Raw genomic sequence first — 144179 nt, forward strand, 5'->3', positions numbered from 1 at the left:
TTGCCCATTGAATATGATGTTAGCTGTAGGTCTCTCATATCTGGCCTTTATTATGTTGAGGTGTGCTCTCTCTACTCCCACTTTGCTGAGCATTTTTTATCACAAATGGGTGCTGTACATTATCAAATGCTTTTTCTGCATCTATTGATATGATCATGTGATTTTTGTCTTTTTTTATGTGATGTATTTCATTTATTTATTTTTTGATTGTTGTATCATCCTTGAATCCCTGGGATGACTCCTATTTGATCACAGTATATGATCTTTTTGATATGTTTCTGAATGCAGTTTGCCAGTACTCTGTTGAGGATTTTAGCATTTATGTTCTTCAGGGAAACCGGCCTGTAGTTTTCTTTCTTGTGTCTTTATCTGGTTTGGGATTAGCTGGCTTCATAAAAGGGTTCTGGGACTTTTCCCTTTTCTTGAATTTTTTTGAATAGTCTGAAGATAGGGGTTAGCTCTTTCTTAAATATTTTGTAAAATTATCCTGTGAAACTGCTCGAACCAGGGCTTTTGTGTGCAAGTTTTTTTTTTAAAGATTTTATTTATTTATTTTTAGGGAGGGAGGGAAGGAAGGGGGGAGAGAGAGAGAGAGAGAGAGAGAGAGAGAGAGAGAGAGGGAGAGAGAGAGAAACATCAATGTGTGATTACTGGGGGTTATGACCTGCAACCCAGGAATGTACCCTGGCTGGGAATCGAACCTGGGACACTTTGGTTCCCAGCCCGCGCTCAATCCACTGAGCTACGCCAGCCAGGGCTGCAAGTTTTTTGATTACTGCTTTGATTTCACTAGGTGTTATCAATCTCTTCAGGCTTTCTGCTTCTTATTCAATTTAGGAAGGTTATATATTTCCTGGGAATTTGGCCATTTCACCAAGGTTTTCAAATTCCTTGGCATATAGATCTTCATAGTAACTTCTTACAAGCCTTTGTATTTCTGTGGTATCAGTTGTAATCTCTCCTGTTTCATTTCTGATTTGGTTTATTTGTATCCCTTTTCTTTCTTTTCCTTTTTGATGAGTCTGCTTAAAGACTTGTTGATTTTGTCTTCTCAAAGAAACAGCTCCTGGATTTATTGATCCTTACAACTGTGCTTTTAGTCTCTATGTCATTTAATTCTGCTCTGATCTTCCTTCCTTCTTGCTGTGGACTTTGTTGTTGTTCCTTCAGTTCTTGTAGATGTAGTGCTAGGTTGTTTATTTGAAATGTTTCTATCTTTTTTAGGTAGGCCTGTATCACTATGAACTCCCTCTCAGGGCTGCCTTTGCTGTGTCCCATAAATGTTGGACTGTCGGATGCACATTTACATTTCCAGAAACGTTTTGTTTTCTTCCTTGATCTCATTGTTAACCCCTTAATTGTTTAACATCTTGCTATTCAATCACCACAAATTTGAGTGTTTGAGTTTTTTCCTTTAGGCTGGTTTCTAGTTTCAGGCCTTGTGGTCCAAGAAAATGCTTGATATGATTTCAGTATTCTTGAATTTGTTCAGGCTTGTTTTGTGTCGTATCATGTGGTCTATCTTTGGAAATACTCCATGTGTATTTGGAAAGAATGTATATTTTGCTTCTTTGGAATGAAAGATTGTGTGTGTGTGTGTGTGTGTGTGTTGTGTGTGTGTGTTCCATTTGGTCTAGGGCATTGTTCAATGCCACAATATTTATTAATATTTTGTTTGGAAGATATATCCATTTTTGAAAGTGGGTTGTTAAAATCACCTAGTATAAGTTTGTTTCTGTCTTTATCTTTCTTGAAGTCCTCCAAGATTTTCCTTATATATTTGGGTGCTCCTGTATTGGATGCATATATGTTTATAATGTTTATGTCTTCTTGATGGATTCTTCCTTTGAGTATTATGAAGTGTCCTTCTTGGTCTCTTTTTATGACCTTTGTTTGGAAGTCTATTTTCTCTGATATAAGTATTGCTACACCAGCTTTTTTCCCCCTAACCATTTGCTTATAATATTTTTTCCAACCCTTTACTTTCAGTTTGTGTAGGTCTTTTGTTTTGAGGTGGGTTTCTTGTAGTCAGCATATGTGCCTGTCTTGTTTTCTTATCCATTCAGCCACCCTGTCTTTTGACTGGAGTACTTAATCCATTTACATTTGATGTTGTTATCGATAGGTACATATTAATTCCTCCCCACCTTGTACCTGTGTTCCTCTCTGTCCCCCTCTGTCTCTCTTCTCTTTCTCTTCCTCTTCTTAAAGGAGTCCCTTTAGCATCATATCTTGCAGTGCTGGTTTGGTGGAGGTATATTCTTTCAGCCAACTTTTGTGTGGGAAACTCCCTATTTTACCTTCCACTTTAATTCAGAGCCTTGCTGGGTGGTGTTGGTTTCAGGACTTTGCTTTTCATTACTTGGGATATTTCTTGCCATTCCCTTCTAGCTTGTAGTGTTTCTGTTAAGAAATCAGCTGCTGGCTTATCCAAGTTCCCTTGTATATTATTTCTTGTTTATCTCTGCTGCTTTTAATATCCTCTCTTTGTCTTTATAAGGTGGCATTTTAATTATGATTTATCTTGGAGTAGTCCTCTCTGTGTCATCTTGATTGGGACCCTCTGTGCTTTCTGAACTTGCATGGCTTTTCCCTTCTCCAAGTTCTGGAAGTTTTCTGTCAATAGTTTTTCAAACAGGGTTTCTGTTCTTTGCCCCTTTTCTTCTCCTTCTGGTAGTCCTATGATTCAAATGTTGTGTTTCATGTTGTCTTACAGTTCTCTTAAGCTATCTTTATATTTTTTTAGTCTTTTTGTGCAGCTGCTCTATCTGGATGTTTATTCTTGTCTCCCAGTTCACTAATTTTGTCCTCTGCTTCCTCTAGCCTGCTTCTGATTCTTTCTGGTGTGTTTTTTTATTTCAAATATTGTTAAATAACTTCCTGGTTTTCATTAGTTTCCATTTTCTTTTTCATACTGTTGTAGTTCCCACTCAGTTCCTTGTAGTTTTGTGTTACTTGAGCATCCTTATCACCATTCTTTTAATTCTATATCTGATACTTTGCTTGCCTTCATTTCGTTTAGCTCTTTTTTGGGGAGGGGTGTTCCATTTCTTTGGATTGTAGGTTGTCTCCCCATTTCAGGTGACTTTTTTTTTTTTTGGTTTCTGCAATTCCTGATGCTCTGCCCTGCCAGCTCTCTTTGTAGGGTGAACTCTGTGATAAGAATTCTGTGAGACTCAGTGGTACGGTCTCTAATCTCCTTGTCTGGGTGTTCTAGGGTTGCCCTTTCTCCCCCTTTTGGGGGGCTCTCTTGTTGTACTTGGTCTTTACCTGTTGGTGACTCTTTTGTTGGTATGTGCCCTATCAAGTGGGTTTACTGATACTCACAAGTCCCACCTTGTCTTGTATGTGATCAGGGACAGGGCAAAGGTGAAATAGAGTAAGACAGCAGGAGAGTATTCTATGGGATGTAAAGTACAAACAAGTAGACAAAATAGAGGAGGATTTTTGGAGAAGTATAGCAATAATCATGATATTTCATCCAACGAACTAGCCACACTTTATAAAAGGTGAGAAAGAGTTAAGATTCTTATTAGAAGGGAAAAAGAATATGAGCTGACTTTAGAAAGCAGAGTGCTTATGTAAGGTTAGATGGCGAGATATAGTGAGAGTAAAGGCTAGAAATGTGGTGAAGTGTGTAAGAATATAAAGAGTGTAAAGACTATCAGAATAGTAATTAAGCTCAAGAAGATGGCTTAATGCATTAAGACCAAGGTAGGGTGCTGTGTGGGATTTAGAATAACAATATGATAAGAAACATATTCTGAATAAAAAGAATAAAAAGTAAAAGATCAATAGTAGTGTGTTATTAAAATATGAGTGAAGTAAAAGAAAAATTAAAATGCAATATGAAGGGAAGAATAAAGAAAACCAATCAAACAATGAAATCAAACAAACAGAAAACCAAGAAAAAGCTAAATGGAAAGAAGAGAAATAAAAGTAAAAATAAAAATAAAATAATAAAATGCAAGTTCCGAAGGATAGCAAAGTGAAATTATTTATTTTTTTTAGTATTTTTATTGAACACACTATTTTTCCATTTCCCCCCTTTATATCCCTCCACCCTATCCCCCCAACCCTCCACTTTGCCTCCCTTTAGTTCATGTACATGGGTTCTACATATAAGTTCTTTGAGTCCTCTGTTTCCTATATCATTTTTATCTTTCCCCACCAATGTTATGCCTACTGACTATACTTCTTCTTCCCTGTACCTTTTCCCCCAATTCCTACTATCCGCCTCCCAACTGAAATCCCTTGGCCCTTGGTGTGATGTCCATTTCTCTGATTCTGTTCTGGTTATTTGCTTAGTTTTGTTTTCATTATTTTTCTTTTCTTTTAGGTTCATTTGTTGATAGTTGTGAGTTTGTTATTATTTTACTGTTCATATTTTTGATCTTCTTTTTCTTAAATAAGTCCCTTTAACCTTTCATGTAATAATGGCTTGGTGATGATGAACTCCTTTAACTTGACCTTGTCTAGGAAGCACTTTATCTGCCCTTCCATTTTAAAAGAAAGCTTTGCAGGATAGAGTATTCTTGGATGTAGGTCCTTGCCTTTCATGACTTCAAATACTTCTTTCCAGTCCCTTTTGTCCTGTAAGGTCTCTTTTGAGATATCAGCTGATAGTCTAATGGGAACTTCTTTGTAGGTAACTGTCTCCTTTTCTCTGGCTGCTTTTAGGATTCTCTCCTTATCTTTAATCTTGGGTAACTTGATGATGTGCCTTGGTGTGTTCCTCCTCGGGTCCAACATCTTTGGGACTTTCTGGGCTTCCTGGAAGTCTGTTTCCTTTGCCAGATTGGGGAGGCTTTCCTTCATTATTTGTTCAAATAAGTTTTCAATTTCTTGCTGTTGTTCTCCTTCTGGCACCCTTATAATTTGGATATTGGAACATTTCAGGTTATCACCGAGGTTCCTAAGCCTCTCTTCAGTTCTTTGAATTCTTGTTTCTTGCTTTTCTTCTGGATGGATGTTTCTTTCTTTTGTCCCAAATCATTGCTTTGAGTCCTGGTTTCCTTCCTGTCGCTGTTGGCTCCCTAAATATTTTGCTTTATTTCCCTTTGGGTATCATTTTTTTTTTTTTTAACCAAGCTCAATTAGATCTGTGAGCATTTTAATTACCAGGGCTTTAAATTCTCTACCAGGTAGGTTGGCGATCTCCTTCTCACTTAGTTCTTTCTGAGGCTTTGCTCTGTTCTTTCATTTGGGCCATATTCCTTTGTCTTGGTGTTACAGAACAAAAAAAGCGGGGGGGGGGGGCCTGGGACGATATACTATTATTGAAAAAAAGCCCCCAGGTCCATTATGTCCACCACCAGAGGAAAGACGTCTCTCAATGCCAGAGATTTGTGAAAAGGAAAGGAAATGTTTATTTAATGCTATACAGATTTAAAGTAGTGACCTAATGTCTTCACCAAAATCCCAAAGTCCCTTAAAACACCCACAAACAGACACAGTCCTTCCTTCCTTCCCACTTTGCCCAGTCCAGAGTACCATATCTCAGGAAAGGAAATAGAAGTCCGTGGCTCAGGCAGTCCTCTGGTTATTCCCAGTTAGAACTCGATCTCGACTGGGAGACCTCCCTGGGTTCCCGGCACCCTCAGCTGAGTCGCCAGGATATCTGCTAAAACCAGGCAGTGGTTCCCCCTTCTAAAGCTGTGGGGGTCCCCACTCTGGCAAAGGCACGTGGTCCTCTCTCCCCGGGCCACGGGAGTCCCCACTCTACCAGAGCCGTGTGGTTCTCCCTCACAGGGCTGTGGGAGTCTCCACTCTGTCAAGGCCGTGTGGTTCTCTCCCTCAGGGCCACGGGAGTCTTCACTCTGCTAAAGCTGCGTGGTTCTCTCCTTCTTCAATAGCTGTGATCCTCTCTGCACTTCCACAGCTGCATGGTTCTTCCTCTTAATGGCTGCTGCATCCCAGTTTAAATCCCTGTGCCAGTCTTCCTCTGCAGCCCCATTTCTGACTCCTCCCACACTCGGCTTCACATGCCAGAACTCATACCCTTCCAGCTTTACTGGACTGCCATCATGAGCCTGGGCAGGTGTGACCCCAAGTCCTGGAGCCAATCATCTCCAAGCTCCCACGCAGGCGCTGTAACTCGGGGGACCTGCCCCCCAGTTACATCTTGGTGGGGAAATTACTTCCATTCCCCTGGCTCTGAGCATGGCCACAGCTATTTAACATATCTAAGCGACCAGCCAAAGGCTATAGATATGTTAAATGACCACACCAGAGGTTAGCTCTAAGGCTGTTGCTATGAGAAACAGCTCTCAAAGGCCCTGCTCCATTTGTCCCTTCCCCCAACCCACACGTGGGGGGTGGGGGTGAAGACATCTTAAAATCTCCTGGACACCTTAAGTTCTGGACACCATTTCAAATGCCCATTTGGGGTCGCCCCTCTTGGCTGCACCCTGTAACATTGGCACAGCTAAGTTGCAAGGGGGCAGGGTGTTAGGTATTCACTTGGGAAGGGTGAGTCTCCTTGCTGGGCTTCTGTGTTGCCTCTGGGGGAGGGACCTGAGAGGGAACAGTGCGGCTTGCCTGCTCACTTTTCAATGAACTCTCATGTGAGACTGGGAGTATCTCCCACAGGGGCAAACCCAGCTGTAGCCCACAGTCAGCTCTGAGTGTCAGTTTTCCCCTTAAGTCAGCCCTTCCCACGTAGCACTTGGAGCTAGGCAGCCAGCCCCACTCCCAAGGCTGCTGTGTCTCCATGGGTTTTCTGAGTCACCCTGTGGTCTGCTGCCTTACCAGCCTGGTTGTTCTGGTTGATTTTTAAATTCTTTGGTTGTTGGAGTTCCATGCAGTTTTATTTTCTGGTGCTTTTGGTTGTTTATTGATTTTAGATTGGTTATCATCCTCCTTTTTGTTGTGTGAGGAAGCAAAGGGTTTCTACCTATGCCTCCATCTGGACTGGAACCCCATGAAGTGAAATTTGTCTCAGCTGTTGGTTTTAGCCTTCTGACTTCTTTATGTATGTCACTAGTTTTCTCACAGCTCCGGGTCTTTTCTCTTACACTTGAAAAAAGAAAAAGAAAAAAGTCTCCTGCTGACTTTAAATCAGCAAAGAGTTTTTTGCTGTTCTTTCTGGATGCTGCAGGCCGGTGGGATCTGGGCTCTTTTGTCCCCCAGACCCCCCAATTTCCAGTTTCCTTGAGGATGGGGGATCAGTCTGGGCTACAATATACATGGGTGCTCAGTTTCAGGCCCATGCGCTGAGAGTATTGTGTGGCCCACACTGTCCATTGCGTATACGTGTCAGGCTGGGCCTCTAATCTACCTCACAGCGCAACCCTTTGATTAGTCCATGAGGTATATTGAGTGGGAGCAAATCACACCCTTTCTTCTCCCTCTTTGTTGAACTGGGCCTGCATGTGCAAAGTCCCTTCAGAGCAAGTTCCCCTATTGAATTAAGTCTCTCTGGGTGCTGCTACCTCTCTGAGCCCCTCGTGCCCCTCTCTGATCAATGAGGTGCCCTTTGTGGGAGAAAATCACACCCCTCCTCCTCCCTCTTCACTGGCCTGGCAGCTTAGCGTGAAAGGTCCTTGCACAGTAGCCGAGAGCCTTTGTGTGTGTGTGTGTGTGTGCAAATTCCGCTTGTTTGTGGCAGGCAGGACATTCCTATCAAGCTCCCAGCTTTCTACACAAACCAACTCTTTGACCAGTACAGAGACTATCTGGGTCACAGCCAGTTTCAGCCCTTCTCTTCTCCCATCTCCAGGTGTCACCCAGCTCCCCAATTTCTCTGGTAATGCCCCAGCTGGTGGCCACAGTCCCAGCCGGAATACATCACCAGCTATGTGCCTCTTACTGCGTCTTTATCCCTTCCAGTGACTTTAAGCTTCCAGGTCTCTCCTGGCGCGAGTCTTCAAACTCCCCGCTTTGGTACAGGTGGCTGCTGCAAAGTCAGTATCACTGACGAGGCTCTCCCCTACACCTGCCATGACAGGCTCAGTATCCAGGGCATGGCCTCGGGACTGTCCTGTCAGCCTACAAAAATCTCCATACCATCTGTTTTTAAATAACTTTGTAACCTTTGGCTTCCCGACTTCTTAGCTAGAATTCTGCTGGTTTTTCACTCTGTTCCTCAGGACATAGGCTAGGCGTCTCAGTTGGGTGCAGAAGCAAGTGGGTTCAGCTCCCACCTACCTTACCACCATCTTCTGGCCCCCCAACCATTCTTTAAAACAGAATTGATAAACCTCTAGTTTAATGTGATCAAGAGAAACAGAACACAAATCTCTGAAAACAAGAATCAAAAAAGGGTTATCACTGTATATTATTTAGATATTAAAAGTTTAACATAGGGGCATTATAAACAATTTTATAGCTACAGAATTTTTTTAAATCCTAAGGAATCTACAAAATATCATAAACTCCATGAGTTTAGCATGTTCTTGGCCTCTACATTCAATATACAAAAAGTAATTGCATTTCCATATACAAGCAATGCCATCAGTGAAAGACAAAATTTTCAAAAGTACCATTTACAATAGAAAAATATTAGACATTTTTAGATAAATTTCAAACAGCTGTGTCTCTATGCTGAAACTATAAAATACTGAAGAAAATTAAACATAAGGAAATGAACAGATGTGTTAGGCTCACAAATCGGAAGACTAAATATTTTTAAGATTGTCCATTCTTGTCTAATCAAGTTCTAGATTTAGTATATTCCAATTAAAATCCTAGCAGATTTTTAAATAGAAATTCTCATGCTTCAAGGACTTACCTGATTTGAGGATGTACTCATCCACTTTATGAGTGTAAGGATGGACAAACAGATTTGTAGCACAGAGTCTAGAAACAGACCCACCTTCATATGGTTAACTAATTTTTTTATGAAGTTGATAAGGTAATTTATTGAAGAAACAACAGTTCTTTCAACAAATGGTGTTAGCCTGGTTACCCACAAGAATAATAAAATGAATGCTGACCCAGATTTTACACCATTTTCAAAAATTAATTCCAAGTGAATCAGACATAAATAATAAAAATATACAGTTTACAGACTAAAACAGAGTATTTTTGAAATCTTGATATTCAAGCAAATATTTTAGGACACTAAAATATCAAGAAATGAAAAAACATTGACAGTTTTGACCTTATCAAAACTTAAAGCATCTATTCATTCAAAGATAACATACTGAAAAAGTAAAATATGAAAATAAAAAAATCAGGCTAGCAGATATATTCTCAATACATACATATTACTGTTGGGAACCGCCCTGCCTGGTATCAGAAGCTGTAACCCCCGCCTAGGCTAAGGCTGAGGGAACGCCCTTGGAACAGTAAGCCAGCAAGGAGACAAAAGCTTATCTCCCTGGCAGGAGTGCTGCTTCTGCTGCTTCATTCATAACTGAACCCCAAAGCTTGGTCAGTTAGCCAAAGACGGGTAAGATTCCCCAAGGGGGAACGACCTAAGATAGGCACAATCACATGAGGCCCCCAAAAGGACTTGGGGGGCTACAAGCAAAAGGGGGTGATGGACCCTTGCTCCTCGGCTTTGACATAGCCTGAGTTCTCATAGTCTGGGAGAAAAATCTCCTTATCTCTTGGTTGCCTTAGTTCCCTTGCTCCACCTAAGCCTGAAACAATGACAGGGTGGTGCAGCTCTGTGCTGAAAAGGGCGGATTCCCCGGGTGATCAGGCCTAAGAAAGAACATGTAAATTCCTGTGAAACCTTCTTTGTTTAGAATGCTCTCAGTTGAATGAAAAGGGTCCAAGGAGGAAGTTAGTTTGTTCCTCAAAGCCTTACAGCTCTTTGACCCTGACTCAAAATAGACCCACAGACTTCCTTGTTATCTCTTGTTCCTTACTTCCTCGTAATGAGTAATGTACTTTACCTGAATTATTATGCAAAATGAGCCCAATAAAAGCAGGTTTGGACGGTAAATCGGCACGCTCCACACTATAGGGGGTGGCCATCCCGTCCCTACTTCTCCAGAGAAACTAGTCTGTCTCTGTGCATGTTTTTTCTCAAGTGTTTTCGATGAGCCATCCACAGCGTTCCGTGATCACTGCTGGCTGGTGACCCACACAACATATTACAAAGAATTGAATTATAATATATAAGTAACTTTTATAACTCAATTATAGTTATCAGGGTACTGCAAATTAAACCAAAATGAGACATCACTAAATACTCAACGGGTAAAAATGAAAACCTTTTTAACAATACCATCGTTTGCAGACTGGAGAAATCATACTGGTGTAGGAAGGAAGGGGCTGTGGATATGATAGAGATCAATAATAATCTGTTCATTATATTTCTCACCTGAGAAATAGAGAGCATATATTTAGTCCATCAACTTTACTGGCTCATTATACAGCAAGACCCATTATGAGACTCAAATGACTCTGTTTCACCAATCAATAAGCTGTGTCCATTTCCTCCAGTGTCACCACTACTGTCACTACAGTCATAAACACTACTGTCATAAGTGTTTATAACCCTTTATACTATTTTAACAAATATTCATTAATGATATTTTAATCTGTTTTGATGCTTGTACTACAAATTGTAGATTGTCTCATCCCCTTACGCTTTCTAGAGAGGCTGAGAATCTTAAAAACTATGTTTTCTGACTCCTTTCAGCTACATTTCCACCTGCCAGGTAGATGCATTCCACTGAGGGTTGGAACGTAAACTTCCCAAAGAATCTGATGTTCCTGTTTACAAGAGAAGTCATAGGAAGACGTTTCCCCTGCACTACTGCTCCATTCCCCTCTCCAGACAACTGAGCAGCTGTAGCAGGTATTTCTTGACTGAATCTAGGGGGTACAGATGGATTGTTGAACACATGGCCCATGGTGAGGCCTCAGAGTTAGCAATGATGTGAAAGTTCTGCTTTAACCAGTTCTAGGAGTTTTCCTTAAAGGCCCAGAGGGGAATCTGCTTCTAGTCTAGGCATTTTAAGCATCTAATTCTCTGTATTAAATCCTTTCCTTTTTAAAGACATGTAGTATTCCACTGTGTAAATGTGTAACAGCTTTTTATCCACTCACCTACTGATGGGCACTTGGGCTGTTTCCAGATCTTGGCTATTGTAAATACTGTTATTTTGCCATGTATAATGCATACCCATGTTTTTGGCCCAAACTTTCAGGAAAAAAATCTTTCATTTTCATTTTTTAATTCAATCATTTATTTATATTTACTTATTTTTTGTATTACAAAGGAATTTTAACATTTTTCATTTGATCTTAGCCAAAAGACTGAGAAGTGATGTATTTTTTAATATATTATGTTACAAGAAATTTCATATAATAATTACAAAACACAAGAGCAGATATAAGGTACAAGAAATTTTATGTACTGGTAATGAATTTACAATATTTATGCACCATAGAAGGTGAAGAACTTTGTCACTGTCAATATCAGAAATATCATCTTCTTCAATTTCTACATTACCGGTATCTTCTGAAGAGTCATTTTCCTCATCCTGGTAAATTTCATTGTTCTCAGTCCCATCCACAGCATTGCTAATGATGCATGTTTTAAGCCATTTCACAACCACTTTCTTCTTGACACTGTTCCACGATCTTATGATTCAGTCACAAACCTGAATGATGGATGCTTTCTTGATCCTGCCTGTAGGTGTTATATCATTACCAGCTGATTGCATCCATGACATCTACTCTTTTGTCATTAAGGCCTAAAGGGCTTGTTTACTGACACATCAAGATGTTGCAGTTGGCTGGTTAGCCTACCAGGTATCATAGCAAGTTGGGTTTTCAGGTCTGCTGTGATTATTTTGCACTTTGTGCAACAAGAACTTGGAAGTGATAAAAAACAAGCAATACTGGTTTTTAAAGTAATTCTCCAGATCTTCATGACCAGACTTTGTTAAACCAAATTTTCATGCCTTGTTCATTCATCCATCCTTTTTCATGCACGTGGACAATGACTCTACTTGCAATCTTTTGTTTTGGAAACATTTTCCTTTTAATGATGATCATAGGTGGTAGCTTTGTCCCATCTGCACAACAGACTAGAACCAGTGAAATGTTTTCTTATCACCACTAGTTTTAACAGCAATGGTCTTTGCTCCTTTGATGTCCACAGTTCTGTTAGATGGCACATCAAATGTGAGTGAGACTATACATATTGGCAATTTGGGATAGCTCAAAGTTGTAAGCCTTTGAAGACTGATAAGATTAAGAATGAATAGCAAAACTGGATTCTCACAGGTTGCTAGAAGTTTTGGGGCAAGTTCATTCATGTCCTGGTGCTCAAACTTTCTGTCTTCATAAAGTTAAAGCACCATTTAGGTGTCCCTCAGAAATCATAAATGTTTTTTTCTTGGGCAATCCTTTTACCTTCTCTTTATATCACCTGGTTGAAACAGAGATACCAGTTTGATGCTGCTCCAGAATCCAGGTCTTCACCTCCTGCTCCACCTGCAGTCACTTTGGAGGCTTCCCTCACATTGCCTTCTTCTGTCTTGGCATCTGAAGAAGCTTTTCTTCCTGCTGCCTCCACAATCTGATGATACTCTGATGCAGACACCGGCCCACAGTGTCTGTGTCATTATGGATGAAATGAGACATTCACACGAACTGCTGAGTTCCATGGAAGAAAAGGGATAGCATGGCTTTTCTCTCAAGGGGAGAAAAAGCCTTGGCCTTTGCCATGACTGGCCTTTACTGGTTTCTCAGCACATTACATGATGGTCCTCATTTACTATGCACAGGTTCACTTTAGGTGGTTACCTTTTACAGAAAATAAAGGAGCCAATGCTGCTAATCACATCATAGAAGAGGATATTTGCAAATGAAAAGGCAAAAGTGATTGAACCAGTTTCACTCATCTTTGGAAGGTTAAGCATGGATTTTAGGAAGTTACTTTGCAATAAATGTCCTCAATTCAGGGTGAGGGAGTTTCTTAGCAATAGCAAGACTCAAGCGGCCTAGGCAGCTTGCAGGCCTGATTCCCCACAGCAGAACCTATCCATAGACGTGGGTCCTGTGCATCTCCGAGTGGGAGCTAGGCCCACGCCACGCAGAACGGTTCTCCTACAATACTCCCTGTGAGAGGAGATTCAAAGTGTCCTTGGCAGCTCTGTTGCCATGCTTTTTGGCATATTTAATAACAGCTTAAAGCTTGCAGTGTACACAAACTGTTTCGATATCTTCCAAGGGATTTTCTAAAAATTTATCCTTCCTAAAGTGTATAAAGAGAATATGGTAATAAAGGCAGCATTGCCTTCTTATCAAGTGGATAACAATTGGTATCACCTATCTTATCAAGTGGATAACAGTACATCCTTGATTTTATTTTGTTGAATTGTTGGCTACAACGCCTTTCATTGCAAGTTTGTATTAAGTTCAACAACACCAATTATTGTATTCTAGGGTATTATTTTGCATACAGATGTCGTTACTGCTTTCTAGAGTCACACTAAAAAACATTACACTAATTCTGTATTAGTACATCATGTAATGTGCTGTGTAATGTACTAATTCTGTATTAGTACAGAATTAGTGTAGCATTAATTAGCACTGGGTAGTACTAATACAGAATTAGTACTACCCATGTATAATGCACATCCTTATTTTTCTCTCAGAAATTAGAACAAAAAAGTGCGCAGTATACATGGCAAAATATGCTACCACTGCTATGAACATAGGGGAAGGAAATCTTAACTTTTGCAACAACATGGATAGACCTGGAGATTATTGTGGTAAGTGAAATGAGCTGGTCAGAGAAAAAACAAATGCTGTATCTCACTTATATGTGAAATATAATGAACACAAAAAACTGACAAAACAGAAACAGGCATGGACACATGGAAGACCCACAGATGTCAAAAGGGAGCAAGGGGTGGGGGGGGGGGGTATGGGGACTAGGTGAAAGAAGGTAAAGAGATTAGCCAAGACCATACTATACCTGACACATAGTCACAGACAACCGTCACAGTCACAGATGGCTAGAGGGAAGAGGAGATGGGAGCTGGGGGAGGTGGGCAAAGGGAGAAAAGGAATGGGGTCATCTATAATAGTGTCAACAATAAAATAAAGTTAAAAAAATCCTTTACTGTTTAAAGCAAAGTGATTCTGTTTACTTCAAATAGAGTTTGGCATGGAATGTCTTTAACTTGTTTTTTAATATAGCTTACACATTAATTACCATGATAACTTAAAAGTCCCCATTCAACAATTTTCTACAGCTTCCTCCCTCTCTCCTGAATAAATCCAGACCTCCCAGCCAACTTTTAACTTGGAATTTACTAATAAAACTGACTCTAGAAGTGTGCTCCTAGTTTGTGAGGGTAGCCTGTACAGTGACAAAGATATGTGAGTGGCATTCACTTCCATAGCTCAGAGCAGTAAAATGCCATTCACTATGTCTTCCAAGAAGCAGTGACTCAATACTATTATTTTGCTTATAAACTCACAGTTGACAGACTGACAAAAAGGGTGATAATGTTAAAATTAACAGCAAGTTATATAGGCAACCAACCCCGTTACACTTGAGGGATACTACTGCCTAAGCCTCACCTTGCTTCAGTCTCTTAAGGAATTTGGGTCATTGTTCAAATAAGTAGATGGAGACTCCCAGTAGTGTGACCAACCACAAGGCTTCAGATGTGGAACTAGGACAAAGTCTAGAAAGAAGATATATTCCTGAGTACTGCTATGCTGAGAAAGGGAAGAGGGGGTAGGGACTCCAAAAATGCTTCTAGAGAATGGATGATTGTTAGATACTGGCCCAAGGCCAGGCCACCTTCTCCCTGCTATAAGGAAGCTGAGCTGAGCCCCATTTCCCAAAGCCCCAGGCTAGAAATGGGGATACAGTTCCCATTCATCTAATGATGAAAGGGAGGTGGCAACTTATATCCCTTTATCCTAAAACACTTAAAGGCCTAGAAAAAAGTATGCCCAAGACAGCAGGGGGAAGGTGTACAGCTTCCCAAACAGGGCTGGCTTGAGTTGCACAGGGCAGAGCTAACAGCCTTAGGAAACTGTTCAGCACTGCACAGCCTATGGAAAGCAGTGGGAGACTCCTTCCATCTGTCTAAAAATACTTTCTTATGGTAAATAGCCTTAAATAAATTATAAAGACTCAGACTGTCACTTCCCAGAGAGTAGAAACCACTGCTCAAGAATCCAAAGATTCAGTGTGTGGCGGGCATATTTTGCATATAATAAATATTTAAAAAGTTTCCTAAACAAAACTTGAAGGGCTAATAAAACAAAGAAACAAGAAAAAGTTAAAACATTTAGAAACTATCTCCTAAAAGAAAATGACAGTATGTTTAGAGGGCTGGTCTAATTATCTTAGCCAGATACTTTAAATGTTGTGACTCCCCTTGACACCCAATAGAGGAACACTGCATCTTCCACGAAGACCTAGCCAGGGCTCAAATTACATTATGGGCCATTTTTCATGCTATGCTCTAAAAACCTACACAGGTAGGCTTGTCAGAGTAACAGAACATATTTCCACATCAGGAAGCTTTCAGTGAGTATCAAAGCCTTGTTCTGCTTTCTAAGATATAATGTACCAGTCTTCAGAATGATAAAAAGACTGTACTGTAATTCTAATATTAATTACAGTACATAGTAATGTACAGCTAAGTTGTTACATTACAAAACTTGCAAAAGACATCCATTTTTTTTTTTCTTACCATCTCCTTTAGATAGAGAGAAATCTTGCTATTTGTACTTTACAAATACAAACCTAGGTCTCTCAAACAGAGACACTCAGGTCAGTAAGACAACCATAAAGTCATCCATATTATCTCTAGTTGAGGCAGGATATAGCACAGGAAGAACTCTGAGAAAGTGCTGCTATTGCTGGCCAGTGTCTCTCATCCTGGTTGCCAGGAAACACCTTTTAGCACTTAGGATGGATAGTAAACCAAGGCAGGAGTAGGAGGTAGACATGTCTCACCCATTAACTCAGCAGTCCTGAGCCTGGTCCAATAATATTGCCAGGTGTTCCAACATCACAAGAAACACCTTGTTAGCATGGGAGGAGAGAAGCCCTTCAAATTCTATGTATTGTTTTCCACTATCTGAGAAAGAAAGCTTGAAACTATATACTCATTCCAAGGCCTAGAAGAGTGAAGAGGAGGGACCCATAAAACATCTTTGGTTAACTTCCTACCTCTGGTCACTGTTTTATAAAGGAGTTCCTAATGCTTGCAGAAAGATCCCATACATAACTTTGAGTAACTGCCCCGGCTTAATTAACTGCCTCCTGTCACTTGCCTATTTTACAACATGACCAAATGCAGTCTGGAGTAAGATAAGGATTCACACTAACAGACCTCCTACACATACCTAAGTTTGGGTAATCAAGTGCTCCTGGAAAAGCTGACACCACCCTTACCTGTCAATCAATATGTAACTTCTTCACCTCCATCCCACCAACTATATAAGTTCCTGATACCTTGCCATGGTCTGACCCTATGCCTTTCACCCTCACTGTAGCAAGAACGTTTGTTTCTCTTCCATGAGAATATATCACTAATAAACTCTGCCTGCATGCTAATAGACATGCTGATCTATAATTCTTTACTACATTGCCAAGAACCAGGTTTCTCCTGTAACAGTTTCCAGTACCAGAATATGTGGTGACATCTTCACCACTGAAATCTATTTCATTTGGGTCACTTCAGGTCAGGGAAGACTACTTGCATAATGGAAAGATACAAAATTAAAAGAAAAAAATATCTTCCAATCAATGCAATGAAAAACGAGTAAGGTGCAGAAATCTGTGTATGTTATGCTACCATTTTGTAGGAAATTATTGAAAGATGAGAGTCACAGAAATTTGAATAAGCATTGAAAATCTTTGGAAAGATTCGTAAAATGAGTACCATGGATATTTTCCTGAAGAGAGGAGCCAACAGCTAAGACACTGATGGAAAGGAGACTTTTCAATCCTTACCCTTTTATGCTTTTAGACTATATTAACTACTCACGAATAAATAAAAACAAATTTAAAAATACAAAAATTACCACAGAGGTAAGGTGACAAAGGCTGAAAACAACAAACCATACTACTTGTCACACACAAAGAAATGGAGTTTTGTGCATTTTATTAACAAATTCAGGCCACAGGATCTTTGTAACTTAAATCCTTTGTATGTACTATGTGCATGTATCCCAGAGAAAACAGGATGCAATGCTTGAAAGGAAAGTTTTTCCACAGCTTCTTTATAAAATCCTTAGTTATCGTCTCCTTTTTACATTAGGATTGTATCTGCAAAGAAAGAAATGGATTAAATAATATCTAGGTAAACAATGGCATTTTTTCACTTTTAAAGTTAAAGGGCCTTTAGCAAAAAAGAAAATGAACTCATGGATATGGACAACAGTGGTTGGTGATTGCTGGGAGAAGGAAGGTATAAAGGGACTAAATAGTAATGGGCAAATACAATAAAGTTTAAATAAAGAAATAAAGTTAAAGGGCTTTCAAAGTATAGTCACGTTAGCAAACAGAATTGAGAATGCCAATTTTGTCCTTAGCATCAGATATTAAACACTGACATGTTTACTTTCATCTATCGCTTGATGTTACTTTGATATTTTTAGAAAATAAAGCATGAACAAAAAATCTATAAAAGCATGAAAATAATAATAAAAACAACTGTTTAAAATTTTTTTTTAAACAAGTCTTTTTTTTTTTTTTTAAGATTTTATTTATTTATTTTTAGAGAGGGAAGGGAGAGAGATAGAGAGAGAGAGACACATCAATGTGCGGTTGCTGGGGGTTATGGCCTGCAACCCAGGCATGTACCCTGGCTGGGAATCGAACCTGGGACACTTTGGTTCCCAGCCCGTTCTCCATCCACTGAGCTACACCAGCCAGGGCTACAACCGTTTAAAATTAAATATGTTTATACTTCTTCCAGCATGGATTCAAACATTTCTCTGCTCTCCTCCCCTGCAAATGAAAGTATATCACTTGCACAAAAGAGCAATAATGAAACTAAAATATAATTATTTCCCAAACATTCTCCTATAGCAATTAAACAAATGTAGTTGGGCAACCAGATTGTCTCATTTGAATACTTATAAAAAAATCAGCACTATATGTCAATGTTTTGACCGTTGGTTTATATTGTCAACAATCAAATTAAAGAATCAAATTGGCTGCAAAAGACTCAAAAACCAATTACACTCTTCATTTTGCCTTTAAGTAAGTTTGCAAAAATGTTATTATCCCCTAACCAGTATCTATCTATAATAGAGTATTTTTATGAGTATTTGAGAGTGAATAATTTTATAAGGTTTGTTGGGCCTGCAACAATGCTGAAAATATGTAAAATCAGAATTAAATTATAATCACCCATTATAACTCTGCTACCACAAGAACCTGCTTTGAAACTCTAATCCTGCCTCTTGTATCTATGCACATGAAATTAAAACTCAACACATGGTGTGGTATTTTACTTGTTTTAATTCAAAACCCATTCATTCATAATTCTAACTAGAGTTGAAAATGTCAGAAAAACATTTTTTAAATTGTTGTTCAAGTACAGTTTCCTGTCTCTTACTCCCATACCAGCCATACCCCCCAGCCCTTCCCACCTCCCTCCTATTTCCACACCCCCTAGTTTTTGTCCATGTGCCCATTATACTTACTTGTTCCTGTAAACCCTTCCCCTTTTTCCCCTGAAATTCCCTCCCCTTTCCCTTCTGGTCACTGTCAGCCTGTTCTCTATTTCAATGTCTTTGGTTATAGTTTGCTTGCTTGTTTGTTTTTTCACTAGATAACAGTTAAAGGTCAGATCATATGGTATTTGTGTCTCACCACCTGGCTTATTTCACTTAGCATGATGCTCCTCAGTTCAATCCATGCTGCCACAAAGGGTAGGAGCTCCTTCTTTCTTTCTGCTGCATAGAATTCCATTGTGTAAATGTACCAGAGTTTTTGATCCATTCATCTACTGTTGAGCACTGAGGTTGCTTTCAGCACCTGGCTATTGTAAATTGTGCTGCTATGAACATTGGGGTGCATAGGTTCTTTTAGATTGGTGTTTCAGGGTTCTTAGCATATAATCCTACCAGTGGAATTGCAGTTCCATTTTTAGTTTTCTTAGAAAATTACATACTGTTTTCCATAGTGGTTGTACCAATCTGCAATGCCACCAACAGTGCACTAGGGTCCCCTTTTCTCCACAACCTCTCCAACACTTGTTGTTTGTGGCTTTGTGATGGACATTGTGACTGGTGTGAAATGGTATCTCAATGTGGCTTTAATTTGCATCTCTCTGATTGTTAGTGACACTGAGCATCTTTTCATGTCTCTGGATCCTCTGTATGTCCTCCATGGAGAAGTGTCTGTTCAAGTCCTTTGCCCATTTTTTAAATTGGGTTGCTTGTCTTCTTAAGAGTAGAGTTGTGTAAGTTCTTTATATATTTTGGAAATTAAACCCTTATCTGCAGTCTCGCTGGCAAATATGTTTTCCCATACAGTTGGTTCTCTTTCTATTTTAATACTGTTTTCTTTAGCGGTGCAGAAGCTTTTTATTTTGATAAGATTCCATTTGTTTGTTTATTCTTTCCTTTATTTCCCTTGCTCTAGGGGACATGTCAGTAAAATGTTTCTGTATGAAATATCTGAGATTTTCCTGCCTATGTTCTCCTCTAGGACTTTTATGGTGTCATGACTTATATTTAACTCTTTTATCCACCTTCAATTTATTTTTGTCTATGGTATAAATTGGTGCTCAAGTTTCATTTTTTTGCATGTAGCTGTCCAGCTCTCCTAACACCATTTGTCGAAGAAGCTAGTTTTACTCCATTTTATGTTGCTGCCCCCTTTGTTGAATATTAATTGACCGTAGAGACTTGGGTTTATTACTGGGCTCTCTGTTCTGTTCCACTGGTCGATGTGCCTGTTTTTATGCCACTACCAGGCTGTTTTGATTAAACTTGTAATACAGTTTGGTATCAGATGTTGTGATCTCTCCTACTCTGCTTTTCTTTCTCAAAATTGCAGCAGCTATACAGGTTGTTTACAGTTCCATATACATTTTTGAAGTGTTTGTTCTATGTCTGTGAAATATGCCATTGTACTTTAATATGGATTGCACTGAATTTGTATATTGCTTTGGGTAGTATGGACATTTTGATGATGTTAATTCTTCTAATCCGTGAACATTGTACATGATTCCATTTGTTTGTGTCTTCCTTGATTTCTTTCTTCAGTGTTGTGTAGTTTTTAGAGTACAGGTTTTTACCTCCTTGGTTAGGTATTTTATTTTTCTTGTTGCTATATCAAATGGGATTTTTTCTTGATTTCTGCTTCTGATGTTTCATTGATGGAATACAAAAATGCCTTTGATTTCTGGATACTGACTTTGTATCCCACTGTTTTGCCAAATTCACTTATTAAGTCGAACAGTTTTCTTGGCTGAGTCTATAGGATTTTCTATGTAAACTATCATGTCATCTGCAAACAATGATAGTTTGTTTCCTCTTTTCCAGTTTGGATGCCTTTTATTTCCTTTTCTTCTCTGATCACTGTGGCCAAAACTTCCAATACTGTGCTGAACAGAAGTGGGCAAAGTGGACAACCAACCTGGTCTTGTTCCTGATCTTAGTTGGAAGGCTCTAAGTTTTTGTCCAGTGAGTATAATGTTGACTGTAGGTCTCTCACATATGGCCTTTATTATGTTGAGGAATGCTCCCTCTATTCCCACTTTGCTGAGTGTTTTTATCATAAATGGGTGCTGTACCTTATCAAATGCTTTTTCTGCATCTATTGATATGATCATGTGATTTTCATCTTTGCTTTTGTTTATGTGTTATATTACATTTACTGATTTGCAAATATTGAACCATCCTTGAATCCCTGGGATGCATCCCACTTGGTCATGGTGTATGATCTCTTTAATGTATTCTTGGGTGAGGTTTGCCAATATTTTGTTGAGGATTTTAGCATCTATGATCATCAGCAATACTGGCCTGAAGTTTTCTTTCTTTGTTGTGTCTTTATCTGGATTTGGGATTAGGAAGATGCAGGCTTCATAAAAACAGTTTGGGAGTCTTCTATCGTTTTGGATTTTTTTTTTTTGAATTATCTGTAAGGACAGGGGTTACCTGTTCCTTAAATGCTTTGCCAAATTCTCCTGTAAAACCATCAGGTACAGGGCTTTTGTGTGTAGGGAATTTTTTTGATTACTGCTTCAATTTCGTCTGCTGTTATTGGTCTGTTCAGGCTTTCTGCTTCTTCTTCACTGAATTTTGGAAGATTATATTTTTCTAGAAATTTTTCCATTTTCACCTAGGTTTTCAAATTTCTTGGCATACAATTCTTCATAGTAATTTCTTAAAATCCTTTGTATTTCTGTGGTGTCAGCTGTAATCTCTCCTCTTTCATTTCTGATTGTGTTTTATTTGAGTCCTCTCTTTTTCTTGATGAGCCTGCTTAAAGGCTTGTCAATTTTGTTTATCTTTCAAAGAACCAGATCTTGAATTCATTGATCCTTAAAATTGTGCTTTTAGTTTCTATGTCATTTTATTCTGCTCTGATCTTGGTATTTCCTTCCTTCTGCTTGCTCTGGGCTGTCTTTGCTGTTGTTCCTCGAGTTCTTGTAGGTATAGGGTTGGGATGTTTGTTTAAAATGTTTCTATCTTTTTTAGGTAGGCCTGTATTGCTATGAACTTCCCTCTCAGGACTGCCTTTGGTGTGTCCCACAAGTTTTGGGTTGTTGTGAGTTCATTTTCATCTGTTTCCAGGAATTTTTTAATTTCTTCCCTAATTTCATTCTTGACCCATTCATTGTTTAATAGCATGCTATTCAATCTCCATGACTTTGAGTGTTTTGGGTTTGTTTCCCCTTGGGGTTGGTTTCTAGTTTCAGTCCCTTGTGGTCAGAGAAAATGCTTGATATGACTTCAATTTTTTTGAATTTGTTCAAGCTTGTTTTGTGTCCTATCATATGGTCTGTCTTTGAAAATGTTCTATGTGCATTCAAAAAGAATGTGTATTTAGCTTCTTTGGGATGAAGAGCTCTATATATGTATATCAGTTAAGTCCGTTTCACCTAGGGCATTGTTGAATGCCACATTATCTTTGTTGGTATTTTTTTGGAAGAGCTGTCCATTTTTGACAGTGGGGTATTAAAATCCCCTACTATAATTATGTTTCTGTCAATATCTTCCTTCAAGTCCTCTAAGATTTTCTTTATGTATTTGGGTGCTTCTATGTCGGGTGCATATACAGTTACAATGTTTATGTCTTCTTGGTGGATTCTTCCCTTGAATATTATGAAGTGACCTCTGGGTCTCTTTTTATGGCCTTTTTGTGTAGTCTATTTCGTCTGATATGAGTATTGCTGCGCCGGCTTTTTTTTTCCTGTCCATTTCCTTGGAAAATCTGTTTCCAGCCCTTCACTTTCAGTCTGTGTAGGCCTTTTGTCCTGAGGTGGGTCTCTTGTAGGCAGCATATGTGTGGGTCATGGTTTCTTATGCATTCAGCTATTCTATGTCTTTTGATTGGAGTATTTACTCCATTTACGTTTAATGTTATTATTGATAGGTACTAATTCATTGCCATTTTCATATATGTGTTCCTCTATCTCTCTCTCCTTTCCCTTCCTTTCCTTAAAGCAGTCCCTTTAGCATGTCTTGCAGAGCTAGTCTGGTGGAGGTGTATTCTTTTAGACTTCTTTGGTTTGGGAAGCTCCTTGTTTGGCCTACTGTCTTGATTGTGAGCCTTGTTGGATAAAGTAGCCTTGGTTGCAGGCCTCTCGTTCTCATTACTTGGAACATTTCTTGCCATTCTCTTCTGGTTTGGGGCATCTCCATTGAGAAGTCAGCTGCTAATCTTATCAGGACTCCCTTGTATGTTACTTCCTGTTTCTCCCTTGCTGCCTTTAAGATTCTCTCTTTGTCTTGGAATTTTGCCAGTTTAATTATGATGTGTCTTGAAGTGGGCCTCTTTGGGTTCCTCTTGATTGGGACTTCCTATATTTCCTAGATTTGTGTGACTTTTTCTCTCATTAAATTAGGGAAGTTTTCCATCATTACTTTTTCAAATGGGGTTTCTATCCCTTGCTCTTCTTCTTCTTCTCCTTCTGGTATAGCTATTATATGGATATTATTATGTTTCATATTGTCTTGCATTTCCCTTAATCCCTCTTCATTCTTTCTGAACCTTTTTTTGTTCATTTTGGGTGCTTTTTTTTTATACTTTGTCCTCCAGCTCCCTGATCCAATTGGCTTCATTGATCCTGCTTTTGATTCCTTCTACTGTGTTCTTCAGTTCAGAAATTGTATTCTTCATTTCCTCTTGGCCCTTGTTGATAGTTTCTATTTCCTTTTTCATGTTGATATAGTTTGCAGTGAGTTCATTGTAGTTTCCCTGCAGTTTCTGGTAATTCATTGTGAGTTGATTGAGCTTCCTGATAATCATTGCTCTGAACTCAGTATCTGATAGTTGAGTTGCCCCTATTTCATTTAGCATTCTTCCTAAGGCTTCCTCCTTTCCCTTCATTTGGGGATTGTTTCTTTGTCTTTCCATTGTTTGTGTGACTCTTCTTGTTAACCTCAGCTTCCTAAATTGATCTCTTCTGTCTCCCTGGTTTTATGGTGTGAACTTCTATAGTAGAATACCTGTGCGATTCAGTGGTGCAGTCTCCTTAATCACCAGGGCTCACTGGTCTGGGCTGTCATTTAAGTTGGCTCTGTGTTTGTCTTTGGGTTTTGATTGTTGTTGGGTCTTTCTTTGGTGGTTCCTTACCACCAGCTGGTTAACTGAGGGTCACTCTGTTCATCACCTCTTGTATTTTGTTGTGCTGGTGAGGACCGGTTGTATTGAAGCTGGTTCTTCCTTGTGTACAAGGTTTTGCGGATTCTCTCTTGCTCTTGTTCAGCTGTTTGTACTGGGTAGTTTCTCCACTATTTAGTTGTATTTCTAGATAGGTCCTGGATGGAGGTTTGTGTGGTTTCCATTCCCTCCTTCACTTTCTTCTGTTGTTATCTGTTGGTGGTTCCTTTGTTGTTGGGTTTCCTCTTCCACTGGGTATCCTGGTGTTCACGACTTCCACCTACTCGTCTGTTTTTTCAGTGTCTGCTACAATTTTTGGTCTCTTATTTTCATGTATGCTGGGGTACTGTTGGCTGTTTGCTCTCTTCCTCCGCAAATTGGCTAGGGTTTTCTCCCATGTGTAGGGGAAATTGGAATCTGCTCCCTCCTACCTCACCGCCATCTTGCTCCCATCAAAATATCACAAATTTACCAGCCAAATTCACCTGGCTCAGGAATGTTTGTTACCTGAATGCCCCATACAAATTTTACTGAATGAACCCCAAACTTCAAAGGTATATCCAGTAAACCCAACAAAGAGGTGCTCAAATAGTAAAAAGAAATACATATGTTAAAAACAGAACATTCTTTAGGTGAAGGGACTAAGTATTTTTAAGAACAGAAGAAAAAGAAGTATTTAATCTATATGAACAGAAGTGAATTATATATCTATCTCTCTAAAATTCATGAGAAAGATAAAATTCAACCTTACCTAAAGAGATCATCAGCAAGAGACTCTTCTTTTGCATGTTGATTTTGCACCTATGAAAATTAACATACCTTCAAACATTTACTCAATGATGCATGCATAGTTAATGAATTGCTGTAATAGGAGGCCAGGTACCTTTGGGATTTCCACATCCAAGAGGGCTCCAAGTCTAGAGTCTTGGCTTTACATTTGTCTCAGTCAATAGATCTTTCCATTTTTGCTTCATGCCACGATTACTGCAAAGTCCTCTAACTAAACAACCATCACCAACCAATCTCCTCACAAAGGCAACCGATGTATATACAGCTAGCCTCTGAATTTTTAAACATTTTTTCCAACAGAACCCTTTTACTTAATGAAACCTCTATGTTTTGGGGTCATACTACCGACGAAGGAGCTGAATGGGCAATACTTACCCCACCTTCAACCAGAGCAGCTCTTCAGGTGAAGTGGTTCTCCTTCCTCACCATCCCAAATCAGGGTCCAGAAGCTATTGCTGAATTACCTCACCCACAAAGCAATTTCAAACTCAGACTCGCCAAACTACTAAAGCACATTCTAGGGTTAGGACTGGAAAAACCCTGTACTGATGTCATTTCCTTAAAGTCCAGCTATGACCCTATTTGGTGCCAACCAAAACCCTTTAATGACTTCTTTCACTGACCAAAGAAAACACAAACTCTCCATAGTCTGGCTCTTTCCTACTTCTTTCTTTCCTTTTTATTGAATTTACTGGGGTGACACTGGTTAACAAAATTATATAGGCTTCAGGTGCACAATTCTACAACATATCACCTGTACACTGTATTCACCACCCCAAGTCAAGTCTTTGTGCAACACCATTTCATGAACCATCAACCATGTATGCCAATCAAAACTGAATCACAAAAAAAAGACAAAACAAACAAAAAACCAGACTCACCACCTAATAATCTGTGACTTAATCTGCTTTTCTTCATGTTCCTCCCTCTGCCTCCAAAATTACTTCTTACTCTTCCCATATTTACCACGTTTCAAAGTTCATTCATTCAATATACATGTCCTTCACCTCTTCATGACTTTGTGCTCCTCTTCATTTAAAAGTAACATCTACTGTGAGGATCTCCAATGGAATGTTAGCTGCACTGCTCCTAGATGCTCATCAATCTACACACATCCTCTCCAAAGACAAGAAGTTCCTTAAATGCAGATACTGTTTACTATTATTAAGAGTTTTACATTTGTAGATTTCCAGATACTATCTTAAAAATCTTTTAAAAAGTTCTCATTTCCTCTTCATATAACTTCATTACTATTTTTATACTATTATCTACATTTTAGACAATAAGGGAAAATAAATTATCAAAGGGCTGTCATCTGGAAGAGCTGGGACTTGACCAGGTCTAAAAAACACGAGTACCACCTCTCAACCAGGGTCTTATGTTGCTGCTGTCTTTGCAAAGGGCCTGCAGGATGACTTGTAGGGATTCAAACTTACAGAGTTATTTTCCATTCACACGCTGAAATGTTAAATGAAATTACACCATTTCTTTTCACATTTTCTCACAAGTATAGCAGAACACATATGGAAAAACACATGATATTCACAAATCATCTGTCAAGAAAGATGCTGTTATTATGATGCTAAATATTCTTACAGCTTTCCTAGTGGGAGATAATAATTTTAAAGTTACAATATAGTAAAGAAAAATCAGATAAGAAAAATCAGCTGCATTTTATATATTTTAGTAAAAACATTAAGTTAAATAGTATTAAGAAATAGAAATCCTTCTATTACTGGGTTTGGGAGAAATATATCTCACAGTCTTTCAAAATTCAAATTAGTTTGGATAGAGTTCAAAGAATTATCATGTTTAGTGCACAAAATGAAATATACTAAATTCAAGAAAATTTCAGGAACCGAATCACAAGTGGCCTGCCGCAGTAAAGAAAGAAGGGCTGAAAAGAACAAGAGGCAGGGAATATAGAAGAGTAGCTGAGCAAGCCCAATGAGATAAGACATTACATATAGAAGGTGTAGCCACATAAGAGAAAAAAGTCAAGTCTATTATCTTAGAGTAAATCCTCCTAGCACACTCAGAACTGCTCTAGCAAAAACTAGGACAGGTTTGGTGAAATAAATATAGAACACAGGCTGTTCTTCCAATTCTAAAGAAATAAACAGAAAATAGGAAAAAGTCAGCAGTTATACTATCATTCTTCCAACAGTCACAATTAATCAGGAGAAGCAAACCCCATGCACAGACTTCACAAAGGTGGCCACGCAGAAAACCAAAAAACTAATGGAATAGACTCCAGACATTAACTCATCTCATTCAAAGGTGCTATGGAACCAACTAAACCCGAGAATTCTTACTAATACCCCAAATTTGGAAAAAAGTCACCTGGGCAGGAAAGAGGGAAGGACTGCAGGTGGGCTGGGGGATGGATACATGGCGGGAGGCCAGTCAGTGGGACCAACACTAAGCAACATCCCTGACACATTATCAAACAACCCGAGAGCCAAGTAACTCTCCTTTAGGACACGATGCCCTTCTGCCTGCTAGGTACAGTCTACATTACAAACTTAGGATGAATGCCCACAATTCCAGCTGAGCCTTCCTTGTCCTAGACTTCAGGCCACAGAGACAAGACAGGACCCAGAAAGGGCCTCAGACCAAGCAGTTGCTGCACAAATGCATGGTGGACCCACCAGATAATTTTATTCTTCATGAGCAAGCTACAGGTTGGAGTTATTCCAACTACATTCAATTTTCACCTTACAAACAGGCTTTAGAATGTAATCCCTGAATAAAATGGCATACAACACTTCACATAGCAAATAAATTTCTGGACAGGTCACTTTAAACAGCTGCAAGACAAAAGAAAACAGTGAAGCCACTCGGCATACCAGAGAGGGAAAAAGGAGATTAGAACAGAACTTGAGAGAGGAGAACCTAGTCTGCTACAAACACTAATTCAAGGATAAAAAATAAACAAATGAATAAGAACATAAAAGCAGTAAAATAAGAAAAGTCAGATGATTAAAAAACCACACTGAAATGAAAAGGAAACAAATGCTACATAAACACATTTCAGAATTAAATAAACTGGAAAGAGCTAACACTGACTGTTTCTGCTGTTATAAATGTTTTATACATAACTTATTTAATCTTCATAGAAAATCTATGGAGCAGAAGTGCTATGAAATGGAAGCATGAATAAGTAATTTTCCCAAGGTCACAAGCTCACATAGCTGCTGGCGAGGAACAGCACAGACACAACTCTGAATTTCTGACACAGTGAAAGAGCTTAGAAAACTCACAATGAATGGAGAAGAAATAAATCTGGAGAGCCAACATGCTAATAAAAGGGTTGTTGGGTCTTACACGTTGAGAACTCGGCAAATACAAAAATGTTTTTAAAGATGTAGCAAAAAAGTTCCTTGAAATAAAAAAGACTGCATCAGACTTCTGGCCAAGAAGGAGGCAGAGGTAGATACACTTTGCCTCTTCACACAACCAAAAGAAGGACAACACAAAATTTAAAATTAAAAAATAACCAGAAATGCCAAAAAACTGAACTGTATGGAAGTCTAACAACCAAGGAATTAAAGAAGAAACATTCATCCACACTGGTAGGAGGGGCGGAGATGGGCAGTCAGGGTGGAGAGGACTCCCATTAGGAGGTGCCTGGAGAACCAGGGTAAGCAAGGCAGCAGTTGGTGGACCGAATGAGGCGGCTGGCAGAGCAAGAAATCCCATATTTGCATGTGGATAAACCAGGAGGAACAACTGGGGAGGTTAGACAGGTTGCATAACCCAGGGTTCCAGCTCAGGGAAATAAAGGCTCAAACCTCTGACTGAAAAAACCTGTGAGGGTTGCAGGGGTGGGAGAAACTCCTAGCCTCACAGGAGAGTTCGTTGGAGAGACCCACAGGGTCCTAGAACATACACAAAGCCAGCCACTTGGGAATCAGCAACAGAAGGGCCCAATTTGCTTGTGGGTAGCAGAGGAAGAGACTGAAAGCCAGCCAAGAGCTAAGCAAGAAGTACTGTTCTCTCTCTGACCCCTCCACAACATACAGTGCTACAACAAGTGATGTGGGTTGCCCTGCCCTGGTGAATACCTAAGGCTCTTCCCTTTACTACATAACATGCACACCCAGACAAAGAAATACAGCCCAAGCGAAAGAATATATCAAAGCTCAAAAATAATACAACTAGGTGATGAAGAAATAGCCAACATACCAGATGCAGAGTTCAAAACACTGGTAATCAGGATGCTCACAGAAATGGTTGACTATGGTCATAAAATAGAGGAAAAAGTGAAGGCTATGCAAAGTGAAATTAAAAAAAATGTACAGGGAACCAACAGTGAAGGGAAGGAAACCAGGACTTGAATCAATGGTTTGGACCAGAAGGAAGAAATAAACATTCAACCAGAACAGAATGAAGAAACAAGAATTCAAAAAAAAAAAATGAGGAAAGGCTTAGGAACCCCCAGGACAACTTTAAACATTCCAATATCCAAATCATAGGAGTGCCAGAAGGAGAAGAGGAAGAGCAAGAAATTGAAAACTTACTTGAAAACATAATGAGGGAGAACTTCCCTAATCTGGCAAAGGAAACAGACTTCTAAGAAGTCCAGGAAATTCAGAGAGTCCCAAAAGAAGTTGGACCCAAGGAAGCCCACACCAAGGCACATCATAATTAGATGAGCCAAGATTAAAGAGAAGGAGAGAATCTTAACAGCAGCAAGAGAAAAGGAGACAGTTACCTACAAAGGAGTGCCCATAAACTATCAGCTAGCTGATTTGTCAAAAAAAAATCTTGCATGCAAGAAGGGGCTGGAAAGAAGTATTCAAACTCATGAAAGGCCTGAAATGAAATCATATAAGATTACTCTATCCAGCAAAGCTATCATTTAGAATGGAAGGGCAGATACAGTGCTTCCCAGATAAGGTCAAGTTAAAGGAGTTCATCATCACCAAACCCTTATTATATGAAATGTTAAAGGGGCTTATCTAAGAAAGAGAAGATAAAAAATATGAATAGTAAAATGACAACTCACAACTATCCACAACCGAACCTAAAAAAAAAACAGAAATGAACTAAGCAAACCACTAGAACAGTAACAGATCAACAGAAATATAAATCACATGGAGGGTTATCAGCGGGGAAGGGGTAGGGAGGGAATGGCGCAAGAGGTACAGAGAATAAGAAGCATAAATGATAGGTACAAAATAGACAGGGGAGGTTAAAAATAGTATGGGAAATGGATAAGACAAAGAACTTTTATGTTTGAACTACAGACATGAGCTAAGGTTGGGGAATGATGGTGGGAAGGGGATATAGAGTGGAGGGGAATAAAGAGGAGAAAAAGATGGGACAACTGTAATAATATAATCAATAAAATATATTTAAAAAAAGACTGAATCAGTAGATCAAAATGCAGTGCTGAATTCCAAGGAAGTGAAGGAAGGAGTAGCACTGACATGTGCTCTGTTACTGACCTGGGCATAAAAAGAATATTGCAAGTATGTGAGTCACCTAAAAAGATGGGGAAACAGGTAGAGGAAGTACAAATAATTTTCTCAATCTTCACAGCAGGAAGCCAACAAACAGTTTCTAAATTCAGAATATGCAGTCTGATACAAACCACCCTAGGAAGGAGTAGGGCCACAAAGGCAGCAGGGCTTCCATTTTCACTTCCTCCTGCCACTCCGTTCACCCCCACCACTCTCTCCTCTGTTAGTCCCTCAATAAAGAGATGTCTGCACATTATCGACTTAATCATAAAATGGGGGGTTTGGAGGTGTAAGATTTTAGCTTCTTCATTCTTTTGTGTACTAACATGATTCATTGAAATGCACATTTATAAAATAATAAAGCCAATTATTCTTTTAAAAAAAAAGATGTGATTCTATCCTTCCTTTTTTGACAGTAAATATCCTGAGTGACGTTCCTAGCATTTTTTTATTATAAAAGCATTTTAAAAACAATTTGCTGAAGACTACATTAAGTCTACAATACAGCAAAATACAAATCCTGAAAGGTTACTTAGCACAGCCAGCTTCTGCCAAGCACTGTGGTATCTGCAAACTTTAAAAAAACCAAAGCTCTGCTCTGTTGTCTGTATAGGAATGAGTGACATGAAAGAAAATCCAGACAGGGAATCTAATAAAAGACATCAGCACTAAAGGGTGAAAGAGGGATAAACTCTGCATCACAAAAGGCAAAAAACACTGGCCTATCCTGAACCCTGGCACAGGGTAAAGGGGGGGAGGGGCGTGGAATCTCACGTAGTTTATAAACACTAGCCGGCCCTGACTCAAGCTTCTAGTTCAAATACAGATTATCTACCTGGGTGATCCAAAAAAGTTACAGGAGAGATTAATGTGGTCTCATATTGGTAGAACAAGACTGGCAAGACACAAACACATCTTCTCTGGAGGAAAGAAGCCTGAACTTGGACACAAGGAATTCCCACAGATCAAGTTCCAAGAAAAATGAGTGTACACTCAAACATCACAAAAAATATAGTGGGAAACAAGGCACCATGGGAGAGAACTAGCAGAAACAGAAGACAAACACTTTAGGTACTGGTATCATCAGGCAAAGAATACAAAATACAGGAGCTTAAAAACAGTAGCAGGGAACAAAAAGATTTAGCAATGAATGGAACAGATTCCCAGAAATGAAAAAATATAAATGTTAAATGAAAACATGGCAAATGGATGAAGGTAAATACTATACTGTAAGACAATGTGAAGAAATTACCAAGAAAAAAAGTAAATATGCAACATCACAAAAGTCTAAAGAAATTTCAAATATCAAAATCATGCTGCTGGTCCTACTTATAGGGTTTAAAACAATATGAATTGATTATACAAGTATAAAGTACATAGAAAAACATGTATTTGATCAGGAATCTGTATGCTTGCATTAAGCATATAAATATGAGCAAGGTGATAAAATGATTGGGATTTGCTTGAAAATACTCCAGAAAGAAAAGAAGTTTGATTGCAGATTATTCATATTCGTTCTTTGTCTAGTTCTCTCCCCTTTTCTCCACCACTGTCCTCCTCCCCTCCCCTCTGGTCACTTTCAGTCTTCATGTTTCCATGACTGTGGTTCTACTTTGTTTGTTAGTTTATTTTGCTTATTAGATTCTGTGGGAATTGACTGTGAGAGTGGTGGTATGGGATGGGTGGAGGAGGGCAAAGGTGATAAATTGAGGCAACTATAATAGGATAACAATAAAAATGATTAAAACAATAAAAAATAAAAAATAAAGAAGTTTGGAAAGGGAGTATATAAAGCAAGACCAGCACATTGCTAATGTTGAAGCTCTGTGCTGGGCGGGGTGTTTTACTATTATCTTTGCTTGGTGTGTATTCTGAAAACTTCGTAACAAAATGTTTAAGAACTTAAACTAAATATTACAAATCACCACTCCTCAGCTATTAATATTATCTAAGGATTTATTTTACCTTTTCACAAGTTAGAAATGAGTCTTTGGAGAAAAATGAGATAGATAACAACTGCCCATGAAAGAAGGCATTAAGGCAAGTTCCCCTCAGCAAGCAGCTCTCAGCAGTATAACTGACTTTAAAGCCCTCCCTATCTTCAAGATGCTGTGCTCATGTATCATTAAACCAAAGTGTATAAGGGTAACAACAGAGAATGAAATCAGACCCATCTTAACACTAAATGTAAAAATAATCTCAAAATGGATCAAGGATCTAAATGTAAGAGCTAAAACTAAAAAAACTCTTAGAAGAAAACACAGGAGGAAAGCTTCCTGACATTGGATTTGGCAATGACTGCTTGAATATAACACCAAAAACACAGGTAACAAAATGAAAAAAACCCAGATAAATTGGGCTATATCAAAATTTAAGACTTCTGTGTACCAAAGAACACAATGAAAGAGAAAAAGCAATCCAGAGATAGGAAGAAAGTATCTGCAAGTCACATATCTGAAAAGGGGTGAATACACAGAATATATAAAGAACTCCTAGAACTTAACAACAAAAGATAAACAATCTGATTAAAAATGAGAAAGATTTGAATGGACATTTCTCAAAAGATGATGTACAAATGTCCAACAAGCATACAAGAATATGCTCAACATCATTAATCCTTGGGGAAATGCATAATCAAATGAGATACTACCTCACACCCATTAAGATGGTTACTAGCAAAAAGCTAAAAACAAGTCATGGAGAGGATGTGCAGAAATTAGAACCCTTGTGCACCACTGATAGGTATGTAAAAAGGTATAGCCACTACCGAAAATAGTAAGAGGATTCCTTTAAGAAACACAGAACAAAAAGAAATATTAAAGAAAACAGGAAAAAGGGAGTATTCAAGAAAAGAGAAATTCTTAGAACTGTTAAAGGATAATTCATAGATTTAATAAGCCCAGTCCTTCCCACTATATTGATATATTTCTAATATCTATCCCTCCATATGACTATATGATCATTCTTTTAATTGTTATCCTTCAGTTTTCTTTTAAATTTTTGTGGGTTAAGTCTCTTTTTTTTCCCTTTACATGAGGATATAAACTTAAGTCATTGTTTACATCTCATTTTTTAAACAAATAAATCTAGAAGTCCCTTAAAGCAGTGTTATAGAAAGTTATCAATTAATCTTAATGCTCAGTAACTCAGGAATTTTCCTGAATAACCAACCTCAGTTTTAAGAATTTACTCTAAGGAAACCAGAAAGGATCAAAATGCAAATCAAACATTTTACCAGTCCTCACTTTCTACTAACCTCCATTTCCTGTCTTAACCACTCTTCTAATTCTGTATTCTTTCGAGCATGATGAGCTATTAGATCTGATCCTCCAATGATTTGTGGAAATTTTCCTGCTCCAGGAAACGTGACCTGTTAAATAGTAAGGTTAAATACATTAACAAACTAAGACAATCATTTTTTAAAAGCTTAAAAATAAGCAAGGATTGTAAATCATGTGTAACGATTTTAAATCGTGTGTAAATGAAAGATGTATATATCCTATAAATAGACACTGCACGAAACAGTGGTAACTGCTAATCATATGCTTTGCCCTATTATTTTGACTATTATACTTAGATTTAGCTATGTAACTATGATTTATGTACTAAGAGAATTTAAGATTTTGATTTTGGAGATTTTATTCAAAAATGACCTTAGATCACCATCCACAAATTAAAGCAACCCAGGGTGAATAAACACACTGTAATTTAAAGTATTATTCTTTTTAAATTTATTTTTTGTTGTTGTTCAATTAGTTGTCCCAGTATTTCCCATTCTTCTCCCCTGCCCTGCCCACGCCTCCACTCCTTTAGTCAATCCCCACCCTGTGTTCCTTGACTAGAACCCTCCCCTTCTTTCTCCCAGTTATCCCTCTCCCCTATCCTCTCTGATCAGTGTCAGTTTGTTCCTATTTCAATTTCTCTGGTTCTATTTTGCTCATTTGTTTGTTTTGTTCATTAGATTCCACTTATAGGTGAGATTATATGGTATTTGTCTTTCACCGCCTGGCTTATTTCACTTAGCATAACACTCTCCAGTTCCATCTATGCTGTCGTGAAAGATAAGAGTTCCTTCTTTCTTTGTGCTACATAGTATTCCATTGTGTAAATGTTCCACAGTTTTTTGATCCACTCATTTACTACTGAGCACTTAGGCTGTTTCCAGCACTTGGCTATTGTAGTACTATATGCTGCTATATGTAATACTATATGTAGTACTCTATGTAATAATGCTGCTGTGAATACTGGGGTGCATTGCATGGGTTCTTTTGAACTGGTGTTTCAGTATTCTTAGGGTATAATCCCAGCAGTGGGATCATGGATCAAAAGGTGGTTCCATCTTTAGTTTTTTGAGGAGATTCCATACTCTTTTCCAAAGTAACTACCCCAGTCTGCTTTCCCACCAACAGTATACTAGGGTTCCCTTTTATCCACATCCTCACCAGCACTCTTTGTTTGTTGTATTCTGTGTTCTAAAGGTATCAAAGCCAATGTTGTTTCTAGGACTTGTGAATATGCAATATCCAAACTTCCTAATTTATACATGCCTAACAAGATATATTTAAAATGTTGACAGTTTATACTTTTAATTGAAATTTTATTGCTTACAAATAAAAAAAGTGCTTAAAATATGTGAAAATGCATAATAGGCAAACTGGTAATATTGTATTTAGGGAGTAATTAATACATCCTTAATATTTATTCAACATACTTTTAAAACAGAAACTGGAAAGGGAATGTTAAATTTGTTTCACCATTAAGCAATATTTTAAAAGTACAAATATAGCCATGTCATTGATTTAGGTATATTAAAAAAACTCAAATTCTTTCATTACAGGTAATCAACCTTTTCCTACAAATTTTGGGTTGAATTTCTTTTTTCCTCTAAAAAAATTCCTTATCAAAAGGAAATTTTTAAGTGTTTTAAGTTTTTCCAAACTACTTTACACCAGTGTACTGCTTTATTTCTCTTCACTACTCCTGTACCAACAGTGAATATTTTTGTTTTACCTTTGGTAACTTAGTAAAAAAAAAAAAAGTATGCATTTTGGATTTTGATTTAGCAATGAGATTTTGTAATAGCATACCGAACATGAAGTAATAAGCATGAAAGAAAGCCTTCATGAGCCATGGCTGGGGGAGGGAAGGGGAAGTGAGCCATGTGATGGAGATACTTCCATCTTCTATTCTTAAATAGAAGAGACGCTTAAATGGAGTTTAGAACCTTATAGAGCCTGCCATAATAGGTAGAAAACTAATTTAACTGAGAAATATTAATAGTAGCTAACATTAAGAGAGAAAAAGCTCCCATACCTCATGGTTGTAACAAGAATCATACAGATCGTATTCTAGAGAAAACTTGTGTTCACAGAAACTGCTTTCAAAAATATTACTAATGAATTCTCATCAAATGCATAAGCAAAAGCTAACAGTCGGCAGTAGGTTTATATAGAAGGAAGAAAATTTTCCAGAGTAGACAACAAAAGAATATAGACTAGATCAGAAATATTCTTTTAAGAACTGTGATAAAATAATAATCTTATCAGTTCCTAAAGAGGAGGGACTCTGGTCTGAAGGTAGTACTCAGTGTACAGATTCATATTTTATATTATACATGTAGTAATAAAATGCCTAGTTTTCTTATTGAACGTGCTCCGTTATTTTCAACAAATTTGTTATCTTTTTTAAAATAGATTTTATTTTATTTTTTTTAAAGAGAGGGGAAGGGAGGGAGAGAATTATCAATGTGTGGTTGCCCCTCACATGCCCCCAACTGGGGACCTGGCCCGCAACCCAGGCCTGTGCCCTGACTCAGAATTGAACCCTCGACCCTTTGTTTTGCAGGCTTGAGCTCAATCTACTGAGTTACACCAGCCAGGGCAACAAATCTGTTATCTTTATAAAGTCCTGAGTTAAAGTACCCCTCCAGGTAGTCTCAGATCACTATTAGAACTATGAGGACCCTATCAATATGCTGATTACAGTGGGAAAACCAGGTAAACATACACTTTAAAGAATTCAGTCTTAATGAAGTTTGTTTCATTCTACGTATTCCATATATTAACTCTTAGTTCACGTTTTAACTGTTTTAAGTGGAATAAACAGCATTGGTTTTCAACATGAATTGTTTTTATTACTGGTTAGCATCAGGGGTATTCTGAACACTGCCTTCTTGTGATATTTTAGTTAAAGGAATACATACCTTTCTGAATTTTTTGAAATTCTTTAGTTGACCATAATTATCATTTACACTGAGTACATGTCTGGAGGCAGAGGTACTAACCACGAGTGATCTAAATTCAGTCAGTAACATCTTCCTTGGAGGCATCTCATTCTCATACTGAAGTCTGTCATTGTTCTTAATGGGGGTAAGATGGATGGATAAGAAGAAATAAGAAGAAAAAGTAAAATTACTTGTCATTTAGGGGTCTATAGAAACACAGTCAAAATAGCTGAAAAAAATTAAAAAGGTTTATGTTGGGCATCAGAGCTTTGTATTTGGAATCAAATCATATCTATTGCAAAACCAGAAAAAATGTTTATTCAAGTACTTGATAACTTTAGAAACATTTATAATACACTAGTCTATGACAGGCTAAAACCATATTAAATTATTTTTAATTTAGTAAGTACTTTAGTAAATATCTCAATAAACAATTTATCTTCTTGTGTATATTTTCTTGGCAAGAAATCTCAGAACTGTCTGCTTCTCATTAAAACTGTACTCCGGCCCTGGCTGGGTGGCTCAGTTGGTGGGGGCATCATCACATATACAAAAAGGTTGCTAGTTTGATTCCCCATCAGAGCACATACCTAGGTTGTAGGTTAGAACCCTGATGGGAGCACATATAGAAGGTAACCTGATTGATGTTTCTCTTTCACATTGATATTTCCCTCTCTCTCTCTCCCTTCCTCTCTCTTTAAAAATCAATAAACATATCCCTGGGCAAGGATAAAAAAGTACTTCAAGATTATTATACAACTCATTCCACACAATGTCATATTTAAGCTTTCTTGGATTTTCAATAATTTGTATTTTTAAATTATTTTTAACACCTCAGAAAAATCAGTAATTAATTCTGGACACACTAATTTTTTTTTTCTTAACTGAAAGCCACGTTTCATTCTGAATAGTTATAAATCAGCCTGAAGATTCCTTCCTGTGGCAGATTGAGGTTCTTTACATCATTTGTTATTAATTAATGGTTATACATCAACATTATTATAGCTGCTCAGGCTAACCACCTTAGTTTTTCAAGTTGCTTTATATATTTTCAGAGGGATGTTGCTAACGGGACTAAGATAAAGACAGGCAGAGGAGAAAAAAAGAAGTCAAAAGAAAAAGTTCCTCAGATAGTGACAGACTATAATCGGAAACTCTAATAAAATTACAATGGCCTCATGCTTTTGTACTATTTTAGAGTTTAGACAATTTTCATATCTATTACTCTACTTGATAGAAACAACAACCTTGTTGGGAAAGTGTCAACTTTATTTTATGAACAAAAGACTTGAGGCTCATAAATGTGAAAATGACTTGTTCAAGGTCACTTATCTATGGAGTAGTGAGCAAGGAATGATACTTGGGCTTTTCTCTATATTCCTTTTGCTCTGTCATGGTTATAATATGACCTATCCAATTCCAGAGAAAGCAAAATTATGAGGCCAAAATATAAAAAGAGAAATAATAAATCCTAAGTAAGAACACTGACAGAAGCTGATGAGATGATGGTTTATAACGCAAACATTTATAAAAATTGAATAAAAAATTTCCTCACCAATAGTTCTTCTTTAGTTGACCACAGTAATTCTTTCTCAATCTCATGTTTCTTCCCAATTTCATTTTTTTGCTAAAGAAAAAATATTGTTCAAAGGGGTTATAAAATGGTAACTTTCTGAAAACCTCACAGATATTCATGCTCTTGGAGAGTAATTTGGCTTTCACGTGTCTTTCCTACAGGACTTCCAGTCAAGATGGAGATGTAGGTGAACATGCTTCACCTCCTCGCAAAACTACAGAAAAAAATTCAACTAAATCTCAAAACAAGTAACACCCAAAACCATAAGAAAATCAAGCTGTATAGAAGTCCAATAAGCAAAGATTTAAAGAAGCCACATTCATCTACATGGGTAGGCGAGGCAGAGATGCAGAGAAGGAAGAGAAGCATGGAGATGCAGTGTGGCATAGGGAAGAGGTGGAACTGGTGGTTCCACATTTGCATATGGTGGATAAAAATTGGGAGGGATACCTCAGGAGAGAAGAATCCCAGTCCAAGCCAGACCATGCAGCCCAGGGTTCCAATGCCAGAAGATAAATCCCCATAACTTCTTGCTATAAAAATCGGATGAGGGTTGGGGCCAGAAGAAACTGCCGGATTTTCAGGAGACTCTGCTTAAAATGCCTGCACAGTCTTAGGACTTGAAACTTACACAGACCCACCTGCTGTGGGACTCAGCACCAGGGCAACAGCTAGAAGGGCACCAGTCACATACAGGGAATAACATGAAGTGACTGGAAACAGGACAGGTGCCAGGCAAACCTTCAGAAGCCAGGCAGCAGCATTGTCTCCTCTCTGAGCCATCGCCCACAAAGCCTCAAAGTAGTGAAGTGGGTTGCTCTGCACTGGCAATTACCTAAGGCTCCACACCACACAATTTATAGGTGCCTTCTCCACAATAGGCCACACTACCAAGACAGGGAGTCAAAGCAGCTTTACCCAATACACAGAAATAAACCCAAAGAGGCCGCCAAATTGAGGAGTCAAAGAAATATGGCCTAAATGAAAGAACAGAACGAAACCCCAGAAAAATAACTAAACAGAATGGAGATAACCAACCCATCAGATGCAGAGTTCGAAACACTGGTTATTAGGATGCTCAAAGAACTCACTGGGTACAGCAACAGCATAAAAAAGATCCAGGCAGAAATGAAAGTTACATTAAGTGAAATAAAGAAAAATCTGCAGGGATCCAACAGTGGAAGGAATGAAGATGAGATTTAAATCAACAGCTTGGAACATAATGAAGAAGTAAGCATTCAACCAGAATAGTAAGAAAAAACCAATTTAAAAAAATGAGGAGAGTATAACCTCTGGGACATCTCCAAACATGAATATCTGAATCACAGGGATGCTAGAACAAGTGGAAGAGCAAGAAATTGAAAACTTATTTGAAAAAATAATGAAAGGAAACTTCCCTAATTTGGTGAAGGAAATAGACATTCAAGTCCAGGAAGCACGGAGAGTCCCAAACAAGATGGACCCAAAGAGGACTTCGCCAAGATATACCAGAATTAATATGCCAAAGGTTAAAGATAAGGAGAGAATCTTAAAAGCAGCAAGAGAAAAGTAGATCGTTACCTACAAAGGCGTTCCCATAAGACTATGAGCTGATTTCTCAAAAGAAACTTTGTAGGCTAGAAGGGACTGGCAAGAATATTCAAAGTGATAAAAAGCAAGGACCTACAACCTAGATTACTCTATACAGGAAAGTTATCATTTAGAATGAAGGGTAGATAAAGTGCTTCTCAGACAAGGTAAAACTAAAGGAGTTCATTATCACCAAGCCATTGTTATATGAAATGTTAAAGGGACTTATTTAGGAAAAAGAAGTAGATCAAAATAATGATCATTAAAATTGCAACCAATTCACAACTATTAACAACTGAATCTAAAAACCAAACTAAGCAAACAATGAGACCAGGAACAGAATCACAGCTATGGGGATCATTTGGAGGGTTATCAGCTGGGAGGGGGAAGGAGGAGAATGGGGAGAAAGGTTCCAGGATTAAGAAGCATAAATGGTAGGTACAAAATAGAGGAATGTTAAGAGTAGTATAGAAAATAGACAAGCCAAAGATTTCATATACATGACCCATGTACATGAATTAACTGGAGGGGATTACTGAAGGGAATGGGGGTATTGGGCAGAGGGGGGCAAAGGGGCAAAACCTGGGACAATTGTAATAGCATAGTCAATAAAATATATTTTTGAAAAAGTGTCTTTCCTAGAGAAACTGTAAGATGAGAATAGAAATATATGTAGAATATATACTGTAGTATGAGAGTCCTAAGAGCAAAGAGCTAGAAGCAATCTAAGTTCATGTAAGTTATATAAATAAGGAAGATTTACTACAAGAAATGATCATAAAATAAGTGCATAAAAATGGCTACAAAATTACATTAGTAATGGATTCCAAGTTTGCAAAATATGATTTAAAAAGGGAAACACCAAAATATTAACTATAGTTACCTGCAGTCAGAATTTATCAACAAAATTGTCATTGTCTTTTAATTTTCCATGTTTGTCCATTATTATGCATTACTCTTACAGTTAAAAGTAAAACCAGATACTTTTAAGGGATTCTATCTAAATTTACATTTAAAATTGCGTTTTAAAGCACCCTGAATCCAAAGAGTTACTTTAATTATTTATGATGTTTATCTGTAATAAACTGGAGACTGCCTATATATAATCATACTCTCCTTCCCATTCATATACCCAAACCATGTTCTAGACAAAAGTGTATTACACAGATGGCTTTCTAATACTTTCAGTGAAAACTACAGTCCCTTTGGATACAATAGAGAGGCATATTATTTCACTGATTCTATAATAAAAATACAGAAAAAATTTAACAAGTTGGACAGAAAAACAAATGTACTTTGTGCTTGCTTAGGGACTAAAGTGTATTAATGTCTATCAATAGTGAGATTAAGAATTATATTCTAAGCCTACCATGTACCCTTACTGAATATTCTCACATGCATCTCCCATTGGAAGCTGTTTTCATAAGCAGAACAAATCACTTCCCCACACCTTCTCTCCCCATCCTGCCTTACTCCTTCAAACTTGCTCATCCTCTTAAACAAGTGTGTATTTCCTATCTCAGAGAATCATACTATACCCTACCCAGATACTTGGACTAATCCCAGCAGGGTAGACCTGTGTTTGTACTGTTATCAAAACCTAGCTATGTGACCATGGCAAGTTACTTAATGCCTCCTACTGTCAGTTTCCTAATCTCTTCAACACATAGAGTATGCTTCATTTCAGGGATGCTGTAAACAAATGATGGTGTCCCATGATTGGTAGCTATTGCATTGGGCTTTGGAAGATGCTGCAGTTATTAGAGAGGAAAAAATCTAATTTAGAGTTGGAAGTGGAATGAGGTTAAAGAGAGATGTTGTGTAGACAGTAGGTGCTGTTAGGAAGAGGAATAATGTTTTTACAAGGATGCCAAGTCATGTCTATTTTGAGGAGGCTGGAAGACTGAAAGTAAGGCCCAGACTCAGGCACAGCTACTACTTATAGCAGGATAAACTGTTAGCAGGAATATCTGGCCAATGGCTTTCTAGTTCAGCTCACAGAAACTCAAACAGACATGCTAGAATCTCTGTTTAAATCCCCAAATAGGAAAATGCAGTTTCTTCCATCAACTTATTTTAGAAATTGCCTTTCTGAAATGTAACTAAGAAATCCAATGTCAACGAGAAGTATAATATTTTTTGCCTTCTTAAAACTGCAATGTTTTTTAAATGAAAGGATCAATATATAATTTTTTGATAACCACTTCTGTAGCTAGAAATATTAGGTGCAATTCCTTTAATCCATGAGCACTCACAAGGACTTTCAGACATGTTAAATTATTAAAAATGACAAAGTGAAAGAATTCAAAATGACTTCACATTGTCTGAGTAAGGTTGATGAATTGTATCCATGTCAACTCCCTGACACATACTCTAGCTATGCAAGATGTTACAGTTAAAGAAAAAGGGTGAAAAGTACATGGGATCTCTCTATATAATCCCTTACAACAACATATGTATGAACAATTACCTCAAAATAAAAAGTTTTTAAAAATTACAAAAGTATTTTTACTTTCAGTGTAAGGTAACAAAATTTTCACTAAAAAATTACAGTGCTACAATACAGTAATTTAACTTTTAGAATATCCAAAGGTGTGGCTCGAATTGCTATTCACTCTCCAAAACTCTATATGACCTATTTATTTTGTACTATATTTTTATTCAGAATGTCATGAATTCTGAAATAGTAAAATAAGGACAAAGGAAATTATGCTACAGAATCACAGAGCAAAATAAAATAATATCCCAGTAACATTACATAGCATGTAAACCTCGGAATTTAAATGAAAGATCTTTTCAGGCCCACAAAAGCCTTGTCTAAGCAGCCCCATATCAGTGTGGTGTGGTGTGCACTTCTGGTCTCTCCAAGCCTGGGCTCTAATGCCCACTTCCTTAGTGACATGAGCCCTGGGAGAATGTGCAGAGTAGGTATTTAGGAAGATTAACTAGCAGTCATACAGGATGGACCAAAGAATTCTGTGACTAAAACCAGGAACATTTCCAGACAGAGCTGTGGCCAATGTGAGCAGTGCACCAATCTGGGAGAGAACTGAAGGAAAAGAAAAAAAAAGGCTATTATAAAAGACTGACATAAGTAATAGGACAAGATGATGAAAAAAAGAAAATAAAAACATATAAGAAAAAAACAAGAAATAAATACAGGAGGAAAGGGTGCCATGAGGCAAACACATTTTCAAATGTGTGACTACATTAATGTAACTGGGGCCTAACTTTCTAAAAACCAAACACTGACATCCAGCATCATTTCATATGTCTATTGGCCATCAGCATGTCCTCTTTGGAGAACTGTCTATCCAGGTCTTTTGCTCATTTTTTAATGGGATTGCATGTTTTTTTGGTGTTAAGTTTTATAAATTCTTTATAAATACTGGACATTAAACTCTTATCAGATGTATCTGTGAATATGTCCTCCCATTCAGTGGACTGTCTTTTTATTTTGTTGGTGGTTTCCTTTGCCATGCAAAACTTTTTAGTTTGATGTAGTCCCATTTGTTTATTTTTTCTTTTGTGTCCCTTGCCTGAGGAGATGTGTCATAAAAAATACTGCTATGAGCAACATCACTAAGAGAAATGCAAATTAAAACCACAATGAGATACCAACTCATCCTGGTCAGAATGGCTATCATCGATAAATCAACAAACTATTGCTGGTGAGGATGTGGAGAAAGGGGAACCCTTTTGTACTGATTGGTGGGAATGTAGATTGGTACAGTGGAAAGCAGTATGGAGATACCTCAAAAAATTAAAAATGGAACTGCTTTATGACTCTGTGGTTCCACTTCTGGGAATTTATCCAAAGAAACCCAAAACACTAACTCCTAAGCACCCCTATGTTCACTGCAGCATTATTTACGGTTGCCAAGATATGGAAGCAGACCAACTGTCAGTAGATGAGTGGATAAAACAACTATGGGACATTTACACAATAGAATACTACTCGGCCGTAAAAAAGAAGAAAATTTTACCCTTTGTAACAGCATGAATGGATCTGGAGAACATTATGCTAAGTGAAATAAGCCAGTCAGAGAAAGACAACCACATGATATCACTCATATGTGAAACCTAATGAACAAACTGAACTAATAAGCAAAATAGAGGCAGACTCATGGTTAGAGAGCAGGCTGATAGCTTGGTTGGAGGGGGCAGTTAGGAGGTAGAGAGACTGAGTAAAAAGGCAAAAGGAAACATGGACAACAGTGTGTGCACAGGGACAACAGTGGGAAGAGCGGGGTATAAGGGGGATAAATGTTAATGAAAAACTACTATTAAAAAAAAAAGATAGAACATTTATATTAAGAGGCCTGGATACAAGTTCTGGAACAGGCTAGAGCTAACATGACAATGTAAATTCACAACTGATGTAGAATAAACATATCTTTATGGAGATTTAATTTTATTAAACTTGGTTAGGTAATCATTCCTTGGATTTTACCACACACTGCAATAAGCTAACTTACCTAGCTTTCCACTATAGTGGCATTTGCTCCACAAGTGACCTACAGGATGTTTATACCACTTGCTTTAATTAATTTCTTGGTAAAATGACAGCTGATCTTCAATCTTTGATAATAAAAGAGCCCTCTGTCTCTCAAGTTCTCAATCCAACTATAGGGTATCTTAGTATCCATTCTCTTTCTTCCTTACAATGATGAGTTCATTAGGAACACCAATGTGCCAAACTTAAAGCATCTCCTAAACGGGGAGTGGTGCAGACCATGACTAAATTCCAGCCTATAAACCAAATTATCAAGTTGAGTTTCTGAGGAAGTTCCTTAGAAGGTGGGGAGAAACTCAAGTGGAAAGGCCTTCACCTTATCCACTCTGCACCATGCTTCCTCTGTGGAAACTGGAGGTGCCATCTCACAAAGAAAGAAGGCAGACTGCCAGCAAATTAAACGCATGGGACTGCCAAGCAGCTTTGCTTACCTACTCTGGGTTCCTTTTATAGGAAAAAATTAACTATCTTGTTTAAGCCACTGATTTTAGAATTGTAAAGATCATAAAGGAATTCTAATCAATACAATAAGGGAATTTTTTCTGGGAAGAAAACTGGGTGTACTGAGTTATAGGAGGGGATAACCACACATGACCATGAATCAGAACCAACAGATCTAGGTGGGAGGTCAGATAATAAATTTTTATTTCATAAGGTCTGTGCTCTCACCTAATGAGCTAAATTGTTTACAGATAGGCTACTTACTGATGTATAAAATAGAAAGTAATATGAAGAGGTTCTTAGACCTAAGTGGGCAAAACAATTATCAACATACAAGAAAATAATATAGGACATTAAAGGTCAAAATTGAAAAAACTTCCTGCTGATGTATACATGATTTATCCTAAAGATTTATTTAGTAGATACTTAGTTCCACTAACTTTCTTCATTTTTCTGTCTTTATTTCCTCTATTAAGGCATCACCTATACTTACATTCATGGGCAAATGTGTGACACAATAGTGCAGCCTGGATATCTACTAAACAATCATGAATGACAGTTTTATTTCCTGTCATTTACTGTATACTGTCGAAGAATCATTTTATTTTTAACATTTACCTTATCAACCCACAAATTCTTATAGTTAATAGTGGGTGTTAAAGACACTAATTTTATTTCAAGGAAACAACAGATGCTCATACTGTCAGTACAAATATCTAAATACCTTTTAACCTTCTAAATTTCCCTTTGCAATACTTTTCATTAAAAAATGTTACTTACAGCCCTGGCTGGTATGGCTCAGTGGACTGAGTGCTGGCTTGCAATCCGAAAGGCCGCCAGTTCCATACCAGAGTCAGGGCACGTGCCTGGATTGCAGGGCAGGTCCCCAGTGTGGGGTGTGCAAGGGGCAACTGATATCTCTCACACATCAATGTTTCTCTCCCTCTCTTTCTCCCTTCCTTCCCCTCTCTCTAAAAATAAATAAATAAAATCTTAAAAAATGTTACTTACAGATATTTTGTTACTTTCTGGTATCATTTCATCATTAAAAGAGCCATTTGTTTCTATGTCCAATCCTGGCATTTTTCTAATTTTGACATCTTCCTTTTGTTTTTGAGTTTTCACTTCAATTTCTAACTCTAATTTTGTGTTCTTGAATACCTCTTCAAATATTTCATTTTCTGTAGCTACATCATCAATTTTCCTTTTTTCTGATCTTCGTTTTTCTGTAGAAAGAGATTTATCGGCAGAATTTTTTACAGTGGATTTTGAATCCACATCTGTAAATAAGGTATCTGTTTTTCCCCCCACTGGCTCATTCTGAGATAGATGCTGCTCCTCATTTCTCGACACTGAGGGTGTAGCAGGTTGTGTTTGCTCTAGAAGAGTACAAGACATTTCCATTTTTGCTGATTTAGATGGCATTTCTTTATTCTCTTCATCCCTTTCCCTTAGATTTAAAAAAGAAGAGGAAAAAACAAAAACAGACAATGAACACAGCTAGGTAATTTAAGAGTTTGGCAATATTCACCCGTCCTACATTTAATTCACCATGTTCTTGGTTTTATTAATTAATAGTATCACTGGATTTAAAAAGACATCTGAAAACAGTACATAACTCATATATACTCTACTATTTTGAGAGGACTGACCAGCCATACAGCTAAAACAATATGGAGATGTCAATCTTCGGTGAAGTAGCAATAGGTGACAAATCAATATAGAGAAAAATAGAAGAAGACAAAGGACTTACTGCCAGGAAACAATAGCTTACTCTATAATGTAAGGGACTTGTGGACAAGAATAAAACCTGATGGGTTAATGAGCTGGATTCAAGATAGTAAGTCAGAGGGGCTAATCCAAAATAAACTACAGGCTACACACAGCAAGTGATGTGTGACTACAGAAAGTGACTAAGCATTTTCTAGACAACACTGTATTGCTCATTCCATAAATAATGAACACTATTCATTTAAATTGTACTAAGGCCCACAGAGGAAACAAAAGCTCAGGTCTCTATTCTCCAAGTTTTTACTGGGTTCACATTGAACTGGAAGTCAGGTGACACTTTAATAATTCTAAGCTAAGTCAGGGTACTAGAAAGACTGATCAAGGGGTTTTTGTAGTAAGTGAGGTAGTCAGAGTTTGAACCAGAGAGGCAGTAACACAAACAGATGGAAAGGGAGGAATTTATAGGACGCTCAAAGTAAGAATCAAACTACTGGCTTTACCGGGACTCAGAGAAGACAGAGTAAAAGATTTGACAAAATGAACTCCTAACAAAAAAGAATTACTCATTCAGTCATAGGGGAGAAAAGTTTTCAGGACTATCATTTGGAAAAACAGCAGGACATTCCTGTGGGAAAGTAAAGCTTAAAAGATGAGTTAGGGCCAAAGATCTTTTCCATTTGTAATAATGTCATGAAATCCTGCAGGTAGATTATACAGATAAAAAGGAGTGGTAGGAGGAAAGAAGACTCAGAAAAGGAGCAAAGGGCCAGTCAGAGATGGAAAGAGCGGGGACAGACCATTACCACACAACTGAGAAGGGATTCAAGGAGAATGGCTCAGGAGCTGCATGCCACCAACAAGCCACTCATGTTGGCTATATGTCAGTGGTTAATTTCCAGGGTGTCATGTCAAGATAAAATACTGATGGTTTAGAAATATCTCATACAGAAATGGGAGCACTAACTAATCATCTCCTTTTCTGAGAATTTTAAGTGTTTGTAAAAGACAAAAGGCAGTAGCAATAGGAAGAAACTGAGCTAAGGGAGGGTTTTAAGAAATGAGATAAAGCTCTTGAATGTAGAAGAGGACCCAGAAGACATTAACAGTTCTAGAAATTGAGGAAAACATTGATGGAGCAGGTCCTGCCTCATGAAAGTGAAAGAGGTTGAAACAGGAAAGATGAAAGACAAGTGTAGCCAAGGAAACAACGTATGAGCTAGGGCAAAGAAGGAAAAAAAATGAGAGTCCATCCAGTGACCATAGTGAGGGAGCAAGGTCAAAAGCCACAGCTTTCCACAGACTGAACACCATTCTACAATCACATAAACATTAGTTTCTCAGAGACACGAAAGTGCTGTGAATATGTACCTTTTTTGGTGGATAGCTGGAAGTAATTTCGGATGGAGTTGGTCTGCAGCTGCTGGGAAGCTCGATCTCTACTTCTATTTACACCTGGGAGCTTTACTGGTGAGAGCTGATAGTTTGGATTCCTCACTAGAGTATCTGATATTACAGTATTATGATCAGAGATTATTTTGGGGGATTCCTTTACAGTGGATGTTTCTTGTGAGGGCATTCTGAATTTTTGTTCCATTCTGGAGATTTTTACTTCTTTTGATCTTTCACTCAAATCCATACTGTAGCAAAAGAAAAGAATGCAAGTCAACCAAGTCTATAACAATCTTTACCCGAAACAAAGTCCTTTCAGTAGTACAAATGTAATGTAGTTTTAGAACCTAATTATACTTAGATGGTAATTCAGCAATGTGTTTTACACTCCCAAGGAAGTAGCTGTTGTGTCATCGACACTCCCTGAGTATGAGTGACACCCTTTTTCTTCACCCCTATAGCACATACTATCAGACAGACTCTGCCAGGAAACTGCCAAGCATGCATGGAATATCAACCTCATGTCCTATTATAAATTAAAGGAGGTGAGAATCCTAGGTAAATTTTCCTTGGTTTAAGATTTATAAATTATTTCCATGCAAAAAATTAATTAAAAATGGGAAGTCAGAAAAAGAATGATCTCCAACATCATATAATAGGCTATTCAGATCACTTTAGATGAACTGATGTCATTATATCCAAGCAAGACAGCAGCCTGTACAACAGAACTCAACTCTAGACTGCCAGAAAAATATTTTAAGCACATGTACACATACAGAGTTCAGCAATGCATTAAATATACAGGGTCTTTGCTACTCTTATTTCACAGAAAAACAAGTAAAGCTGTTGTTCAAGGGACTTTAAAAACATTAAAAGTTTCTCTTTAAAAAGTTATATCTGGCCTCAATACAAAACATGGTCCAGGAAAACTGAAATATGATCATATATAGTGATATCCCAAGTATCTTTCAATGTGAACAGTTCATTATGGATTATTTAAAATAAAATATACTGTGTTGATTATTCAGATTAGCCAGGTAGATACATATAAAGTATCTCCTAAATTATAAGTAACATTCAAATACAGGCAATATCATACAATACAAACAAATTCATTTGAAACTAATTTCATTAGTCACAAATAAAGCATATAATTCTTAATAGTCTTCTCTGTACATTTGCAAGTAACAAAAAAACCCTTTATCACAAGACAGGCTGGCAAATGATGGCTTGCCACATGTTCTGCACATTAAGTGTTTTGGAGCACAGCCACTCTCAATCATTCACATGTGGTTGTGGCTGCTCCCGTGGTACAATGGCAGAGTTCAGCAGCTGTGACAGAGCCAAAAATATTTAGTTTGGTCCTTTATAGAAAGTTTGCTGATCTCTGTCCTAAAACATTATTTTCTCTGGCACCCCTCTCTCTCATTTCCCAAGACACTAACATTAATTTGATAGAATTATAATGATAGTTTCTTAACAGTACAACTTCACCATGTAGCTCCTTGCTCCGACTCTGTGTTGGCTACATATGTCATAGTGTTCACTGGGGTAGTTGGCATGAGCTTCTCTTTGACTGATAAGCCTTGGAAAAGGTTTGGCCCTGGAGTCGTTGTCCTGGATCCTGTAAATTATACAAGTGAGAGAACAAACACAACTGCTAGACACAAGGACACTTGGTCACTCACCATTGTTAGACTGTGTCATGCTGAGGGAATTAACCAGGTAAGACAGCACATGATTGTCTCCATTCAGTGGCACCAACAAATACTTAACAAAATGGCCTATCAGCAGCCTGTTGGCATCTGTGATGAGCTTATCTAAACTAAATCATTTTATTTGAACATCAAATCCTTCACAGTATTGTCAATCTAAATAAAAATAATAAACTTAAATTCTAATTCAAATAGTACTTTAAGTCAATAGGCCAAAAAACTACATTTCTTCCCCATCGAAAGTATATCTACCCTACCATCTACATAAATCAAAATCAGTGTTTTGTTTTTTTATTCCTCACCTGAAGATATGTTTATTGATTTTAAAGAGAGAGGAAAGGAGAAAAGGCAAAGGAAGAAGGGAGAAAGAGGGAGAAGGGAGGGGGGAGAAAGAGACAGACACACATATGCACGTAGGGATGTGAGATAAAAACACTGATCAGCTGCCCTCCATATGCACCCCACCTGGGGATCAAACCTGCAACCTAGTTATGTGCCCTGACCAGGAACCAAACCCGCAACCTTTTTGGTGTATGAGATGATATTCCAACCAAATGAGCTCCCTGGCCAGGGCAATGTAAGTTTTATTTTTACAATGAATACACTATTTGAAAAAAAAAAATACAAAGTTTTAGACACAATTTTTTGGCTAATATAGAAAACCATGACTGCTTCATAATTTTATTTACTGGTGTGACAACTTAACTCAAGTGCCCCTTTCCTGGCACACTTTTGCTGAACGCCTGTACTGAATGAAGCAGGTGCCCCTCATTTCAGCTCCCATGCCACCCTGTATATCATTACTTAAACTTTAACACACTTATCTCCAGCTGTGTGACCTGCATTATTTAACCCCTCTATGCCTTAATTTCCTTATTGATAAAATGGGGGACTTATCACACTTTTCCCCAAAAGTTGTTTTGAGGGCAAAATGAAATGACATACAGACAGCACTCAGATGGAGTGCTTGGAGCAGTAGGCACTGTGCAAGTTTGATTGCTATCACTGCCTCACTGTATAATGCACTGTTCACCTGTTACTTCCCTTTTTGACTGGGAGCAGGAACAGAGTCTGCTCATTTCTCAGTCCCCAGTCCTTGAGCAATGTTTGGTATATTGTAAATATAAGTTAATGGAATTAAATTGTTAACTGAAAAATTTTTTAATTGGCATTTACTAAGTATGTAAACTAAATTATCACTGTTAGGTCCTCATGACACAGGATGTGTTTAATAAATGTTTAGTACTGATTCCAAATTCAGATATTTAAAGACTTCTCTCTTCTTATGTGACCACCTTAAAAGCTCACTAGTATTTCCTTAAACACACATATCCCTAAAACTAATTTTTGCTTGCACAGACATTTGCAAAAAAATATAATTATGGTTATACCATCACTAAAAGGAACATTTATAAATGGACTCTAATGGCCCAGGATAAGTGATATTTGTCAACAATAAGATTATTTGCAATTATTATTGTTCTCCTTGCTAAAAATACCCGAAGGCAGGTATTTGTTCTGATCTCTGTACCTTTCTATTCCAAGTGTTTAGAATAATTATAAGTATATAATAAATGTGCAATAAATACTTGGTGAATAAGTAAATGATTGAACACAGAAGAAAAGGAGCAAAGAAAGTAGGAGATAAAAGAGGGAGGAAGACATGTATATTCTGTACCTTCAAAACTTCTAAAATTTTTAAATTTTATTTTAATTGTTGTTCAAGTACAGTTTTCTGTCTTTTACTTCCATCCCAGGTCACGCCCTGCAACCCTCCCCACCTCCCTCCCATTTCCACGCCCCCACAGTTTTTTTATCCATGTGTCTTTTCTACTTGTTCCTGTAAACCCTTCCCCTTTTCCCCTGAAATTCCCTCCCCTTTCCCCTCTGGTCACTGTCAGCCTGTTCTCTATTTCAGTGTCTTTGGTTATATTTTGCTTGTTTGTTTTATTGTTTAGGTTACTGTTAAAGGTGAGATCATAACAGTATGGAATTTTCTCAGAAAACTAAAAACGGATCTGCCTTTTGACCCAGCAATTCCATTGCTAGGATTATACCCTAAGAACCCTGAAACACCAATCCAAAAGAACCTATGCACCCTAATGTTCATAGCAGCACAGTTTACAATAGCCAAGTGCTGGAAGCGACCAAGGTGTCCATCAGTGAATGAATGGATCAAAAAACTATGGTACATTTACACAATGGAATTCTATGAAGCAGAAAGAAAGGAGCTCCTACCCTATGCAACAGCATGGATGGAATTGGAAACCATTATGCTAAGCGAAATAAGCCAGGCAGTAAAAGACAAATACCGTATGATCTTCTAAAATTTTAAGTCAGACATCTATGACTTGGAACCCACACAGACCTACCTATGAATATATAAAAGAAGTAATACTACTAATTACAATGTAGATTTTTACCAATTCCTTATGACCTTGTTTCTACCTGAAATGATACAACAGAAAAGGTACTAGTCTATAAATCCAAAAATTTTAAAGGATTTTATTTATTTTTAGAGAGGAAGGGAGTGAGAGAGGGTGAGAAACATCAATGTATGGCTGCCTCTTGTGTGCCCCTCGCTAATGGGACCTGGCTTGCAACCTAGGCATGTACCCTGACTGAGAATCAAACCAGTGACCCTTTTCCCCCCTTCACTCCCCTCCACTCTGCATACCCCCTCCCACCCACATTCCCCCCTTTAGTTCATGTCCATGTGTCCTAAGTTCTTTAGTTTCTACATTTCCAATACTATTCTTACCCTCCCCATTTTCTCCCTACCATCTATGCCACTTATTTCTGTACCTTTTTCCCCTTCTCTACTCCTCTCACTCCCCTGTTGCTATCCTTCCATGTGATCTCCATTTCTGTGGTTCTGTTCCTGTTTTATTTGTTTGCTTAGTTTGCTTTTGTTTTAGGTGTCATTGTTAATAACTGTGAGTTTGCTGTCTTTTTACCGTTCATATTTTTTATCTTCTTTTTCTTAGATAAGTCCCTTTAACATTTCATAAAATAAGGGCTGGATGATGATGAAATCCTTTAACTTGACCTTCTCTGAGAAGCACTTTATCTGCCCTTCCATTCTAAATGAAAGTTTTACTGGATAGAGTAATCTGGGATATAGGTCCTTGTCTTTCACAGCTTGGAATACTTCTTTACAGCCCCTTCTTGTCCGTAAAGTCTCTTTTGAGAAATCAGCTGACAGTCTGATGGGAACTCCTTTGTAGGTGAGTGTCCCCTTATCTCTTGCTGCTTCTAGGATTCTCTCCTTCATTTTAGTCTTGGCTAATGTAATTATGATGTGCCTTAGTGTGTTCCTCCTTGGGTCCAACTTCTTTGGGACTCTCTGAGCTTTCTGGACTCTATGGAAGTCTATTTCCTTTGGCCGATTGGGGAAATTCTCCTTTATTATCTGTTCAAATAACTTTTCCACTTGTTGCTCTTCCTCTTCTCCTTCTAGTACCCCTATAATTTGGATGCCAGAATGTTTCACGATATCCTGGAGGTTCCTAAGCTTCTCCTCATTTTTTTGAATTCTTGTTTCTTCATTCTTTTCTGATTGGATGTTTTTTTCTTCCTTCTGGTCCACTCCATTGATTTGAGTCCCAGTTTCCTTCCCATCACTATTGGCTCCCTGTATATTTTCCTTCATTTCACTTAGTGTAGCCTTCATTTTTTCATCTAATTTGCAACCAAAATCAAGTAGTTTATAAGCATCCTGATCACCAGTGCATCTGATAGGCTGGCTATGCATCTGACAGTTGAACTGTGCATCTGATAGGTTGGCTATCTCTTGGTTGCTTAAAAATATTGGTTCTGGAGCTTTAATTTGTTCTTCCATTTGCAACATTATTTTCTTGGGGGGGGTGGGGTCTGGTCACACCTGTTACATGATGGGGGAGCCTTAGGTGTTCACCAGGGCAGGGCAACCCAGTAGCTGGGTTGTGATGCTGTATGTGGGGGCAGGATCAGAGAGGGAACAATGGTGCTTGCTCTGTTCTCTGTTGGATTTCAGTCCCCTCTGCCGCTTCCCACAGGCAAATTGGGCCCTTCTGGTGCTGGTTCCCAGGTAGGTGGGCTTGTGTACATTCTAGGACCTGTGGGTGTCTCAAGCAAACTCTCCTGTGAGGCTGGGAGTCTCTCCCGGCACCTCAACTTCCCCAAGTGTTTTCAATCAGTGCTTTTAGGCTTTATTTCCCTGAGCTGGGCCCTGGCTTGTGCAGTCTGTCTTGTTGCCTGCTTTTACCTGGTTTATCTGTGCACGAATGTGTGACTGCAGACAGCCAGCTGCCTTGTGCGCCTTACTGGGTCTGCTCATTGCCTCCCTGTGCCCGTGCCCAGGGCCTGCCACTGGGGTCTGCTAGCTGCCACCTGTGCCCTGTGCGCCCGGGTCTGCCAGTCACCGCTTTTTCCTGCAGCAACCCCTATCCACCAGCCACTGACTCCGCCCTGTAGTACACCATTCTGCGTGGCGTGGGCCTATCTCCCACTCAGAGATGCACAGGACCCATGCCCACGGATAGATTCTCCCATGGGGAATCAGACCTGCAATGTGCCTAGGCTTCTGTGAGTCTTGCTTTTTGCTAAAACTCCCTCACCCTGAATTGAGGACATTTACTTCAAAGCAACTTCCTAAAAACCATCCTACACCTTCCAAGGACCTGGGTAACCAGTTCAACAGCTTGTGCCTTCTCATTTGCAAATATCCCTCTTCTGTGATGTGATTTGTGGCATTGGCTCCTTTGTTTTCTCTAAAGGTAACCACCTAAGTGAGCCTGTGCATAGTTAATGAGGACCTTCTGGTAATGTGCCCAGTAAGACAATAAAAGCTCATTGGAGCAAGGGCTGAGGCTTTTGCTCCCCTTGAGAGAGAAGCCCCTCGCCCTTTTCTTCCACAGGATTTGGTAGTCCATGTGAATTTCTTTTGTTTCAGCTACAATACTGTGGACCCCACGAGCGGGGGTCTGCAACACTTGTCCCTCTTACCAGTCTGGATGAATGGTTGTCGGGACTTCTGTACAGTTCAATTTTCTGTCTGTTTTTGCTGTTTGTTTCTAAATTTTTATTGTCCTTAATTTTGGTTGTGCGAGGAGTCACAGTGTGTCCACCTATGCCTCCATCTTGGCTGAAGTGGTACTGTTCTTGATTACAACTGTGTTTGACATCCCCAAAGAAGCCATGTCCCCATAGAAGAAAGCATCTGTCCCCCTGTGCCCGCTGGATGGGCCGAGGCGTGAGCCTGAGGTTCCCCCGTGGCTGCTATGAATCCACTAGTCTGGATGAATGTGTCTACTTTAACTCCTTGGTTGTAGGACTTCTGCACAGTTTAATTTTCTGTTATTTCTGGTTGTTTTTGAGTTCCTAATTTTTGTTTTCCTTATTTTGGCTGTGCGAGGGGGCACAGTGTGTCTACCTATGCCTCCATCTTGGCCGGAGGTCTAAACCCAAATTTTAAGATTAGCTTGGACATAAAGTATTTCTGGAACCTTAACTTTTCTCGGCCTTGAGATCTCATACCTTTTAATAAAAGGACAGATTAGATGATATCCAGGGCCCTTGTGGCCATAAATACATATCTAAATGTGGATGATAAAATTTTGTTGCTCCACACTGGCACATATAATCTTATGTACAAATAACCTAGTTCAATTAATATTCATACCTCCTACAAACAAGTGATGTGCTTGGTGCTGTCAGAGAGTTAACAAGAGCTTATAATCAATCCAGAAGCTGAAAGAGGCATAAAACAGCCGGTTATATTGAAAGTAGAAAGAAACTCTAACTAGAATGCAAATAAAAGTTACTGGGGTATAGAAAACAGAGTAATTAATTCTGACTTGGAGGAGAATGATGGGAGAGAAAACAACTCAGAAAAACTCCATGAAGGAGATGGAGCATCTCTGGAGTGAATCAAATTTGGAAACAGCGGTGCTGGCATTCTAGGACCATGATGAGCAAGGTCAAGGAGGATGAGGACTATAAACAATAGAGCACATGTGTTCTGTAAGGATGTGCTTTTTTTAAAGAAGGTGAAGATAAGGAGAAACAAGCTAAAGCTAAACTGTTGAGGGCTCAGAAGTCTAGACAGAAAGTTAGGGATTTAGTCTATTGATAATGAGGATTAAAAGTTTTAAAGGGAAGGTGATTGCAGTGGGAGAGTGAAATGTCAACTACTGAGATGAATATGGAGGTAGGACCTCTACTGGGAGCACTAAACAGCCCTCAAGACAGACAGACATACAGGTTTCTCACAGGGCAATGACTGTGGGCAGGGATGGCAGCAGGCCTGTGGAGCAGCAGCTGCAGAGGAAGAACTTCAGGTCTTATCAGAATGAGGAATAACTGAAGCCTATAGTAGGAGCAGCTCTTCCATTTACATACAAGAAAGCTCCTCTGTAGTTAGTTCTTCCCTAGATATTCTAGCCCAGTGGTTTTTGGCAATTGAATGAGAAACACGAGCATAAAATCAATCGAAACAAACCAACCACAACAACAACAACAACAACAACAACAACAACAACAAAGATGCCTTGGCCATATCCCACAATATTTTGAATTATGGAGAATTTGAATTTGCATTAAAAGTGTTTCTGAAACATTTATGTAGATGAGAACTAGTTTTCTAAAAGACAGATGACAGTTGTCAAACAGGGGCTGGGACAGGTGGAGCTACGTAGACACACAATTCTGTTTGTTTTAACATCTTTTTAAAAGATTTCATTTATTTATTTTTAGACAGAGGGGAAGGACAGGAGAAGAGAGGGAGAGAAACATCAATGTGTGGGTCGAGTCTTGCATGCCCCCTACTGGGGAACCTGGCCGGCAACCCAGGCATGTGCCCTAGACTGGGAATTCAAGCAGTGACCCTTTGGTTTGCAGGCTGGCACTCAATCCACTGAACCACACCAGCCAGGGCTGCTGTAACATGTTTTGTGTTGTGTTTTCAAAAGCCTGAAATTATTGACAGGTTTTTCTTTTTCTATAACAGAACAGAAATCACTATCAATAAACCAACACCTATAACATATGCTATTTCTGAGGTAGTACAGCTTCTCTAATATGGCTCTCTCTGGTATCCACACTGCAGCACTTCTCTCTAAGAGGCTGAGAAGTTGTCTTCAGCTTTGACGCTAACAACGTATTCTGGGAATGTTAGGTCATAATTTTGGGGGGAAATACTCAACATAGCACAATTACAGCAAGATAGTTATTTGGACATACTGGAAACTTCACAAGCATTTAAAACTTTGTAGCTGAAGGTTAACTACATACAGACAGAAAATTATACCTAGTGTGCTCAATGGGAAGAGGCAGAGACATCAGGAGAATAAGCATTCTTATCCATCGTAAAATACTAGCCTGTCAAATTTTCTTCAGACTGCTATCCTTTCAGATCTGCTCCCCATCACCCAACACCATTTCTCAAAACTTCACAAAGTATCTGCCATCTGCACTGCAGTGTAATTAAATCATAATAGCTTTCACCTAAGAGTCAGTATGAATCAAATGATTTGCTATGTAACCTCTTTGTACATCAGTTCCCTAATCTATAAAGTGCAGATGATGTCATCTATCTTAAAGAATCATTGTGCAGGCCAAATTTTGATGATGTATGTAAATTGCTTGCTTCAGTGTCTGCAAACTCAAGAGAGAGCCACCACTATTACTAAACATTACTAGTAATGACCTATACACCTAAGCAAGTCCTGGTCATTAGGCTCTAGTGCAGGCATGTCAAACTCATTTTCACCAGGGGCCATATCAGCCTTGCAGTTGCCTTCAAAGGGTTGAATGTAATTTCAACTCCTTAACAGTTAAGAAGTAGTTACAATTATACAGTCCTAAAATTATTTTAGCCCTTTGAAGGCAACTGTGGCCCCTGGTGAAAATGGTTTGACACCCTTGCTCTAATCGCTCATTCCTTCCAAAATCTAGCTTAGCAAATTCCTAACCTGTCTGAGCCAGGTGGCAGAGTACAGCCACTCAGGGACAGATACTGTTCAATTCTACAGGTGGCCCATTCAGTGGGCCACAATGTGAACAATACCCCTGGGTGCAAGATGAGGTAGTGCTATCTTCTTTAGCCAAGTCCAATTATTGCCAACAAGTAACTATAAAAAAACAAGTATATACAGCAATACAGAATGGATGCTCTCATATGTAGGTAAAGAGGAGAAGAGAGAGTTCCTAAGGGAGAAAAAAACATAAAAATATCTAGGGTACAAAAGCAAGCAGAAAAGAATAAATAAATCATCATGACAGCAACATCAGCTTATTTTTGAAAGCAGAGGAATGTATTTAAATAACAAAGGGTCAAGTGCTGATGCCTCCTAGTATACCAGCTATGAGAGTCAACACTGAGCTGACTACAGTCTGCATCTCTCATCTCAGTAACAGCACTACCAGCAACCACTGACTTATGCTAAAAACTACAAGCTGTTTCCAAAATATGCCCTGAATCTACTTCTGCTTCTCCACGGCTGCCACTGCAGTCTAAGGCCCCTGGCATTCCCATCTGGACCTCCAGGAGAGTTTTTCCACTCATATCCCCACTCCCATTCTGGATCCTGGAATCCATTCTCTTGCAGGTGCCATTGTGATCAGGTCCTTCTCCCAGGCACTCTGCTCCCCTAGATCCCCTCAGTGGCCTTTACTGGTATGCAGAATGCCTGAGGCCCCAATGTTACATCCTCAGTGAGACCCTCCTGATCACCACCTACAACAGTCCACTCCAAATCACTACCATCTCACCGTGTTTTAGCTTTACATTTGTACTTGGCCAAAGAAACTTATCAGAAGTGTCTGTTTGCTTGCCTATTAACTCTGAATCCTGACATTCAGAATATAAAGTTCATAATAACAGGTAACCTAGTTTACTTTGTTCACTACTGTAGCTTCAGGACTTAGAATAGTGCCCAGTATACAGCAGACACAAATATTATCAAATGAGTAAGTGACTGAATGGAAAGGTGAGTTTTAAAAGATGTTGAAAATGGTCACCCCCAGCAAGCATACAGTAATGTGCAGACAGCCTATTATCAATTTGCATAATAAAGTTGCTAAAGATTCAGTAAAATAATGCTTAATTACCTGTATTGGGCTGGACCTGAGGATTACAGTAATTCTCTGTAGTCATGAAAATAACTGCCAATCAATTTCTGCTTCCGGAATAGGTCTAAGACCTTGCCTAAAAGAAATAAAATGCTTTAAGTATGAAAATATATTCCAACTAACAAATTTATTAAGATGATGTCAAGCTGAATCTATCTCCCCACCAACACTCCCAAGAGGCACAATTTTATGGTATGGAGAGAATTTCAAATATAGAGTGCTGGCTTACTCAATAAGCAATGTTACCCTGGGCAAGCCTACCATGTTTTAGTAACTCAGTTATTTCATCTATAAAGGTCTAGAGTAAAGGATACAGATCCTTCAATTTTAAAATTCTGTAATTTTGTGAATAAAAAAGGAAATAATACCCATATGAAGCAATAAAGATTTTTATATGCAAACCTATGATTACTAAAATCCTAAGAGAAAATTTAGAAGAGAGAAAGAAGCTGGGAGGAGGAGGATAGAGGGAAGTACAAAATATGTATGAGCTGAATCTATGTGTTATGATTTAAAGTTTAGTGGTCATTTACATATTTACACGTGTTAAGGAATCTTATGGTGAATCTACCTTCTGTTATTCTATAATGTGGATAATAATTGAATTTATAAACCAAAAAAATTTAATATAATGCTATACAGAAACTATACCTCAAATTTTAAGAACTACAAAACTCTTTTTTTAGTACTTATTTTAAAATATTTTAAGTGACTACAGTAGTTTACAAGGTCTTTTTCAGGTGCTTTAACATTTTGTTTTTTTTTAATGTCTGACTAGCTTAACTTCAAGTTCAACTGTATGTGTGATTATAATAATATTATACTAAAAAAGAGATTTTACAAAGTATTATAAATAAGTGACCACATATACCTACTTATAATTAAAGCAATTTAAAATTCATATTTTACTATCCTACTAATGTTTTTTAAAATATTACCATGAAAAATTAGTTATAAAGATTAGCTGTATAAAATAAAATCAAATCAAAACATTTTAAATACATATTTAACAATAATCTTATATAGACATTTTGTCATCTTTGATAGGCAAACAGTGTAATAAACATATGTGGCTACTATCACCACTCTCTGTTCAACACTGCTCTGGAGATCCAGTGGGCATACAACATAGAGAGAGAGGGAAGTATTAGAAGCATTCTATTAAAAATGGAATAGAAATATCATTATTTACAGATAGGATTTATACAAAAAAAGCCTATCAATTAACTACTAGAATTACAAGGGGAGCCCAGCAAGGTGGCAGGATACAAGAACAGTATCTAAATTTCAGCTGAATTCCTATAATCCCAACTAGTGAACAATTAGAAAATATATTTAAAAAATATCATGTCTTCGTGTTACACTACCACGATATGATATCTACCAGAAAAGATGTAGGATCTAGGAATACCTAAAAAAAGGTGTTTAAGATCTCTACAGAGAAATTATAGAATCATTAATGCTCCTCAATTGATTTGTGTTCAGTGAAATTCCTAATCCAATTCCCAACAAAGTTTCTCAGAAAAATGACTCTAAAATGCATATAGAAAAAATAAAGAGACAAATAGCCAGGCTGCTTCTGAAGAAAAAGCAGAACAGAAATCTTGTTCTGTTGACATTAGAATGTTAATGGGTGTTGATCAGTGAAGGGAGGATAAAGTCAAACTGTGCCCAGCATTGTTGACCTATAATATAAACAAATCCATTCTGGGTAGATTAAAAACAAATTTCAAAGGAAATATCAAAATACTACGTAAAAATGTAGGTGAATAATATGATCTATTTATAGAAAAAGATTCCTTAAACAAAATACAAGTATCATACATAATAAAATCTTTGTAATAATTATTGTATTTACATTTTCATTGTTATATAGAGTACTACAGAAGTCACCTGTAAAACCACCTACTTGCATGTTTCTTTTTACTAATAAAGAAAATAAAGTACCTTTGGAGCATGTCTATAATGAATGAATCCATTTTTTTTGAGAGTCAGAAATTAAGGTCTGTGAATTTGTTATTCCTACATCAACAACACAAGTTCCAGGTGCCAAAAAGAAAACTCTCTTCTTCATTTTCTTCTGTAATCAATTTAGCATCTCCTCCTCCAAAAACAACTGCTGAACTTAATTTTTTATGCTAAAAATAAGAAAAAGTAATAAAATAGCCACAATTAATTTATTGAGTACAATCTAACAATTGTAAGATTTTGACTTGACAGTAAAACAAAAAATTGACATAGAATTGGTCCTGCTTCTTGAGAAGACAATCTGAAATTCCATTCTGAGAAAATCCCGGCTTCACAGGCACCTCCACAGCCCTGGAACATCATACTGTCTACAGGGCCAACTGGCAAGATTTCCCACCTGTGACAAAAACTCCTGGAATGCCCACTTCAGAACATGAAAGACATTCAACACCTGTTTACTAACCCAGCAAGTGAGAACTTTAACCTTCAACTTACACATTTATGTAAACTTACTAGGCCAACTGACGATGTAAGAAATATATAATATCTATGTATATGGATTATATAATATAAAGGGTAGGACACTAGTGCCTGGACAATTTTTTTTATTCCATGTCCAAACCTCTACACAAAAATCTCAAGAAATGCAATAACAACTACTGAAAACAGGTAGTCAGTCTCCTAGTAGTAAGGTCTTCTTTAGGAAAATTTAGCTTAGAACATTACCTGCTTGGCATTAGAAATGCAAATGTTTCCCTTTGAAGATCTGTTTTCTTTCCTGCCGTTCTGACAGATCAATATTTTTACTTTCAACGGCCGGCTCATCAACAGGTGGATAAAAACTGTTAAAAAAGAAAAAAAGTATGTTGTAATTATAAACTACTCTGTATACATGCCATTAAATTTGCAAATGGAGTGTTTCTAGATATTAGAAAGGCTTAATTTACATAATACCAATATTTTTAAGAAGTTTTTTATCTGGACAAAATGACAAAAAAGTATCCAAATGCTTTTTTCTAGAAATATGGTAACACATGCCACCGAGAACAGCAGAAATGTTCTTTATTCCCTGAAAATACATAATCCAAGAGTAGACAATCATAACAAGATATAATTGTATATACATATGACTCAAGGCAAATGAATTACAAAAGGTTGAGAGAAATATCATCCATAAAGATCAAATTCTATCAGCATCTTGTGTTTGCTTGGGAACCAATACATATTAATATTTGTACTCCGATTCTGTGAATTTCTACTATGAGTGTTTTGTTACAGATCTCTTTGGAGAAACTCAGGAAATTGAGACTTACAGTATTTTGTCAGTTTAAAATTTCCAAAGTGAGATTTTAAAATATAATCTTTTAACTCTTTAATGCTATAAAACATCTTAATCATCCATGGAAATGAGGGAAAGAAGAAAATAGGGAAGAAAAATCAACAGATTTTCAGCCTTTCATCAGTCCAGTTTCAACTTTCTATATACTCACTTTTTGCTACAGCTATTCATAAGTGACCAATCTTTCAGCTTATCTCTGCCTTCTAGTAAAAATTACTAACGTCTGTGGATAGTGAAAGGTACAATATTGTTGAACTGACAGTTATTTCCAACTTGATCTATAAATTCAGTACCAACCCAATAAAACTACCAGCAAGTTATTTTGTGGATAGACACATTCTAAAGTTCATATGGAAAGGCAAAAGACTCAGAATAGCAACAATACTGAAGAACAAAGTTAAGAGTATTAACACTACCTGAACTCAAGACTCACTATAAAGCTACAGTAATCAAGAGAGTGTGATACTGATGAAAAAACAAACAGGTCAATGAAAGAGGACAGAGAAGTCAGATATAGACCAACATATATAACTAATCTTTGACAAAGGAGCAAAGGCAGCTCCTGGAGCTGTGGAGCTTAGACAGTCTTTTCAACAAACGGCACTGGAACAATTGGATATCCACGTGCAGAAAAATAAATCTAGACTCAGCCTTCATGACTGTCACAAAAATTAACTCAAAATGAATCACAGACTAAATATAAAACATAAAAAACTGTAAAACTCCTACATGATAACATGAGAAAACCTGAAAGCTTTAACAATGGAGGTAACTTTTTAGATATACCACCAAAGACATATTAAAAAATAATAAGGTGTACTCCATGAAAATTAAAAAATTTCTGTTCTGCAAAAGACAGTATCAAGAGTAAGAAAAGCTACAGACTAAAAAATACTTGTAAAAGGACTGTTATCCAAAATATACAAAGAACTCTTAAAACAGTAAAAAAAAAAAAAGGCTAATCATATACTTTATACAAAGTGATCCCCCAGATATTTGAAGTACTCACCTGTCACCACAGCTATTACAATATTGACTATATTCCCTATGCTGTATTTTTACTTCCCCAAATGCAATAAAAATTTAACATGAAAAATTGTTTAAAAAAAAAAAGGGCCAAAGACTTTAACAGGCATCTCACCAAAGAAATATACAAATTCCAAATAAGGACATCCATCACATGTCATAAGAGAAATGGAAACTAAACCATCAATGAGATACCACTCCACACCTATCAGAACTGCTAAAATCCGGACACTGACAACACAAAGAGCTGATGAGGATGTGGAGCAACTCATTCACTACTGGTAAGAATACAAAATGGTGCAGCCACTCTGGAAGACAATTTGGTGGTTTCTCACAAAACACATTCTTACCATATGGACAGCTATTTACTTCATTAGTCCTTAGACATATTTCATGATTTCCAAAACTACTTATTATATTGCTTTTTAGTGATATCAAAAGGCTTGAATCATATTGACATCCAAACTTACAAATATGAAATCTATCTCCAAGAAAAATTCCTAGTATGTGCTATATTTCTTTGCCTTGAATTTTGATTGATTAGGTAAGGTCAGCTCTATAAGCTTTCTAAACTTCCATTTACTGAGACCATTCCAGTCTCTTGGATCTGAGATTTGATTACAAGCTACCAAGTTAACCTGTTTCTGGTTCATGGATACTGTCAGAAGATACAGACTACTAGGTCAGAGACAAAGCAAGCAGTGAGCCTCAGAATGTTTGCAGCATGTTTCCTTCCCAAATAAATCCCAGGGGAATGCCTTCAAAAGGACTACACAGTGGGTATGTTACAATGAACATGGGAATGAACCAGTTTTGTAACAGGCGATAAGCAGGCCTGCTTTTTGTCCTGAGAGGAAGATATTGCCTCATCTCTCAACGTTTCTCACTGCAGACATCCCAGAGAAATGGCCTGGTAAAGGGTGGTTGGGACCTCACGCTGTTGATATACCCAGCAAGTTTTGGATGAATGCAAGGACTCTCTTCCAGACCAAAGCTTGCTGTTTCAAAAAGTTAAGAAATCCCTCCACAATATAAAACTTTGTAAAAAATGCAAGTAAATGGTAAGTCCCTCTTATTTCTAAAGGATTTTTTTTACATTCAGGTGTATACTTTAAAAAATAATCATTTATGGATTTTTAAGAGAGGGAGGGAGGGAATAAGAAAGGGAAGTGGGAGGGGAGAGAAGGTAGGCAGAGAGAGAGGGGCACATCTATTTGTTGTTCCACTTATTTATGTATTTGTTGGTTGATTCTTGTGTGTAGCCTAACTCACAATGGAACCAGAAACCTTGGTTTACCAAGACAATGTTCTAACAAGCTATGGAGTCAATGGACATGGCCCTTCCCCTCCTATGGCTGAGGGCTAATCAGGGGGCCCCTAGGCAGAAGGAATCTGTATTGTTTCAAAAATGGATTGTAACTTCCTCATTATCTTTGGGAGTGGCTTTGTGTCCTGGGACTGCTTCTTGACCTTTTCTTTACACTAAAGTAATGTAGTTTAATAGGATGCGTGCCTCCTTAGTCTTGGACTCCTTAAGAGACATGGGGAGTGTGGTCCTGCTTGCCAACCTACCACTGCTGAAGTTCACTGTAATGTAAATAATAAAGGCCCTGTCTATTCTACCCAGTCCCCCTTGTGGATTTTTCAGCTTATCTGAACCAATAGTCGAGAACCACAGACTCAACCTCCTGTATTACAACTAGTATAGTTGACAGGATTTGGATACCCTAAAAAATCCCCCAGTTAAGTCAACTGTGAACAACAACTTGGTGGGTGGAAAATTTGTGGGAAATCCTGAAAATGAATAATGGCGGGGATAAACCTCGAGTAGTGCACAAGTATTGGTGGGATGGCCTCAAAGCTCTGGGCCCTGCAGAAGACCTGTGCAAAAGAAAGAAAAAATTAGATGAAGCAAAAGTAAGACAGTTAGAGGATAAAAGAAAAATGAGGAAATAAGCCCTCCTTGAATGTCTTTGCTTTAAATATTGTTCTCGTTTTTTTTTTTTTTTGGCCAAAGGTCTAATAAATGTGAAGCATATATTGACTTGAAAATTAAAAGCTTCTAAAACTTTTGGGATCTGCACAAGGTTCCTGACCATGGCCTCTGATGGCCTGCCATGAAGAATCTGCTGTGTGAACTAGACACAACGTGAATGACTGGCTAGAAGGCTTCTTTTTTCCTTAAAAAAAAAAAAAGTATTTATTTATTTATTTTTAGAGAGAAGGGAAAAGAGGGAGAAAGAGGGAAACATCAATGTATAGCTATCTCTTGCATGTCCCCTAGTGGGGAACCTAGCCTGAAACATAGGCATGTGCCCTGACTGGGAATTGAACCAGAAACCCTTTGGTTTGCTGGCCAGTACTTAATCCACTGAGCCACACCTGCCAGGGCACATTAGTTAGATGTCTAACTAATTAGTGAGATGCCTCAATTTACTCCTCAGTGCCCGTGTGCAGGACACCTGTCACTGGTTCGTGTGTTCTGCTAATGGCTCTCTGTGCTATCACTGTCCTTCAGTGTGTTTCTCTCAATACTAGCACATATATAATACTGTTTTACCAAGATAAGAAATAAACAACAAAGAATCTAGGGACCCTTTCTTAACATTTTAACAAAAATCTCCACTAATAAAATTGAACTATAACATTACATTCTCAGTCATTAATGAGGAAATTAACCTAAATAAAATTAGTGCTATCATACTTCATGTCATACTTTATTATATTTAAGGTACACAATATACCTTTCAATTTGTGGAAGCTGTTTCTTGGACTGAACTGCTTTAAGACATTCAGTAAAATATTCTGGCTTTACAATCGGACATCCACAGATGAGTGCACATATTGTCTAAAAAGAAGAAAACATATGTTAATACAATACTCATGCTACTTTATTTTAAAGAAAAGTTTTAAGTTATAGACTTCAAAGAGGCTATTCTATTCTTCTCCTCTCATCTCTCTGTAAAGAAGCCACAATCTATAAGTCAGTTCAGTCATGGCTTCACTTAGTACACAAATCCCTACATAATTACTAAGTTATAAAACCTACCAATTATAGTATTAATTTAAACACTTATTTGGAAAGGTCGAACAACATAAAAATCAATTAAAATGTATTATAATTTAAAAACATTAAAATGGTAAAAAGTGTAAGTTAGGATTGAGGCAATGTAACATCTGCCCTAGAGAAGACAGTATCAAGAGGTAAACACGAGAGAAGACCTTTTCAGCCTAAATGCCTTTCCAACAGATTGTGACTATGGAATAAAATCTTTTCAAAAATGTAAACAAAGGAATAACAATCTGGGGTTGGGTAAAAGCTCAAAATAAGAATATACAAATGCAGTGGGGGCTTCAGGTAGTAAGTGAAATTAAGCTATCATAAGATATATCCACAAAATTTGAGGAAGGTTAGAAAATACCATCGCTGACAATGAAAATAAAAAAACCACTTAGCATAATTCTAGGAATTAATCCAGCTAAAGAATTTAAGTATGTTTTTAATAACATGAGGTTTTACCTAAATATGAGTGAGCAATTTGGGATGTCTCTCAAGAACAGAATCTGAAAGACACCAATGAAAATGAAATAACTGACTTCTTGTATGAAGCAAAAGTTGGACCAAGTAAGCTTCAAAACATGTAGTCGTGAGCAAAGGATTATTACTCCGCGCCTCAATTTACTCTTTAGAAAATTAAAATTGAACTGAATGTCCTTTTAAGTTCTATTTTTTCTAACATTCAATGATTTTAAAAACATAAGCTAACCTGTACTTTTGGAAAATTTACCAAAAAATAACAAGGTTTTCTTTTTTGGCATAATTGATCAGAAACAGTGAAAAGGACAGCTCTACAAGCCTTTGTTGATGTATATCCAGGACTCTAAAAGGGAGAGCCATATGGTGGCTGCAGGTCCCAATCACTTAGAATAGTGTGTGCTCTGTTGAATGGGTGTTAGTTTCCACATCTGTCCCAGACTCAGCTCATATTATATCCCTACCAAGCAAGGGCACGGTTACCTCTTCTGTTTCTCAGGTACCTTGATATCTTAAGAGTCCACACATAAATATTCTGATCACTGTAAGAGTATATCCCCACTATAAACTAGTAAGTGAACATTCTGATTTCTTATATGTGGGTGTAACAGCATAAATTGGTACTCTGTTGAATTGATAAATCAATTTTATAAACTTGCAAAGATGACATGATCCTTGGTCACAGATAACCCTGCCAAGGTACAAGTTTGATATGAGGTTCAATCTGAGCAGCAAGCCCTCCTCTATGATACCTCAGTAGCTATAATACACATGCTCTGATTTAATTATGTCTGATACTAAAAGATGTTTCTATCATCTAATAAAAGAATCTAAATTATTTGTTTTCACTATAGATATTAACCTAAAACAATCCTACGTATCTATGATCCTATTAAAAAAAGATGGACCACCTCCCCATTTCTTCAATTAGCTTTGGATAAAATTACCCTATTTTGCTGTATATAATGTGCACCCACGTTTTTGTGCACATTATACACAGGATTGTATAATCATTATACCCATATATAATGTGCATCCTTATGTTTCCCTAAAAATTTTAGGCAAAACAGTACTCATTATACACAGCAAAATAAGGTAAACCTGATGAAGACACGAGACTCTGAAAACATGCCAAAATATATTGCTGTTTTAATGAATAATCAACATCTTCTAAAGGCACACACCTAACATCTATACATTGTTAAGAGTACGTAAGGGTAATAGTAAACTACATGAACTTCTAAGAAATATTTGTGATTAAGGTCTTAAACCAAATAAAAGAGCATGAGATGACAGAGACTTGAGGAAGACAACTTGATGAGACAGGAGATACTAATTCTGAAGACGGGCAGTTGCTCTCTAATCACTTTGCTCTTAGGTTGAAAACACAAGCTATACACTGTTAATCCTGGTGAACAAATAACATAAATCATTTTTAAAAATGCTAAATCAAAATCTGAAATATAATTTTATGTGCTTCTCTTGTATCACATAATAAAACACATTACCAAAAAGATATTCTGGCCTAAATGGTATACAAAGGCATGGGGATGGCATTTATAAATTTACAATAGTTCTGATGGGTTTAAATTAAATTACTTTAAAAACAACTGTGTATAGTGGGTAAGCTTAAACTCACAGAACTCATTTTAACATAATAACAAGGCATGTAACCTACTTTAATGGTAACTTTAACTGCTACCATGACAAGGTGAGTGCATTCTTCTGTCCAATTGTTTACAGTAAATCCTCCAAGCTGTAATATGGCTTGATTTAAAGCAGTTTTCCCAGAAACATCTAAACAAGAAGAACATGCAACCAAAGGCTCATACTCCACTCTGTGAATGAAAATGAGTTACATGAAGTTGTTATGGATACAGAGACGGCAACTTAACTTTAAATTTGAGGGTCACATCACATTTGTTATTCTATTTTATGTGTAACTAAACTTTCTAACTAATAAAAATCATCGTTCCCTCTATCTGGAGTTGCAATTAAGAAAAAACAACAATCACAGTTAACATTATACTTTCACCTATGTAAAATCAAGGTTCCCAGGGCTCACTCAACTCTTCCTCCCTTTGCTCACTTCTTATGACTGATAAGACCCATTGACCCATGTGGTATAAAGTACACCACTGTGCTAAGTTGGAACTAAATTAGGTTTCCATGTCATTTAGAATTTGATGGATGCAAAATAAAGTGCTCCACTTTTAACATCAATTTTTAAAATTCTTACCTGAATTTACTTTCAAATACTCCAAAAGTAACTCTATCCCCTGTCTGCAATGTTTGGGAAAGTCCATTCTGCATTTTTTCCTCATTAACAAAAGTACCATACTTAGAATTATCTTTTATTGTCAATATAGCGATTTGATGTGTTTCACTCTGGGGAAAAAACAACAACAACAAATAATTTAAAGTGTTTTACCAGTCAGTAATATTCAACGTTTTTCTATACCCATTAAGAATAGACACAAAAAACCTACGTATTACTGAATAGATCCAGCATCTGCTAATATGTCGTACTTGCTAAAAATAGTTTTTTCTCATTATCACCAGCATTATCACCAGCACAGCTGTTTGTAGGTATTTTTAGTACTTTTATCAACTGAAGTTGTAATTAAAACCAACCAACCCAAACAAACTCAATGCCATTCAAAGAAGCTGTGGGGCACAGCACAGCATCAGTTATTTTTGCAAATAAAACAAATTAGTTCCTACCGTGCAATCCCACCTTGTTTGAGGAAACACGTGTGTTCACAGAGCTGCACAAGCCCTTTAAAGCAGGAAACCTGAGCACCTGTTCACTGCTTCCCCAGGCTTGGCACACTGTAAGGACTCAATGAATGCTTAAGTAAATAAATTTAAATATATTCTTCTTCCTCAGAGTTTCTGAATCATTAAGATAAACTGTAAAATACTGAAACAGAAACTTCAAATATCAAAGTAGGCAAATACTACTTGTACTGCTGCAAAAATATATTTAATTTTTTAACATTAAAAAAAAACTCCCTGGCTGGCGTAGCTCAGTGGATTGAGCACGGGCTGGGAACCAAAGTGTCCCAGGTTCAATTCCCAGCCAGGGTACATTCCTGGGTTGCAGGCCATAACCCCCAGCAACCGCACACTGATGTTTCTCCTCTCTCTCTCTCCCTCTCCCTCACTCTCTCTCCCTCCCTCCCTTCCCTCTCTAAAAATAAATACATAAAATCTTTAAAAAAAACCCCAAAACTAACAGCCTTATGAAGTGAAAGGTCCTGCAGATTCTCCCACACACAGCATGGCAATCTTTGTTGTGATCCGACCCCTGACTGTGAGTCAGTGAATTACAACCAGTAACACACCAGGCTGTTGCAGAAAAGCCTGCGTTATGGTGGCATGACTGCGACTGATGGACTGATCCTTTTCATGAGAATGTCCACAGTTTTTCCTTCCAACCACGTACTCCACACCCGTCAGAAGTCGGTAAGGTTCGGGAATTAAAGTAAGAAAACTGATAAATGCATATGTGTACACACGTACACGCATGTACATGAACAAGTACTTCAATGCAATATTTTTATTTTGCTATTTGAATGTTAACAATGCACTATAAATGACAGGTGTTTTTTCCGGTACAGTTTTACTGAAGGTCACAGAAGACTGATTAAATGGAAAATCACACTGTAGAGCCTGAAAGACCTCTGATTCACATCTAAATTTAAAGTGTTAACAATCCTCCTGTAGCAACCCGTGCAAATAAGATTTTGCCTTGTGCAGTTTAAGGTCAATGTGCTTCCTTTAGAACTGGATGGACGGACCTGACAGTCCCTCGGGAAAATACAAAGTGAAACAACGGCTATGAGAAACGTGAGTAACACGGGAACGGAAGTGGCAGATGATGATGAAACACGGTGTGGGCAACGGGGAACCCTGAGAGCACGCAGGCAGCATTCCGTCTAGGTAACTTGGACGCGCAGGACACACCCACCTCCCAGGTGTCCAGAACAACAGATGTCGGGTTACCTCAGCTTCTCACAGTAAGTGCCAGCTGTCTGCTCACGGCTGGACCCCCAGAGCCTACACCAGACACTGATCGGCGGGCCGCCAATCTGCAGGGGCTGCCGTAACCCGAGCGGCCGGACCACCTCTAGGAACCGCGCTGCGGACTCTGAGCACCACACCGCCTCCACAGCCGACCTTCCCGACACCCCGCCCCGAATGCAAGAAGCTCCCCACTGCCCTGACGCTCCGCCTCCGGTGGTAACGGAAGAGGGCAAGACAGTGGGGGACCCAGCCGGAACTGTTCCTCAGACCTTTCCCACGGTGTATTCTTGGGAAATCGACCCTCGATCACCTCCTCCCTCCTCAACTCGGGCTGGGCCCGCGTCGGGCACCAGCTTCCACATTGATCCTGTCTCAAAGTCTGGGCGACGTGCGTCACGGCAACTTCAGAGTACAGAGGTGCCCTGCCGCTGCGCCAGCAAACTCGCGGGCTCCGTCACGTGCGCGCTCCGTCACGTGCGCGCTCCCCGGACCGCGCCTGCGTAGGAAAACGTAAATGGGGGACGCTAAAACGCCGTTTCGTCACCTAGTACCTAGGAGGGAATAACGCAATCTCTATGGAAGTGTGCTGTATTTAAGGGTTTGGGAGTATGGATCCCATTTTGAGGTGTTCGCCAATATGAGATTATCTGCTTTTTTTTTTCTGATTGAGAATGGAAATAGCTTTAAAAATTAAATCCAAAACAACGTAAAGAAACAGTACTTCTTAGTACACTAACACTAACCACTTAAGTAATTCCATATGTTAGCAATTCTTTACCTTGCATTTCTTTTTATGGATCCTAATGATGGTGATGATGATGATTAGGGTGAAGATAAGGATTTCAACCTGTCAACTCATTATTTGCTTCTTTAAGTTCAAATCGACCTCCTCTGTTTCATAATGCTATACTTTAATCAGTAGCTGAATTCTTTCCATTTTCACTTGGATCTAATTGGTGCAGGCTCTGCTCCGTCTCCAAGAGCCCCTAATCCTCGCCACCTCTTCCTGCACAAATCCATTTCACATCCTGCACACAACGAAATAAATACCCTAGAACAAATTCCTATCGTAGAAGTTCTGGTTTTCTTTTTTTAAAGATTTTATTTATTTATTTGAGGGGGGGGGGGGAGAAGAGAGGAGAGAAACATGGGTGCCAGAGCTGTTGATTGGATGCCTTTCACATGCCCTCAGCTGGAGATCTGGCCTGAAACCCAGGCATATACCTTGGGTAGGTATCAAACAGGGGACCTTTTTGGTTCACACCTGGCGCTCAGTCCACTGAGGAACACCAGGCAGGACAGAAGCTCGGGTTTTCAAAAGCATTCTGTACTGTAATGAGAAGCAAAAAAATGTTACTTATAAAGACTGGTTTACCAGTCTGTTATGACATAGATGCAAAAATTCTAAATATGAAATTAGCAAATTGAGTCTGGTGACACATTAAAGCATGAGTAAGTGGAGTTTCTTCCAGAAATGAATGGGTGGATGTTATCACAAGGATAACGGAGAGAACGAGAGAGAGATCTATGATTGTATAAATAGTTGCAAAAAAAGCATTTGATAAAATTCAATATCCATTCGTGAAGGAAATAAGTAACTTGCAGCCAAAGTAAAGATAGAGGGAACATCCTTAATCGAATAAAGGGGCATTTATGAAAGGACTGTACCTTATATTATACTTAAGGTGAATTATTGAACATTTGCCCTAGCACTAGGAGTGAAACAAGGACATATTTGCTGTTGCTACTTATTTTCAACACGGCATTAGATGCTCTACCAATGCAGTAAAGGATAAAAAGAAAAGGCATATGGATTAAAAGGAAGAAACACACTAATCTTATTCACAAAATATATGTTTGCATATACTGAAAATCTACAAGAATCTACTGGAAACTATTTGAATTAATTGAATTTAATAAGGTTACTGGATACAAAGTCTATTAATTGTATCCTTTATTTCCAGAAAAATAAATAGAAAATTGTGTATATAAAATAGATAATAGCACCAAAGGCATTAATACTCAGTAATAAATCTATTAAAAGATGTGATATAAAATATTACTGTTATATGTTATTGACAAAATTAAGTCCCTAAATAAAAATACCACATTCATGGATTATTAAAATGTCATTTCTCCCAAATGTGATGCAATGTAATTTCATGTCTCAGATTTTTTAAGTGGAAATTGATAGATTCTAAAATATATATGGAGATGCATAGGCTGAGAATAATCAAAGCAATTTTGAAGAACAAAGCTGAAGTACTTACCATTACCAGATAATGACAATGTACTGTAAAGTTACAGTTTTAAGTCTGTGTTCTATTGGCACAAGGATAGAAAATGAGGCAAATGATCAAAATAGAAAGACCCAAAAGAGACCCACACATATAAGTAATTTAATTTTCAAAGTAATGATACAGACTGAGCAACGATGGAAAGGTTGTTTTTCCAGTAAGGATCCTGGGGATATTGGTAAACACTGTAGAAGGAGTGAAGACTGACCCTGTAGCTCATACACATACAAACAACAACATAAAACTCCATATGGATCATAGATCTAAATATGAACATAAAATAAACATTTTAAAAGAAAACATAATCAAGAAATAAGGTTAATTTTTCTTAAACAGAACACACAAAAAAAGCATGTCCTGGACAGCAAAATTCCTAAATTTCACTGATATGATGGGCCCAGAACAATTAGCAGAGGTTTGTTTGCTGCTTTTCTGGAGGATATACATTCTCACAAGGCCTTCAATACACTTGTAGACTTGTGAACCCAACCTGTGGCAGAAAACAAATGGCAAGAGGGATTTTTAAAGTCTTGCACCCAAGCTAAAACAAAGTCTGTAGGAGACATCAACACAGCACCCTGTCACCATATGTTCATGATACAGTCCTTTCTTGTACTGTACAAGAAAGTCAGCCAGGCAAACTGCTTTGCTAACTGCCTGCTAAGCAACCTAGCACCAAGAAATAGACAAGAGCTACACAAGGTAACTGTGCTATTCTCTTAGCTTTTGGTGAATGCAGGGTCACTCAAATTAATAGCCTACTTACATACTAACAATCTAAGAGACGTAAATGGGGGCACACACACAACAGCAGTTAATGGGAAAAAATGAACCCAGGTCCCATAGTCACAGCCAGCAGGTCCGGGAGACAGCAATGGTGGACAAGGGAGCTGTCGGTTGTCTTGCAGAGCCAGCAGGCCCAGAGACCCTGGAAGCTGATGCCAAGGGAGATCAGCTTGGCGTGGAGCAGCACTCTGGTGTATGGAGCTCAGCTGTCTCAGTAGTGGCTTGAAGTTATACCCTCGAAAGTGATGTACTCCATCCTTCTGAGTTTTTGATAAGGGCCTGGCATTCCTCATGGCAAGTGGGGAATTTCCCCAGGAACCTATTTATGGGTGGTTCTGCTTGTATACAAAGATATTTTGGATACGTGTGCATCGCGATATCTTGGGCGTGTCTTCTTGCCAGATGTGTCTAACATGAACTTAGGTAGTTTCCGTTTGAATAAAAGTGTCATGACTGACTGGCAGCCATCTTGGTTGACATGAGTGACTGGCAGCCATGGTTGACATGGAGTGACTCCATTTTGTTTATATATTTTATGCTATTTTGACAAGACCAATGCCATTTCATTGGTCTTGCTCTCCCATACACTACTAGGACACCACACTGAGAGAGAGAGAGAGAGACGAGAGAGACTGGAGAGAGAGAGAGGAGAGAGAGGAGGGGAGGAGAGAGAGGAGGAGAGGAGGAGAGAGGAAGAGGGAGGGAGGAGAGAGAGAGAGAGAGAGAGAGGGAGAGGAGAGAGCGAGCGAGCAGGAGCCTCTGAGAGCCTAGCCCTGAAGCGTCCAGCTCAGAGTAGTGGGTGCAGGTATCAGGCAGACCAGGTCCACTAGAGATCCCAATGCCCGCCCCAGCAGGCTCCTAGTCTCGCTCAGCCTCCGCCCACTACCCGTGTCCCCAGGGGCCGCCCCAGTCATACTCCGCCCTAGTCACTGTGGCGCCCCAACTCCGCCCCCTGGTATCAGTCACGCTTCCAGCCGCTGCCGAGTGCAAGGCAAGCTGGGTAGCTGAGGGTAGTTTCTTTGTGGCGTCCTGCTTCCTCCATGGCGCCGTTGGGAAGATTTTTCTTGGCTCCGGGTCTTGGTCCTCAGCGGGTAAGGAGGCTGGGGAGACAGCTTAGGTCCCACCGAGCACCTTGCTTCTGCCGGCCTGGGGGCGGCTTCTGGGGCGCTGGGCAACAGGAATCCCTTGCGCGGGGTATGTCGCGCCTGCGGTTCTCAGGGTCGTCAAGCTCCTCGTCCTGTGCTGACCCACTCAAAGAGGACCAGGTGCACGCGGCCTTGTGACAGGCTAGGAACAGGGCCGGTTGCACTGGCCTTCTGTGTGGTCCTTTTTATGAGGGAAACTCTTCATGTAATATCTGTGCAATTACACATTAATACAAATAAATTCACATAAAAAGAGAAAGAAAGAAGAATAGAAATCCGCTGTCCAGAAACTCCATTTGGAGGTGGTTCTGGGTGGCGTCCACATATGCCCAACCCCCACACACCACCTCAGCATCCAGCCAGGAAGAGAGTGTGCACAATAGCCCCTCGCACAACTAAATTAAAAGAAATCCCGATAGTCAAGAAGCACAGTTTCGGTAGCCAGGTACAAAAATAACCTGCGAACTGTGAGAATACTTTTGACAGTTTGATAGGATGGGTGCCCTGGTGTTCTTTTCTTGAAACCATGGACAATTTCCAAATAAGGTAAACACAAGGATTTGGTGAGTCTCCCAAGTAACAAAGGTTTCTTTTAAAAAGTCAGATTTGCTCAAGGCTGTGGTTTTGCTGATAATGTTTCCTTTTCCTGTGAAGATTTAGGTTATAGGTCGTTGTTGGAAAAACTAATGGTTTCTGGGTTTCTGATTCCTTCTCACAGGCCTTTCTCATTTCAATCCCACAGCAGCCCTGGGGTAGAAAAGTCTCCAGAACCTTTTAGAGCACAAATCATTAGGATTATGGTAATAAGGTCACAGATCTTCTGACACCATTAGATAGATAGTAGAGGTTGAGAGGGAGAAAATGACACATTTAAAAATTAATTTTAACCGGAAAATTTTGAAATTACTTTGCTTAAGAAACATTTTGAGGATGGGGGTTTGGTGACAGAGAGACCCTATTGTTGTGGGTGGTGGGTGCCCCGGGGTTTTAATACCCAGAAGAAAAGTCCACATATCTGTGAAGCAGCTTGATTTTGTGTGCAAATACATTTGTGTTATACAGTTAAGACCCCTCATGTTTACTTTGTTACACATCCTATTTAAGAAGTGACATGTTAAATTGTGTGATTAGCTACAAAACATTTATTCAGAATTTGGGTGAGGAGTTTGAACTCTTTAATTTTTATAATTTTTACAAACTTGTCATTAGTGAATGGGACAGCTCCTCATTTTGTGGGACTGGGGACTGTCCTTTTTCTGCAATGGAGCATTGATAGTGTCTTCTCTAGCTACCCCTTTTATTTCCAGATGCCTCCAGTTGTGCATCATGTCTATTGTGCTGCCCTGGCAGTAGTCTGGGCACTGAAAAGAATGCATGCATGGCACAGACGATGGCTTCTAGCAACTGGACAACATTAATCTGGAGGTAGTTATTGGAGGCTTACTGTATGCACAGACTATATGAGTTGCTTTGGGAATACCAAGATGTGCATTTTTCAGAGTCATCCTTTGAAAAATAAGATTGTCCATTGTATAGTCTTTACCAAGCTGACATTTGTATACTACAGCTAAGGCACAGATTGCAAAGCAGTTGTTATGGGCATTTGACTCAGGGTAAATTTGATCTGGAAAATATTTATTTTGATCTAAACCAACAGGTAGTTAGAAACTCTTAAAGAATGGATAAGGGCCTGGCTGGTGTGACTCAGTGGCCAAGTGCTGGCAGAATTAAAGGGTTGCTGGTTCCATTCCCACTCTAGGGCACATACCTGGGTTGTGTGCTAGGTCCCCAGTATGGGGAGTATGAGAGGCAACCACACATTGGTGTTTCCCTCTCTTTCTCCCTACCTTCCCCTCTCTAAAAAATACATAAAAATTTTTAAAAAATGGACATGGTAATATTCCATTGTTTTCATAAACAGCTCACACCTTCTTGTGGAATAGAGAGTAATGACATTGATTCTATGCTAATTTTCTTCTTGCTGTAATTTTGTTTTCCTTTATATCTTCTCTTTTTAAAAAAGATTTTATTTATTTATTTCTAGACATAGGGGAAGAGAGGGAGAAAAAGAGGGAGACAAACATCAATATATGTATGCCTCTTGTGGGACCCCAGTGGGGACCTGCCCTGCAACCCAGGCATGTGCCCTGACTGGGAATCAAACCAGCAACCCTTTGTTTTACAGGCCGGTGCTCAATCCACTGAGCCACACCAGCCAGGGCATATCCTTTCTATGTTGTATGCTTGCATATGTGACTGGATTGTGTTAACTTTTACATGAAAAATTTACAAACATATCGAACATTCAATAGTACAAAAGCATAGGCAGTGACAATGCTCTTAAAAGTCCCTCTCCTGAGAGATTATCACTATGAATAATAGTTTCTTGTGGTCCTTTCAACAACTTCTGTGTATATATCAACATATGCATGAAGATACCCTCCTGTGAAAAGACCAAACAAAGGGAGTATTTTCCTTAACACAATTTCCTCTACAAATATTTGTTGAATGAATGAATAAGCAATATAGATGCAGCAATGTTTACATTAAGCATGTGAGCTCTAGCTTTTAATACATGCACAGTATTTTGTTATATGGATGTGCACTGATTGATTGGTTTTATCACCTAAGGAAATGCAGTTTCCTAGCTTTTTGTTACAAGCAATACTTTTGGGGGGCTATTTTGAGTTCCTTCCATTTCTGAGTACTTAAAAATAATAATAAAAATGAATTTTAGGATAGGCATGTTAACTTTTGAAAAAGCCCACTGGGATTTTGATAAAAATGGAATCTAGATTAATTGGAGAGTTTTCCCACATTAACAAAATTAAGTTTTCCAATCCATGACCACATGTGTCTTTATAATCTTGTACTGTTTATATTAAATTTATTAGTATTTTATTCTTTTTCTTCAATTGTTGTTCAAGTACAGTTGTCTCCACTTTCACCCTACCATGGCCCTGCACCCCACCCATCACCACCTCCTACCCTCAGACCTAACCCCTTTGGCTTTGTCAATGTATCCTTTATACATGATCCTTGATGGACCTTCCCCTACTTCCCCCATTATCTCTCTCCCCACTACTCTCTGGTTACTGTCAGTTTGGTTTTTATTTCAATGATTTGGTTATATTTGCTTGCTTGTTTGTTTTGTGGATTACATTCCACTTATAGGTGAAATCATATGGCATTTGTCTTTCAATGCCTGGCTTATTTTACTTAGCATAATGTACTCCATTTCCATCCATGCTGTCGCAAAGGGTAAGAGCTCCTTCTTTCTTTCTGTTTGCATACCATTCGATTGTGTAAATGTATCAAAGTTTTTTGATCCACTCATTTACTGATGGGCACTTAGGTTGCTTCCAGAACTTAGCTATTGTAAATTGTGCTGCTATGAACATTGGGGTGCATAGGTTCTTTTGAATTGGTGTTTCAGGATTCTTAGGGTATAATCCCAGTAGTGGCATTGCTGTGTCAAAAGGAATTTTCATTTTTATTTTTCTGAGGAATTTCCATACTGTTTTCCACAGTGGCTACACCAGCCTGCATTCCCACTAACAGTGTACTAGGTTTCCCTTTTCTCCACAGCCTTGCCACCACTTGTTTGTTGATTTGTTAATGGTGACCATTCTGACTGGTGTAAAGTCGTATCTCATTGTGGTTTTAATTTGCATTTCTGATGGCTAGTGATGCTGAGCATCCTTTCATATGTCTCTGAGATTTCTGAATGTCCTCCTTGGAGAAGTATCTGTTCAAGCCCTTTGCCTATTTTTTAATTGGGTTGCTTGTCTTCTTAGAGTGGAGACATGTGAGTTTTTTATATATTTTGGACATTTTTGTCTGAGGGATCATTGGCAAATATGTTTTCCCATAAGGTTTGTTCTATTTTCTTTTTTTTTAATGTTAGGGAGTCTTTTTTTTTTTAAGATTTTTATTTATTTATTTTTAGAGAGGGAAGGGAGGGAGATAGAGAGAGAGAGAGAAACCATCAATGTGTGGTTGCTGGGGGTTATGGCCTGCAACAAGGCATGTACCCTGGCTGGGAATCGAACCTGGGACACTTTGGTTCCCAGCCCGTGCTCAAATTCCACTGAGCTATGCCAGCCAGGGCGGTTTGTTCTATTTTCATTTTAATGCTGTTTTCTTTAGCCGTGTAGAAGCTTTTAATTTGATGAGGTTCCATTTGTTTATTCTTTTCTTTATGTCCTCTCTCTATAGGGGACATATTGGTGAAATATTCTGCATGGAATATCTGAGATTTTCCTGCCTACGTTCTCCTCTAGGACGTTTATGGTGTCATAGCTTATATTTAAGCCTTTTATCCACCTTGAGTTTTTTCGTGTATGGTGTAAGATGGTGATCGAGTTTCATTTCTTTCATTGTTGGTGTATAAAAATACCTTTGATTTCTGAATATTGACTTTGAATCCTGCTGTTTTGCCAAATTTACTTATTAGGTGGAGTAGTTTTTTGGTGGAATTTGTAGGGTTTTCTATGTACACTATCATATTGTCTGCTAACAGTGACAGTTTTACTTCCTCCTTTCCAATTTGGATTCCTTTTATTTCTTTTTCTTGTCATATTGCTGTGGCTAGGACTTACAACACTGATTAATGGAAGTGGTGACAGTGCACATCCTTGTCCTTTTCCTGATCTTAGTGGGAAAGCTTTTAGTTTTTGCCCATTCAGTATGATATTGCCTGTAGGTCTCTTGTATATGTCCTTTATTACGTTCAGATATGTTCCCTCTACTTCTACTTTGTTGAGTGTTTTTATCATAAACAGATGTTGTACATTTTCAAATGCATTATTTGTATCTACTGATATGATCATGTAATTTTTGTCTTCCCTTTTGTTTATGTGATATATTACGTTTATTGATTTGCAAATATTGTACCATCCTTGTACCCTTAGAATGAATCCCACTTGGTCATGGTGTATGATCTTTTTAATGTATTGCTGGATATGATTTGCTAATATTTTGTTGAGGATTTCAGTGTCTGTGTTCATCACCACTACTGGACTATACTTATCTTTCTTTGTTGTACCTTTATCTGGTTTTGGGATTAGGATGATGCTGGCTTTATAAAAAGAGTTTGAGAGTTTTGCAGTTCTTGAATTTTTTGAAATAGTCTGAGAAGGATAGGGGTTAGCTCTTCCTTAAATGTTTTATAAAATTCTCCTATGAAACCATCAAGTCCAGGACTTTTGTGTGCTGGGAATTTTTTGATTACTGCTTCAATTTCACTAGCTGTTATCACTCTGTTCAGACTTTGTGCTTCTTCATTCAGTCTTGGGAGACTATATTTTTCTAGAAATTTATCCATTTCACTCTGGTTTTCAAATTTTGAGCATATTGTTGTTCATACTTTCTTACAATCCTTTGTATTTCTGTGGTATCAGTTGTAATCTCTCCTCTTTCATTTCTGATTTTGTTTATGTGGGTCCTCTCTCCCTCTTTTTTTTTTTTTTGATGAGTGTGCTTAAAGGCTTGTGAATTTTGTTTATCTTTTCAAAGAACTAGCTCCTGGATTTGTTGATAGTTAGAACTGTTCATTTATTCTCTATGTTGTTTAATTCTATTGTGATCTTTGTTATTTCCTTCCTTCTACTTGCTCTGGGCTTTGTTTGTTCCTCCAGTTCTTGAAGATGTAGGGTTAGGTTGTTTATTTGAAATGTTTTTATCTTTTTCAGGTAGACCTGTATTGCTATTAGCTGCCCTCTCAGGACAGCCTTTGCTGTGTCCCATAGATTTTGGACTGTTGTGTGTTCATTTTCATTTGTTTCCAGAAACTTTTTGATTTCCTCCATGGCCATTCTTGACCCATTCATTTTCAATAGCATTCTGTTCAATCTCCATGAGTTTGAGTGTTTTTGTGTTTTTTCCTTGAGGTTGATAAAGTTTCTAGTGTCTAGTTTCAGTCCTTTGTGGTGAGAGAAAATGCTTGATATAATTTCAGTTTTCTTGAATTTGTTGAGATTTGTTTTGTGTCCTGTTATGTGGTCTGTGTTTGAAAATGTTCATGTGCATATGGGAAAAATGTTTATTTTACTTCTTTGGGATGAAAGGTTCTACATTTATCATTTAAGTCCATGTGGTCTAGTTTCTAGTTTCATGCCCTTGTGGGCTGAGAAAGTGCTTGATATGATTTCAGTTTTCTTGAATTTGTTGGGGCTTGTTTTGTGTCCTGTAGTGTGATCTGTCTTTGAAAATGTTCCATGTGCATTTGAAAGTATGTGTATTTTGCTTCTTTGGGTAGAAAGGTTTGATATATGTCTGTTAAGTCCATTTGATCTAATACATCATCCAGTGCCACAATATCCTTGTTGATAATTGGTTTGGAAGATCTATCCATTGTTTACAGTGGGGTGTTAAAATCCCCTAGGATAAGTGTGTTGCTGTCTATATCTTTCTTGAAGTCCTCCAAGGTTTTCCTTACATATTTGGGTGTTCCTATATTAGCTGTGTATATGTTTATGTTTATGTCTTCTTGATTCATTCTTCCCTTGAGTATTCAAGTGTCCTTTTGGGTCTCTTCTTATGGCTTTTGTTTTGAAGTCTATTTTGTCTGATATGAGTATTGCTACTCTGGCTTTTGTATGTTTGCTTCTAATATTTTTTTCCAACCCTTCACTGACAGTCTGCGTGGGTATCTTGTTCTGAGGTGAGTCTCTTGTAGGTAGCACGTGTGCAGGTCACATTTTCTTATCCATTCAGCTAACCTATGTCTTTTGACTGGATTACTTAATCCATTTACATAGGGTTATTATTGATAGGTACTTACTCATTTTTACCCTTTTGCACCTGTGTTCCTCTGCCTCTCACTCTTTTTCTTTGTCTTCTTCTTTTTAATATATTTTATTGATTATGCTATTACAGTTGTCCCATTTCCCCCCTTCTCTCCCCTCCACCCTGTACCCCCTCTCCCACCCACGTTCCCCCCCTTTAGTCCATGTCCATGTGTCATACTTATGAGTTCTTTAGCTTCTACTTTTCCCATACTATTCTTGCCCTCCCCCTATCTATTTTCAACCTACATTCTATGCTACTTATTCTCTATACCTTTTCCCCCTCTCCTCCTCCCACCCTACTGCTAGCCCCCCATGTGCCCTCCATTTCTGTGGTTCTGTTCCTATTCTAGTTGTTTGCTCAGTTTATTTTGGTTATGCTTTAGGTGTGGTTGTTAATAATTGTGAGTTTGCTGTCCTTTTACTATACATGTCTTTTCTTTATCTTCTTTTCTTAGATAAGTCCCTTTAGCATTTCATAAAGTAAGGGCTTGGTGATGATGAACTCCTTTAATTTGACCTTATCTGAAAAGCACTTTATCTTCTCTTCCATTCTAAATGAGAGCTTTGTTGGATAGAGGAATCTGGCATGTAGGTCCTTGTCTTACATGACTTGGAATATTGCTTTCCAGCCCCTTCTTGCCTGTAAGGTCTCTTTTGAAAAATCAGCTGACAGTCTGATGGGAACTCCTTTGTAGGTGACTGTTCCCTTATCTCTTGCTGCTTCTAGGATTCTCTCCTTCGTTTTTTTTTTTTTTGTTTTTTTTTTTAAGATTTTATTCATCCATTTTTAGGGAGGGAAGAGGAAGAGAGAGAGGAGAGAAGAGAGAGAGAAGAGAGAGAGAGAGAGAGAGAAACATCAATGTGCGGTTGCTGGGGGTTATGGCCTGCAACCCAGGAATGTACCCTGGCTGGGAATCGAACCTGGGACACTTTAGTTCCCAGCCCGTGCTCAATCCACTGAGCTACGCCAGGCAGGGCCTCTCCTTCGTTTTTACCTTGGCTAAAGTAATTATGATGTGCCTTGGTGTTTTCTTTTTGGGTCCAACTTCTTTGGGGCTCTCTGCGCTCCTTGGATTTCTTGGAAGACTGTTCCCTTTGCCAGTTTGGGGAAGTTCTCCTTTATTATTTGTTCAAATAACTTTTCCACTTGTTGGTCTTCCCCTTCTGGTACCCCTATAATTCGGATGTTGGAACGTTTAAAGGTGTCCTCGATGGTCTTAAGCTTTTCTTCGATTTTTGAATTCTTATTTCATCATGCTTTCCTGCTTGGTTGATTCTATCTTCCTTCTGGTCCACTGTGTTGTTTTGAGACTCAGATTCCTTCCTTTCAGTATTGGCTCTCCTCCGTATATCTTCCTGCATCCCTTTTATGGTAATCTGCATTTTTTCATGTAATTTGCATCCAAAATCAACCAGTTCCGTGAGCTTCCTGATCACCAGTGTTTTGAACTGTGCATCTGATAGATTGGCTATTTCTTGGTCACTCAAAAGGATGAGTCCTGGGGGACCGATCTGTCCTGCTGGAAACATGTCTTCTGTCTTTCCCTTTCTCTCCTATTATTTTATTTATTTATTTATTTTTTCTCTGGTCTGGTCTCTCTTGTTATGGTAGGGGGCGGAGCCTTAGGTGTTCACTGGGGCTGGGCGCCCCAGTCGCTAGATTGTGACGTTATATGTGGGGGCAGGGGCGGGAGTGGGGACAGGAGGGATCAATGGCGACCGTTCTGTACTCCTGGAGCCAGACACTTCCCTGGGCTTCTGGGCCGTGAGCTCTGCCCTGGTCCACAATTGCTGCCCCACTGATTCCCCCAGCCACTGCTTGCGTACTCAGGGATCACCGCTGCACCGCTGCGCTCCCGCACCCCGGATTGCTGTCGCGCCGATTTTGCGCCAAATTTCCCCCAACCTACGCTTGCCTGCGACCCACGCCAGCCCCGCGCCCGCTCGGCTAGTCGTCCCCTACCAGTCTGGATGTATGGATCTACTTCAACTTCTTGGCTGGCTGACTTCCATTTAGATAAATCCTCTGACAGTTCTGATATTATGACTGCAAATCATTGTTGTAAATTATTGTGGTTCTGTTCTAGGTACGGTGCATCCACCTATTCCTCCATCTTGCCGGAAGTCTCCCTTTGTCTTCTTATAGTACTCCCTTTAGCATATCTGGTAGTGCTAGTTTGGTGGAGGTGTATTCTTTCAGCCTTCTTTTGTCTGGGAAACTCATTATTTTGCCCTCCATTTGAATTCAGAGCCTTGCTGGGTTGCAGGCATTTGCTTTTCATTATTGGTATATTTCTTGTCATTTTCTCCTGGCTTACAGTGTTTCTGTTGCAAAATCAGCTGCTAGCCTTACTGGAGCCCCTTTGTATGTTACTTCTTGTTTCTCCCTTGCTGCTTTTAAGATTCTCTCTTTTTCTTTAAAACTTGATATTTTAATTGTGATGTGTCTTGCAGTAGGCCTCTTTGGGTTCATCTTGATTGGGACCCTCTGCACTTCCTGAACTTGCATGGGTTTTCCTCTCTCTGAGTTCAGAAAGTTTTCTGTCAGTATTTTTTCAAACAGGGTTTCTATCCCTTGCTTCTTTTCTTCCCCTTCTGGTAATCCTATGATTCAAATGTTGTTGCATTTCATGTTTTCTTGCAGTTCCCTTAATTCGTCTTCTATTTTTTGAGTCTTTTTTTCATGCAGCTGCTCTGCCTGGGTATTTCCACTTTGTCTCCCAGCTCACTAATTCAGTCCTGTGCTTAATCCAGCCTATGTGTAATTCCTTCTACTGTGCTTTTTATTTCAGAAATTGTATTCTTCATTTCTTTCTGGTTCTTGTTTATAGTTGTTCCCTTTTTCATACTATTGTAGTTCTCACTCAGTTCTTTTCAATGTTCTGTGAGTTTCTTGAGCATCTTTATAACCATCCTTTTGAATTCTCTATCTGATAGTTTGATTGCCTCCATTTCATTTACCTCTTTTAGTGGGGAGTTTTCCATTCTTTGATTGAAGGTTCTTTCTTTGTCTCCCCATTTTAGGTGACTCTTTTGTTTGTTTCTGCAATTCTCAATAATCCACTTTGCTCTCTGTCTTCATAGGGTTAAATTCTGTGGTAGGGGTTCTGTGGGACTCAGTAGTGCTGTCTCTTTGAGCTCCTTGTCTGTATGTTATAGGGTTGCCCTTTTTTCTGTTTGAGGGGGGTCTTTTTATTGTATTTGTGTTTTACCCATCGGTGGCTCTTTTGTTGATCAGTTCTCTCCTCCAGTGGGTTTACCGGTATTGACAACTCCCACCTTAACTTGTATGTGGTCTGGGGCAAGGTGAAGATGGAGTGGATTATGACAGCAGTAGAATATCCTATGGGATTTAAAGTACCAACATGTAGAGAACAGATAGGAAGTGCTTTGGAGAAGACAGCAATAACTGATATTTCATCCAACTAGCCACTTTTTTAAAGGTGAAAAAGAGCTAAGTCTTTTGGTAAAGGGGGAAAAGAATGTGAGCTAACTCTGGAAAGCAGAGTGCTTATGCTTGGTTAGATGGTGAGATGTACTAAGAGTAAGGGATAGAAACTTGGCTTAGTGTACAAGGAATGAAGTTAACCACAATAGTAATAAAGCTCAAGAAGATAGTAAAATGGACCAAGACCAGGGAAAGGTGCTGTGTGGTAATGGGAACAACAATAATGTGAAAAGATATATATGATCTGAATAAAAACAATAAAAAGTAAAAGACCAAGAGTAGGTTGTTATAAGAATACAAGTGAAGGAAGAGAAATTAAAATGCAATATAAAAGGTAGAACAAAGAAAACCAGTCAACCAATAAAACCAAACAAACAAAACAAAGAAAACTACACAGAATGGAGGGAGATAACAAAATAAAGTAATGAAAAAAGAATAACAAAAAAGTAAAAATAAAAACATAAAATAAAACACAAGTTCTTTAGGATAATGAAGTGAATTTTTTTCAGCTGTTGGTGTTAGCCTTCTGATGTCTCTCTGGATCTGTCTTTGATCCTTTTACAGCTGGAGGTCTCATTGACTTACACTTGAAAAATAAAAGAGGAAAAGGAAAAACAGCCTCCTGCTGACTTTAAACCCACCAATTGGGTTCTACTTGTCTTCCTGGATGCTGCAGTCAGAGAGGTCTGGGCTCCATTTTTTTTTTTCCTTTCCTGTAGCTCTGCACTGGGGGCTTGGTCTGTGTTCCAATATTCACAGGTATCCATCCTCCAGCCCAAACCCCCAGATTACTACACAGCCCCCACTGTCCATATGTACCAGGCCAGCACCTTTAATTCACCTCCTTGTGCCACATTTTGATTAGTCCCTGAGGTGCACTGAGTGGGAGCAACTCTCACCCCTCCTCTCTTTTGCTAGTCTGGGTGTTGTGCACATGCAAAGTCCCTTCAGGGCAGTTTTGTCCCCCTATTAAATTAAAATCTCTCAGGGGATTGCTACCCCTCTGAGCCCCTGCTGGCCCACTTTGATCAGTCCATGAAGTGCCTTGATTTGTAATAAATTGCACCCCTCCTCCTCCCTCTTCACTGGCCTAGCTGAGGAGTTTGACAGTTCCTTAAACAAGGGTTGAGAGCCTTTTTTTTTTTTTTTTTTTTTTAGCAAATTCCCCTTGTTTGCACCAGCCATTCTTTGCAAGCACCTGGCTTTTCACACAGCCCAGCTCTGACCAGTCCTGAGACTATCTGGGTCAGGGTCCACCATGGCCCAACGCTGCTCCCATCTCTAGGTCTCACCTGGCTCCCCAGTTTCTCTGGTACTGTCCCAGCTGGCAACCACAATCCCAGCTGAGAAGCACTGCCTCTGTGTGTCTCCCACTGTGTCTTTATCCCCCCATTGACTTCAAGCATAAAGATCCCTCCTGGTGCTGGACTGACTTCCCTGCTCTCAGAGAGGAGGGGGCTGTGATGTTACAATTGCTGATCCAGCTCTCCTCCAAAGTTCCTGCTGCACCACCTTCCCTGGCACCAGACCATGTGACCTCCCGTCGGCTGAGTGCACAGTGTCAAGGACCTACTGTCCCGTGCAATCTCCTTACAGTCTGTGTTTTCAACATCCTCTGCAGTCTTTGGGTTTCCAAACTTCACATAAGCTGGGATCCCTCCGGCTGTTCATCCGTTCTTCAGAAGATTGTCTAGATGTCCCATTTGGGTGCATGAGCAAGTGGGTTCAGTTCCCACTTCCTTTTCTGCCATCTTCCAGTCTTTATTCTTTTTGATGTGATTGTAAATAGAGTTGCTATTTTGATTTCATTTTCATCTTAATGTATATCTTTGGACATGTTTTTCCTCCCGAGTATGAGGAATCTGCAAAAATTCCCAAATGTGGAGTCACTGGCTTAAAGGGTATTTTTTAATATATTTTATTGATTATGCTATTACAGTTGTCCCATTTTCCCCCTTCACTCCCCTCTACCCTGCACATCCCCTCCCACCCACATTTCCCCCCCTTTAGTTCATGTCCATGGGTCATACATAAAAGTTCTTTGGCTTCACATTTCCTATACTATTCTTACCCTCCCCCTGTCTATTTTCTACCTACCATCTATGCTACTTATTCTATGTACCTTTTCCCCCTCTCTCCCCCTCCCATTCCCCTGTTGATAACCTTCCATGTGATCTCCACTTCTGTGGTTCTGTTCCTGTTCTAGTTGTTTGCCTACTTTGCTTTTGTTTTTGTTTTAGGTGTGGTTGTTAATAATTGTGAGTTTGCTGTCATTTTACTGTTCATATTTTTAATTTTCTTTTTCTTAGATAAATCCTTTAACATTTCATATAATAAGGGCTTGGTGATGATGAACTCCTTTAACTTGACCTTATCTGAAAAGCATTTTATCTCCCCTTTCATTCTAAATGCAGCTTTGGTGGATAGAGCAATCTTGGATGTAGGTGCTTTGCCTTTCATGACTTGGAATACTTCTCTCCAGCCCCTTCTTGCCTATAAGGTCTCTTTTGAGAAATCAGCTGACAGTCTCATGGGAACTCCTTTGTAGGTTACTGCCTCCTTTTCTTTTGTTGCTCCTAAGATTCTCTCCTAATTTTTAGTTTTAGGTAATGTAATTATGATGTGCCTTGGTGTGTTCCCCCTTGGATCCAACTTGTTTGGGACTGTCTGAGCTTCCTGGACTTCCTGGAAATCTATTTCCTTTGCCAGATTGGGGAAGTTCTCCTTCAATATGTTTTAAATTTCTTGCTCTTCCTCTTCTCCTTGTGGTACCCCTACAATTCAAGTGTTGGAATGTTTAAAGATGTCCTGGAGGTTCCCAAGCCCCTCCTCATTTTTCTGAATTCTTGTTTCTTCATTCTTTTCTGGTTGGATGTTTTTTTCTTCCTTCTTGTCCACATCGTTTATTTGAGTCCCAGTTTCCTTCCCATCACTATTGGTTCCCTGTACATTTTCCTTTATTTCACTTAGCGTAGCCTTCATTTTTCATATAATTTGCAACCAAAATCAACCAATTCTGTGAGCATTCTGATTACCAGTGTTTTGAACTGTGTATCTGATAGGTTGGCTATCTCTTAGTTGTATTTTTTATGGAGCTCTTTTAGTTGTATTTTTTCTGGAGCTTTGATGTGTTTTTTTTTCAGTTTGGACCATTTTTTTGTCTTGATGCACCTGTTATGTAGTGAGGGGTGGAGCTTTAGGTATTCACCCAGGAGGGGTAACCCACATCGCTGAGTTGTGATGTTGTATGGGAGGAAAGGGTTCAAGAGGGAACAATGGCACTTGCTCCATTCTCTTCTGGCTTTCAGTAACTTCCCCTGCTTCCCACAAGCAAATTGGGGCCTTCTGGCAATGATTCCCGGTGGGTGGGTGTGTGTACATTCTAGGACCCTGTGGGTCTCTCCAAAGAACTCTACTGTGAGGCTTGGAGTTTCTCCTGCGGCTGCCTCAACCCCCACAAATGTTTCAATCAGTGGTTTGAGTCTTTATTTCCCTGTGCTGGAGCTATGGGTTGCGTGATCTGTCTCAATCTCCAATTGTTCCTCCCAGTTTATCTGTGTGAGAATGTGGGACCACCTGCTCCACCAGCAGCTGCTGTAGCCTTGCCAGCCAGCCGCTGCCTTGCCTGCCCTGTCCTCCAGCCACTGCCTTGCCAGTAGTCCTCTCTGTGTGCTGGTCTCTGCCCCTCTTACTGGTCTGGGTGAATGTGTCTTCTTTAACTCCTTGGGTGTTGGACTTCCATACAATTCAATTTTCTGTCAGTTCTGGTTGTTTTTTGTTTTTAAATTGTTATTATCCTTCTTTTGGTTGTGCATGGAGGCACAGTATGTCTACCTGTGCATCCATCTTGGCCTGAAGCTTAAAGGGTATTTATAGTTAACATTTTGATAAATGTTGCCAAATTGGCCTCCAAAGAAGTTTTCCCAGTTCAGATCAGCAACTGTAACAATGAGTTTAATAAGTGTTTCTTGTATCATGTATTACTAAGTTATGAACCTCAGTAATTTGGTAAGAGAAGAAGTGTGTTTTCTTTTGTTTAAGTATGTGATATTCAGCTCTAGGTATGTTTGTATGTACTCTCCTTGTATGGAGTACCTTCTAAAGCTCTTTGCCTAGTTTTTTTCTATTTGTAAATAACTTCTTAATACTCATGTCCATAGACTTGGATTTTCTTTTCTTAGATGTAAACTAACTACCAGATGTCATTATTTGAAGTCATTGGAAATAACTTGTTAAAGCAAGTGGCAGAGAGATGTATTTGTATCAAATGCCTGCATAAGACTCTATTCATCTGTTCTGCAGCTGTGATGGCATTGGGGCCTGGCATCGGTATTACAGGCAGTCAAATAAGCATATGCTGAATCCTTTGGTGCCAGAACTTCATCCTAGTGGGGATCGAGAGAGTTTTGTCTTTTTGGTGCCACAGTGTACTGTGGAAGCCTGTCACCCTGGTGCAGGGATGGGGTCATTGGCTAATTTTTAAAGAGGCACTGGTTTTAAAGTGTCAACAGAGTTTTTGATACTCTTGCTCATTCATTTTGAAGGCTGATTCTGCTGGGTTGAGAAATAGATTGGATGGTTAAAGCTGAAGAAAAAGCAAGAGCAAAGGCCAGAAGATGAAAGTGCTTGGCAAGCCTCAGGGATGCTGAGTAGTGGTACACACAAATTACCCCCTACCCAGGACCTGGGGGAAGGAGGTCTGTTAAGAGTCCATGTTGCCCTATAGCTCAAATGCCTTGCCAATGGACCTTAATTTTTGCATTTTTGACTCTGGAGGACATTAATGTTTTTGAGGGCTGGAATTTTATTGTGGATAATAGTAACATGACAGTGATAAGGAAATAGCTAAGGTATGTGCTATTTAAATATTGACATAGATCCATAGCTTCCATCTGAGGGTCTATTATTATGTGGTTTTTACAGAATTGAAACTGGATTTTCTCAATAATATACCTAGCATGTTAAATGGTGATGTTTACAGAAAGTTCTTTTGCATGAAACTTCTCATCTAAATTTCTCTATGGTGTAAAAAGATACGAGGCTTTTTCCCCTTTTTGAGTTGGCTCTTTGGGTTTTATTTAGACAAGTAGTCACACTCTCACATACCTCAGGTCCCTGAAGGCCCTGTGCTGAAAAGAGGCCATGGAGAAATGAAGCCTCACTCTGCAGGTGAACTCAGCCAGGTAGGTGGGTGTACCTCAGTGTTGGTAGAGCTTCTGCTTTTTATCTGAATTCTTCTAGTTTTGAAATATTGGCCAATTTTTTTAAAAAACACTGGGGAAGCCTAAGAAAAGACATTTGGTCTAGTATCACTAATCTACCTCTATTTTAGATGTTTATTCTAGACATTTTATATGAACAAAAATACTAGTTAATTAGGAATAAATTTCATCGATTTCAGTCCTCATCCTCGAGGGAAGAGACAGTCAAGACTCGCAGAATTGGACTTTGAGGGTGAGAAGTAGGATCACTTTCCAAGATGCTGTAATGTAAGGATGCATGAAAAAGGGGTTATGGTTTATATGATGTTGGCTAGTGATGAGAGTGGATGGGGAGGCAGATGATGGCTAATTTTTTTTCTGGGATATTTTAGAACTTCTAACTCTAAAAAATAAATTTGTATTGACAAAATTGGAAGACTTGTTATAAGAATTTTAGAGATGTAAAGAGCTCCAGAAAACTCAATCTTGATAGGAAAGGTGTTATTTCCTTTCTGAAAAACAATTTATATGCAGAAAAACCAGAGTGAGATTTGAAAATCTGTGAAAGAATATTTTGTATTCATGTTTTATGACTCAAATGAAAAGCCCAAATGCTATTTCAGTTTATTCAGAATTAGGAGCTTGAATATAATAAGACCTTGTGAGGTCTCTTTATTTCTATGGATATTAATGTTGAAATCTATTTATTTTTAGTCAAACAGCTCAAATTTAATCTTCAACAGATATATGTTGTGAATTATCAGAGGGTAATGTGAATTAAAGTAGCATATCAACTTTTTCACTTTTTGCTGTGGGAAAGGGGAGTCATGATCAGTATTGATCAGATCAAATCAGATACAGTGGGTGAAACAGTGCTGGGTCATAATCTGTTACAGTATAGAAATTTGTTAGAAATTGTTATTATCAAATGTGTCTATTTTTACTTGTATGGCCTTTCACCTGCCTATTAGGAAATTGAGAAATACTTTAAAATAAATCAAAATAGAAGTTTTGCATGCAATTATCTTGCTTAATTCATTTTTCATAAAGCACCACATCAAATTCCCCATACAAATCAACAGTAATAAATAAAACTTCATCATTGAGCCTGTAGAAAATGACAACACATTTTTTTCATTATTACTTGGTAATGACAAACTTACCAGCCTACTCATGGAAATTTCCAGATTCATCATCCTAATAGAATAGCTCTGAAGGCAGTGGCAACTGTAAGTAAAGCTGCCACATAGGTGGAGAAAGATTACTCTGGGTTGTGTGGATTTCATGCTTTGGCAAAAGGATACACAAAGAAACTACTTTGTCAACATGAAGCCAAAGGAAATAAAATGACCAGTGTGGAGCATAACCAGATTAGCAAATATATTTTCACCAATTATTTTTTATACCTTCTCAAATTTTGTTTTTCAATAACATATTTTCTGTTTATAAAATCAAATTATACTTATGGAATAAATTTTGAAAATAGTAAAAACAAACCAAACAAACAGCAAGTAATCATCCATAATCTCATCACCTAGAGATGACAACTATGTGAGGTAATGGGGGACACAGAAGTCACATACATCCTGGTTTTGAGTCAGGTCTTTACTACTTACTATTATTTGTAAAACTTATTGACTTTACCTTTCTGTGCTTCAGTTTCCTCATCTATAAAATGGGGGTGATGACAGAATATACCTTCTGGGGTTGTTGTGAGGTCCAGCATTGAAAGTCTAGTACACCTTGGCATGTGGTAAATGGTGAATCACTACTTTTAAATATATATTTTTGTTTACAGTTAAGAATATCTTGTGTATTTCTTTCTTCACTCATCAACATATTGTAATCGTGCGACATGGGGTTCAGCTGCTTGTTGTAGCATCCAGCACACGCGAGCACCAATATCGGAGACTTTCAGGGGTTCAAAGATGTTATTTTATTGGCCAAGTTTAACCTGCGCAGGGGCGAACTCTCAAAGTGTCCAGCGACACAGTGCCCACAAGGAGCTGCAAACGAGAGCCGCCCCGAGCGCGTACAACTACTTTCTTATATAGGGGCGGGCAAGCAAGCATTATACAGAAGCAGACGTGGCAGTTAGCAATTGGCTTACGGAGACCACGCACGCGGGAATTTCAAACCAAGCATTTTTGCATAAGGCAGGAAGGCAGGCTGTTTGTTCATTAACCTAGTAATCTCCTGGCTCTAGCTAGCTGGTTTTCTATTTTCTCATTAAAAACTACAAAGCACTGCTTATCTAGCCTACCCAGGGGAGAGCGTCTGCTAGACACGGGATGTTTGCTTAACTGCACTGTGTCTCCCTTATCATTTCCTTTTAGCTACAATGTGGTTCTTGTCTATTAGAGGAAATTTAGTTCTTAATTTCCTCATTCCCAACACTTGTCACTTTATTATATGACCCAAAGATTTGTGTTGAAGGAAACAGGTTTTTATTAACAGGGTTCCAATTTGGGGAGGCTAAGAGCACTCCTGCTCTGAGCCCTTCTCTCCCATGAGACTCAGCAGTTTTCTTGCTCCCCAAAAGATTACAAGCCAAAACCAACCCCAGAAGTTCCCCATTTCCTTATCTGCCCTTGTGGAGCTTAAGCCAGTTATGCAAACAGATCTCCATCCTCTCTGGAATGTGCACTAGTGTGTTTCAGAGTCACCATCTTGCAGCAGCTCTCTCTGGGTCTAGGGTGCACTATTCTTAGTCTCCATGTAGCCATCCAGGACCCATGTGCCATGCTGCACTGGATCATAGTGTCCCAGAGGCTGGAGCCCAGCAAGGCATGCCTCCCAGTGTGGGACCCTGCCTCCAGGAGTCCAGGAGTGGGCTTCCAACCTTATGGAGACTAATCCCCTGGTGGGCATGGCATCTGCCAGGTCTCACAAGTTTTCCCATCTGTGCCCAAAGCAAGGGCCAAGACCCAGAGTGCCCAAGCACGCCTGTGACCAAAAATTCCAAGCCAAAGTGCCACAAGCCAAGAGCCAACAGCCTGCACCAAGAGCCAAAGCAAGATAGCCAATGGCCAAGAGCCAAGAGCAAGCCCAGAGAGTGAGCTTCTCCCCATCTCCTCTTTGAAAAGTCCTCTATCCTGGAATCCCCTGGACTCCCCAGGGGAAGTGCCCACCTTTCTAGCCAATGAGGGCCAATGTTAGCCATATTTGCCTTTGCTCCTCCTACAAAGCTGCTAGCTGGGACTCTTCTCTGACAGCCCCTCCCTGTTGGGAAGGTGTGAACTGCCTGGTTGTCAGAGTTAGTAGGCTAATTCCTTTACAGTTGATGGCTGCCTTTGTTATGCAATGTACCTTAAAGGCTGTGCCTTCTGCTTCTCTGCCTTGGAAAAGGCATGGGGCTTTTAATCTGCAGCCTCTGCAGCTCTCCCCACCCCTCCCTTTCCTGGCAAGAAGGGAAGCAGTCTCACACCAGATTTGGGGTTCCCCTGCCTGAGTTGGGGTTCCTTGCTTTCCAGGGATCTTTGCTTTGATGCACCCCGTTACAATATCATAAGCATCTTCTTGTGCAGTTTCCTGTTGATAACAGCCTTATTCTAAACCAATGACTAGTTTCTAATAGTTTTCTTAGAGTAAATTTTTAGATATCCTGGATCGACAGTGGTGGCCCACTTGGCTTGCAAGAAGACTCAAGCAAGAGATATCACATGCCTTTGATGTGATTATTGAATGCAATAGGAGCTCAAGGAGTGGACAAGGGAGGCATATAAGGCAATTGGATATAGCCCACATTGGAATCTTGGTTCTGCAACCCTGACAATTTGTTTAACTTTCTGGGTCCTTCCTGTACGATGGATAAAAATAATGCCTACTTCATGGAGTGGGGAATATTTAGGTGGATATCTAATCCTGACCCATGGTAACCACTTAATGAGTGCTGGCTCTTTATTGATCGTTATTGTGCTCAACATTTAAAGTTTGCTTTTATAATCAAATATGAGAGAATGGCAGTGGTTTTCACAAGTAATGTGAGAGTGTGAGCTGTAAAATATAAGACAGGGCAATGCAAATATTTTTTTGTTCAAAATGGTTTGATTCCCCCTACCCCACTTTAAATATAACAGAAATAATTTATCTAAGTTTATCATCCAGAAGGCAACATGGAAAAAGACATTTGACTTAATAAATCTTATACATAAGTTTTTATGATCTTCAGTGGTTTAATGGCAGTATGTCATTTTCATCCAACATATTTTTGTTAAAAGACAAATATGTTTTATGTTACTTTTTTAAAATTAAATTTCAGTAAAACATCTGCAAATAATGCTAGCATTTATGCAGTGCTCAGTATGTGCTAAACAGTGTTGTAGGTATTTTATTTATATCAACTCATGAATTCCTCACAGTGTTCTGTGGGGAAGGTTCTGTTATTGTCTCCATTTATAGAAGCTGAAGCACAAAGAAGTTAAATAACTTGCTGAAGGTTATATGACTGGACAAAAAATTCTGTTCTATGTCACCTTGCTTCAAAGCCCAGGCTTTTAGACATTCCACTATCTCACTTAACATTCCAATAAAAAATGTAATAATTGATTAAATACAATACCAGTATGTTTACAGGAATTTGTGTTAATCCAAGAATTTAAATAATATTAAAGAATAAGTTTTTTTTTAAATTCATCTCTTGTGGAAATGCACATGTGGAAATTTCAATTCATTTTTTTCTCTTTTAGTTTTTCAGTTATGGAACAAAAATATTATATCAAAACAGTAACACTTTCCAGTCTAAATTCTTTCCATCTGTTCAAAAAGTGATGCTACCACCTAACAGTTTTCAGGGGAAAGTGGCTTTCATTACTGGGGGAGGCACTGGCCTTGGAAGAGGAATGACCAGTCTCCTGTCCAGCCTTGGTGCGCACTGTGTGATAGCCAGCCGGTGAGTCCCTTGACAAGTTGCCTGGAGAGAGCCTGTTAGAAGATGGTTCTGTGTCTCAAGATTGAAAACACATTGCCAAGCAGAGTTGTTTAACTTGCATCTTAATCTTCTATGAATATCCTTTGGATTATTTAAGTAAATCTCCTTCGGAAAACCCATTATAACTTGTGATAATAGAAATAATGATTGATTATGGAATGGTTAATGAGTACATTTCCTAAACACAGTGACAGAATTTTTTTTTCTGTACATGGAAATGAAGTTAAAAAGTACTACATTGAGGCTGTTTTGTTTTCAGTGGTAGTGATTATAACTATTCAGTTGATGGCTGTGTATAAGGACAATGGATATAATCCTTCCATTTTCTATAAGATGGATAGATATTTTGAAACATCTATGGTTGTATAGGAAGGGTGAGACCATAGGGAAGGAATTCTTACTGAGGCAAATCCTGGTCCCTATAACTGTAAGTCTAGAGCACCAGGGACTGGTCAAAAATCTACCCCTTCTATTTTGAATAGTGTAAACATTTTAAGTCGGTAAGTAGTGATCTGATTGACAGTCACTATGTAGTTTACAAGGAGCCAAAGAAATGTTCTTTATTTCCTTTAGTGCAAATTGGCCAGAACATTTTTTTATTTTTATACTGTAATATTTTCAAATGTTAAAATATTTTTGTAACATTACATAATTTATACTCATGGTTTACTTTTTATGATTCTTTAAAGAATTTAAGGTTCTGAATCCATATGCACTGAGGTATGTCCAGAAAAAGTCCAGCCATTGTTAATATAATGAGAATGGTTTGTGTGACATCCCTGTAACCTGGCAGCCATGTAGAGTAGACTAGAGTGCCCATGTGTGAACAATGATGACTTCATTCTATTTGTCAGTGGGGGTGGTTGACATCATTGAAGTTATGTGTACAGTATGGCCAGTGCATTCAAAATGACTGAGCAATTAGAACAATGAGTCTGCATCGAATTTTGCATTAAGCTTGAATGTTTTTCTGCAGAAACTACTCAGATAATTCAGAAACCTTTTGGGGACTATGGAATGAATGTAGTGCAAATAAAAGTGTGGCACAAATGCTTCAAAGATGGTTGAGAATCTGTTGAAAGTGATCCAGGTTCTGGAAGGACTGCAACAAGCAGAACACCTGAGAATATTGAACGTGTACAGGCTGCAACCAAAGATCAGCAACTGAAAGTGCAGGAACCAGAAGCTGATCTGGGGATTACAAAAACTACTGTGTCTGAGATTTTGATGCAGGACCTTGGGGTGAAACGTGTTATGTTAAAATTCCTTCAGCAGCTTTTGCTACCAGAGCAAAAGGTACTTGTGCTGCAATTGCTAATGACTTGATTCAAGCTGCTACCAATGAACCAGATTTCCTCAAGAACGTCATAACTGGCGATGAATCATAGGTATATGGCTATGATCTGGAAACAACAGCCCAGTTGTTCTGATGAAAGTTGCCTGGTTCTCTACACCTGAAGAAGGTGTGGCAAAGTTGCAGCAAGATTAAGACCATGTTAACTGGTTTTTGATTGGGAAGGTGTAGTCCATCACAAGTGTACCCCTCCAAGCCAAACAATTAATAAAGAGTGCCACCTCTATGTTCTTCATCAGCTGAGAGATGCAATATGATGAAGACAGCCACAGCTATGGGCAACTGGTGATTGGCTGCTTCATCATGATGATGCACCTGCTCATACATAACATTGTGGGCAGAGTTTTTTTGCAAAACATCACATCACCCAGGTGACTCAATCCCCCACCCCCAGCCCAGATTTGGTGCCCTGTGACTTCTGGTTTTTCCCAAATCTAAAATCACCTTTGAAAGGGAAGAGATTTCTAACTGTCAATGAGATTCAGGGAAATATGATGGGAAAGCTGATGGCAATTCCAAAAATCAAAAAAAGATTTTGCAGAGTATTTTGAACAGTGGAAGAGACACTGGGAGAACTCCGTGAGGGCTCAAGGTGTCTACTTGAAAGAGGACTGAGGTGACATTGTCCTATATGCAATGTTTCTTGTATCTTGTATCTTCTTCAATAAATGTCTCTATTTTTCATATTGCACTACTGGATACTTTCTGGACAGACCCCATAATGCATTTATATACATAAATTTCGTCTAATATCTATTACCATAGATTTTATGCACAGCATAGATTTTTATATAGTATAATATAAGCTTACATTATACCATGAATGTGTTTTCTTTCTAGGGCAGGCTTGGGGACAGATATAAATTATTGTAATTTAGGAAAAAGAATTGAATCTATGAGTAGATATAAAATAAATGATTTAAATGTAAATAATTCAATACATTAATTTAATTAAAATTGTTTGAATCAAACTTTTAAAAAATACATTCATTCAAACTGATTTATTTGTAGCTTTTGTATTTTCTCAAAAATGCATTTCTTCCAGCTATAGATTCTTTTTATTTTTTTAATTTATGGAATTAAAAAGAGAATTAAAAAGAGAAAATATATAACATCATCTCAGAACTCATGCAAAAATACCATGTGTTTATTTATAGAAAGTTTGATGTTTTGAAAGCCACTGCAGAACAAATTTCTTCTCAAACTGGAAATAAGGTACATTAAAAACAGTTATTTAATTTAAATTTAGGAGATATAACATAAGTAAGTAGTAGTCACGGTTTTGTTTTCAGAAGTCTGAAAAATGTAGGGTTGCTTTGTCTTTGTTACTTTGCAGGTTCATGCAATTCAGTGTGATGTGCGGGATCCTGATATGGTACAAAACACGGTGTCAGAATTGATCAGACTGGCAGGCCACCCTGACGTGAGTAGTGGTGATGAGGCCCTGGTGCTGGCATTGCCAGTTGAGATCATTGTGATGCTGTGTGAAGCACCTGTCTTATTCCATCAAGAAGTCAGCTCTGCTTAAAGCAGGAGCCAGATTAGAACAGACAGCTGCAGCCCTGGCTGGCATAGCTCAGTGGACTGAGCGCGGGCTGGGAACCAGAGTGTCCCAGGTTCGATTCCCAGCCAGGGTACATGCCTGGGTTGCAGGCCATGACCCCCAGCAACCGCACATTGATGTTTCTCTCTCTCTCTCTCTCTCTATCTCCTTCCCTTCCCTCTCTAAAAATAAATAAACAAAATCTTTAAAAAAAAAAAGAACAGACAGCTGCTCCGTGGCCTTTCAGGAATACTTAAAAAATGCATTTACAATCCTGCAGAAAATAGCTGGATTTCACTTTATTTAATAAGATTGTGAACTAAGAACAATAGTCATCTAAAAGCCCAGTATCTAACTTAAAGGATTCATCCTCTTAGCCTTTCCTAATACCTTGACCACCTCTGTAGGTGAGAATAACAAACCAGGAACCTACAAGAAAGTCCAGATTTCTCCTTTTAAGACCTGCCATATGCATGGACATAGTGCTGTTGTTAGGTTCACATATTGGGAGGAAGCCATTTCCTCCAGTAATTTCAAAGAAAGCTCTTTTTTTGTTAAAGATATATCCAGACAACAATAGTATCAACTCTGCTGTGGAGCTAAGCGGGATCTTTACTGATAGTGAACAAAACAGGTCATCAGCCGAGTTTCATTGGGTGACTTATGCTAAAATTAAAGGCAGTTTAATTGAGCTTCCTTGAAATAATGTATAGGTACATGTTAGTTGTTTCATCTGTATTTATATTCTTAATAATAAACTCTACCTTGATTTTGACAAAGAATTAGCATTCTGAAATTTGGTAAAATAACAGGAGATATTCACAGGCTCAAATCTCGTGGTGATTCATAGCAGACTGTAGGTTTTATTGTGTTATTTGAGTTAATAAGTTTTAGAAATTGAAGCCCTTGAGGAAGAGTGTTCTTCCTCATCTAAAAGTTTTTCTAACTCGATATATTCTTCTATTAGATTGTGATAAACAACGCAGCAGGCAATTTCATTTCTCCCACTGAAAGACTGTCCCCTAATGCATGGAAGACCATTACTGACATAGTTCTGAATGGCACGGCCTTTGTGACCCTGGAAATTGGGAAGCAACTAATTAGAGCACAGAAGGGTAAGACTGTGTGTTTTTCCCTGTTCTCTGGACCCCATTGTGTGCAGGTTCTGTGCGCAGCCCTAGGGCCCTGACAGAAGTCAGTGGGGCAGCATCCGCACTCGGACAATCATAGTCTCATAGAGAGGAAAGATCCTTCAGTCATTACCATGTGCTGTGATGAGCTGTGATCACTGTTTTGAAGAGCTCAAGGAAGCCTGGGGCTAGCCAGCCTCCCTCCTCTGGGCAGCATGGTTAGTTCTCAGAACAGCTTGGGAGTGTCAGGACAGACAGAAGGCACTAATCAGGCACCAGCTTTGTGTGGGTGCTGAGAACTCCTGCCCTTTTATCCAGGCTCTCACTGAAGTTCAAACCCAGACCACTTATTCCCACCACACAAAGGGAATCTGACCTAGGCTGAGGTTTGAGTGGTTTTTTGTTTTTGATTTTGATTTTTCAGGAGGGGTGGGTGACAGAAAGGAGAGAGAAGCTGGGCTCACCCCTCTGTGTCCCTTCTGCCCTAGGACCTTGGTCTCTGTATCTCTTCTCCCTCCATCTGACTTTCTCCACATCTCACTCATCTCTCTCTCTGCCACCTCTTCTCTGGTTCTCAGTTCTCTCTCCATCTCTGTGTCTCATCACTGTCTTTCTTGTCTCACTGTTTCTCTTATTCTTTCCTGGGCCCATCCCTATGACCCTGCTTTTTTTCTGACTCTTCTTTCTTCTCTCATTATTGTCTTTCATTTTAACACAGACTTGGATCTATTTTTATTCCTCACATTGGATTAAAATTCTATGTGTGTCATTAAAAATATATTTGCTAGATTTTTCAAAAGATGAAAACCAGTTTTTACTTTCCAAGATTCCTGTCGACTATCAGTGCTGTGACCTGAACAGCATTTAAGGCTTGGTTCCACTGGCCCGTGGATTTCAATTCATGGTGTATGTTCCAGACCAGAGCAATAGCCCAGAAACTTGGTGTGGGTGATGTCTAAAGTATGCCAGAAGCTGCAGGCTGTGGTGACCTGTGATCAGACGCATGTGAGGTGGGGTCTGGCATCTAGGAAGGCAGGCAGGTGACATAGCAAGGTAAGAGCACCAGCACCTGAAGGACAGATGCACACTGGCTGGGGCAGGACTTGGTGATGATGTATACTTGAGCTGAGCCAGTTACAAAGGATTGAAGATCTGTGGCCTGAGCAGGAGCAGAGAAACCAGCATTAGGGATATAGTGAAATTATGTTTCTAAGGAGCACTGATGCAAAGTTAACAATACTTAACAAACAGAATTTTGGAAACTTCTAAAGACATTAGCCACAAAACGTTAACAAGTACATGCCTGATTCTTTTTGGGAAGGATATTGAAAATATCCTGCTGAGATCCATTCATTACTAGGATATCAAGATTTACATGTCTAAATTATTAATAAATAGTGTGGAAAGAATAGCTAATCTTATTAAAGAACTGATACAACTTGAAATAAGGAAGACTAAAAGTTTAATTACAAAAGTCATGGACAGGATACATATTGAATTTTCCATTAATCCATAAATCACTAGAGACAAAAGGTATACCTTCCAAATAATCACTCCAATAAGTCTAGTACCCACCTGGCACCATACATAGTTATTTCAGTGTTATTGACTATATTCCCTATGCTGGTACTTTACATCCCTGTGACTGTTTTGTGACTACAAATCTACACTTCTCAATCCCTTCACCTTTAGTACCAAGTCTCTCAAACCCCCCCTCCCCTCTGGCAACCCTTAGTCTGTTCTCTATGAGTCTGTTTCAGTTTTGTTTGTTTGTTGTTTAGATTCCATGTATATGTGAAATTATATGGTATTTGTCTTTTTCTGTTGGACTTGTTTCACTTAGTGTAATATGCTCTAAGTCCAGCAATTTTCAACCAATGTACCACAGGAATTTTTAAAACATGCAATACCTGACCTTTTCATCAAGGGGCAATGACCTCTTTTCCCTTAGACTGTTAAATTTTAAAAATTGACAACAGCCAACACAATAATACCTGTCCAGTAGAAATGAATCAAAGTTACAACCCAATTTTTATCAGATCAGCTAAAAATATATTTTTTAGGCGTGCTGCAGAATTTAGTAATTAGTTATATGTGCCATGAGATTAAAAGATTGAAAATCTCTGCTCTGTCTAGGTTGTTGTAAGATTTTATTCTTTTTTTATTGCTGACTAATATTCCTGTGTGTGTGTGTGTGTGTGTGTATACACCACATTTTCTTTATCCAATTGTCTATTAACATAGGTTGCTTCCATATCTTGACTATTAGAAAATAATGCTACAGTGAACATAGGAGTGCATATGGGGTGCATGTATCTTTTCAAATATAGTGTTTTGTTTTCTTCAGATATATTCCCAGAAGTGGAAGTTCTGACTCATATGGTAATCTATTTTAATTTTTGTGAACCTACCATATCGTTGTCTGTATAGTGGCTTGGCACCAGTCTGCTTTCCCACCAACGGTGCACGGGATTTCCTTCTTTCCATATACTTGTTGTTCATTGTTTATTGATGATAGCCATTCGACAGGTGTGAGATAGTATCTCATTATGGTTTTAATTTTTCATTTCCCAGGATGATAGTGATGTTGAGCATCTTTTCATGTGTCTATTGGCCATCTGTATGTCCTCTTTGGACAAATGTCTATGCAGGTTTTCTGCCCATTTTTAAATTGGATTTTTTGGGGGGGTTGATATTAAGTTATGAGTTCTTTATATATTTTAAATATTAACTCCATTTTGGATATATCACTTGTGAATATGTTCTCCCATTCAGTATGTTGTTTTTGTTTTGTTGATGGTTTTCTTTGCTGTACAGAAGATTTTTAGTTTGATATAGTCCCATTTGTTTATTTTTGCTTTTGTTTCTCTTGCCCAAGGAGATATATCCAAAAAGATACTGCTAAGAGCTGTGGCAGGGCTCTGTTTACCTCAGATGAGAATAAGTCTATGAAAATGTGATCTTCTTGGGGAGGAAAGGTGGTGGATCTCTCAAAGGAGAAGGGTCAAGAGCCTTTTCCTCAATGGGCTTTTATTGGATTCAATTTGCACAGAAATACAAGTTAAAGCTCATCAATCATTGTCAGGCAGTAAGGATCAAACAATAGATAACATACAAAAAAACTATGAGGGCTTATTCTGAGTCAGGGTCTGTTAGCTAAAGGGCTATAAAACTTTGGGAAATAAACTCATTTCATGCTTGGACCTTTGTCAGAAAATTGAGGGCATTCTTAGCAAAGCAGGTTTCATAGGATTTTATGCATTCTTTCTTAGGCTTGATCACCCTGGAGGAATCCACCCTTTTCAGCACAAGGCTGCACCACCCTCTATCATTGTTTCAGGCTTAAGTCAGGCAGGAGAAGTAAGGCAGCCAAGAGATTAGGAGACTTCTCACAGACAAAATGAGGACTCAGGCTGTGTCAAAGCTGAGGGGTGGGGGTCTAATACCCCTTTTGCTATAGCCCCCCAAGTCCTTCCATGAGGGTCCCTTCATGACCATACCTGTCTTAGGTCATCCCTTCCTTGAGGAATCTTACCCATCATTGGCTAACCAGTCATGCACTGGGGGCCAGGCAGGGTGAAGTAAAGAGGGCAGAGGCAACGCCCCTGCAAGGGAGGTAAGCTTTGTCTCCTTTAGTGGCTCATGGTCCCAAGGTCTCTCACTGAGCCTTAGCTATGGGGGGGTTATAGTTTCTGAAACCAGGCAGGGCAGTTGCTAACAAAGGGTGATATCAGGTTTAGGTATAATGTTAATTCTATGTCCTTGTAAAATTTCAGGAGCAGCATTTCTTGCTATCACCACCATCTATGCTGGGACTGGGTCAGGCTTTGTGGTGCCCAGTGCTTCTGCCAAAGCTGGAGTGGAAGCCCTTAACAAGTGAGTACACATATGTTACTCCTGTAGTGAATGATAAATACTGCCCTTCTGTAGCATGTGGGACTAAATTCCTGCTGTGGTCTCCACCTGGAGAAAAGCAAAATAGAGATTAATTTGGATCTACCAGGAGACAGACATCCTATTATCTGCTGTCCACAGCAGCACTGTCTAATGAAACTCCTCAGTACTTCTGCATTACCCAAGAGCCATGTGTGAACTGTGGCTACTGTGACTAATAAACTGAACTTTATTTAACTTTAATTACCTTAAAATTAAAATTATAAAGCTTGTGTGTCTAGTGGCTACTGTATTAGCACAGGACTACAGCCTTCTTGCTCCCAATGTACCTTCCCTGGTACCCTCCCTGCCCCTGAAACACACCTTCACCCTTTTGTTGTGAGATTAACAGGGCTAACACAGACCAGTGACCATGTGCCAGGTTCTGTGGTCATTTCTTAGCAGCACAAGTGCTTTCTGAGTCTTCACCACCAACCTTTTACACTGTCTTTGTTGAGATACAGGTTTTTGCTGGTGTTTATCTGGCTCACTGTAACTCTAATATATTTCTCTGTGACCAAACTCCTCCCTTTTTCTGTTTTATTTACATTTTTCCACCAGAGTCATCTTCTAAAAATATGTGTCTGCTTATGTACTCCCTTGCTAAAACCTTATATCATTTTCCCATTACTCTTTGGAATTAAAGCCAAAAATCAATATGGTATTCTCAACAAACTTGTCCCTGGCCCTCTTTATTTGTTGATTTACTAGATAAATGCTTACTGTGTGCCAGGCACTGTGCTGGGCTCTGAGGATATGATGGCGATGAGGGCAGAACCAGCTGCATCCTCATCTGAGCCTATGTTCTCACATCACAGTCATCCTGGGCTCTCGTTTCCCTTCACCTGCTCCATACCTACTTAAACACACCACATAGTGTCACACTTCTGTGCTTGGTTCTGCTCCTGTTGGAATTTGCTGTGATATTTTGCATTGTATCACTCCCTCTGGGATGTTTTCTCTCATTTCCCTGGAACAGAATTAATTGTTTTCTATTGTGTGTATCCTGAGAACTATTTCAAGCTAGTGGGAAGACTAACACTCTAAGAAATAAATGCCATCCAGTGTTGTTGATTCTGAGATGCAGGCCATGGGCCAAACCAGTGGGGGCACAGAGAGGGGCATCAGGGATATTTGCATATGTCATTAGAGTGCTGGCTTCCCACAGCCATGTTTGGTCATCTACCTTGGCACACACCTTGTGGTGGGATCTGGAAACACAGCTGGGCTCAGTGCCACCTTCACACACTCATCACATTGGGCTCTGTAACACAGGTTCAGGGTCACCTTTGCACACTAATCACAGCAGGATCTGGACACAGCCAGGCTCAGTGCACCTTTGCATACTTATCATAGTGGGATCTGGAACACAGTCAGATTCTGTGTCACCTTGGTACTCTCATTGCAGCAGGGTCCAGAACACAGTGGGCCTCAGTGTCATTTTTTTCACACTCATTGTGGTGAGATCCAGGACACAGCAGGACTCAGTGTCATCTGTTCACACTCATTACAGTGGGATTTAGAACAGAGCCAGGCTCAGGGTTACCATTGCACACCCACTACAGCAAGATCCAGAACATAGAAGGCTCAGTGCTTACTTTTGCAACTCATTATTGTGGGATCTGGAACACAGCTGGGCTCAGTGCTTTGTAGAGCTGCATGATTTCTCTTTTTTCCTATAGTCTCAATGTACTTTTTAACATTTAAATGTCATACACATTTGTTTCAGATAAAGAGAAGATTAATTTAGTCAGAAATTGAATCTTTGAATAGAGATAATTACCTTTTTTAAAGTCAGATGGTATTGGAAATAAGGGATTGGAACTTAACTACTTCAGCACTGTACAGTATCACACTTGTTTTGTTTGGATCTTTCAATCTTGTTTGAGGTTCAATTGTTGTCCTTTCAGGACCTTGATTCTGGGCAGCTTTTTTTGTATCACTGCATAGTGATTTCCATAATGGGTGCTCAGCAAATGTGTGCCTCTCTCTGCAGCAAAGTCCCTAGCAGCCCTCTTCTCCTACTTGTGCTACACAGTCATCCTGGATAGGCCTGGCAGGCCCCCAATCTTGCATGCTGTCTGTCCTTTGTCCTTTACTTCTACTGGCCCAATGCCTGGCTATCCTCTTCTCCAACCTACCTTCTGTTATCTCCCATCCTGTCCTTCTCCCTGGCCTCATGCAAATTTCTGATCCTCTCAAGTGTCTGCTCAAGTGTTACCTCCTCAGGGAAGCCTTCTGGTCATCCGGTAGACTTAGGCACTTCTTCCTTTAAACAGCCCTGACACACGTTACTTACTTCTCAGGATAGAAACTGGTTCATCATACAGTCAAGAAAGAGGGACTGCACTCCTGACAGGACATCTATGGGTTGAACAACAGTAATGGTGACATATGTTGAACATGTTATGCTTATTGGCACCCTGACATGCAGAGCGAGCAGACTTGGTGGGTTCCATCATGTCACAACAATTCCTCAGATGCAGCTCATTGTCAAGAGCCAACACTGGGTGGACTTACCTGGGTACTTATGACCAGAAAGGATACCTCTCCTCTAGACAGTTTCCTTACTGCATAGCTTAGCATTTCACAGGATGCTACAGACTTCTGGAACAGAATTCACAGGAATTCTGCTGAGAATGAAGATACTACATCCCCAGCAGTTTGGAGTAGGTATGGGGGGCTCACCCAGGGAACGCACGGTCATGAAATCTGTGAGAACACCATGCAGAAAATCAACTTTTATGTATGATTTGCCTGAAAGACATGCAGTTCACCCATTGCTCTAAGTGCTTCTGAGGATTAAGTCAGACAAGACTGTTTGGCACATGTACCCCCTCCTTCTAGAACTGGCCGTTGAAGGGCTGCTGTTAGGATATATGAATGAGTATGTTACAGTTTCATAAAACATATCCCCTTATATCTATTGCAAGGGGACGTTATCTTAAAGACAGTATTTTATTACACAATTTTCCTTTTACATGTTCTTGGAAGAAATGCTTTTTAAGAAATAATTTATCAGAAACAGCATGCTTTCCCTGAGAAATTGGCTTGTTGTTTTTTTTTCTTATGGGCACTGTTCATCATGTAACTGACTGGACTCACCTTTCTTTGTAGCATCATGGAAAGAGCAACACAAACTTGTAACCTTCCTGTTGTTGATTATGTGGACTCTCACAATATGTTTAGGCACTAGCTCTATCCCTTGCTCCTTTATATTCCTTATTGTTGGTCCTTTTTCTTTCTTACTTTCAAATAACCTTATCTCCCTTATTTGCATTATATATATATAATATATATATATAATGCAACAGCCCCCAACTTACAAGAATATATATATATATTCTTGTAAGTTACCATAAGCCAGTTTTTGAAACTAGATTAAGTGTATATACATGAATATAGTCCTACAATAAGTTAAATAATAAAGACCTTTCTGTCCAGTAGGCTTTTCACACAGGTGGTTTTCAGGTTCCGTGTTTGTATTGGTGTTATATTTGTTTCAGGGCACTTAGCAAGATTTGATTAGATTCCTGTTTCCTTTTGAGTGCAGTCCAACAATGGTATTAAAACCTAGTTAATCATGTACTTGGTCAATATTTTACATCGTTGTAGCCCATCCTTTACTTAATCGAAGTACTTGTGAAATTGGAAACATAATCCAATGTACTGTCATGATTACACCTGCACCTGAAAATACAGGACTGACTTCAGAACATGAGGGGGCCATGCTTCTCTCATGGTTTCATGCCCAGTGTTGATACCTGTTCAAGAGATGATTGATGATTGTTGATTGTTGGTTCTAAAATCTGAATAGCAGAGTTATTATGGACATAACAATGTAAGTGACAGTGCAACAGTGACTGAGGTCATGACTCTGAAGCAAGGCCACTGAGATGACTCACTAGTCATAGTGATTTATGATTGAACCTTTCTTTGTGCCTTAGCTTTCTTGTCTGTAACATGGAGATGATAATAATAGTATTTGTTAGCTGGGGTAATAGTCTCTGGCGTGGTTACTATTATTTTTAACATACAGTCTAAATTTTGTGTGGTTTAATGTTTAGGTCTTGGCTGCTGAATGGGGTAAATATGGAATGCGATTCAATGTGATTCAACCAGGGCCCATAAAAACCAAAGTAAGTCATATTTTTGCTTGTTATCACCAAGCAAATTTGAGTGGTTAAGGAATGAAATGTCAGTGGATATATTCAGACTGTGAGTGAAGGACTTTCAGGAAGCCTGTTTGGAGTGTTGGTGGTAAGAAGGGTTTTGCATCACCCAGTCTAAGAAATAGGAGGGGCAGGGGTTCAGCATTGTGACTCTCCATCCCGTCACTGTCAGTGTCTTCATCTGCTGGGATCTTTTATGCCATTATTGGGCATTTTCTCTGATTTTCTTCAGTGATCTATTTTTGTCTTATAGTTCTTAATTTTTACTATGTTTTAAAGATTCTGACTATGACATGCTTTTAAAAATAATAGAAATGTATATTATAGCTTAAGAAGTGCTATAGAAATTTATCCTAGAGGACTAGTCTCTCTCTAGGTAGCATTTCTTAGATCCTTGTCTTTGCCTGTTCACTTTTAATACTCACTGTTTCAAGCACGTGACTCCCATCTGATTAAGCCTTTCTGATAGCATGCACTTCTCCTGTATCAGTAATCCTGCAGACAGTTCTGCAGCTCAAGATCCTCACAATCACCATTACAGATGGTGCTCTGCTCCCTTACCTTATCCCAAATGATGTCAGTCTCACACTTTTGTTTTTATGTAAAGCAGGAATTTATAATCCCAGTCCAGATGTCATCTGAAGGCTAAAGTGAAGTTTGGTAACTTGTTCCAGGTGTAGAAACATACTGAAAGATAACACTAAGGAGCATTTGGATTGTAGATAGTTCTGGGTATTAAATATTAAAATAGAAATGGTTGTATTAGTTTATTTAGCTGTTTAAAGGATGGAAAGAGTGAAATGTCATTGAATAGCTTGTTTGGCACTTTGGTAATAAAGAATCTAATAAAGGTACTGGAAAATGCACTCTCTGAAAAGAAACTTCATTGTATGATCTCAATCTAGGAAGGATCCCCTGCATTTTACTATTTATTTAACATTTATTGAGTGCCTACTGCATGCAAAGGTGCTGAGAAACATAGAAAAACATTTGTGACAATGTTTGTAGTAGAGGTATGAATAACAAGCATATAGTTTAAAAAGCGATTAAAGAAAACCAAAGTATAAAACTCCTAGAGTGACAGTGGAACTCAGGCACAACAGCTGGATCAGGGGTTGTTTGTGTCACTGAGGGCAGCTGTCACCTCTAGGCTCTAGTACAGCAAAGTCCAGGCCTTTTGTTCTTTCATGGCACCATCCATACCCCACCCTGGTCTGCTCCTCACCATCACGGGAAGCAGAAACTGTTTTCTTCCTTTCCTATTACTTGAGGAGAAAGGAAAAGAAAAGAATTTCCCCTTAAATATTTCCTATTTGAGTCATTTTCTGTGTTTGCTAAATCAAACAAGAGTGGCCCCTTAACCCCCACACACTAAGCTTTTGCATATCAGAGTACTGTCATAACTTTTTCTCATCTCATCTGATGCTTATAGCAATTGTGTGAGGTAGCTGACATAGGTATCCTGATTTTACAGATAAAGAAACTAAGATAAAAAGGTTACACTTTCTAGTGATTATTTTTAGGTCAATATTATATAAGATGACCTGTTTTGAACTAAAGTTATATGGGAGAATTTGGCAAAATTCTCTGCTGCTTACAAAGCCTGAAGTATGAGCAGGCTGCCATAGTAACATTCCATTTTATGCAAATTCTTCTTAAATCAAAAAGGGGTTACATTAAAAATGCAATCTAACTATTTTCTTAATTTTTAAGGGTGCCCTTTAGCCGCCTGGACCCCACTGGAGCATTTGAGAAAGAAATGGTCAACAGAATCCCCTGTGGTCGGCTGGGGACTGTGGAAGAACTTGCTAATCTTGCTGCTTTTCTGTGCAGCGATTATGCTTCTTGGATTAATGGGGCTGTAAACATTGTTTTCTCTTCACTTTGGGGAGGTGGATGTGGGGGGAGAGGGAGGCATATTTGGAATTAATCTTGATGATATTAAATTCAAAAATGATTTAAAATATTTATTTAGCTTTCAATAACAATATTTATATACATTGTTTAGCCTGTAGAATTAATTCATTGATAAATTAATTTATTAAATGAAAATGACTTTGGTAGCTGTGTCTTTAATATAATCTTTATGGTTGGGTATAATTTGAAATTGTAGAGATGGTGGAAAGAAGATTCTAAAGAAAATAAATCAATTTAGGCTTAATCATCAGTTTTTCCTTTGAAACCTGGGATGTGATTGAAAGTGCCGAGGGTGGAAAAGTGGCTAATGATTCAGAAACTTTAAAAAGGAGTCAGTTTCAGTTTTTATTTTTTATTTTCAGATTATTAGATTTGATGGTGGAGAAGAAGTATTTATTTCAGGGGAATTCAATAGCCTGAGGAAGGTAATCCATTTGTGAATATAATATAGTATTAGAAGCCAGAATACTAAGCTTTAAAAACATGCAAGAACTACATTAAGATGACCTTTCTTTTTGTTTCAGGTCACCGAGGAGCAGTGGGACACCATAGAAGGACTAATCAGGAAGACAAAAGGCTCCTAAGATGCTCTGGCCTTCATTTTTAGTTGCCATGGAAATGACACAACTCTGCCTCTGATCTTTTGAATATTTTCAAGTCTAATAAATGATTAACTGACATTCATTGAGTGTGTGCTGTGTGCCAGGCCAGTGGTAGGTAGACATTGTATATTCAAAGATATATGAGATGAGATCTCATCCCTTTAAAATTATTTTTAAAATAAAAAAAGGAGAAGCAAGTGAAGGCTTAGATAGAGGTAAAAAGTACTGGAAGTGCAAGGAAAGGGACCTGAGAAAGTGAGGAGACTTTTAGTGGTGGAAGTAGCATTTGAGCTACATATTAAATCATGCCCATGGTGATGAGGCCCAAAAGGAAGAAAGTCAATGTTCTAGGGTGGATTTAATAGACTCTGCCTTTCCTATATGGTTTCTTTTCACTGAACTTGTGAGTTATTCTCTTTGAATAGCTCAGTATTAATTCAAACAAATCTTACCAAGACCTAATTTGTAGTCAGGAATTCTATTTGGTACTAAAAACAAATATGACTAAGCTACAGCCTTTGCCCTCTCTATCAGGACAGACAGATCTGTAAATAATTATTTATGATACATTGTGATAAATTACCACCAGTAGTAATGTGTGCAGGAGGAAGTAACTCATTTTGTTTCCAGAGTTCAGAGAAGGTTGATACCAAGGAGGTCGAATTCCACCTCAGATTCAAAAGAAAAATAGATTCTCTTTGTAGAGAAGATGCACAAAGCTTATAAAATATTTTGTGTATCATTTCATTTGAGTTCATATTTGGCATCCTAGGAATCAAATAATAAGAAAGCCACAGTCTCAAGTCTATGTAGCTATAATTTTGAGCTTATATTTTTAAAAGATCTGTTTTAATTTCACAGGAATCACTTATTGCATACTCAGCAGACTGACTGCCCCCACTGCCCAGCCTCCTAGAAGAGGGGAGTAACTTGTATCCTGCCACCTCTGAACAGATCTATCAAGGAGTCTAGTTCCTTTGTTGAAATGTATATGCTCTAAGCTAACGTGAAACCCTTACTGCATGCACTAGCAGTTAGGTGTGTACCCAGGTGGGTGTGTTCTAGGGTTGGAGGAAGTAGGCTTGACATCCCACTGTACCTTCTTTGACCTGGCCTTTTAGGATATCACCTTTTTCCTCACACTTGCAATGCAGGTGCCCAGTCTCCATCCCTTTAACACTAACTCCAGCTTTCATCTGTGGAGGATACCGGCCAGCAGTATCCATTCCTGCTGCGGATGCTCCTTGAAACACAAGAAAAACATACACAGAGACAACCAGGTCCTGTGGGGAAATAGGGACAAAATGGCCATTCTCGGTAGTGGAGAGTGCCCCGAGCTCCTGTGTCACTAGGTTTTTATTAAGAATACAAATACAGTTTGCGGATTCCAGTCTGGTAGGAAAGATCAAACAAGTAGGTAATTTTGTTATTTTTTAAAATATATTTTATTGATTATACTATTATAGTTGTCCCATTTCCCCCCTTCACTCCCCTCCACCCTGTACACCCTCTCCCACCCACTTCCCCCGCCTTTAGTTCATGTTCATGTGTCATAAGTTCTTCAGCTTCTACATTTCTCATACTATTCTTACCCTCCCCCTGTCTATTTCCTACCTACAATCTATGCTACTTATTCTCTGTACCTTTTCCCCCCTCTCCTCCTCCCACTCCCCTGTTGCTAACCCTCCATGTGATCTCCATTTCTGTGGTTCTGTTCCTGTTCCAGTTGTTTGCTTAGTTTCTTTTGGTTTTGCTTTAGGTGTGGTTGTTAATAATTGTGAGTTTGCTGTCCTTTTACTATACATGCTTTTTTAAAAATATTTTCTTACATAAGTCCCTTTAACATTTCATATAGTAAGAGCTTGGAGATGACAAACTCCTTTAACTTGACCTTATCTGAGAAGCACTTTATGTGCCCTTCCATTCTAAATGAAAGCTTTGCTGGATAGACTAATCTGGGATATAGGTCCTTGTCTTTCATGACTTGGAATATTTCTTTCCAGCCCCTTCTTGCCTGTAAGGTCTTTTTTGAGAAATCAGCTGACACTCTGATGGGAACTCCTTTTTAGGTTACTGTCCCCTTATCTCTTGCTGTTTCTAGGATTCTCTCTTTCATTTTTACCTTGGCTAATGTAATTATGATGTGCCTTGGTGTGATTCTTCTTGGGTCCAACTTCTTTGGGGCTCTCTGAGCTTTCTGGATTTCCCGGAAGTCTATTTCCTTTGCCAGAATGGGGAAGTTCTCCTTTATTATTTGTTCAAATACATTTTCAATCTGTTACTCTACCTCTTCCTCTTCTGGTACCCCTATGATTTGGATGTTGGAACATTTCAAGATGTCCTGGAGGTTCCTAAGCTTCTCCTCATTTTTTTGAATTCTTGTTTCTCCATTCTTTCCTGTTTGGTTGTTTCTTTCTTCCTTCTGGTCCACTCTATTATTTTGAGTCCCAGTTTCCTTCCCATCACTGTTGGTTCCCTGTGCATTTTCCTTCACTTCTTCTATGGTAACCTGCATTTGTTCATCTAATTTGTGACCAAAATCAACCAATTCTGTGAGCTTCCTGATCACCAGTGTTTTGAACTGTGCATCTGATAGGTTAGCTATCTCTCGGTCACTTAAAAGAATGAGTTCTGGGGCATTGATTTGTGCTTCCTTTTGAGCCATCTCTCTCTCTGGGTTTTTTTTTTTTTTTTTTTTTTTTTGGACTGGTTGCTCCTGTTATGGTGAGGGGCGGAGCCTTAGGTGTTCACCAGGGCTGGGCACCCCAGTCGCTAGATGGTGACGTGGTATGTGAGGGCGGGGTCGAGAGGGAACAATGGCAGTAGCTCCGTTCTCTGTGGGACCTCAGTCCATTCTCTGGGATCCTGGGTTGCGCGCTCTGCCCTGCTTCACAATCGCTGCCTCACTGGGCCTGCCAGCTGCTGCTTGCGTACTCAGGGTCCACCCACTGCAATCTTGCGCGCCCCAGATGCCTTATGTGCTCCCGGTTGCCTTATGCTCCCTGTTCTCTGTGCGGTGACCCGGCTCCTGGCTGTTTGTCTCCGCCCCTCCTACCGGTCTGGATAAATGGGTCTATTTCAACTTCTTGGCTGTCCGACTTCCATTCAGATAAATTTTCTGTCAGTTCTGGGTGTTATTCTGCCTCTAAATTGTTGTTGTTCTAATCTTGGTTGTGTGTGGAGGTACAGTGCATCCACCTATGCCTCCATCTTGCTGGAAGTCCACAAGTAGGTAATTTTCAAAGGTGCTGGCAGAACTCCTTCTGGGATTCCAGGCAAAGTTTGGGGTTTTATCACTACAGGACCTAAAAGGCTAGTCTTCTTTCCTGCTTGTGCCTTCAAATTCTAATTCAATAGCATCCTCCAGCAAGCAGATCGCACAGGATCTTGCATATTCTATGTCCCAGGCCTGGTTACCCCGGGGGTTCCCCGACTCTGGTCTGGGCTGCACCGCCCCTGTTATTTCCGCAGGCCTGAGTCAACAGAGGAGACAAAGGCAGCCAGGGAACTTGGAATTCTCACAACTTAGAACAAGGACTCAGGCTTTGACAAAGCCAAGGGGGTGGGGGTTGATGTCCATCACCCCTTCATTTCCACAGCCCCAAGTGTCTTCCCTGAGGCCTCCATGTGATCATGCCTGTCTTAGACAATTCCCCCCCATGGGAAATCTTACCCATCATTGGCTAACTGATCAAGCATGGGAGGCCAGGCACAGAACAGGCAGTGTTCATGCCAGGGAAATAAGTTTTGTCTCCTTAGTGTCTCCTGGTTCGGAGGTCTCTCACTCAGCTTAAGTCACAGTGGGGTTACAGCTTCCTGAAACCATGCAGGGTGGACTCCAACATTCATCTGTATACATCTTTCCTCTTTAAATTATAGATACCTCTGTGGTGTAGGAAAAATACAGTGCCAGTAGTTATATAAAAGACCTTGTATAAATTACCTCACTTGTTTTTTTTATTATAAATTCAGGACTATAATGTCTACTTCATGGGACTCTCTTTTTTGCTAGATCTTTAAAAAATTTTATTTTAATCATTGTTCAAGTACAGTTTTCTGTCCTTTACTGCCATACCAGCCCACCCACCCACCCTTCCCCACCTCCCTCCCATTTCCACCCCCCCTAGTTTTTGTCCATGTGTCCTTTATACTTGTTCTTGTATACCCTTCCCCTTTTCCCTTGATGGGACTCTTTATGAGGATTAAGTGAGATGCGAGAAGTTAGAACACCATGGAAAATGGAAAACATACATGTAAAAGATGGGTCTGCCTGTCTTCCTGAGACACAGTTATTGTAGACAATGTGAGAATATAATAGAATAGGAAAGATAAAATACTAACTTTCTAAAAAAGACTTCTGTTAATACTTTGCTACATTTGTTTTCAGCTTTTGTCTTTTAATTTAATTTGTATTTATATAAAAGTCATTTGTATAATTTACACAAAAGTACTTCTGTAGTGCCTGCTCTTAAGGTCTCTTCTCATAGTAACCATCTTCAGCTCTTTTAACTGTTTTTTTTTCCCCCCTGGAATATACACTCTTCCCTGCCATTAATTTTACAGATATAACTATGTCCCTATTTGGTTACTATTGTGTTCATATTTTTTAACTTTATAAGTATTGTTTTTATCCAATATTTTTGTAACTTCTCTCTATCTTTGAACATTTGAGATTGCATGATAAGTCAGATCTTGTTTTTTTCATAAATATGATTTTTCATATTTTATTGTTTATATTTATCATATTTTAATTCTTTATTTTTAGAATTAGGTTATTTTTATTTTTCAGTGTAATATGTAAAATCCTTGGCCATAAAACATTTTTAGAACTTGAAATTATTTCCTCATGATATATTCCTTGAAGTCATATTATTAATCAAAGGTTATGAAGCTTTTAAAGACTCTCGATATACATTTTCAAATTGCTATTCCTAAGGTTTGTGTGGATTTAAAACACCCTGAGCTTATGTGATAATGCCAATTTCAACAAATACCTACAAATATGAAATCTTTTCACTTTCAAACTACCAATTTATGAGTAAAAAATGACAGTTCCTTCCAACATGTTTATTTATTAGTTATTGAATACCTCTCTTAACCTATTGGGGTTTTAATGTGGTAATGTAAATTTTGATTTGTCTGAGTTTGTATATATTTTTTTCTTGTATTAATCATCTCTTAGCACTTGCCTCATTATTTGTTATTACAAATGATGAATGACTTTGCAAAGCTTGCAAGCATGGAGAAAGAACAGAAAAGAGATAATGGGATATCAATTGACTGAAAATTGTCCCTAAAAAAGAAATTTCTTCAGAAGTCTGAAAGAGAAACATTTTGCATAGCTACTGTATTTTGTGACAGACCACCTTTGGAATGTAACCATATCAGTGTTCACCTTAAGAATCATAACTTTGTCACTCCAGTTAGTTACTACCTTTGCTAAGAGTCCTGCATCTGCTGAACTGATGGAAGAGGTAATACTTAGAAAATTACAGTAAGGATTGTTGTAACAATATCACTTATCTGACAATTAATGTACAAAAATACCTCCAGGAAGTGTTTCAGGTATGGAGTAACAGATATTTCACTATGGTTCTTGTTGAAAACTAAGTCAGTGGGAATTTAAGTGATTTTTGAGTAATAGAATTCTAGAGCTGGGAAGGCCTGGAAGACACTATGATCAACCCCTTGTATAGTTGAGTGAATTGAGACCACCACAGGCGTGACTGCCCAAAGTCACAGTTAGTCAAGGTCATGTCTCCTGCCCATTTGGACCAATTTCTTGGGATCTTGATTTAAATCAACAAAGAGTAAGTAACAGGGTCTTCATGAGATGCAGTTCTATTACAAACATCTTTCCAGGGGAAAAACCTATTATTTTTCTTTTGGATCAATGTTATGTTATTCGCTGAATGTAAAAATGATTATATTTTCAAAAATTCATTCTCAACCTCAGTCCCTTAGTTTGTTCTAAGATCTTACATTTCTACACTGTGAGATAAATAATAGTTGGGTTAAAGACAGGACATGTGGAATATGGTTTCAAGGAAGATACTGACAGCTCTGCCCCTGGCACACTGTCCCCTCCATGCAGGTCCCGTACCATGAATGGTTTAACATTTTACTTGGTAGGAGAAAACAAAAGAACATAAATCGTGAATTATTACAAGATGAATATATGTGAGTTGCCACTGCCCAGGGAAGAAATGCCATCAGGAGTCAAAACTTTGCTGTGTCCCAACAAGACCCTTATGTCCCTGAAACAAAGCAGTGTTGTTTCTGACAGCAGGGCTGGCTGCTTTCAACACGACGGCAGTGGAATCACACTGTATTCTCCATTTCTGCCTTTTCTCTGTGTAGCAGTTCATTTAGCATCCTCTTTGTTACAACCTCCCAGTGTGAGTGCAGGATATAGTTACCTTGCCCATTGGGCTGATGACCTGTAGGGACACTGGTGTGAGGGATATATTTTCAGATTAAGTAGGTTCTTCTGCCTGGTCCAGTGTCTTCCCCATCTAATGTCCCCTGGAGCAGGCTGTGTCATTGTGCCTCGATGGCACCATCCTCAGTGCCCAAATCCCAATCTTGGCCTTTGTGATGGGTGCAGGATCGGTTTCTCCTGGTCCCAGATAACCTCAGTGACTTCCATTGTTTGTAAACACCTGGACATCCTTTTATTGTGGGGAGCCAGCTTTCTTAACCACTTCTCCTTTGGGTCGCATTTGGTAATTTGTGGAGTGATATGCACATGCTTTGGACATGAGCTTTTGTCAGCTGTATATGCTCTAAGTTGTTGGAGATCACAAGGAGAGAGTGACCCTCAGTGAACTGGAGCTGCACTAGCAATGGGTGTCCTGCAGGTTCCCAGCTGTGGAATGTGGGTTCTGCCCAGGTTTCCATAGCCAGAGTGGTTTTCAAGGGCACAGCCTTGGGAGCCAAAGGTGTGAAAATAAAAGGACTGCATGGCAGATGCGATATGGCCTCTGCACAGATGCTCTCATCATGGCTTTGGTTCCCTGATTGGACCCGAACCTGCCTCCCCCATGTTGGATACAGGCATACTCACCCCACTCAGCACCTTCTCCTCACATGGTCACATCTCAGCTCAAGCTGCCTCTGTAGACAGTGCTCCAGGTGTGAACCTGTCTGGCTTCTTCACTTGTCTCTGTCACTGTTGGTGAGTAACTGTCCGTGAGGTCACTGCCAGCTCTGTCCAGGAGTGACAGTCACTGCAGTCAGCCTGACACCTTGGCCCAGGAATGATGGTCACTACAGTCACTGTGCTGGCTCAGCCTGGGAGTGATGGTCATGGTGGTCACTGTGCTGGTTCAGCTGTGCAGTAATGATCACTGTGGTCACCTTGCAGATTTAGTTCAGGAATGACAGTCACCTTGGCCAGAGATGACTGGTGACAGGGGCCTTGAGCACAGACACCCCATCTGTATCCTCTCTGCTATGACATAGCCTCCTGGTGACAGTTCCGGGCCCTGGTGATGAAATGGAAGAAGCTGTGTGTTCCTCCTGTTCCTGTAAAAACCCTTCATGAAGAAACATTTAAAGTTGGATAAAAATCTCCAAATATTTGGACATTTGATGTTTCTGTGTATGACCCTCCCTGTTGGAGGCTCCTGTCCCCTTCCATAAAGCACTGGCAGCTCACAGTTGCGGGTGTTTCTGTAGTGGATGAGTGCCACTGAGATTTTCAACATAAATACAAGAGATTAGCTTCACTTTTCTCCTTATTTATTGTTAGTGCTCACTCACCAGCAGTGAAGCTCCTACAACCCACATGGTTTCTTAAATTCCATTTTTGGATAGATGTCCTCTCTGTTCATTCAGGAAATGGAAACACATCACTTTTTTATTGTTACTTCTATGAATTAAGAAGATTGGCACTGAATTCTTGAATTGAGTCACTGAAGCTGACGCAGAACTATGGACTGCAGACTCCTGGATGTGATGACTGTCACAGCAGGAGAGTCACAACCTTCACTGGGACTCACCCGAAGCAGGACCTTCTAGCAACAGACACACAGACTGTGAGTTGGAGGTCAAGGGGTGTATTAAATTTCCCTTTATAAACAAGATGAATGGTTACACTAGCATTTCTCTTCCTGTGTTATTTTTAACTTATCTGAAACTATGTGAAGATAGGGATACAATTATTTTGAATTCTCATGTCAACATAAAATAGAGAATTCACAGAATACACAGTTATTGATGTAACACTCATCAATCAGGGTGCTGTGGATTTTACATTAGGATTCATTGATGTAGTAAAAAGAAGAGCTGTTAGAACTAGAAAGTAATTTTGGAGGCAGCAGAGATGCTTGGTGGAAATGAATACTTCTGCGTGGAAAGAAAATCCAGAAAGGACACAAATGAGACACCAAGATACTCAGCACATATATTTTAATCAGAGATGATGTAGAATATGACAAAACCAGATTTTACTAGAATAATTATCATCTGTAACACATGAAAACAGTTTCAAAATGGATTGAGGCCATACTCTTTGACAATGGGCTTATTGGAAATGTAGACACAGAATGAGACATATTTATGCATCGTCTAGCACTGTCCTGTCACCAAATCACCTTGTACCAGTAGATGGGTGTGGGTGCAAGCAGGAGTTGTGTTGTTGATGAACTAAGTCTTGTTGTCACAGAGCCACAGTTAACTAATTATGGATAGATATTAAAGTATTTTAGATGCAAAAGCACTTCCTCCTAATAATTGGAAATATAGCTTAGAACTGTTTTGTGGCATAGACCTATGATTGTCTGAAATAAGAATGCTTCAGTGAAAAATTTGTATGAACACATCAGACTAGAATTTTAGAGAATAATCCTGGTGGAATTTTTAGGGAAATCTTCTCCGGGTCTATGTATGAAAGCAAGAATACGTCAGATTATTTTTTAAATGTTTGTATTGACTGGCCTATGCATAGACAATTTCCTTTTCAGTGTGTTTACAAAATCTGTACATTTCAAACAGTATAGAAACAAGCAGAAAAGATTGTGCCACACACCCTGATAAGTTATCTATATGCAGTTAAATTTACATATATAAAAGGAAATACAGACTACTCCCTTATAGTGCACAGTTATTTTTAGACACAGTGTATCACTATTGAGTGGCTTTGGTCACAACCCTAGTTGTCCTCAGCACAGAGAATGAGGGCAAGGTCAGTCCGGTACAGCTTCCCTCCATCCGACAAGGCCATGATGCTCTTCTTATAGGTGGGGATATTGTTACTGTCCAGATCCTGCACAGAACACAGAGGGCATGTGGTCCAGTTACATGTGGAAGTGAGGTAACCAAGGCCCAGTGAAGAAATGTGAAATGGAAACCCTTCCTAACATCGATCTATTGAGAGAAGCTGGATTACGTTCTTATGCAAATGTGGGTAATCACAAGATTTTAAGATCTTTTGATCAGTTATCAAATGAAGATAAGAATTGGAATCTGCTTCTCTATAAATGTTAAGAGTTCCAAAAGTGGTGTGTGGTGTGCCTGGATGGATCAGTAAAGTCTACCTAGGAAGTAAGTGCGTGGTAACTAATTACCTGTTTGTTCTTCTCACACAGATCCCTCAATAAAGCATCCAGTTCGTTTTCATCTATATATCCGTTGCCATCCTGAGGAAGGAGAAATAGAGCAGGTTCCCAACCTGCTCGCAATGAAAGGCAATGCAAACAACTGAAATGCTCAGAAAACCCCCTCCTGCATCCTGGGCAGTGTTGTAACCCTTCTGTCAGACCTGCTCTGAGGTTCCAGAATAGATTTGAAGTGCCTCACATTCAACGCCTTACAGTTGTAACATACTTTGAATTTCTCAAAGAACTTCATATTTAGTGTTTCACTGAATGTTCACATCTCCTGTTGAAGTAAGTGGTACCCTGTGTTCCTATGAGTGGCCTGGGGAAGCCATGCGACTGGCCTGATGTCACAGTGGTTTGGTCCAGAGTACAGACTTTAGAGCAAATAACAGAGGTTAACTAGTGGCCTTGCAAACAGCCTTTATACACACATACACATGTGCAGACACATGCGTACACATGGTGGTGCCTTCCACTAGGTGAGAGGAATCCACTGGATGTTTTCATCCAGATTAATCCTCATCCCACCTGCAGAGTGAGTGTTATTATCTCTTGTTTAAAAGTGAGGAAACAGGCTCAGAGGAGTTTGGTATCCAACTCAAAGCCTCATAGCAGGTAAGTCATAGCATGGGATTAACATCAAGACTTGCCTAATTTGGGACACCACAATACATTTCTTATGAAGAGAATGAATCAACTAGGTGATTTTAATAGATCATGTTGCTTTTAATATGAACCTTGAATTTGAGGCTTTTTCCCTCAGTCAGCATTTTCCAAAGTCTAAAGAATTATAGGTAATAACAAACTTTTACCTGATCATATAGCTCAAAAGCTTTATTGAACTCCTTCCCACACATTTTGACTCCCTGGAAGATAGAGAAGAAAGCAAAGGTTAAAATGCTGCTAGTAAGTTTTATTTGTGTTTTTCTCAGTGACTATCCTACATTCTAACTGTTCAAGAAAAATACTATTTATGATAGAAAAAATGAGAAATACCTGAAATTTAAGGAGAAAATTCTCCTGCACTGGTAGTAATCTTTTGAGAGAAAAACATAACATTAATAGATTAGATTTTTTGACAAGGACAGCTTATGATGATAATATTTGCTCAGTTCCTAAACTCACCTGGCCATCTCAGTTAATTCCAGCTTCCCATCATTATTTGTATCAAATAATTTCAGCTGAAAGACAGAATGTCATTATTATAGCCATTGAAGAATAGTTTATTACATGAAGGAGAAGAAAATACAAAATAAAGCAGTTTGATTACCAACTACTTATATAGATATCAAAGTTGTAGAAAATAGCATTTATTATGCTTTCAGTGCAAATTTTCAATTCTATAACTTATGTAATTGCCAAAGTTTCTCAGAAAAATTTAGAATAGTCAAAATGAGTAGTGATATTAACTAGGCTTATAGAATACTGTCATTTATTTTTCTTGCAAATATGTGCATATACAGGGATGGGAAAAAGTAGGTTTACTGTTGTAATAAATTAAAAAACAACTAATATAAGAATAAATAATAACACAAAAATAAATTCTGTGTTTTACATACTCACACTGTAAACCTACTTTTACCCACTCCTGTATGTATCAAGATGTGGGGGAGATGCTGTCTAACAATGTACAGCACATCCTGACTCTCCAAACAATGGTATAAAAATAAATACTTGTTCTTCTCTTTTAGAGCATAATAGAGTACACACAGAAGCACAAGGCACATTCTATGAACAAATTCTTGGAGAATAGAAGTGTTGAGTAATGTGTAATTGTTTTGGTTTCCCTTGGATGCTGGACAAAGGAAACTAAAGCCCCCAATCTGCCCACGGCACATATATACACCAGACATACCTGATGTAAACACCCACACACCCTCACTGGGAAGCAGGTAGAAATACTCCTATGCTATATTGGATAGAAGAATTATGTGTGAAATGTATCAAATATGTATACTAAATATGTGCAAAAGTACATTATTTTTGTTCATAAAAGAATGCAATCATGGTCAGAATGGAGCCTGTAGGCATTCTGTGGTGAGAGGCAGATTTGTTCATGGTCTTATGCTGACACGTTTTATAAATCATTGATCATCAGTTCTAACATTGTTACACTAATATCAGTACTAAGAAACTGGACACCAAATCACACATTTAGTGTCCATAGGGAAATATTTCCCCACATATATATTTAAATTTTAATTAGTTCTTGATTAATTTGCTTCCCAGATTTGAACTGGTTTATGACATTTAATCAGATATGCCAGGCCAATCCAACAGGGGAAAACTCCCATCTGAGTAGTTTTAAAAAGGTTGCTTTAAATTTCTACCTGGAAAGGAATCATTACTTTAAATAGATATCCCTTAAGATTGGTGCAATACAGAAAGTTGGTAAATGTAGGTTATTGTCCTTTTCCCAAAAGTTAACACTTAGCTCTGCCCTCTGTGACACAGTTGTATGTTGATGCTTTGATGAGGACACTTTCTTACCACTTTATAATAAATATCACTGTATAATGAATAAGGCAACAGTTAGGTTCTAGAGGTTTTTTTTCTCCACACGAAATAGGCTGACAGGCTGAAAGTGAACCTCAGTTAAGTCAAATATAATCAAATCTTTTATAAGATTACTTCTCAGGGTGACTAATCAATGTAATATAATGCAGTTTTTATATAAGCACTTTGTTTTCTGGGTCATTTGTTTAAATCCTGGAGGTAAGAATTCACTGTAACTTTACAGTCCTTAAAGCATGGACATATAAACATGTACTGATCTGAATAATAAAACTTTAAATTTCAAAAAGTAAACAAAATAATGTTGCCAAAATACTAGCTTAATCAGTTTAGGAAAAATCCTCTTAGTCCTAATGCTATCCTGAGTCAAAATTAGCAAACTTTACACATTTGAAATTAACAAACTTAATCCACTTGAAACTAATTAACTTCAAAATCATGGAATGATTTTTACCTGGGACTTCATAAATTTATTTGATGTTCATTCCTAAAATATTAAGTGTCTAGGTGTAGAGCAGTTTTCTTGGCTCTATTTTCAACATTCCACAATAGATCTCACTTATACTTTTCACTATAATATCAGAATAAGGCTACATTTGGATTTCCTCACCCAAAGCACCAAGATAATATTCCAAAAAAATAAAAATTAAGAGTAAGGGGGTAGAAATACCTGTTTTTAGTCTCTCAATGAGTAAGGTAGCTATAAGTTCTCTGTAAACTCTAACAAAATCTCTGATTTCCCACATAATGATAAAATTGATTCAGAACTTCTATAATAAATGAGGTTTTAGTGATATAATTTATATATCTATAATGTAACACATATGTGTAAGTTATAGAATTGAATGACATAATTACATTGACTTTTAAGAAAAACAAGTGATTTTTGGATAGATAAAATTACCAACTCTACAGGAAGGGAAGTGCTCTTCTGTTGAGTCTGTAGCACTAACCCTTAAGGAACCTGTAAGGGAGTCTTGGAATTCTTACATATTTAGCTTTTCAAGTGAAATTAGACCCATGCAATGTGGTGCTCACACCACCGGTTATTTATTTCATTCTCTGCAGCCTGGGAATAAACAAGGCTCTTGGCCACAGTCTTTTCAGGATTAGTCTTACCATTAGGTCTGTATACTCAGCCAGTTTTGTATCATCAACAGTCTTGTTTGCTTTTTCCAGCAGGTCCTTCAGAAAGTTCTGTTAAAACAGAGAACACTCAGGTAAAGTTCATGAAACAAGCAGTGGGCCTCCGTTTCACATGCTATGAAGCATACCATCTGCAGAGGGCAAAGAAAATCTCTTTTTAAGGGTGGAGCTATGTGAAGAGGTTAGAAAGGAGATGAGACCATGTGGACATCCTGGCATTCCGACAGAGATGCTGCCCTTGACAGGTGTGGTGTCTGTCTTTCCCTGAGCTGCTCTGTCTTACTCTGTGCGACACTCTGCTTTTATGGTTTCATTGAATAGAGTATCTGAATTGTACACTGTGTAGGAATCTGAGTAAGTAATTGTGAACTCAGCCACCTCCGTGGATGCATTTCTAGATATCGATACACTCACCAATACTTGACTGGCTCTACAGGAACATGAGGCCCTTATCTATGCTTCATACCTTGTGTGAGAGACTATCAGTGAATCCTAATTTCAAGTATATCATTTACAGCCAGCATGAAGTTCCTTTCTCCAGAGGATAGTCATTAGCTTCAGGATGTAGTCACTGCACCAGGAGGTTCTAACACATTTGGGCACCAGAGATGTCCTCTCATTTCTGGAGGATATGTGATCATATTAGCATGGAGAGGATGAAAAAGATGACTGTTAATTTGACAGCTGGAGATTAAGAGTGAATGTAATTTTTTGAAACAGACATAAAAGCTTCATAAAAGCTTGCCATAGAAATGACAGTGTAACAACAAAAGCAAACACCAGTCTTTCATTTTTGTCTAGTGCAGTTCATTCTTGCCTCCTTCTCAGAAAATGACTAATGCTGTTGTGGAATATAAGTGTATCTGTGCGTGGATGTTATGGACAGATAGGATGTCTTAGGTTCTGCAGAGGTTTTTGTCCCTCCCAAATGTACCAGTTCTTCAGGGCTTATGTAACTTCATTCTTTTTGCAAGAGAAGACATTTGGGGGTGGGGGTTGATAAATTTATTTTCACTTTAAATATTCTACTTCAAATCCAAAGTAAGCATGGAAAACTTAAAACTCTCTGTTAGCAGTGAATTTTATGAGAGGCTTTTGTCAGAGATTAATTGGGTTACAAATCCTCACCAGAGACAAAAATGGTGGTCACAAAAATAGCCTGGGAGAAACCTCAAGACTGAAGTTTGAAGTTGTGTCTGAGAGCAAGCGATATTTTACTCTATTATAGATCTTAAAATTAGCTTTCTTGAAAGATCCATTAAAAAAGAATGCCAACTTATCTTCAAAATCCCAAGAGGAGGGCTTTTATTTAGAATCTCTTCCTGAGAACAAAATTTAGAACAAAGAAGGAGACTTTTAGAATATTTTGAGGTCGGGTGTTGGAAATGAGCTAAACTTTTCATTATAAACTTGAAGTAATTTTCAAAAGAATTTTTTTTGGTTCAATGGGATAAAAACATAGTAGCTTAACTGTCACCTTCTGGGCTTTTCATTGCTGAACTGAAAGTTTATCAAAGACCTTGTTTTTGGTGATTTCACATTAAAATGTTTACATTTTCTTTTTTTTAAAATATTTTATTTATTTATTTTTAGAGAGGGAGGGGAGGGAGATAGAGAGAGAGAGAGAGAGAAACATCAATGTGCGGTTGCTGGGGGTTATGGCCTGCAACCCAGGCATGTACCCTGGCTGGGAATCGAACCTGCGACACTTTGGTTCCCAGCCCGCGCTCAATCCACTGAGCTACGCCAGCCAGGGCTAAATGTTTACATTTTCAAGAAGCTATAGGTAAATATGTCTTAGCAGTTTAAAATGGTCCAAGTTCCAGGTGTCCCTTGAACCAAGTCCAACATGACCAAGAATGTGCATTTATATTTGTATTTCCCCGTAGCTCAAGAGGAAGCAGCTTTCAGGAGAGAAGTGTGGCCCCCAGTGGTGGTAAAAATTTTGTGACATCATTTCATATTCTGTCTGGGTCCACATGTGGTTCTTTTCCCAGGCAGCTGTGTAATCTTGAAAATTATCCAATATCCCTGAACTTCAGTTTCCTTGTTTGTATAATGGGAATGATGACACCTGCTTGGCAAATTTTCTGTAAGCATTAAATGTTAAAATACAGTTCAAGCACCTCATACTGTTCCTGCCACATAGTAGGTGCTCAGTAAATATAAATGTGTTTCCTTTCGATCACTATATTTTGAAGATAGTGAAAATAGGATCTCCTGGACTGAGAAGTCTTAGGATTAGTATAAGGAAATAAAAAACCAGATACTTCCATATTTCTGAAAGTCTAGTAAATTATTGAGTTCATGAGTAATAGAATTTATTTTACCTTGAATTTCACAAAATCTTTCGTGTGCAACATGTTGAGCTTTACAATAAATCTGAGAAGAAGGTACTGTTACCTCCATAGTACAGATGTAAAAATCAGACAGAATGATACAAAAATTTGTCCAGGGGCCAACAATTTCAGATCTTTTGGCCTTTCTGTTATATACTCCTGCTTCTCCCCAGCTCATTAGTCTGTGGATATGAACAGATATGTTCATTTTTAAAGTGGTATTTTTCAACAGTCTGATCAATTACATATGTTATACTTATAAGGACTTTATTGTTGAGAAGTGGCTGGGTGTATGGATGTCCAGGCTATGATGCCAGTGAAGCTGAGTCTATGCACTGGTCCTGCTTCTGATTTCTAGAGGTCATCAGGAGTTTATTCTACATCTTACCTTTTCCTGATGGGGGTAAAACTGATCTCTCAGAGCTCACTCGGACGTTAGACACAGTAATATGTAACGTACCTGGCAGATAGTAGGTGTCCAATTATTGTTCATTTTTATTTCTCTTGGAAGAGAAATCTATTTATATAGTTGTTTAATTTATAAAATAACTACCAAGTTTCAATGAAAAGGAGTGGCATATTCTGCTTAGTATTTGTTATATCTATTTTATATAACAATTTGTGTTATATAAATTGCTAATTTCTTGCATTGCTAAACAGAATTTGAAGAAGTACTTGAATACTCTTTTTTGATCTGGTTCTTCATTAACACTGTGGAAATGTGGGTGAAAATGTGCTATTGCTCAACACCAGTTTCTTTTGTGGGAGGTTTATAAAAAGCTGCGAAGTTCAGAATTGTGTTTGCAAGGGAAGAACTTGCTTACCTTCAGCTCCTCTGTTTCTATGAAGCCACTGTGGTCAGTGTCATACTTTCTCCATGTCTGCAAGTAATTGTGGACAAGGAAAACCAAAATGTTACAACAAAGCCCACGCTCTGCCTAATAGGAGCAGCATTCTGAGCCTCGGCCCAGTGACAGCTGTCTCTTACCTTCATGAACTCCTCACAGGACTTCAGCTGCTGGCATCTGAACAGAAGAAGGAAGTTCTCTTCTGTGGGTAACACGTGAGCCAACTGCAAAAGATTCAGAAAGTGTTTGAGAACCCAAAAACAAATCTGTGGAATTTGCTGCTGCTCAGTTTTTCTTGAACTTGTGCTTTGGGGGCAGTTTCATTGCCTAGAAAACCAGGAGAGGAAACAGTTTAGACTCAACTTTCCCTTCCTGATACTTTGTTCCTAGAGAGCCATGGTTTTCCCAGCTGCCTGGGAGTAAATGAAGTAGCCATGCCTGGCTGCCATGTTGGACTGTTCCCTGGTGAGGGCAGTGGCTGCAGCTGGCCACTCCACTTTTCTGACATCATACAGTCTTGCCAGTGGCTTGTACCTTCCCTCTATTCTATGTCACAGGCTCCTTTCAGGCACAAAGAACAGGACATGAGGGTCATGCACTTCATGTGGCAAGAAAGAAATAGTAGTATGAATGTAGGGAAAAGGGTCCTAGGGAGAAGCACATCCTTAAGTCCAAGGAAGAAGATGATCCCAAGACAATTGTAAGGCTCAGGACAGAGATGAAGAAGACAACTCTGATCAACAGTGGAGACTGTGGAGTGATAGGGTCTGTTGCTTGAATTCAGGACTTGGGCTTAATTTATAATCCTTTCTGTGACCCTGTAACATGTCTCCTTAAATCTCATTTCATAACTTAAATTCCTCCTTTATTTTTTTTGAGAAAAAAGGGCTCCAGCTCCCATTCTAAGATGAATATAATTTATCTCTTGTGTGCATGGAGGGAGGGAACTGGATTGATGGCCTCACTGAAGCCTGGGTTCTATTCCTGGCTCAGCTGCTAATTAGCTGTGGTCCTGGCAACTCCCTGGGCTATTTCTACCCTCACCACTAAAAAGAGTTGACATAAAATCCAATGTCTCTTAAATGTAGTGAGTGCAAAAAGACTGTGAGAATCTATTTGAATGGCTACATCATCACCATTAAAGAATGCACTCACACCACATCTGTAACTTCCAGAAGTTGAAAAACCCTGAACTTCAGGCATGGACCCTGGTCACTGGATGTCAGACTGAGAACCTGGGGTCTAGACTAACCTTAGTCAGTGTATGTTCAAAATTTCTAATAAACTATCAAAAGACCCTCACACTTTTTTTCCAATTTTCATCCATTTAGGTCCACTAAAAAATTTAAAATTTAATGTAAAATGTATTAGTCTACCTTATATGCAAGTAATTTCAGCTCTTTTATGCCTATATAGAAGGTCCTTTAACTTACTTTGTTTTTAGATTTTTAAAATAAACATCTCAAATTAGAACCATTCTATTTATTGACACTACAAAGAGGATTGAAACTAACGGATGGGAACAAACATCTATAAGGATGTCTAGTGTGATTCAGCCAGAAAATATTTGTTTTTTTATTCTGAACAAAGGCCATTGGTTGGCTGAGCATTAACATAGGCATTCATTTAGGAAATGGGAACTAGCCAATGCCAACTCTTCCTGTATTTGTTGGTATGGGACTTATGAGATATATTTGCAAGGTTTGGGTGGATATCCCCATAGACTGTTCACTTCAGGAGGGCAGATGTCATTCTTGATCTCCATCCCTTAAATGTCCCATGGGGCACTTAGCACCTTATGTGCCTGACATAGATGCTGTGGATTGGTTGATACTTTTACTTTATGAAGATACTCATTTAACATGATTTATAGTGAATAATTTTTTCCTATGCTCATTGTAGTTTTCTATGCCGGATTTGCATAATTATTGTGTGTTGTTTTAAACAAAAAAGAATACTTTTTCTTAAGTTCTAGTTATCAAAATCCACCAAATACATGAAAACAGAAAAAATAAAAGAATAAGCTAGTAAGCAATGATCTAAGGTAAATTATGAAAATTTTAACCATCTTTATTTCAAAAATTAAAATTAATATAATTCACATGACGTTCAGAGATCTTCAGAATGTCAGACCTAGAGATGGCAAAATTGCTTTCAATTTTTGTGTAAGTGTACATTTTTTTGCCCATGCCATTTGGTCCTACTTGTTTTAATTATTAAAAAAAATTATATCTACATACAACATATTCTATCTTTTAATTTCACTGAACTCTTCATGTTAAACTGAGTACAGTACCACCCTATTTTGTAGACATTGGACATCATAAACATGTAGAAGGTAATAAAAGACACAGGCCATTGTGAGAGAAGCAGTGACTGTGTAGATAGCACAGGGCTGCAGTGACAATGAGCACCACCTTTTTCAGGTGTGCTGCTCAGCATGGTGTCCCCATGCCTCAGAACATGTGTGCAAAGTGCAGGGTCTCTCAGTAGAGGTGTTAGGCAGTGTTGCCTTATCTCAGATTTGCTAGGTTACTGCAGACCAGAGAAGTGTCCTGTTGCCTGTCCCAAGATTACCAGTGATTTCTTAATCCTTAGGCTGCCTCTCTAGTCTTTTATGAACTCCAAAACATTTTCATGGGCTGGAGATGAGGTGAACAATGTCAAGGTAATGAGTGGAAGGCAGATGGATGTGGCCACACAGAGACTCATCTGTGAGCATGGGTGGACTGTCACTGAGTGTGGGGAAGCAAACATCCCACTTGCCTGACTGCCCTACTAGTTTGTACAAGCTTGGAGAACGGGGTCTGTTCCTTGCTTACTGTTTCTTTGCCAAGCACCTTCTACCCTTTCAGTCAACATTTTACTGACCAACTGAGTGAAGGCTGCTGATTCCTGTTACAGTTAATGTAAATGAAGTACAGTTCCTTTGCAGACATTACTGAGCTGTGGGTGGGGCAGGGTGCACACTGTGACACACCATCCAGAGCTGCTTTCAGGGGCTGGGAGCATTGCTGTGGTCTCAGCTTTCAGGTCTCTAGGAGGGGACCTGGGCTAAAAAGAACTGTGTCTCCAAAGACACAAGGACAAAAAAGGCCCAACCTTCTCACTTAAAATTTGGGACATGTTTGAAGGGTCTTCCCAGCCTGAACACACTGTGGGGTCTGCTGAAGCCTCTGAGGGGCTGTATCACAACCCAGTGTCTCCCTCTGCCCAGTCCTGCTCTTTCCATTTCCCTTTGACAGGTACTGATCCCAAGAGCACTTCTAATAAAACTCCTTATTTCTCATCTTTAGGGCAGGCCTGCTTCCCAGGGAGCTGGCCCTGCAGTGAGTCTCTACTTCCCTCTTCTGTGGCTGTCATATACCAGAACCTTTGCTTTATGTTTGGAGTCAACTGAAATCCCTGCTGTGGCATGGAGCTATACTGTAAACATGTGCTGGAGTCTGGGTACCCAGTTACCCTAGGAAGAATCTTACAAGGAGGCAGACAAGTTCAAAGCAGGAAGTAGATAGAGCAAGAGTAGATCTTGCTCTAAGTAGCTCTAAGTACCAGGAAGGAGAAGGACAATTTCGCTAGAAACAGTGACTGAACGAGATACAGCAAAGCACACACAGAGTACAACCCTCATGTTTAAGACAATCCTGGTGTGTGTTGACCTCTTTCCATAAGGATTGGCAAAGTATTCAATTTTCATTTGGGAACCAGAGAAATGGATTTTCCTAGCCAATGAAAAGGGGATCTAGGAAATTTGGAAGAAAACACAGCTCATATACAGTTAAGTCTAGTTGAATTTAACAATTTGATTTGACAAGTTATATAAGGTGTAGGGGAAACAGCTTGGCATTCAGAAGAGTGTAGTAGGTTTTCCAATGAATTATTTTTGTTTTAAATAATAATAGCAAATATATTTATTGCATTTTGCAATGTGTCAGAGTTTATCTGTTTGCTTGACATGTATTGTCACATTTGATGTCGATACTCAGATGTCACCCTTGTACACAGCCAAGGAGACAGAGGCTCTGAGGACAGATGGGCTACTACTATGTAGCTTTTAGTTTGAGCCAGATTTGAGGTTAGGCAGCCTGACTTTCTTGAGTTTGAGACCCTGCTTCTTTACCACCGTGACCTTCAGTTAAAACCTTCAATCAAAAAAGTTTTCCTAACCTACCACTCAAAAACTCTATCCCAAGTGTAGTTTTAAATCAAATTTCATTGTCTGTTATTTCTCCAAGTTAACAGGTATAAAAGGAATCTGCCAGAAAATTATATTCACTGTGTCTGAATTTACATGGTCATATCCCACTATAGAAGGCTAGGGAAATTCCTGTTTCTCTGGGAAGGCTATTACTGTTTTGAGATTAAAATGGCTTTTAGGTCTATCTCTTCAGTGGACTCAGTGACCTGCACAAATAGACACAATGGGAGCAAAGGGGTGGTGGGTGGGTTTCCACTCATGCCCTGGGGTCAGGTGAAGGCTTGTGGATTCTACATCCCACCAAAGGAAGTACCTACACTTAATGTGAGTCTGGAGAGAATTTCCATTATCTGCTAAATCATTCATTTTCCTCTTGAATATTTGAATCAGCTTTCTCTGAAATAGAGCCATTAGTCTCCATCAATTTAGAGCATTTTTAACTGTCATGGTATTTGTTAAATTATCTCAGAATTTAAATTCTCCTGTTTTGACTTCATATTAACAAACTCTTTATTACTTAATCATGTGTGAATTTTAAAATTTATTTAAACATATGAAATTAAAAACTTCAGAAAAAAAGCACTCTTTTTATGTGTTTTCAAGTATGAAAAGCACGTTGTTGAGAAGTGTCAAGTCACCTTCAACAGAACAGAACTTTGAAAATTAACCACTATCCTTCCCGATCTTTTCCGTAACATATTTCAGTTAGAGCTAATCAGTCTGGCCTGTTCCCATCAGGAGAGCAGACTGCTGCATGAATGTCATTGGGTCTATTTAGATTTTATTTTTAAAATATTTTATTTATTTATTTTTAGAGAGAGGGAAGGGAGAAGTAAAGGGAGAGAAACATCAATGTGTGAGAGAGACATTGATCGGTGTCTGTACTCATGCCCCAACTGGGCACCAGGCCCACAACCCAGGCATGTACCTTGACCAGGAATCAAATTGGTAACCTTTTGCTTTGTCAGATGATGCTCAACCAACTGAGCCACTCTGGTCAGGGCTTCAGATTAGGTTTTGATGAGCCACAAGTCACCTATTTAATGGGCATAACATTTAGACAAATCCAACTTTTTCTCTATGAACACCAGACTCATGATGCAAGATGTGATTGGGTAGGTAAGTACTAATTTTGGATAACATAGATTTTCCTTTCCTTCATAGCTGGCTGGGATATCTGTGTTTGTGTCCCATGCTATATATTGGATTTTTTGGCAAGTGACACTTTATGACAGGTTGAAAAACAGAAGAGATGAACTTGACTTAATACTACATCCCCGTGACACCAGAAGGCGTTTTGTAAGTATAGGTGCTCCCATTCTCCAACCTACTTTCTTCCTGTGATTTGGCACTTTCAGTGTCTTTTTCCCAGTCTCCCTTCTGTCTTCACCTTGATTTAACTGCCCTGGACAAATGGAAATTCACAGGTACCACTGCAGTAATCTCTCTCTCTTGTGTCCTCCCTTCCTCCCTTCCTACTGTCCTGCCTTTCCACCACCAGGTTCCTGATTCTCTCCTCTCCACCTGTCACCCCACCTGCCACCTCCTGAGCCTGGGCTGATGAACTCAGATTGATGAAAATCATTCTGGGGCCAGAGTCAGATCTAGGTTTTCTCACCCCCATCAGTGAGGACTTCGATGTGTCATTCAACCTTTCTGGCTTCAATTTTATCATAATTTAAATGAGGAATTTTGGCTAGTTTTCCCCAGATATCCCATCTAGCAAAAGTTCCATGTGATGGAACACCTAAGCCTTCCAATCCATCTTATATGCCTCACTTCTCTCCCTTTAACTTTTCTGTTTCAGCTGATCTGAAAGTTATCTTTCTTATGTTCCATGATTCCACATCTGGATCAGTTGGTCTTTTTCTTAATCTGTAAGTCTTATTATTATGAATTTATTTTTGTATATAGCAATGAGTTATACATAAGCAAAGGGAAAGTGCATACTCCAGAGAAATACTTTAATTACAAAGATAATAATGGTATGTCCTTTAATTTGTAGTCGCTCTTTAAAAGTATGTGTATTTCACATTGATATCACAGCTGTCCTATTAGATCAATTATTTGTAAACAAAGTCAATCTCTAAATTGAAGGTAGATTGTGACTACATGTTGTTAATATCCCAAATATGTCACAATCTAATACACTAATGCAATGTATATAACATACATTATATAAAGGACATAATTATGTTTGTGACAGCATATTTTAAAATGGGAGTTTATTCATTTTTCTAAAAGCTGTCCACTCAATTTCTCTAATAGAAATAGAGATAAAGATAGGTGGAGGGATTTTAAGGAGTAGCTGAGACACCAGCATCTAAAAGACTGGAAATGAGGGAATACGGAAGCACTAATATGGGATCATGGTTTTGGCCTTTGATTCATGGACAAAAGTCATCATCAAAAGATAAGATTTGACATTCACATTTTGAACTTTTAGAGACCTTAAACAGATCATAACGTACTCACTAAGGCTCACAGACAAATTAAAATAGAATTTCAGAAACCAGGACTCAGCTTTTGGCTCTAACGTTGTCATAGGGACTGCAAACATTTCATTTTATATTTAACAGAAAAGTCTGTTCTGTTGAATGATAAAAAACACTTGTGAAACATGCACATGGCTGGTGTTGTACTGAGTGAGGCAGGTGAGGTCATGGGATGGGTGTGCACCTGGGAGCTGGACACTTGGCTTGTGCCAGCAAAACCCTTCACTCATCCAGGTTTCAAGTGTCTTGTGCCAAACTTAGGCTGGACTCTGAAAACTCTTGGATCCCTTTAATGTCTCAACAATTTTTTATTTTATATTTATGAACAGAATGTAACCTGTTACTTAAACAAAATAAGAGTCTCCGAATGGGTCTCGCCATATCATGTTTGAGTTGAGTTTAATAAAATGAAGCTCATTTATAAAAACTGTGTCAGAAAAATGCATGTTTCTTACCTCTACAATTCCTATTTTTCCATCATCTCTGTGCGCATACTGATCCACAAAAGATTTCATCTCAGGTGATAACTCCTAAAATTAGATAAAAATAAGTAAAAAGTTTGTAAAAATAAACCCAAATCAAATTATGTTTGTGATGGTGTTAATACCTTATTGCAAAGAAAAACCAGAATTAGAACCCTTTAGAATTATGTATATTGATTAACTAGGTTCATGAAAATTAAAGACAACTGATATACAGTATTTGCTGGTTTCCAATGAAGGAGTTATAATTATCATGATCATTTCTGAATCAGTCATTATGATTTATCTTCTGTTATTAGTTTTGAGAATATACTATCTTTAAAATATCATCAGAATTATTCAGTTTACAACCTTTAGTTAATTTAAATATAATAATCACTGTTAATGTACTTTTAAACATTGCTTCAGAAGAAATTCTTTCTATTTCTATATTAATTGTCCTATAACATTGTCCTTGTTTAACACATTTCACCTGTGGAAGGTAATAATATATGTTTTCAGTTCGGACAAGTAAAAAAGTGAGCGTTAAAGTGTGACTCACTTTGTAAGCAAAGACTATTACACCATAAAAGTGGCATTAATTAATTGAATAAGTAAAAAAATTAAACATCAGAAAATATGTCAGATAAAAAAACAACTTGTACTTTTATTAGAGACAGACAACACTGATGATCTTATTTTAGGGCACTGATTATATGTATAGTGTTCCAGTGTTTCCTTCTTTCCACTTTTTTCTGAGATGATGTTCTCTCTCCCATGAATTTTAGTTTAATGAGACATGTTTAAGAGTGATAAAGTGAATTCTTTGATCACTTGGTTTTACATGCCCCCCTCCCCAATCTGTTCTGTTTCATATACAATATCTCCCCATATTGACAGGTTAGAGATCTATGAACTGTGAAGTGGTGATCTGAACAAAAGGCTAGTATTCAGGAGGTTGAATGTAGACTTGTGGTGTCCAGCACAGCTCGTTTAAAACAGCCCTTTTGCATTCACTGAAGCCTGTTTAAAGTAGGTCATCCTTTATTAATATCCTGTTCTATGTCCTTGCAGACTAAATTAAGGTCTCAGTTATTGTCATAACTAAAATAAAGTGGTATTTACCAGCCATTCGATCCAGAGACAGACTGATTAGTACAATTTAAGTGCTATATTGAGGCTGAATATCATTATTATAAGCTTTACAAAATCCTTTATGAGCTAAACTAAATGTTGTGTGTAGAGCTGAGGTAGCACATAGTAATTAAACAATTTAATTATAACACAGTCTTTTAAAAAACATTTCCAATATCAGTTTCTTTTTTTTAAAAAAAAAATGAAAGAATCTGAAATCCTATATATATTTTTTATTTATTTTTAGAGAGGGAAGGGAGGGATGGAGGGAGGGAGAGGGAGAGAGAGAGAGAGAGAAACATCAATGTGCGGTTGCTGGGGGTTATGGCCTGCAACCCAGGAATGTACCCTGGCTGGGAATCGAACCCTGGGACACTCTCGTCCCAGCCCGTGCTCAATCCACTGAGCTACACCAGCCAGGGCCCCAATATCAATCAGTTTCAACTTGCATTTCTTAAATTTTACTATAGTAACAACTGTAAGAAAGTGAAAGTGGAGCCCTGGCTGGCGTAGCTCAGTGGATTGAGCGCGGGCTGGGAACCAAAGTGTCCCAGGTTCAATTCCCAGCCAGGGTACATGCCTGCGTTGCAGGCCATGACCCCCAGCAACCGCACATTGATATTTCTCTCTCTCTTTCTCTCTCTATCTTCCTCCCTTCCCTCTCTAAAAATAAATAAATAAATAAATAAATCTTAAAAAAAAAGAAAAAAAAGAAAGTGAAAGTGGCAATAGTAGGAAGTTCTACTGCAAACTATTGCGTATTAAAGTAAACAGAAGGCAAGGCATTTGTTCTTAAATCTGAAAATCCTGTACTACCACTAGCTTAACTAGAAGAAATGACATTTAGTTTTTGAGCTTTGTGGATGATAACGATGTCAAAATCAATGTTTTAAATAGTGTAAAACATAATGAAAATAATTATAATAATAAATTAAAGCTTTTAAAAATGAATGAGGTATAAGGACTCAATACAATGTGTAGTATAAAAGGGTAGAAGGTACATTGGGTTGTTATACTTCATAAATATTATATTTAATTATAGTTAATATTAGTGAAATTTTTGAAATTTCACATTATTCATATGATGAACCAAACAACATTTCCATTAATACAGCAAAACCCATTATCCTAAGGCCAAAAATGCAAGGAAACCTTGTACATAAGGTCAATATCTATGTTCTAAGGTAAAAAGGGAAGAAATATGTAAAAATGGGTTTATTGCAATGAGGCCAGTAGCACAATGAACTATTTTCTGGTACATGAACCTCTCATTTCAGATCATTATTTAGACTTTAACTATCCAAAGACTATATTCATAATCCAGAAAATGGTCAATAATCAAGCTACTAGGTGACTTTATATAATACTGTGTCTGTGCTCAGATTTGGTATTGTTGGATTATGATCTAATAATTAGAGTTTCCAATATTCTAAAATTGGAGCCTAGGCAATAGAAAAAATAATTAAGGTCTACAATCCTTAAACCCTAACATAAAATCATTATTTACAAAAAAGTACAAATACTAAAATGTGAAGAGGAAAAGAGAAACCTGAAAAATGTGTAGTTTCTAAATATTTGATTTTCTAAGGTGAAAATAAATCTCAATATTAAAATAATTTCTAGAAAAATTAAATATAGTCATTTAGCTGCTGGAAACATCTTACGAGATTTCACTTTGAAATTTTTTAACAGGTATGAGTTTTTCAACCAGATATTTCAAATGACAAAGAAACTTGTTTTTGTTTTATTAGTCAAAGATACATAGAGCTATAATGATATTATTGCATGAATTTATTTACATGGTAACATGTAAGATGGGGGAGGGTGTAAAGAGAAAGAATATATAAAACATTTTCTACTTTATTTGATCCCATTCAATTATACTTTCAGATTTATATAATATTAAATCTGGGTAAAACAATCCCCAGAGCATTGTCTGGTTAGTATTGATTCAGTCAATGATTTTAGCAACTAATACTTCTGTAATGCATTACATTTTCAAGTCCTCTGGGAGTGTTTTGAATATGTTAGACAAAGATGTGTATCAAATATGAAACAAAATGTATCTCTAGTAGTAAGTTGTGTGTGTGTGTGTATATATATATATAACATTTACAATTATATATAACTCAATGTGATGATTGCCTAAAGGTCACACACACCTATATTTTCCTCCAAATCTGTATGTATAAATATATATATTTATAGTATATATTTAATTTAATTTAATATAATTTAATATAGATTTATAATATAAACAAATTATATACACAAATAAATATATATACACACACACACCCATTAAATGGGACAAAAGTAGATTTACAGTTGCAAGTATATGAAATGCAGAGTTTGTTTTCATATTATTATTAATTATTTTATTTTCAATATGAACAACTGCAAACCTACTTTTACCACACCCTGTATATATAATTTGTTATGTAAAACCTCTTTCTAATAATAGTCAAAAGAGCCAAAGATTAACATCTAACTAGCCCAAATTCATCACTGCTTCTGAAATGCAGTCTTACATAAATCCCAATAGATTAGTAAAATTCTTAACCTATTTTCCTTTATACAATCACCTCATCTATGATAAAAGCTGGGTATATTTTATTTTTATGCTGACAGCGTCTTTTCTTAAGAGGTTAATTTATGACCAAAGGAAGTCATTCCGAATTAGTAGGAATTGTCATTTGTTTAATTAACTGACTTAAATTACAAATATTGGTTATTTTTAAATGTCATTAAATGTTTATTATCAAAGTATCACTTTTTAAAAACATTGAATTGTTACAATTCCTTTACATTTTACATTTCTAACTTTTGGATTTCTCCCTTTTGACAGAAATGAACACCTTTCTTGTTAAATTCTTGCTTATTATCATGGTGCAAGTTGTCTAGCTTTCGCTCAGTGAGGAAGGTCAAGATGGGCATCTTCCAGTCTCTCCAACCACATCAACATCACAACACCAATAAACAGCAATAGAAAAAGATCCACAGTCTGTAGATCTGCTTCCTGACCATCAAGGGGCAGAGATGTATTTCTAACCCCTTGCTTCTCATGCAGTTAAAGAGAAGTTAAAAATTACCTAATCTGACACAGCCCCAGGGGTGCTGACCTGCTAGGTATCCAGCACACACACTTTCCTCTTATGCACCATTAAAGCAGTGCAAGTATAGAAGTTGGACTGTTAAATGCTCTGGTTTCAGATTGCAAGGTTTTCCTCTTTAGGGAATCGCACTCTCTGACTCTGTCTCTTTCTCTCTGTCTCTCTTTCCTTTTGTCTCTCTGTAGGTCTCTCTGTCTCTCTGTGTCTCTGTATCTCTCTCTCTGTGTCTCTCACCCTCTGTTTCCCTCTCTCTTTGTCTCCCTGTCTCCCTCTGTCTGTCTGTATGTCTTTCCTTCTCTTTCCCCTACACAATTTGGAAGGGCCCTTTCTCAGTGAATAGATGTTTACATGCCCTGGAAACAACTGGACCCTCCCTGGCTCTTTATGAGAGGGTAGAATATCTATATACTCTTCCTTTGCAACTTGAACCTACCAGCCCAGCCTTCTTCCGTGCCTGCTGCAACTCCTGGATCAGGTTCTGCAGCTCCTTGCCTTCCAGGTACCCACTTCCTGCAAAGACAGAGGCACCAGGTGTGAGACATCCCAGTCCCTTTCCCATTCAGTGTCCAGGAAAGGTGTCTTTCTGGCCACCACAGAAGTTCTTTCCTGCTGGAACCTGAATTACCCAGAGGTGTGGATGCTGAGTATGGCCACGGGACCTTTGGAGAGCAGTTTTCCCTAATCCCTGCTCCCTTCCACTTTCTTGGAGAGAAAGAAATTTAAGGTTTAGGGTAACATAGAAGCAATATATAAACTTCCAAGTTGACAGTCGCGCCAGCCGCCAGTCGGGAGGTAAGATTGGGGAGCTGAGGGGTGGGGGAGAAATAAAGAAAAGAAGCAGGGGAATGGGATCAGAGGCTGGCAGAGAAGGGGACAAAGGGGCGGGGGTGTTAGATAGGTAAGAGAGGACATAGTCACCATCAGCGTCGAAGTGAAGCCAGATTTCGAAAAACTGTGAGGCTGAGATGAGGGACGACTGCAGGTGAGACTCTGCCATTGTGCAGCGGAGTGTGTGTCAGGTTGAGCTTGTCAGTGCGCAGGAGCCCCAGGCAGGGCGCTGTCCACGGTGCTGCTCAGCCCAGAGCAGTTTAGCTTAGCTCCGTGCCCTTAGTCCAGCCTTTATCTCCCGCCCACCGCCTGCCCCGCCCATTGCCCGCCCATCACCCTTTTCTTTGCCCTCCCCTTCCTGGAAGCAGCAGGGGGTGGCAGGGGGTGGCAGGGGGTGGCAGGGGGTGGGGTGGGGGGTGGAAGGCGGGGTGGGGAGGAGGATCTCAGCTCAGGCACTCATTCCCCAACATTCACTTTTTCCAGAAAATATCTCTATCCTGAATATTTCAGTAAAATAATGTATGTGCACAAGTTTTGATTATCTGGTGGAGGGGGCAAGCTGATAAAGGGTGGAACCACATAAATAATGCCCATAGTGAGTGTGTGCGTGTAAGTGTGATCTCCCCAAGACATTTAAGTGTTTATTTGAACGAAGTCAGAAGAAAGCTAGGTAAGTTTTAGATTGATCTGATTAATGAATACAATGAAGTTATTTATATCAGTAACCCACTCTAATTTATGCTTGTGAGGCCATCACATAAATTTTCCTTAAACTGGTTTATATGAACAAGCTGTGCTAACCTGGGATAGACGATTATGTTATTTTTCTGCTTGAAGTGGAATTATAATTGGTAAGTAATACAATTAGATGATAAAATCTTAAAATGTTAGAGAAGAACGTGATGTGGAAGATCCTACAGCTTACCTCCTTGAATTTGGAAAGAGAATAAAGCAAAAAGAAATTAAGCATCCGGCCCAAACTCATGGATTAGTGACCCACATGGATTAGTGACTCAGCCAAGGCCTTGTCAGTGGATGAGCACATGGACTCCTTCTCTCTGTGCTGAGCAATCCTTGTTAAAGAATTTTTCAAAAATTGGAAATTACTATCAGAGTTGAAAAAAACACCTAAGTAAATACATGTTATGTATTTTAATATAATAAATGATATATTAACATGATTTCTTTACATAAATACTTCTAAAGAAATAATTCATTTTGAATATTTTGAGAACTTGAAGTCCCCTGAACATGTATATTATTATTACAATGGTACAAAAGCAAAGTGGAGGCACAAGAGATAATCCAAATATAGCCAATATAGATTTAAAGTAAATTAAAGTGAATTCACTAAGCTGTTTTTTATCCTTGTGTAATTGAGGATGAGGACTCACAAATTTGTGTTTCTGAGACTATGTCTCTCCAAGTAGTGGATTTGAGGAACTTCTTATATGTATCCTGTTTCAGAGACCCATCATTTCAAAGCTGGTCTATCTCAACAATCTTCCCAACAGTGTTCTCTCTTCCATAACACTGCACTGCACAAATTATTTGTACTGCTGTTAGGTGCAAGCAGCAAGTACTCTTTTTACTTCTTTTTATGTTTATGTGGAGAGACTCTTGATTAGGGAGATCTAAAGCCTTCACCATCCTGAGGAAATCAGCATCAAAGGCTTCATGCTCATACAAACATAAAATTACACAAATATGGGGTTTTTGTTCTGGAGGTTATTTGCTTTTGCAGAAAAAAAAGACTATAGTCTTTATATTACTCTGTAACTTTTTATTTTTAATTCAAGGTCATCCCTCCAGTATTAACATCAACATATATAAATCTAATTTATATATTTTTTACAGTCAAATAATATTTTTAATTGTTTAGCCACAGTTATATACATTTCAGTTATTTCAGGTTTTTACTCTGACAAATAATGCTGCAACAAACACCTTCATACAAAAAGTAGGATCACTAGTTCAGCATATTTTACATTCTAGTGCACATTTCCAGGTGATTTCCTCTACTGTGTAGCATTTCATCTTCAAATGACAAAGTCTGACTGTGACTTATTCTCATGGTCTATGAATGTTATTGCCTTTTAAACTTTGTATAAAAGGCAATAATCTAATTTTTTTACCTGTATGATCTAACAGGTAAAAACAATATGCAATTATTTTCCCTTAATTTGTATTCACTACTATTTCTTAAAGTTTAGTTTTTAATTTTTTAAGGTAGAGTTTTATCATATATAGTTTTAAAAGAAGAAATATGATTTTATAGAAAAAAATTTTGAAACTATTATTGGTGTATGTCCCAGACTGTCAATATATATATTATTGATTATGCCATTACAGTTGTCCCATTTCCCCTCTTCACTCCTCTCCACCCTGTACACCCTCTCCCACTCACATCCCCCCCCTTTAGTTCATGTCCATGTGTCATACTTATAAGTTCTTTAGCTTCTACATTTCTCATACTATTCTTACCCTCCCCCTGTCTATTTCCTACCTACAATCTATGCTACTTATTCTCTGTACCTTTTCCCCCTCTCTCCTCCTCCCACTCCCCTGTTGCTAACCCTCCATGTGATCTCCATTTCTGTGGTTCTGTTCCTGTTCTAGTTGTTTGCTTAGTTTCTTTTGGTTTTGCTTTAGGTGTGATTGTTAATAATTGTGAGCTTGCTGTCCTTTTACTATACATGCTTTTTTAAAAATATTTTCTTACATAAGTCCCTTTAACATTTCATATAGTAAGAGCTTGGAGATGACAAACTCCTTTAACTTGACCTTATCTGAGAAGCACTTTATGTGCCCTTCCATTCTAAATGAAAGCTTTGCTGGATAGACTAATCTGGGATATAGGTCCTTGTCTTTCATGACTTGGAATATTTCTTTCCAGCCCCTTCTTGCCTGTAAGGTCTTTTTTGAGAAATCAGCTGACACTCTGATGGGAACTCCTTTTTAGGTTACTGTCCCCTTATCTCTTGCTGTTTCTAGGATTCTCTCTTTCATTTTTACCTTGGCTAATGTAATTATGATGTGCCTTGGTGTGATTCTTCTTGGGTCCAACTTCTTTGGGGCTCTCTGAGCTTTCTGGATTTCCCTGGAAGTCTATTTCCTTTGCCAGAATGGGGAAGTTCTCCTTTATTATTTGTTCAAATACATTTTCAATCTGTTACTCTACCTCTTCCTCTTCTGGTACCCCTATGATTTGGATGTTGGAACATTTCAAGATGTCCTGGAGGTTCCTAAGCTTCTCCTCATTTTTTTGAATTCTTGTTTCTCCATTCTTTCCTGTTTGGTTGTTTCTTTCTTCCTTCTGGTCCACTCTATTATTTTGAGTCCCAGTTTCCTTCCCATCACTGTTGGTTCCCTGTGCATTTTCCTTCACTTCTTCTATGGTAACCTGCATTTGTTCATCTAATTTGTGACCAAAATCAACCAATTCTGTGAGCTTCCTGATCACCAGTGTTTTGAACTGTGCATCTGATAGGTTAGCTATCTCTCGGTCACTTAAAAGAATGAGTTCTGGGGCATTGATTTGTGCTTCCTTTTGAGCCATCTCTCTCTCTGGGTTTTTTTTTTTTTTTTTTTTGGACTGGTTGCTCCTGTTATGGTGAGGGGCGGAGCCTTAGGTGTTCACCAGGGCTGGGCACCCCAGTCGCTAGATGGTGACGTGGTATGTGAGGGCAGGGTCGAGAGGGAACAATGGCAGTAGCTCCGTTCTCTGTGGGACCTCAGTCCATTCTCTGGGATCCTGGGTTGCGTGCTCTGCCCTGCTTCACAATCGCTGCCTCACCTGCCAGCTGCTGCTTGCGTACTCAGGGTCCACCCACTGCAATCTTGCGCGCCCCAGATGCCTTATGTGCTCCCGGTTGCCTTATGCTCCCTGTTCTCTGTGCGGTGACCCGGCTCCTGGCTGTTTGTCTCCGCCCCTCCTACCGGTCTGGATAAATGGGTCTATTTCAACTTCTTGGCTGTCCGACTTCCATTCAGATAAATTTTCTGTCAGTTCTGGGTGTTATTCTGCCTCTAAATTGTTGTTGTTCTAATCTTGGTTGTGCGTGGAGGTACAGTGCATCCACATATGCCTCCATCTTGGCTGGAAGTCCCCCAGATTGGAGTTTCTAAATATAGCATCGCAAGCAAAGCAACCTCATTACCCAACATTAAGGTGAGTGGGTTTGTGATGAAATATTGCCATAAAAGTAGAAGCAATTTATTTGCAAAACAAAAAAAAAAATCTCTGGGGCAATTAAACTGCATTTGTCATTTCAGATTTTAGGTGTTGAGTTACCAAGTTTGCATTCATACTCAGGCTACTGTGGTTCAGTTCACCATGCAAAGTAGGAGGCAGAACTTCCTAGGTTACTGAATGCTTACTCAACATCCCTCAAGGACAGCTCCCAGGAGTGTTCTATTGTGGGGCCAATTGTATGAGGGATGTAATGAATCTCTCTTTCCACATCCTAGCCCCTCACAGAGGTTTCTTAACAGATGAATTTAGACTCTGGGAGAAGTTTGTGGTACCTACTGTGTGGCTTCATCAGCATCATCTACCATTTGATGTACGGGTAATTTTCAACAGTGTGAAGGACTTGGAAAAATTTAGTCACAGAAAAGTCCATTCTAGTCCTGGTAGGCAACAATAGGGTAGAAGTGTATTTTATTCTGGGTGACACAAGTTTTGGAACTGACCAGATGTAGCACATATAGCGTACAGTAGAAAGTTTTGCAAACAAAGATATGTGGCAAATTGTGCAATGAAATATGTGTTTGGCTTGGAGAAGAAACTTCCTGCAAGTATTTTCAAGGTCTGCACGTGGAAGGTGGGTAGACGTCATAAGAAGGCCCTAGTGTAGTTTACTTCTAGTGGATAGTGCAATGGCTTCTAGTTTGGATTAAACAATTTCACCAATTCGAGCTCTTCCACGCAGATGAATTGTATGGGCGGTACAATTCTCTCAAAGAACACACATTCACTGGCTCACAAGTATTTATTGAGCATAGGGACCACATGGTGACAAGGCAGAAGCTCTGTTCTCATTGGGCTACTGAGTGGAGGCTGACTGCAGGCTATGAAAAGGGGCAATTTCACTTTATAAGTTCTGGGATCCTTTCCAACCCTTCAATTTTGTGATTCTACTTGGTCTGGTGTTTTGTTAGAAGTATTTGTATGCATTTGAAAAATAGATATCTAGTGAGAAACATAGAATGTGGATTGAATGAAAATGATCTTCTTGGTGACTAACTGGCCAGCTTAGGATAATTGTGAAGTCCTTAGGCTCATAAAACCCATGATCTTGCTTCCTAAGTTATAGACACTAGTTAACACTGTTACAAATATTTTCATTTATGTTAACCATATTTTCACTTTTTTAAAGACATAGAATTCTCTGATCTATGGAGAGAAAAAGATATAAAAATTATCTTCTTTTAAGGTAGATAGCTAAAGTCATTAGACTTCTGAAATTGACAACAGCTTTCAGAATTCTGAACTCTATTTTTTCTCATGTTACTGTCTCTGATACTGAGATGATTCATTTTATAACTTGTGTTCTGCAATTACATATCTTAAATTAATGGCATTTTAACTCTGATGGAAACAATTAGTTACCTTCAAAAATTTCAGTGAGTACCCATTTACATGAAGAATAGAATCTAAATCTCTCAGCCTGGAATCTAAAGACCTGCATGATGTATTTCCATCCTTATCTCCAGCACTGTTCCCACAATACCAACTCCAGATCTGAGCCACCTATATATTTGAGTATGTATTTACTCATGTCATTCTCTTCTTTGGGAAATTTGCCTTTTCTTCACTCCATGTTTTCCTCCATGTTGCCCACCATAGCTCTCACCACTCTCTGGGTCTCTCCCAGGAGATAAGGCTTCTGTCGGTACAGTAACTCCAAGTAGCTTGAGATTCTGTCTGTACAGTAACTCTGAGTACCTTGAACTTCTCTGTCTTTTCTGTCTGGCCTCTCAACTGAATTATGCAATTGATTTATAAAATGGATTTAAAGGCCCAGATAACAGAGACTATATTTGGGAACTAATTTGGCTAATAAGTGGCAGGAAATTTTTCACATCTTG

At 38.6% G+C, this 144179-nt stretch overlaps 3 protein-coding genes across 5 annotated transcripts; 1 reads left to right on the forward strand and 2 right to left on the reverse strand.

Moving 5' to 3' along the window:
* Positions 1-17034: 17034 nt before the first annotated feature.
* NBN (nibrin) lies at positions 17035-68518 on the reverse strand. The gene is given in 17 exon segments (XM_036031109.1): positions 17035-17215; positions 24486-24535; positions 33248-33361; positions 36194-36349; positions 37770-37841; positions 45328-45769; positions 47418-47684; positions 48931-49060; positions 58242-58304; positions 58307-58338; positions 60210-60225; positions 60228-60322; positions 60324-60400; positions 60952-61072; positions 65340-65443; positions 67809-67968; positions 68370-68518. Coding segments are annotated over 17 exon segments (2004 nt in total). The 5' UTR covers positions 68444-68518; the 3' UTR covers positions 17035-17184.
* Positions 68519-74203: 5685 nt separating this feature from the next.
* Positions 74204-109490, forward strand: DECR1 (2,4-dienoyl-CoA reductase 1). Of its 3 annotated transcripts, none has more exons than XM_036031105.1 (9): positions 74208-74333; positions 94516-94718; positions 97269-97326; positions 97448-97534; positions 98622-98769; positions 102561-102660; positions 108603-108750; positions 109169-109231; positions 109331-109490. In XM_036031105.1, exons 1-9 carry the CDS (start codon positions 74283-74285, stop codon positions 109388-109390), a joined length of 918 nt encoding a protein of 305 aa, XP_035886998.1. In that variant the 5' UTR covers positions 74208-74282; the 3' UTR covers positions 109391-109490. The 3 variants fall into 3 exon arrangements, with proteins under 3 accessions (XP_035886999.1, XP_035886998.1, XP_035887000.1); XM_036031107.1 differs by lacking the exon at positions 74208-74333 and adding an exon at positions 75695-75812; XM_036031106.1 differs by lacking the exon at positions 109169-109231 and having other exon boundaries at positions 74204-74333.
* An 8350-nt stretch (positions 109491-117840) lies between these two features.
* On the reverse strand, positions 117841-138389 carry CALB1 (calbindin 1). Its single transcript, XM_028518334.2, has 11 exons — positions 138177-138389; positions 137692-137768; positions 133006-133080; positions 125998-126081; positions 125834-125890; positions 122644-122721; positions 120136-120191; positions 120007-120046; positions 119823-119876; positions 118978-119049; positions 117841-118676 (listed from the first exon to the last, which is right to left on the reverse strand). Exons 1-11 carry the CDS (start codon positions 138253-138255, stop codon positions 118563-118565), a joined length of 786 nt encoding a protein of 261 aa, XP_028374135.1. The 5' UTR covers positions 138256-138389; the 3' UTR covers positions 117841-118562.
* Between the last annotated feature and the right edge of the window lie 5790 nt (positions 138390-144179).

The sequence above is a fragment of the Phyllostomus discolor genome, chromosome 7 (genome assembly GCF_004126475.2).
Source record: "Phyllostomus discolor isolate MPI-MPIP mPhyDis1 chromosome 7, mPhyDis1.pri.v3, whole genome shotgun sequence".
NCBI classification, from domain to species: domain Eukaryota; kingdom Metazoa; phylum Chordata; class Mammalia; order Chiroptera; family Phyllostomidae; genus Phyllostomus; species Phyllostomus discolor.

Bases quoted from the DNA above. Each gene is read 5' to 3' on its own strand.
- DECR1 (XM_036031105.1), top strand. From the start codon at position 74,283: ATGGCGCCGTTGGGAAGATTTTTCTTGGCTCCGGGTCTTGGTCCTCAG. The intron at 97,535-98,621 runs GTGAGTAGTGGT...TTCTTCTATTAG, and splicing joins GACTGGCAGGCCACCCTGAC to ATTGTGATAAACAACGCAGC. The intron at 108,751-109,168 runs GTAAACATTGTT...TTTTATTTTCAG, and splicing joins CTTCTTGGATTAATGGGGCT to ATTATTAGATTTGATGGTGG.
- CALB1 (XM_028518334.2), bottom strand. From the start codon at position 138,255: ATGGCAGAGTCTCACCTGCAGTCGTCCCTCATCTCAGCCTCACAGTTT. The intron at 122,722-125,833 runs GTAAGCAAGTTC...CTGTTTTAACAG, and splicing joins TAGAAACAGAGGAGCTGAAG to AACTTTCTGAAGGACCTGCT. The intron at 118,677-118,977 runs GTAATTAGTTAC...TGTTCTGTGCAG, and splicing joins TGTGTGAGAAGAACAAACAG to GATCTGGACAGTAACAATAT.